This window comes from Lontra canadensis, unplaced genomic scaffold (assembly GCF_010015895.1).
Source record: "Lontra canadensis isolate GAN:19392208 unplaced genomic scaffold, GSC_riverotter_1.0 scaffold1, whole genome shotgun sequence".
Taxonomy (NCBI): Eukaryota; Metazoa; Chordata; class Mammalia; order Carnivora; family Mustelidae; genus Lontra; species Lontra canadensis.
The window spans coordinates 23,162,147-23,269,831 of record NW_022630995.1 but is presented as its reverse complement, the minus strand read 5'-3'; the positions used below and the strand labels follow the sequence as shown (position 1 = coordinate 23,269,831).

Here is a 107,685-nt window from a genome sequence, read left to right as displayed (position 1 = left end):
ACCCACCCACCTAGAATTCTATACCCTGTGAAATTATCCTTCAAAAGTGAAGGAGAGATGGTTTCTCAGATGAGCAAAAACGGAATTTGTTGCCAGTAAACTTGCCTTAAAACAAATGTTAAAAGAATTTCGTGGGGTTCCTGGCTGGCTCAGTTAAGTAAAGGTCCAGCTCTTGATTTCAACTCAAGTCATGATCTCAGGGTCGTGAGATTGAGCCCTACATTGGGCTCTGCACCCAGTGGGCAGTCTGCTTGAGATTCTCTCCTTCTGCCTCTCCCCCAACTCATGTGCTCACTCTCTCTCAAATAAATAAATCTTTTTTAAAAATTTGAAAAGAGAAAAAAATAAAAGATGAAACCAGAAAGGGAGACAAACCATAAGAGACTCTTAATCATAGGAAACAAACTGAGGGTTGCTGGGTGGGAAGGAGGTGGGGGTATGGGGTCACTGGGTGATGGACATTAAGGAGCGACATGATGTAACGAGTACTGGGTATTACATAAGACTGATGAATCACTGACGTCTACCTCTGAAAGCAAAATACATTATATGTTAACTAATTGGATTTAAGCAAAAAAAAAATGGGAAAAAAATTTTAGAAGGAAAATGGTAATGAAAATGAGTGAATTTTAGCTACACACAACAGTGAAGATAAGTACCAGGAAAATAATGGCAGATGAAAAAAAGTCACAGAAGAATGCATACAATATGATTCTATTATTATAAAATTCAAAAACCTTCAGAATTAAACACTATGCTGTTTAGAGTCACAAATGTAAAACTGAAGAAAAGCAAGGGAATGATGTCAAATTTTGGAGAGGTGATTAAGGGACAGGAAGGAAAATATTGGTATCTGACAGGTACACGTGGGATTTATTTTGTTGTTGTTGAAGATTTTATCTATTTGAGAGGGAGGGAACATGAGCAGGGAGAGCAGCAGGGCAGAAGGAGAAGCAGGATCCCCGCTGAGGAGGGAGCCCGATGTGGGGCTCAGTCCCAGAACCCTGGGATCATGACCTGAGCCAAGGCAGACACTTAACCAACTGAGCCACCCAGGTCCTCCCAGGTACACATAGGATTTTAAAGGCATATTATAATATTCTTAAACTAGGCAGTGGGCACATGGATTTTATTGTATCATAATTATTTATCCCTTACATATATATTATAAATCTTATTTTCTATCAGTTCAACATTTAACTTAAAAACTTTAAATCAGATCTGTCTGTGTGCATCTTTATTGATATACAATAAAACCTGAACATTTATAGGTAACAATCTGGGGCCAAAAGAAATCCAGTGACTTGATCGAGGTCCAAGACAAGTATTAACAGAGCTGATAATCCCACATGATGCTGAACTCCCTCTCCAAGTGCTGGCCTTTCTTTTTTTCTAGGAAAACAGGAATGATACAGATATAAGTACATATCACATTGAAACCAGACATTACTATCCCCACTAGCAGGCAAAAACAATGGATGACTCCCACCAGCCACAGTTTTCTGGACCCTAAAGATCTATACTACCATTTACTAGAAGGGAACAGTGAACTTCTAAACAAAATGCTGAAAATGATCATTTAAAGAATAACTGTAGGGGAAAAAGTACTGAGAAAGTAAAAATAGCTACACTGGGTTGAATATGTGATAGACTGGTGTCAAAGAAGTACGATTATGAATCCTCATAGTTCATCTGCTTTGGGATCCTCTGCGTCTGTGCTTTTCAAACTTCAATGTACATATGAAATAAATGGGGATCTTGCTGAAATGCAGATTCTGATTCAACAGGATTTGTATGGACCAAGTGTCTGCATTTCGTTTTTTTTTTCTTCAAATTTTTATTTAAATTCCAATTCGTTAACATATAGTGTAATCCTGGCTTCAGGAGTAGAATTCAGTAATTCATTGCTTACATCTAACACTCAGTGCTCGTCATAACAAGCTTCTGCATCTCCAACAAGATCCTAAGTAACATCAGTGCTGACGCTCTAAAGGCCACAGTTTGAACTACTAAGCTTTACTGTGTAGAGTTATACCATGGATACGTCTGAACAGGTCAGGATTACTTGTGCTTTTCTTCCTGGGGAGACAGCTGACCATGAATGCCATGGTTTTAAGAGTTCTCAGTTTGCTAAATGTGGTGGTGCTCTGCCATAATGTTCACTCACCTAAATTCCCAAGTGAGTACAGTACAGAGTGCGTTTTGGACTAATCCGTATTTTCAAGAGGATGGGGGAGCAGTCAAAAGGCAGTGAGGTAGATGGAAAGATGGGAGGGAAATATTAAAAAGATGGGGAAAGCACATACTAAGAGGCAGGGGGGAATACAGCAAGCAAGACAAAACAGCCATCTATCTATGAGCAAATTGCTTGTCCAACAATCTTAAGAAAGCAGCTTCTCTGAGATCAGCATCTCAATTAATTTCACTTGTCTATGCAAGATGGTGGGTCTTTCTAGAAGTTAAATATTTGCCTAGTTGGCTAGAAGAAAGGTAGTGGAGAAGAAATTAAGAAATTGAAGGGAAATTGAAGGAAAATTACATTGCCCTATAATTCTCTGAGCCTACTCTTTTCTTCACGGCACTGTAATTTGAAATATATTTGTCTTTTTACTTCTTGGTGTCTTGTCTTCCCTACTTAGACCGCAAGTTTTCTGATTCGCATCAAGACCACTTTGTTGGGGCGCCTGGGTGGCTCAGTTGGTTAAGTGGCTGTCTTCAGGTCAGGTCATGATCAGTCTCCTTGATGAGTGGGGAGCCCGCTTCTCCCCTGACTTCCATCCTCCCTGCTTGTGCTTGCTCTCCTCTGCCCCCCACCCCAGGGTCAAATAAATAAATACATAAATAAATACTTTTTTAAAAAACACTATATTGGGGCTGCCTGGGTGGCTCAGTGGGTTAAGCCTCTGCCTTCAGCTCAGGTCATGATCTCAGTGTCCTGGAATCAAGTCCCACATTGGGCTCTCTGCTCAGCAGGGAGCCTTCTTCCTCCTCCCTCTCTCTCTCTCTCCCTCTCTGCCTACTTGTGATCTCTCTCTGTCAAATAGATAAAATCTTTAAAAAAAAAAAATGCTATATTGTTTACAAGTATCCATCTACCACATGTAAGTACTTAAAAAACATTGATTTTCAAAAAGCGAAAAGTGAATAGGTAAAGCCTGAATTGTTAATTCACGGAGGGAGGAAACCGTCACTCCTATTTCTTTACTATTCTCTTCAATACAGACAGCACAAACCAACCTCTCAAATCCAAGTTCCGATAGGGCAGAGGCGCTACCTGCTTTGTTCACAGATTGAGCTCAATGCCTAATTGGCTGCCTCGCCTTTAAGTGATCCCTGACTAGATGTTGAAGACTAATACTTACTCTAGGTACGGAGCGAAGGAATTATTATAAGGAAACTAACCCACGAGATAAAGAAAAATTGTGCTCTGCTCACCATTTACTTTCTACACATAGGGTCTTGCAAATATAGTAGTATAAAGTCACACACGCTTGATGAATTGAATTCACGGAGGACCTGTTAACAAAATTTAACCAAGTAAATTTGGAGATCTAACTGGCTTTTTTTTTTTTTAAGATTTTATTTTATTTATTTGACAGAGATCACAAGTAGGCAGAGAGGGAGAGGAGGAAGCAGGCTCCCTGCTGAGCAGAGAGCCCGATGTGGGGCTCAATCCCAGGACTCTGGGATCATGACCTGAGCCAAAGGCAGAGGCTTTAACCTCTAACTGCACCCCTCTAACTGGCTTTATTAAATGATTCATGAATCAGGCAGCATCGTATCTAGCAAGGAGGTAGAGGGCGAGCTCCATGGGCTACAGAAAGGGAAACGTTTTAAAAAGGAGGACAAGGAGGTCACAAATGGGGGGAAAAAAGATTATTTCATGTGAGGTCACCTTCATTTGGGGACAAGAATTTTAGTAGGTGGCTTATCTCTCTCCCTTTGGGGATGAGGAGGGTCTATGTGACAGATTCCATATTAATGCTGACCAGAAAATTCCTGGCTGGTTAAAGGTGATATTCCTGGTGCGGGGGCTGGGGTGGGGGGGGCGAAGGGTGCAGGGCAGGGAGGGGGGAGGTTGTTAAACCTGCAGTTCAGTTAGATATAAAGTTTTGGTTTGCTGACCTGGCCCAGGTGATACCATCTGGGGCCTGTGGTTTACTTTTTAAAAACCTAAATGAATGAAGCCTTCTATAGAATTCAGATATACTCTCTTTAGGAGGCGGGTTTTCTAGACCTACTGCTGTAATTCCTCAGATAACCAATGCAGGCTGTGGGTCTTCCTCCATGTCCTTGCTAACAGAGCTCTACTTTTCACAGGGTAGCAACATGGCCAAACAAAGGGAAAAAATCAAGATTGGCATAAGTCATTGGATCTCAATCTGCTTTATATTAACAATACTGGGGACATGTTTAAAACTGATATCCTGCACCCCACCCCAGACAAATAAGTAAGAACTTCTGAAGGCAGGGCCCAGGTTTTTTACAAATCTCCTGGTTGATTATAATGGGCAGCCAGGGTTACTCTGGTCCAAGGTGCCCGTGACAATCCTGGTCTCCTTTGCCTGTGTTTCCCCATTTAGAGGTTATGCATCTATGAGACCCAGTTCTGATCACTGAGAAATAAGAGAAAATCTGCTAAGAAGTCCTAAAAAAGATTTCTACCTTGGTGAGCAGTTTATAAGATATACAGGATGTTTTGCCTCCACCTTTTCTGCCGTCTTAGTGTGTCATGGTATGAGATCATCAGAGCTGCTGTCATGAAAAGGCATGGCTCAGATGACCAAGCACAAAGAGTAAGAGTCTTGGGGCACGGGGCGCCTGGGTGCCTCAGTGGGTTAAGCCTCTGCCTTCGGTTCGGGTCATGATCTCAGGGTCCTGGGATTGAGTCCCACATCAGGCTCTCTGCTCGGCAGGGAGCCTGCTTCCTCCTCTCTCTCTGCCTGCCTCTCTGCCTGCTTGTGATATCTCTCTGTCAAATAAATAATGTCTTAAAAAAAAAAATACTTTAAATACTACCTCAGAACTTTCCCAGGCACAGTAATCCTAATTTAACATCTTGTCATTCACAGTGGATACCTTAGAATCTCCACATACCTCTCCCAGTATAAGATCTGTAATGCAGTAATGATTTGTTTGTTTTTAGAAGCATTGTATGCAAAGAAAAACATACTCAATCCTAGTCTGGCTCCATTCATTTGCAATTAAAATTAGAAGGTGAGATGTGGTAGCAGACGCTCTATTGCAGATTAGAAAGACTACAATTTCATTTCACAAACGGTTCTCTAACCTTGATTTGACTCCTTAAGAGAAGTATCAAGTTATTGTTTTTGCACTAGATGAACTGTCATGTTAGTTTTATAGTCATGTGCCCATTTGGTAGTTTAGGGCTGAACAGAACAGAAGAGACACCCTTGTTTGTGAAAGGAGGAGGAACCTCAAATCTTTCTGGATTAATATGCAAATGCTCATGTGAGCATTCTGAAGTGAGAGGTATTAGGATGATTTTTGGTGTCCAACATGAGAAGAAAGGTAGAAGGATTATACTGAGGAATCAAAGAAAAATGAAGATCACATAATTATATGAGTGCATGAATAGCAAATATGTAAAAATAACATGCATAAAACAGTAGAAAGAAGAGGTGCAATTATGTGCAATTTGGGGGGATTGGGTTTAGTTTTCTCAATGTTTATCTATATGTTACTATTAACCATTAGAGTTTTCTATTCAGCATTCATTGCATAATGGATTAAACATACAGTGAAAAAATTCTTGCAGAAACTGACACTAATTTACTGGGTAACTTTAGGCAAATGATTTAACATTGGATGGTCTTGAGAAGCACTATCATGATCCTTTTGTGTTTTGTAGATGAGTTTAATAATATGTGGATTTGAGGGTTCTTTTGAAGAAATCTTACATTCTTTCATTAGATTACAACATATCTTGCATTTGCCATAATTTTTTTAAAGCCTTTTATCTTTGGATGGTTTTTCTGGTCCAAGAGCTCTTATTAGTTTACCTCCCAGGCTTTGCCAAGTTGTAATTAAGCCAGTATTGATTCCCTGCAACTACTTTGAGCTCAGGACTGACCAGTCAATATTATAGCACTTAGAGAAAGAGAACTTTCTAAAAGGATTTCCAAGTAGTGGAATAGTAAAACATTTAATTCAAAACATTATACGGTTTCTTAAGAAAGTTTGTAGGCCCTATAATTTAATTTAAAAAAAAAAACCTTTAAGTGATGTGTATTAAATTTTACTTATTATAACTTGTAATTTTATAAACCAAGTTTGTTTTGAATTAACTATAGCTATGAATGTATTACTTCTAACTTGTCATAATAACTCATTTCCATGTTTGTTTATTCAGGAGGTGTAGTCTGCTGTAATACTGATCAAATCATAAAATTCATCTCAGTGAACAGTTCTGTAAATAGAAGAAAATGGGGGGCCAGTTAATAAGAGTATAATAGATTAAGTACTTGGTTACTGATGAAGCCTATAGTAATGTGCTTTCCCTTAGGGCATCATCCTAAGAATGGTGATTTCTCTGCTTATTCTCAGGATCCGTCTGCCTGAAAAATCATATTATTCTTCATCAAGAGGTACACAATTTATTAAAATACTCTAGAAGCAAATACAACTATTGCTCATTCTATATCACAGTGGAGTCATTCTGGATCCTGGTCAGTATCCATCACTGTCCCTGCGCTCTAGAAGGATTAGGCAGATGGCCAGGCTGGTTGGACCAACCAGACTCTCTGCCTCTTCCAGGGATCTTGAGCTGAGTGACACTTGAGTGGAATGAAGGCCCTTGAAGTTAAATCATTCCAAAGATCATACGAAGAGACTATACATAGATGTTTTCGCTAAAGATCCCCAGAGTTGTTCCTGTTGCCATTCCTCCCAAGGTCCAGTGGTCCTGTTTTCCTTTGATTCTGTCAATCACCCAATATTCTTCCCATATCGAGGGCAAGGAGTGATAGGGAGCACTTCAGTTGGGTTCTGTAGTTTGCAATCAAAGATCCCCAACCGAAGCAGGCAAAACACATATTTACACAAAATCACACGCACTGTATAAGACAATAAATGATAGATGCCAAGTGAATGATACAGACAGTAAGTGTAATAACTCGGAGAAGCCAGCTATTCTGTGCTCTGATAAAGTCAAGGCAAGGAAGATTTTGTAGAAGAAATGGGACATGTCATTGGACAACATCCATGAAGACCAGTGACAGTATAACATTGAGCTAAGTAAGACCTCAGACCCTGAAGCCAGAGAGAACTGGGCTCAAATCCTTGCTCTGTCTGGCTTTATGAACTTGTTCAAGTGAAATAGCCTCTTTGTGCCTCGGTATCCTTTATTTGTCAAATGGAAATAGTTGTACTTCTCTCATAGGTTCATTGAAAGGATTAAATCAAATAATGTGTGTAAAATGTTTAGCACAATGCTAATAAGCACTCAATTTTAAAAAGAAATAAATCAATCATGTATTTCTTGGCAATGGTTGAGAAATCAAACTCAACTCTCCAGAGTGAATGGATGAAATGGAGCAACATAATTGGTCCAAGAAAATAACAACACATGAAAGGGATCCATTCCTTTTCCCATCACCCTACCTACCTCCCTCCACACACACACAAGTCTTCTCAGGTTACAGGGAGTCTCACTGAGGTCTTTGACTGGGAAACCATTATCCACAATTAAAAGTCTTTAATAATTTGTTAATGCTGTTTCATCAGCTTTTAGTAACCTGTGAGATAAACATTCTTGTCGCTAATATCCATAGAAAGACACAGTGAGTAAAATATCTTCACTCAAACAATCCAGAAGAGGAGCACCTGGGTAATTCAGTCGGTTAAGCATCTGCCTTCAGCTCAGGCCATGATCCCAGAGTCCTGGGATCAAGCCCTGCATCGAGCTCCCTGTTCAGCAGGGAGTCTGCTTCTCCCTCTCCTTCTGCCTCCTTCCCCCTGTTCATGCTCTGTGTTGGTCTCTCTCATAAATAAATAAATAAAAATTCTTTTTTTTTTTAATCTAGAAGACTAAGAAATTTATTTTTATTAATTTAACATTTTTCCTAATTCATAAAGTCTATGTTCCTTTTATATATGGCCAAATAAGACTAAGAAGACAACTATTTTAATATTTCTCTTCATTGGGCAATCTTTCAGGATTTTCAAACAAAAATTACTTTTGCTTTCCTAAAGAGCAAAACTACTAAACTCTAAGCTCCTTGAGTGAGATGTAAGCCAATGAATAAAGTACATTTATAGATAACATACTAGAAACAGTCGAGTTGGAGTAACTGATTCTAGCTGAGACACATTAGGGAGTCTTCGTAAGACTTTTTGCTTCTACTCTGTGTAATTCATTCTTCTCACAGAAACCTAATGACATTTTATTTTATTTTTTTTAATATTTTTATTTATTTATTTGACAGAGCTCACAAGTAGGCAGAGAGGCAGGCAGAGAGAGAGAGAGAGAGAGAGGGAAGCAGGCTCCCCGCTGAGCAGAGAGCTCGATGCGGGGCTCAATCCCAGGACCCTGAGATCATGACCTGTGCCAAAGGCAGAGGCTTTAACCCACTGAGCCACCCAGGCACACCCTAAGTGACATTTTAAAACATGAACGAATTACACAGACTTCCTCATTTGTATCTTTTGTCCCAGTTACTGTCTATGTAAAAAATGCCCTCAGACTGTTGTGAGGGAAAAATCCATTTTTTATGCTCATGAATTCTGTGTGTCAGGAATCCAGAAGGGACACAGCAGAAATGACTTGTCTCTGCTCCGTGAGGTCTGGAAGCTTCACCGCTGCACTCAGAGGTTGAGGCTGGAATCACTTGAGGACTTCCCCTCTCACCTGACTGGGGGTTGATGTGGGCTGCTGGCTGGGAGCTTCAGGGTCTCTCCACACAACCCCCTGCAGGTGATCTCTCTGAGAAGATGATTTTGGTTTCATCACATCACGGCTGCTCGGTTCCAAGGGGAAATGTCGAGAGAAACAGAGTAAAACTGTATTTTTTATAACCTACCTGCAAGTCACATGGTTTCACTTCAGCCGTACTCTCTTCGTCAGAGAAGGGATAAGCGCCATGCCTAGGCCCAAACTGAGGGGACATAACCCCCACCTGGCAATGGGAGAGTTTCAGTCACTTTGTAAGAAGCGTGTGTGAATGGGATTTATCCTGGTGCAGCTATCTTTGGAAAATTCCATTTGCCATACTTTTCAATGGCTCCGCTGCTCCTAGAAAAATTCAAACTCCCTGAATGGTCTCTAAGACCCCGTGGAATCTGGATTCTCACCTACCTCTCTGAACTCATCTCCTCCCCCTCTCTCATTTCCTGTACTCCAGTCACTCTTTTCTGTTCCACGAACTGATTAAACTAAACTCTTCTTTGCTGAAACTACTCTGACCCCAGATCTTCATAAGCCTGCTTCCTTGACATTCAGCTCTCGGCTCATATGCTCTCTCTCTGAGGAGAGAGGACTTTCCTGACCACTTTCCTCCTCCCATTATTCTCTGTCACTTTACCCATCTCGTTTTCTCAGTCACCTCTCCTAACCTGAAGTTAAACTATTCACTTATTTGTTTACTTGTTTATTTTCTACCTCCCCCCTTCATTCCCCACTGAGAGCAGGGTCCTTGCTTGGCTCATTCCCCTCTCTGTCTCCAAGCCTAGAACAAGGAGGCTTGGCACATCCTAGATGTTCAGCATTACTGAGGGAACTGACTGACTGGGGGAGGGGGGGTGTTTGGGGTGCCTGGGTGGTGCAGTCAGTTAAGCATCCGACTCCTGGATTCAGCTGAGGTCCTGATACCGATACCGGTCGTGAGATCGAGCCCCACGCCTGGCTCTGTGCTCAGAACAGAGTCTGCTTAGGACTGTCTCTCCCTCTTCCTCACCCTCTCCCCTCCCCTCGGCACCCTCACTCTCTCTCATTCACCTCTCTCAAATAAGGAAATAAATCTTTAAAAAGAGGGGGTGATGTTTGTTCCAAGCCTTAAAAGACAAGCAAGTGGGTTTTAAATAGTTTTACTGAACCATAATTCACATATCATATAGTTTGTCGGTTTAAATTTACAATGCAATGGAGTTAATATATTCACAGAGTTGTGCAACCATCACCACTATCTAATTTCAGAACAGTTTTATCACCCCAAAATAAATGCCATCCATGCCCATTAGCAGCCATTCTTCATTCCTCCCAGTCCCTGGCAGGCATTAATTTACTTTTCTATCTATTAGATTTACCTATTCTGGACACTTCATATAAGTAGAATCATACAACACGCAGTCTTTTATGATTGGCTTCTTTCTCTTAATGAAATCTTTTCAAGTTTCACTTCTCTTTATGGACAAATCATATTCTATTCTATAGACACTTTTTCACCCATTCATCCGTTGATAGACATTTGAACTGCTTTCCCATTTTGGTTACTGTGGATAATTCTGCTTCTGAACATCTGAGCACAGGTTTTTGTAGGGCCAAGTGTTTTTATTTCTCTCAGGTATATTACCTAGGAATGGTATTGTTGGGTCATAATGGTAACTTTTTAAAAATTTACATTTAATTTTAAATTCCAGTATAGTTAGCCTATAGTGTTATATTAGTTTCAGGTGTACAATATAGTGATTCAGAGCTTCCGTACATCACCCAGTGCTCCTCATGACAAGTGCGCCCCCTCATCCTCATCACGTTACACCCATCCCCCACCCACCTCCCTTCTGGTAACCAGCAATTTGTTCCCTATAGTTAAGAGTCTGTTTCTTGGTTTGTTCTCTCTTTCTCTTTATTCCTCTGCTCATTTTTTTTGTTGCTGGTTTTCTTAAATTCCACATGAGTGAAATCATATGGTATGTGTCTCTCTGCCTGACTTACTGCACTTAGCATTATACTCTCTAGCTCCAACCACATCGTTGCAAATGGCAAGATTTTATTCTTTTTTATGGCTGAGTAATATTCCATTGTATTTATATATCATATCTTCTTTATCCATTCTTCTATCAGTGGACACTTAGGCTGCTTCCCTGGTTTGGCTATTATAAACAACATTGCCATAAGCATAGCAGTGCATGTATCCTTTGGAATTAGTGGTTTTGTATTTTGGGGGTAAATACCCAGTAGTACAATTATTGGATCATACTCTAGGTTTAACTCTTTGAGGAACTGTCAAACTGTTTTCCAAAGCAACTGAACTGTTTTATATTCCCACCAGCAATGTACGAGCATTCCAATTTTTCCATGTCCCTGCTAACACTTGTTTATTTCATTATGTTTTGTCCATATGGATATTTATCCATTCCTGATGGAATATGATGTTGAGCATCTTCTGAGGTACTTCCTGGCCATTTATATATCTTCTTCAGAAAAATATCTATCCAAGTCTTTTGCCTCTTTTTAGTTTATCTTTTTATTATTGAGTCATAAGGTTTCTCTACACATCTTGAATGTAAGACCCACATCAGATATATGATGTGAAAAAATTTTCTCCCATTCTGCAGGTTGTCTTTTCACTTCATTGGTGACATTGTTCATAGCACAAAATATTTTCTTTTGAGAAAGTTCAATTCATCCATTTTTTTTCTTGTGTCACTTGTGTTTTTGGTGTTATATCTAAGAAACCATTGTCTTACAAGCAAATGTTTTTATATTTCAGGAAAATTCAGTAGAAGAGAGATACAACAATGATGAGGGAGAATCATTGGATAAAGTCATGGGAGAATGAAAGCCCCAGGCAAGGTGTTTTCAGAATTGAGTGCTTCTGGAGGCAGAGGGAGAGGAGGTTGCCTATAGTGCCCAGAATAAGCAGAGGAGGGGTGGAGATTTAGGAGTCATTGCCACAGGGATAGTAGCTGGATTCACAGAAGACCAGTGTACTAAGAAGGGAAGAGCTCTGAGGCTTGAACCCTAGGAAGCACCAACATTTAATGGGATTAGGGAAGAAAAGGAACTCACAACAGAGATTGATCAAAAAAGTGAGTTCTTTTGATCAAAAAAGTGAGATGTTGTGTCACAAGGATCAAGAGAGGAGCAGGTTCCAGAAAGAAAGGTATGATCAACCGTGTCCAATAAGGCAGTGTCCAACGATGGTTAATAAGACAAGGGCTGAAAAAAAAATCTACTGAATTTGGCATTTGGTGCATCATAGCTGACCTTGGTCAAGGCATTTTAGTAACTTTAGTAGCAGAGAGGAAGCCTGATTGTTGTAGAATTGAGTGCAAATAGGAGATAAAGGACAGGTTTACAATATAGAAGGACGACTCTTTGCAGAAGCTTGATTATGAAGAAAGTAAGGATAATGTCCCGGACAGGGACAAAGCTGGGACTTTATTAAAATGATCTTGAGTCTGTGTACCCGTCAGAGTTCAGTGTAGGAAATAAAAAACATTCTAGGTATTTTAAGAAGAAAGGAATTTAATTCATGAAATTATGTGCTTTAAAACTCCATGGAAGGGCTGGGGGGCTAGAAGTCAGAAGCCACCAATGACTTTCAGCTTCAAGTTCACAGCACTACAACAGTAATCCAAGGCTCCCACCACGGCTACCACATAGCTTCCCTACTCTGAGATAGGGATAGGAGGAGACAGGTACTGGTTCAGATGACTATAGATGCAGATGCAGGAAATGGAGGTTTGTTCCTTCTAGTGGCAACCCAAACATATCTTGGTTAGAAAAAAAGCCTTTTCTAGAACATTTCTAGAACGGCGAGTAGTTTGTAGTTAACTTTGAGCCTTATGTGCTAAGCACTATGGTGAGAATGTGTTTGTTGAATTCTTATAACAAGCCCATTTAGTGAGGTCAGTTTTCCCAAGGCCATACTGCTAAGAAATGATGGAACAGGCCTATCTCACATGTGCTTCTGTGACCATGCAAGGACAGATGTCTGCTATCTGCCCACTTGGGACACGGCAGGGAAGAGGCGCTTCTATCCTCAAATGACCTTCCAAGAAATTGGTTTGGAATCCTCCAGAATGACCCGGAAAAGAACCCCATTACCAATCCTGGGAATGAGACATAAACTGCATTTTATTTCTTATTCATGCACACTAATTCACTAGATTGGTATGTCTTTTCCCTATTTTAATCAGACTGCCAAAATTATTTATTTTTTTAATTTAAAAAAGGATCATATTACTGTCTTTTAAAACACTGATGCATCCAATTGATCAATCACCAGCACATTCCATTTTACCATAGTACATTAGATAACAGAAGCTGTAGTGGTTATAATCGAGAACAGATCAAAAATAAAATAAACATGAAAGCTTTGGACATTATTGCTATGGTATCAGATATTCATATAAAAGCACAAAAGCCTTGATGAAATGCCTTGTCATCGTCTAATCTTCATTATTCGGTATCAGGTCTCTGAAGCATAATAGGAAGCATTTAGAAGAACACTGTAATTAAATTAATCTCATAATTTAATCCCTGTTCTATTTTAATCAGAAGCAGTCCTATCAAGAAAGCTCAAAAGGTGACTAAGCATCTTAACATATTTATATATAACAGGAAATTTTTTCTTAAGACATTTTATGTGGGGCATCTGGGTGGCTCAGTGGGTTAAAGCCTCTGCCTTCAGCTCAGGTCATGATCCCAGGGTCCTGGGATCGAGCCCCACGTCCAGCTCTCTGCTCCGTGGGGAGACTGCTTTCTCCTCTCTCTCTGCCTGCTTCTCTACCTACTGGTGATCTCTGTCAAATAAATAAATAAAATATTTTTAAAAAGACATTTTATGTAATCTATATTATTTCATAATGCATCATTCAATTACTTATTCACTCATCAAGCATTTATTGGGGACCTCTGGTGCTACAGGGGCAAGCTCAAAAAGCTTGTAGCATCATAGGGGAGATGGACAAGTAGAAAAGATTCAACCAGACTGCTTGCATTTATTATTTTTAGGAAAAAAAGATTCAACCAGACTGCTTGCATTTATTATTTTTAGGAAAAAAAGATTCAACCAGACTGCTTGCAGTTATTATTTTTAGAAAAAAAAAAGGGGGGGGGCCAGGTCAGGGGCAATATTAGAAGTTTCTTGAGGGCTTTGTTTTTGTAATCTCCTATATTGTTTGAATCCCTCCACAAGCATATCCTAGTTGAGAATTTTGAAATGCAGTAAAATGTAGATGTTGGTTAATGAGGTTAATATTGTAGAACTTATCAGCATGATTTTTCTCTTTTGCTTTCCCTAGCACATATTTTTCCTAGTTTCTGTAAGACACCAACCAGCCTCAGAAGGAGATTAAGAGATTTGTTACGGAATGAGAACACTGATTGCTTACTGGATGCCAGGAACTGTTCTAAACAATTTACATGTAATGCATGCAAACAGAAAGATCAAATTAATATTCAGCTTCTGACCTTCAAATAAGATTGTGCAGCCAAACAACAGCCTCAAAAACTAGGTTATTGTATCTAGAGGTGATTTCCTTAATTCTTTTATTAAGCTTCATTCCCTCCCCACCCCCCTTAGAAACCAGGCCTGGATGACTTGGCTCAGACTGTTCTTTCCTTGGGTAGAGAAGACCCTCAGTTGAGCTCTAACTACTCTGTGGTAGAAGGAGTAAAGGAGATGGAAGCCATGCCTCTTCAGCCCCAGAATTGTGGGACAAAGAACAAGAGAGGAACACATCAGTCAGACACCTGTCCTGAGTATGTAGTATGGGACTGGGGAAGATACCAAGGGCAAGAGGAGGTTCTTCTCCCTCCTTCCCCCATCTGAGACTCTGAGAAGAGGCCTCATCGCAGGCTACCTTATGTCTAACCCAGCATGGCCAGAGAAAAGTCATGAGATTCAAATTTAAAGTTATCTATACCTTCCACGTGAGGCCCTTGTGACTGAGAATATCTGAGAATCTGGCTGGGGATCCACAGTGCCTGTGAGGTAGGTGAGTGACTGCAACATGGGATGGCGATAAAATGGAAGTCCCAGCCAGTCAGAGGAGGATGTATGGGTGGGAGGAGGCCAGGGAAGGCAGAGTGGGTCAGAAAGGGCCATCAGGAAGAGAAACAGAGACAGAGAGATATCCATGAATACATCAGCCATAGACTTCAGCCCAATATAGCAATGCCAAGAGCAACAAAGAGGACGAGAGGTGAAGAGGTTCCCAAGGACCAGTCTTGCCCTCAACCACAAGGTCAGGCAACTCCACACCTCCCCACACGCCCCCACGCAGTTAACATCTTGTAGCAGAAAGGGTGGAAAATCTGACAGACTGAGCTTTTATTTTCCAAGACTTTTTATTTTCCAAGCTTTTATTTTCCAAGGGACTGTTTAAATTATAGGACCAGATTACATTTAAACCAGAAAGGATGGAAATGTTCGCTGTTTCTACTCCTCACCAGCAGGGGGGGATGGAGGAAGGAGGCTGGATTAGTTAACAAAGGGACCACAACTTCTCCCTGTTTTGGAGAGGTGGTGTGAGTTAAATTCACAATCCTGCTAAATAAATTTAAAAATCAATTACAATTCAGAATATTAAATGCTATGAAAAGAAGCACAGGGTGCTATGGGAGCTCTACACCGCAAAAGTAGTTGCTGTATTGGATCAGACCCACAGCACATCCAGCTCAGGATTTGGTGTTTCTAGTAAAACCCCATGTGCTGAGCACTAGAGTAGGAGCAGGGCTGATTTTGACTTTGCATTTCATCAACTGGAAAATTGAGAGTATTCCTTGAAATATCATCAGCTTCTCATAATATCCCACTACATATTTGGCATCCCCTGGTTTCTCCAAATCCTCTTAAACATTTTTATACATCTGCACCATCTTTCAGAGGCTTTAAGTCTCCGTAGGGGGTATTTTTGAAACTTCTGAGTTTTTTTTTTAAGATTGGTTTTTTTTTTAAATTCAGAGAGACAGAAGCATGGGTGCGAGGGAGAGGGAGAGAGAATCTGAAGCCGACTCCGCACTGAGCAAAGAGCCCCATGTGGGGCTCAATCCCACAACTGGGAGATCATGACTTGAGCTGAAACCAAGAGTCGGACGCTTACCCGACTGAGCCACACAGGCACCCCTGAAACTGTCTATTATCATCCCGTTTCAATGAGTTAGGAAGAGTGAGGTGAGGCAAGTTCTCTGTATCTGATTCTTCCTTCAGATGGTTTTCCCCAACCCTGAAAAAAAAAAAAAAAAAAAAAAAAGAAGAAGAAGAAGAAGAAGCCCAAGTATATGTTTGAAGTTTAGATAGTACGTATGGTTTGCTCAGAACGGCTCAAAACATGAATGTTATTTCCTCTTGCCCCTAGAAATAACGCCAGTATAACCCATGAGTTTTTTGGTGTCTCTGAACTAGAATAAGTCCATGGTCAGTAAGGAAAATATCCAGAGCCCTGTCATAAACAAAACTTTAGGCATGGCTCCACAGTCAGTGTTTTCTCCCTTTCCTAGCTCGGGACTGCTGCAGGGAGAGAAGACAAAGGGAAGCGGTCACTTGCTTTGCTCTTTCCCGTCTTCATTTCAATTCCTCCTCTACCCAAGTTGCTCAAGAAAGGAGAGGAGGGGAGGGGACAGGGAAGTTCGTACTTGACCAGTGTTCCTGTGAACCACTGTCTGCTCTCGGGCCCTGCCAGGGGTCTAAACCTCTTTCTTTGCTGCTGCACATGCTTTGGAAAACCCCCTCTCTTCTTCCCTAGTGTTCTCTCTCGTGCAGCTCACCTGCCAAGAGTCAAGGCATCCCTATGCCCAAAGGTTTCTTATTCTTTCTCTGCCCTGGAACAGGCACGGTCTCCAGCTTCCCTTCCTGTACACCTTCCTAGACAGGACCCTTTCTTATTAGGGTTCAGTAGCGGACCACAGAAATCCGCCTAGTTCACTTTAACAGAAGGAGCCTTACAACCAGGTTATAGGAGGCTGACAAAAATTGTTTGGAAGGACTAGAAGAACACGCTCCAGGAGAAGCATCTAGAAGCAGCTACCGAAGCCAGGATCACATGTCTCTTGTGGTAAGGAAAGCTCTCACAGGCAGGATGAAATCTCTCTTGATTTGAGATGAAGAGACAAGCTCTCCAAAAATTCATGATCCCTTTTAGCATTCTGTTACACTGCTAATAAAACCCTAATTTGGTCTGGTAATGAAGCAAAAGTGATTCAGGCCTTCTTTGCCAGGGAATGCTCTTGGGCGGGGGGCGGGGGACATGGAACCTAGTTCTGACCAATAAAGGGAACTATACTAGGGGATTCTGGGCAACATTTTTCTCCCTGATGAGGAAGAGGTCTCTGAGTATAGTCCTTTTTTTTTTTTTTCTTGTCATGCAATCTCTGTCCTCTGTGCTCACTTTTTTTTTTTTAAGATTTTTATTTATTTGAGAGACAGAGAGCACAGAGGGAGAGCAAGAGTGAGAACAGACTCCCTGCTGAGCAGAGAGCCCAATATGGGGCTCAATCTTAGGACCCTGGCATCATGACCTGAGCCAAAGGCAGATGCCCAACCCACTGAGCCCCGGGCGCTCCATCTGCCTTCACTTCTTCCACTGGATACCGTTGCATGCACACCTGTTTCTTAGAGTTGTGACAATCATCCCCAAAACAATGGGGCAAAAGGTCTGAGGACAGAAGCCATCCACTGAGAAGAGAGAACGTGAATGGATGAGAAGTGATCAGGTCCTTGATGGCAGCCCTGAACTGCACACCCAACTAGGACCTGCTACCATCAGGGATGTTGTCAAGTGAGAGCATGAAATGCTTTGATCAGTTAACCAATTATTCATCAGGCGTTCTGATTCTTGCAGCCAAATACATGTTGACCGATAGGCTCAATCTCTGGAAACTGTGATGAATCCTGAGAGAGGATGAGAGAGCCAGTCCCAGCCAAGGAAAAAGATGCAAAGGCAGCCCAACTCAACAAGGAAGTATTTTCATGTTTCTGCACAGTTGAGACTTTCTGAGCAAGTTTCACCTTGTTAAAGAACAAGCCAGGGGTGCCTGGGTGGCTCAGTGGGTTAAGCCTCTGCTTTTGGCTCAGGTTATGATCTCAGGATCCTGGGATTGAGACCTGCATTGGGCTCTCTGCTCAGCGGGGAGCCTGCTTCCTCCTCTCTCTCTCTCTGCCTACCTCTCTGCCTACTTGCGATTTCTCTGTCCAATAAATAAATAAATAAATCTTAAAAAAAAAAAAAAGAACAAGCCATAGAAGCTAGAATAGGGCTATGGCAGCATGTAGTGAGACAACCGAGGGCTTTACCTCCCAGATGTCTGTATTTACCTTTCAGAGGGGGGCACAGCCCGAAACCAGGGAGGCGTCCCAGGAGGTACTGACCAGGAGAAGCTTCGCTTGTCTTCCCCCTGGAGACATTTACAGTTGACCCTTGGACAATATGTGTTTGAGCTGTGCAGGTCCACTTACTTGCAGGTTATTTTTCAATAAATACAGTACAGTAGTGTAAATGTGTTTTCTCTTTCGATTTTCTTAATAATATTTTCTTTTCTCTAATATATAATACCTATAACTTGTAAAAATATAATATATAATATCATATATAATACCTACAACTTGCAAAATATGTCATCGAGTGTATATTATCGGTAAGTCTTCTGGTCAATAGTAGGCTGTTAGTAAGTATTAAGGAAGTCAAAAGTTATATGTGGATTTGCAGCTGTGCAGGGGGTCTGTGCCCCAACCCCCACACTGTTCAAGGGTCAAACATATTTATATTCCAGAAGGTAGACCCAGAACCTTTCCTTTCTCTTTCTTTTTTTTTTAACATGGAATAATTTATTTTTGGTTTTTAAAATTTTTTAAATTTTTTATTAACATATAATGTATTATTAGCCCCAGGGGTACAGGTCTGTGAATCACCACATTTGCACTTCACAGCATCCCTTCTCTTTCTAAGGAATACGAGTATATACCATAGGCAGCAAACATTTCTCTCCCTTTCTCAGGAGGGGAAGGGTGAGAGCTGTCCCTCTCATATATAAACTCTCAGATTCTTTATTTAGAGGGGCTTACTCTCCTGCAGCACAGGACCCAGGATATATTGGGTAACATCTGTCTTCCATCTTATCATTCTGGGGGGTTCAGCAAGTGACCCATAGTTAGTGATGTGAGTAATAATAACTTTGATCTCTGCTCCAAAAACTCGTATGTGCCTTCAAGATAATATAAGTAAATATATATATTAAAAATGTATCAGCCATAGAAAGAAGTCTGTGTATCATTCTTTACTGGTGAACACGTGACTCAGTTATAAAAAGGCTAAGGTGATACTAGATCATGTTGATATACATTGAAAGTGTTGTGCCAGATACATCAACAGAAACAAATACATCGGGGCGCCTGGGTGGCTCAGTGGGTTAAAGCCTCTGCCTTCGGCTCAGGTCGTGATCCCAGGGTCCTGGGATCGAGCCCCGCATCAGGCTCTCTGCTCAGCTGGGAGCCTGCTTCCCTTCCTCTCTCTGCCTGCCTCTCTGCCTACCTGTGATCTCTGTCTGTCAAATAAATAAATAAAATCTGAAAGAAAGAAAGAAAGAAAGAAAGAAAGAAAGAAAGAAAGAAAGAAAGAAAGAAATACATCCCAGTCCTCAGTCCCAATCTGATACAATAATTTGTAGGTACAAATTTCAATAAGAAAACAGAGAAGCTAGAGTGTTTCTACTCCAGACAAGGCAACCAGTTAAAGTATAGGCTTGGAGACCATGTCATATGATCAAATGTTGAAGGATCTGGAGTATTTTGAAGAGTCATCACATGTATGAGGGAGAAGATTCACGCTCTTTTGATTGCCCAGAAAAAAATACTCACACTCAAAGAAGAATTTTTCTAACAAAGCTTTCAGCAATGCAATGAGCTTCTTTGAAAAGCAGTGAGTTCTCCTGTTGTTGGAAGTAGCTACAGGGTAGCTGCAGTGACCATCTGTTAGAGAGGTGGCACAAAAATCTGTGTTTATGTGGGAGGCTCATCTAATTAGCCCTTTGGGGCCTTGGCAATTCTATGTCTCCACAAAGTTTAATTGATCATCATCCAAATATTCTCTTTTTTGGCCCTTGTCCTATGGAGTTCCTTTCCTTGACATAATTGTTTTAACTTCCAGACTTGAAACCAGCACTCTTATCACTTACTTTGTGACTTCTGATAAGTTAATCTGGTCGGTATAATGGAGATACCAATACTTCCTATTTTATAGGGTTACTATGGTGAGTAAATGAACTAGTACCTATAAAGCATGCCCAGCACTTAGAACATAACCTAATACACTTGATGCATTATGAGTAATATTAGTTTATTCGTATCTTTGCTTATTGCATTTCTCTACCTTTTACTTGGCTACCTACTCATCCTTCACACTTCCACTACTTTCAATTTAAATGCCTCTTATTTTCAGTGAGTCCCTGTTCATACAGGTAAAGAGCCATGTGATGCATTACATGTTTATATCTTTGCTCATCTTAAAATTATTTTCTTACTGTATTCTATTATTTGCTAGTATTTTACTGTCGAGTTATAGGAACTTTTTATATATTAGGTCTATGATAATAGTGGTAAATATTTTTCCCAGCCATCCTTTGTCTTTTGACCACAGAACTTTTGATGTACAAGAGAAAAGTTTTTTAAAATATCGTATTGGTGTTTATCAATCTTTTCACTCATGCAGAGCCCCTACTCTTCTCTCTATTCTTACTGACTCCAAATGGTGATTAAAAGGTGTAATCCCGGGGCTCCTGGGTGGCTCAGTGGGTTAAAGCCTCTGCCTTCGGCTCAGGTCATGATCCGAAGGTCCTGGGATCGAGCCCTGCATTGGGCTCTCTGCTTGACAGAGAGCCTATTTCCCTTCCTCTCTCTCTGCCTGTCTCTCTGCATGCTTGTGATCTCTGTCCGTCAAATAAACAAATGAAAAATCTTTAAAAAAAATAAAAATAAAGGGCGCCTGGGTGGCTCAGTAGGTTAAGCCTCTGCCTTCGGCTCAGGTCATGATCCCAGGGTCCTGGGATCGAGTCCTACATGGGGCTCTCTGCTCGGCAGGGAGCCTGCTTCCCCCACCTCTCTGCCTGCCTCTCTGCCTACTTGTGATATCTGTTAAATAAATAAATAAAATCTTAAAAAATATAAAAATAAAAGGTGTAATCCCTTGCACTAGCATTATGCTGTGAAAAGTTCTGATGTATTCGTAGACACACAGAAGAAACTGCTATGTCATTAAGATGCTCTAGCATTGTGCTTTTAAAAGCGACCCCTTTCTTGGAAATAATTTTCTAGTGTCTCTGCTGCTAAAGAATAGCTTCTCATAACATCTGATTACTTCCACAGCTTGAGTGTGTTTTGTGGCCAAGTCACTACAAGGCTCCGCTGCAAGGCTCCAGACAGACGGGAACTATTGTAATCATTATCCTTCTCTGCCAGTAAAAGTCAGGTTTCCAGCCAAACCACACACCTGTGGTAATAGGGAAACTGAGTCCCTACTCCTTAAATAAAAGGACCTGAATTAGCTTATGGTCATGTTGACATTTTAGCCCCATCTCTGGGCCAGTCACTGAGGGGAGGCAGCTGTGTTATACTGCGCTTGGTGTCGGAAGATCTGGTTCATTCGGTTCTGCTCAATTCAATTCACATATCCTGATCTTTGAAGTGCCAGTCACTTTGAGTGAGTCTTCTGTGTATGACATTTAGTCCGGGTGAGCAGGAAAACAATCATGTCTATGTAATGTATAGTATAAGGAGCCCGTGGTCTAACAGGGGAAATGGGATAATCAGTGACAACAGCAGAGTTAATGATATCCAGATACACAGAATATGTTTGGAAAATACGGAGAGGAAACTTGAAAAAGAAACCTCAACTTATCTCTGCTAAGTTTCTCCTAAACATTATCTGCACATACCTAGTAGTTTCCTGGTGAGTTACTTTTATTCACAACACTTTTGACACCAGATGAGAGGTGTTTGGTTGTTTGCTTGTTTGTTTGTTTTTCCCTCCTGACACCAAATACAATGTCTTTTCCAAAACCACTTTTCAAGTGGTCCAGACTTCAATTAAGTTCTGACTCAAACTACCCAGAGTTACTGCAGATTGCACAGGTTAAGACTCTACAAGACTGGGTGCCTGGGTGGCTCAGTCGGTTGGGTAACTGTCTCTTGGTTTCCACTCAGGTCATGATCTCATGGGTCATGGAATCAAGCTCCTTGGGGGTGGGGCAGGGGCTTGAAGATTCACTCCCTCTGCCCCTCTCCCTATTTGTGTGCATGTGCCTGCTCTCTCCCTCTCATTCTCTCTAACAAATAAGTAAATCTTAAAAAAAAAAAAAAAGACTCTACAAGACGGCTCCTACTCTAGATGCCATTCATAAGTCCTGGGCCTCCCATACTTCTGATGGACCAACTCTAAACTGGGGTTCCCATGACCTCTCTCAGGTTAGATAATTTACTAGAATGGCTAACAGAACTGAGAAAGGCACTTTACTTACTATTACCAGCTTCTTATAAAGGATAGAACTAAAGGACAGCCAAATTGAAGAGATGCACAGGACAAGGAAGGGGGAAGGGGCATGGAGCTTCCACGCCCTTTCCAGACATGTCACCCTCCCAGCACCCTGATGTGTTCACCAGCCAGGAAACTCTCTGGATCCTGTTGTTGAGGGTTTTCACAGTGGTTCCATTACATAGGCATGATTGTTTTCCTCCTCACACAGACTAAATTTCAAAGAACTAAGGGAGTGTGGTGGGTTGAGTGGTAGCCCTCCCAGATATGTATGTATGTGCCAGGGACCCTGACCTTAGGCCCTGGAGTCCAACAGTGAGCCTGACCCTGGTCTTTCATGTCCCCTGGAGCAAAACAGGCCCATAACTTCAGTGTTTCACCCACCTTTTAAAATTTCTTTGATTACTGTGTTTTTGGGGCAAAGGGAGTCATCTGGACTGGATGGTTGTTGCACAACTATTTTGCTATATTATTAATGTATGCCTCTCTGTTTCCGAAAGAGGTATTTGTTTTCAGCAAAAAAAAAGTGTGTTTATTGTATATGTTCAAGACTATGAAAGCCATTGACAGTACCTAAGTCACTGTCTCCTAGAAATTCCATAAAATAACTCATTAAGATATGTGGGGAAACGAAGTACACATAATGGGAACATGTGTGTATGTCGATATGAATGGGTAGAAAGTTATTCACAACCCACACAGCAGTTACACCATATACAAAGATTAACTCCTCTGACTGTAAGGCCTACTCAGGAGAGTAGTGAACAGAAAGGACCTGAGCTCCTCTCTGATTATGCAGAAATCCTCAGAGGAGACGTGGGATTCTAGGATTTGACCTATATGGTTTAAGTAAGCAAGCTCTCTACCCTACAACCAGTTTATTTCAATTGAATTCCCTTCACAAAAGTTTATTGTGATAGGTGCTAGAGAAACAGAGGTGAGTAAAATAAACTGACTCAAAAAGTTCACAGTCGTGGGGGACCCAGAGGGACACATACAACTACGTTTTGAAGGGATGAGCTATAACTCTTGGAATCAAAATTTGATATTTTACTCGCGATGGGATGAGTACCATAAATGTGTCGGCACAGCTTTACAGGGAGAGGGGTGTGGCAATAATAAAAAACTAATTTTATTGGGCGGTTGTCAGGGAAAGTTGCAAAGAAACGGGATTATTAGGCTAGACTTTTCGTGGTCAGCAGGTGTTCACCTGGCGGGTGAAGCCTTATCCGCTGCAGGGACCAAGAGCTGGGGAGCGTTTAAACCCTGCGCGGGGTAGACAGGCAACGAATCCGGAAAAAGGGAGGATCTAGTTCTGGCATCTGCCGAGGTTCGGAGTTTGCCCACCGGTAGGGGGCGCCGTGGCCGTGCGCCCTCCGGCCGTTGCGTTTCCGGGCACTTGGGCCCGCGCCGCCGTCGCCGCCGAGCGCGCCCGGGCCGCGCGCCGCGCACCGCCTGCGCCGCTCCCGTTACCGAGGTAACCGCGGCGCCGACTCCGCGCCTACAGGGATCGTCTCTCCGCGCCATTTTCAAACTGTCCTAGCGCCGGAGCCGGAGTCTGGGGCGGAAGGAGCCAGCGAGGGTGGCGAGGCGTGAGGGGGAATGCGGCCGCAGGCGGAAGAAGCGGCGGCTGGAGCCGCGGGTGAGTGCCACTGTCGGGGTGGGAGGCCCGGGCGCGGCGGCGGCGACGCTCTAGCCGTTGCCTCCGGGGACGTCCCCGTGGCCCGGGTGCTGCCGGGAGGGAGGCCGCGCGGCCGCGGGGAGGAAGTGGGGCCCGGCCCGGCGGGGCGCGGCGCGGAGCGGCGCGAAGATTCCCCGCCGGCTGCGCGTCCGACATCTTTACCCTTCGACACCTGGCGGAGAAGCTGCGTCCGGGAGGTCGACCTGGGGCAGCTCGAGCCTCCCGGTTTCCGCCGCGCCACTCGCCGCGGGCGTCTGCGCGGTGTGTGCACACCCGCCTCCTGAGAACCGCGGAGTTGATTTAAAAGTTAAAGTGCCGGGGTGCCTGGGTGGCTCCGTGGGTTAAGCCGCTGCCTTCGGCTCGGGTCATGATCTCAGGGTCCTGGGATCGAGCCCCGCATCGGGCTTTCTGCTCGGCGAGGAGCCTGCTTCCTCCTCTCTCTCTGCTTGCTTGTGATCTCTCTGTCAAGTAAATAAATAAACAAATCTTGGAAAAAAAAAAAAAAAAGTTAAAGTGCCCTGTCGTGTGAGACTCTTACAGGCTCGTCGTAAAAACACAGTGCCCAAAAGTGTAGGACGGAAGCCATTTGTTAACCTTTGCCCTGCACCTTCGAAAACATCCCCTTTACCTTCCAGTCTACTATTTTAAGTTCAGTATGGAGGGACTTGGAGGCAGCCCTAGTTAAGTAAGGCTGGTGTTTTGTTTTGGTTTTTGAGTCGCTGCGCATACTTACACACAGGCTACTTTTGTAAAAAGATGTCCTGGCTTTCAGACCCCCACCTCCGCAGAGGTAAGCTAGCGGGTGGTTCTAAACAGGTGTGCGCGGGGGACCTCCAAACTAAGCTTCTAGGTTGTGCTAGAAACTTTCAGTATAGCCACAGTGTTTGCCTGATGTAGGTGGGGGAAGACAGCAGCCCATGGGTGAGGATGTTTTTTGTTCTTCTTGGGGGGATTTTACTCTTCCATCTGTCCTGTGTTTCGATGACTTTGGGGTGGGGGGATTCCTGTTCATTCTCTGTCTCAGCCAGTATGTGAGGAAGTATTATTTCTGGGTAATCAAAATTGGTACCAGACAAAAAGGAGAAATGTTGGAGGGGCGAGGCCCTGCTGGTTCTTGACAGGTGTATTTCCGATGTCTCCAGGAGTTTCTCCGAAAAGCCCTTCACCAGTCAGGTCCCTTTTGTGGAAGGAACCATGGGGATGCCACTAAAAGAAAAGGTTAGCAAGAGTGTGGAGAAAGAAGGATTTGTAGAAAGAGTAGATTAGAAGTGATTTGGTGAGTTGCCGCAGCTTGATACAGATACTACACTTGATCTTAGCCCAAAGGCCAAGAAGCAGTTGCAGCTTGGTACAGAAGCCAGAGTGCTGGACCAGGACTCAGGAGACCTGAGTGCCCACCTTCTTTGTGGCCCAGTGGTTTGGGACAAGTTGCTCTCTAGACGCAGCCTTTCCTCGCCTTTGAATAGAGAGGATTTCTAGAATGCCCTGTCTCCTTTACAGGGTAAGTTGTGAGGATCCGTTTTGCATGTATTCACATGCATTCACGTTTTATAAATTGTGAAAGACAATAGAGATGTTAAAAACAAATTTTATTTGGCTTAGGAATATGAGTACTAGGACTATCTTTACCTGCAAAGGTTCTACACAAGCAGTCTTTAGAGAACTCCATTTTAGGGCACATTGGTAGGGAATATATTCATAAATATTGAAAAGGACAAAGATAAAAATGTGTGATTCATATGTGTTTGTGTCTTTTTTGTGTGTGGAATTAAAATTTACTTGGGGAAATGCACAGATCTCAAGTGTCCTATTTGAAAAGCTTTGATAAATGTAATACACTTGATGTAACCAGTATCTCAATTAACAATATTTTCATCACCCCAGGAAGTTCCTTCTTAACCCTTCCAGTCTCCACCCACTCCTCTTGATCCAGGCCACAGCTCTACTGGTTTCTGTATACATAGTTTCATTTTGCCTGTTCTTGAAAGTCATGTAAATAGAATCATGCAGTATATGTGTCTGGCTTCTACTGCTCAAGTAATGTTTTCCAAATTAATTCATGTGGTTGACCTTTTCTTTTATTTATTTCTTTTCTTTTATTCCTGAGTAGTAGTATATTGTACAAATATCTCATGTTTTATTTGTTGTCCTGCTCCAGTCTGGGGCTATTATGAAAAAGCTGTTATGAATATTCTCGTAGACTCCATGGATGTTTATTTTCATTTGCTTGAACAAATACCTAGCAATACAATTATAGAGTTCTAGGGTAGAGTTTAACTTTATAAGAAACTGCCAGACTTGGGGTGCCTGAGTGGTTCAGTGGGTTAAAGCCTCTGCCTTTGGCTCAGGTCTTGATCCCAGGGTCCTGGGATGGAGCTCTGCATTGCATAGGGCTCTCTGCTCACCAGGGAGCCTGCTTCCTCCTCCCTCTCTCTGCCTGCCTCTCTGCCTGTTTGTGATCTGTCTGCCAAATAAATAAATAAAATCTTAAAAAAAAAAAAAAAAAGAAAGAAACTGCCAGACTTTTTCCACAGTGCTTTTACATTCCCATCAGCAATGTGAAGATTCCAGTTGCTCCAAATCCTTGACAACATGTTTTTAATTTTAGCCATTCTAATATGGGTGAAATTATACCTCATTGTGGTTTTAATTCTTAGTTCCCATATAACTAATGGTGGTGAGCACCTCTTCATCTGATTATTCCTAGTCACTTATCTTTGCAAGTCTTTAGCCCATTTTCTTACCGAATTTTCTTTATTATTATTATTGAACTGCAGTTGTTCTTCATGTATGCCATATACAAATCCTTTGTTTGATATTGTGAATATTTTCTCCTACACTTTCATTTATCTTTTTGTTTTCTTAATGGAATATTTTGATGAGCAGCCATTTTTAATTTGATTAATTCCAAAAATTTATCAGTTTTTTCTTTTGTATTTAGTGCTTTCAAAGAGGCTTTTTTTTTTTTAAGATTTTGTTTATTTATTTGACAGAGAGAGAGCACAAGTAGGCAGAGAGGCAGGCAGAGAGAGAGGAGGAAGCAGGCTCCCTGCTGAGCAGAGAGCCCGATGTGGGACTCGATCCCAGAACCCTGAGATCATGACCTGAGCCAAAGGCAGAGGCTTAACCCACTGAGCCACCCAGACGCCCCTCAAAGAGACATTTAAAGATTTAAAATCTTTAGGCATTTAAAGATTTAAATCTTTAGGCATCTAAAGATTCTGCCTACCTCAAGCTTGGGAAAATATTCTTTGTTTTCTCCATTATTTTTTTAACTTTTTTATGTATAGATTTATCAAGAGAAACTTATTTTTTAAAATATTTTATTTATTTATTTGACAGAGAAAGAGACAGTGAGAGATGGAACAAAAGCAGGGAGAGTGGAAGAGGGAGAAACAGGCTTCCTGCTGAGCAGGGAGCCCAATGCTGGGCTCCATCTCAGGACCCTGGGATCATGACCTGAGCCGAGGGCAGACACTTAATAACTGAGCCACCCAGGTGCCCCAGGAGAAACTTATTTTAATGCAGCAATGTGACTATCATAAGCATTGCAGTTAAGTCAGTCTAAATATTACAGAAGGCAGCCTACCTGAAGAGAAACAACAACATCAAAAAAATGTCTGCTTCATATTGAAAGAATCTTTTCTTCTTACCATGAAATAGTAGTAATAGCCATAATAACAGAATAATGTTTTACTCTTTTCTTTTAGGACTTTAATTTTGGGGAGTGAATAAAACTAGTTTTGGAAGACAAGATGACTACAGCTGCAGAAAGAAAGTACATTAATATTAGAAAAAGATTGGATCAGTTGGGATACCGCCAGACTCTGACAGTGGAGTGTTTACCGTTGGTAGAAAAACTTTTCAGGTAAAGATGGAAATACAGTTCTAAACCTCTGTAATCCTTAATTCCATTTATCTAGCTTCTGTTAAACTTCATGTTACAGTAAAGAAATGGGAGATTTTTTTTTTAAGTCCTTCAGTCATCTGAAGCTCACCTATTCTTGTACCTACTCCTATATCATCATTCCAGGACCTCCACGTTGCAAAACTGTAGGGATCACCCTTCACACTCTACTCTTCAGAGTAGGTGTTTCTGATAGTCCTCTGTGAATAGAATTACAATTTTTTAATGTGATTTTCTGATATGATTGGGTGTTCAGTGTCTGCCTCTCTAGTCTTTAATTTCTATGATTTGATAAAGGTTCTATCATATGTGGTTGGTCAATACTTTAGCAGTTACATGTTACTTTAACTGAAAGATTCTATGTGATTTTGTTCTTTTCCACTATTTGTTCTTTCCTTGAGACTGGAGTAGGACTGCTTAGGAAGCTTTTGCAGTAGGACTACAAGCTGTGATGATGGTAAGGAGAGAGTGGAGGAAAGATATTTGGTGGGGATTTTTGGTGTGGTTTTTTGTTTTTGTTTTTGATTTTTATTTTTTGGTGGTCTTCATTATGGCCTCCAGAACCCTTCATGATCTAGTTCTAGCTCTGCAATTCAAGGTTGGAGGGTGAAGTATGTTTAACTTTCTGAGAGACTGGCAGACTTTTTCCATAGTGATCTTACACTCAGCTTCATCTCCCGTGTATTTAACCACTTGGAGCTCCCTAAACAGATACACTCCCCACGGTCTCTCCGCTTGGTCTTTCCAGGTGCTCTTCTGTCTGCCTGGGAAGTTCCTCTCACCTCTCCCTCCTGCCCTATGCTTGTTTAGCTCTATGGCCTACAAGATTGTCACATCTGGTACATATTACCTTCATTACTTACCATCGTTGGAAATTTGTTTTTGTGTTTCCTTTAGAAGGCAAACCCCTTAAGACTAGAGACTGACTTTATCTCTGCTGTATCTAGTACAAGCTGAACACACAGTTGTCGAGTTTATCACATAGTATTATAACTTTTGACAAACTGTCAGTAAGATACAAGTTCCGTGATGGTGTGTTCTATATTGTGTTTCCTGCTCAGTAAAGACTGATGGAATGAATATTCTGCTGGTCTATGTTCTAAGAGGCAAGCAATCCATTTTTATTCTTATAAGCTAGCACGTAGCATATAGTAGGTATTCAGTAAATCTTTGCTGAATGTACAGATAAGTTTCGCAGGGTCCACGGGATCAGGTGACTAACTGGACATGGGGGATGAATGAGAGGAGAGAATGAAAGAGGATTCTATGTCTACGTTTCTTACCTTTTAATCTTGCTTTGAGAAATTTTTGAGCACCTGGTACCTTGAAAGTCTCCTAGTGTTTTTGTTTGTTTTTAGATTTGATCTCACTTTGTGTTAACATTTACGTCTTTTTTGAAATATATTTAGTTATTAAAAGGTAATGGAACGTTTCCTTGTATGTACATTTTTTATTCTTCAATTTCAGTGACCTAGTTCATACAACAGAAAGTCTTCGGAAATCAAAATTATCTACTGTGAAAGCTGAAAAAGAAAGTGCCAATTTTGATTTTGTTTTGGAACCTTATAAACTTGAAAATGCAAGATTGATCAAGGAAAATAATGAATTATACCTGGAATTAATGAAACTGAGAGAACAATCAGGCCAACACATTAAAGGTAAAATTCTGTGATTTTTAAAATGCCATATTTTTTGCCCTTTTTTATTTTCTGTAGGAAAAGCTTATATGTAGTATTGTGATAGTCTTTTTGCTAACAGTCTTGAAATAATGTAGAGTGCATTGAAGAGTTCCCAACAAGGAAAACAAGTTTGCATTTTATAGCTATTATCATCTTCACTATATGTGGATTAAATTTTTAGAATTAAAATTGCTATAGAAAGATGCACAGCATAGGGAATATAGTCAGTGTTATTGTAATAGCATTGCACAGTGACATGATAACTACATTTGCAGTGTGCACGGCATAACTTACAGAGAAGTTGAATCACTATGTTGTACTCCTGAAATCAATGTAACATGTGTCATCTATATTCAGTAAATTTTTTAATTAATAAAAAAATTGCTCTGGGAAATATTAAGTGCTGAAACCAAAGAAATGTCCTTGAAACAACTTTCATTTTTTCCATACTGAAAGTAAGAGGACTAAAATGAGGTGAAAGCCCTGTATCATTCTGATTCTTTAATACCCCTGTCTTCGAGCTGGAAGATTGAATAGAATGATTTCAGAGGTCCTGGGCAGAGGGTAATTGTATGGCTATCTTATTATAAATTCTTCTTATATCAGTAGAAAGTCCTGTCTGATACCTGGCATGAATTCTTATTCCCTCAGCTACATACCCAGTTTACTGGATTGAGTCAAATGCCATAATTTATCTTAAGCTATATAGCAGAAGAAAAATATAATTCCCTTTTTTGCTTAGTGACCCATTTGTAGTTTTGTTAACAGTGGTAGAAAAGGTAATAGCCTTTCAGACGAAGGCTTGGGTGAGAATCAGATGGAGCCTTTCAAATTAAAGTGGCTTTCATATTTTGTGACATAGAAGGACTTCATAGATTTCCTGATCTGTAAAATGGTCTTTGAATCTTTTTCATTTTAAGAGTTGAAAGCTACGTTGAAGAAGTGTGCACGTGAAACAGCTGATCTGAAATTTCTAAATAACCAATATGTTCATAAACTCAAACTTTTGGAGAAAGAGAGCAAAGCTAAGAATGAACGAATTCAGCAACTTCAAGAAAAGAATTTGCATGCTGTGGTACAAACTCCAGGTGAGTCTGCTCCTTCTCAAAACCAATTATGTACATCTAATCTTTTGGAGATGTTAAAGCTGTTGATTAAAATAAGAGTTTGGATTTTCATGCTTAAACTTCAGTATTTGAAAAGATGATTTTGGATTGTCACATAAACTTTTAAATTTATTTCTTAAGATCTACGTATTATTTTATACATGGTCTTCGAGACTTACATAAGAGTAGTTTCTTAGATGCAAGTAGTCTAACTTAACTAACTTAAATACCCAGATTTTTATTTCCTTAATCATTATTTTAAGTTCTTTTTAAAATTATTATTATTTTATTTAGTATTTTTTTTAGCTTTATCCCCAGTAGTTCCGTAGCAAGAGAAAAGAAATGAAGGGGCGTATCCAGAGTTGAGGGTGGTCCAGGCTTAAAGTTGGTGAAGAGTCTCCAGTACCAGTGACAAGATTGTCAAGATGTCTGAATCATGGGATGAAGATGATGTGAGTGAGTGAGGTGTAGGAAAGTGCTGGATTATGATACGAGGTAAAGACTGAGGGATTAAGAGCATGGTGAGGACCAGGGGTGATTTGGTCAGAATGAAGAATGAGATCAGAAGGGAGTTGGAGATCTAAATGGCAGGAAATGACATGGAGAATGGGACTGTGGGCTCAAGGTAAAAAGGATTGAGAATCATGGGAGAAGATTTCAGAAGTAACTAGAAGATGAAGGGGGAAAATGATAATCAGGTTTTCTGAGAGAGGAATGGGGCATTCCATAGAGATTCAGGGGGTGTAATCTATAGAATTCAGTGACCGAATGTGGAAGACTTGGGAAGTAGAGGAATTCCCGGATTTCTGTTTCAGGTGAATGAGTGGGTAGATGATGGTACTATTTTTAAGATAGAGAAGGTGGAAAGCAGAGCAGGAGTTCACTTTTGCATGTGTCGTATGTTACACCCATGGAACACCCACAGTGAGATTTCTAGTATGCAATGGAATATGTGGATCTGTTTCTAGACGTGTGGTCCCAGATGGAAATTCTAATTTGGGGGTCATTGGAATATTGTGGGAATTAAAGCTATGGATGTGGTGGGAATTCGCTAGTGAGATTGGGTAAGCTGAGAAGAGAGAACAGACCCTGAGGGGAGGTTGGTATTTAAAAAAAGTAAGAAAAGGAGAAAATGGTTTACCTTGTTTAGTTGTATAACTACAAGCAAATCATTTAAATACTTTTGATCCAGTTTCTTCATCCTCAAGACAAGAGATAGGTGTATACAAAATGTGTCAGGATTCTAATGAAGACACAGTTGTAGATTATGTTTGTTCTTTGTGTAGATAAATTAATTTTTCAAGTGCATGTCTAATCTTGGCCGGGTACTGGGAAATATAGATTATCCGTGTAATTTGGATGTATCTGTCCATAAAAAGAATTACTCCTGCTAGTTTTAAGGACAATTAAGTAGGCATGCCCCACTAATTCAGGTTATAGCATCATTTTATATTACAGATGAGATTCATTCATTATATACTAGTTTTGCTACATAAAGTTTCTGTTAATCTGCTCTTTTGGCATTGCTAAATAAACATGTTTATTTTAGTTATCACTGCTTTAAGCTTCTCATTTGACAGTTTTCTGCTGATAATGATTTCTTGAGTTCATAAGAGCAAATACCACAGGGTATGCTCAACTTTTAATCTTACCAAAGTCTTGTTCCCATCTAGCGGATGGATGTACGTACCAAGCATGCCAAGAATAAAACTTGTTGAGGTTTTCAGGAAGGCATTGTTCAGTTAAAGATCAGGGTGTGAGTCTATATAAGGGAGGAGCTATTTTATCGCTAGGTAATATGAGCTAGAGACACACTTGATAACAAAAAGCGTGACCTTCTGGGATATTTAATTCTAATATTTGTTTCTTTTAAATTCCTTCAAATACACAATTGTGTTTTAGGTGGCAAGAAAAGAAATATTGCTTTCAGGCGCCAACGTATGCAGATTGACGAACCAGTCCCTCCCTCTGAAGTCAGTTCATATCCAGTTCCGCAGCCCGATGACCCTTACATTGCAGACCTCCTACAGGTGGCTGATAACAGGTGCATTAAATAATATTTAGTTGGTTTCAGTTAATCACTTGATTAACTCTAAGTCTCTTGCTGCTGGGGCTCCAGTCTGTTATTGTATCTCCAGGGCCTAGCACAGAACTTTGTGTGAGCACTCAGGAAGTACTTTCTGAATGTATCCTGAGTACAGACTGTTTTTACTGGTTTTGAAACTTTGATCTCACATAGATCAGAAATGTGATGTTTCTGTCTCTACTTGCTTTAAAATAATTTAGTGCCATCTCAAATCCATTTTAGTAGAGTTGCTTTAATATTTAGTTTCATCACCCAATTCATCTTTTTGCAGGACTCTTCTCACTTCAGATATGTCAAATGCCAGTGAACATGAGTAGATTTGTAACTGGCTTTGAATTCTTGATTCATGGTTCTCTAGCTCTTTATGCTTGTTTTTCCTTACACTGGAATCAGATATAAATTCAGTTTTAAATAAAACTTGGTTAATGTCTCTGGGAAAGGCGCTATGTAAGTGTTCTGGGGATGTGAACATGAGATGATATTGCTACTCTTGAGAAGCTCATATTCTAATAGTAAAGATGACACAAGAAATACACAGAATGCCATTAAGAAAATTATAAGAGGTTCAAAGGAACTAGAGAACACTCATGACAGCCTCTGTGGTCATAGCTGGAGAAACATTCTTTTTTTTTTAAAGATTTTATTTATTTATTTGACAGACAGAGATCACAAGTAGGCAGAGAAGCAGGCAGAGAGAGAGGAGGAAGCAGGCTCCCTGCTGAGCAGAGAGCCTGATGCGGGGCTCGATCCCAGCACCCTGGGATCGTGACCTGAGCTGAAGGCAGAGGCTTTAACCCACTGAGCCACCCAGGTGCCCCTGGAGAAACATTCTAAAATATGTACTATACTAGTAAAAATGGTTAGTATGGATAACTTTTTACTTTATAGATTATACAGAGAATATGGAAGAGTTTTTCCACATCATTAATCTCGTAACAATCTGAAGGAATATTGATGGAGGTACTGATTAGGATCTCTTGGTTATTCTCACCCAGTATTACGTGACTATGTTTATATAGTTATCTGAACTTAGATTGTGAAATATTTTGTGGGGTTGTTTTTTCTGTTAACAATTGTAATCTAGGACTTAGCAGTGTGTTAGTATATTTAAAAGGAGTTTTTTGGTCTGCATGTTTTGTCATTTTCTGTCTTTAAATTTTTTCCTTAACATCTTTCTTTCCTATCAAACCCTCATAGGTGGCATTAACCTCTTGGTGATCTTGTTTGTTTTCTTTTGCACAGAAACATTGTGTTTGTATACAGAGTGATTTGTGTGCATGCATATGAGGGCAACTGCATACCTACTTTTCTCCCAAACCTAGATTAGTAGAAAGTACTAATAGTAGAAAGTAACAGCAGGGACAAGGTGTGCCAGCCTCACTTACTCACTTACTCTAGTTTTCACAGAAAATCTCTCTTAAAAGCAGACCTGGGGGTGCCTGGGTGGCTCAGTGGGTTAAAGCCTCTGCCTTTGGCTCAGGTCATGATCTCAGGGTCCTGGGATTGATACCCACATCGGGCTCTCTGCTCAGCAGGGAGCCTGCTTCCTCCCTCCCTCTCTGCCTACTTGTGATCTCTGTCTGTCAAATAAATAAATAAAATCTTAAAAAAAAAAAAAAAGCAGACCTGGCCTCAGGCTTTATTTTTCCAGTATGAAAGTGGTTATGTCATATTTATGTTACTGTTTGGCAAAGTTTGATGTAATACAAATCCATTGGGTAGTTGTAGAATTGAGATAATTTGGACAAATCTTGGTTTTGTTAGAATTAATAAGTTCTAGAATGGAATAGGTTTTTGCTGTAGTTATTTGGTGAATTATAGTATTTCTCAATATTTTTCTTCTCTCCAGGATTGCAGGTAGTTCATTAGGAAATATAGGGTCATTTAGGCTCAGAAAACACACTTTGGTTCCATTTTTCACTTCAGAATGTGAATTCTGGGCTAGACCCTCTAGTTTCCTGAACCTAAGAATTGGCAACGGTACCTCAAAGAGTTTTAAGGATCAAAATGCAACAGGAGGCATAATGTATCTGAATTTCAAATTATTTAACACTCAGTTTTCTAAATCTATTCTTATAGAATTAAATCTCCAAGATGATGTACTCTATTTATGCTGTGGTTTGGAACCCTTTGGTACAGTACTTCATACCTTACTGAGAAATTGAAAGTAGAGAATTTACAGAACATATCTAGTTTCATTTCTTGTTTTTATGTATTTCTTAACGAAAGTATATCGACATTAGTTATAAATGTGTTTCAGAATTCAAGAACTTCAACTGGAAGTCCACCAGTTACAAGAAAAGTTAACAATGATGGAAAGTGGACTGAGAGATTATACCGAGCAGGTAGGATTTTTATTTACTTCCATAGCAGGGATGCATGGTTGCATTGTTGAAATGGTTATGCTGTGATTGTAAATAAAGTTGGGTTATATTTGGTATTACTGATGCTGAATTTTTACACAGCTTTTATCTTTTCCACCAGTTTGTTAATAGAGATAATAGCTGGATGGCTTAGATAGCTTTAGAACAACAGTCCAGTCCATTATGCATTGAGGCAAATAGTAGTTTTTTAGGGTTTCCTTAGGTGAATCATCTGTCTCCCCAAATATTGTAATCATATTACATGTTTCCATCTTGGGAGGTATTTTATTGAAGTGTATTATGCTTTACAGTGGTATCATAAGTAATTTTTTTACTATTACTGTAGATTTTGTTATTTGGAACATAACTCTTCTTGATGGTTACTCTTCTGTGGCACCGTATTTGTTGTGTGTGTTCTCTACAAGAACTAGTAAAAGAGTTTTCTGAAGAAGCAGGGGAATTAATATATGCAGGATTAGATCGTAACTATAGTAAGCTTTGTTCTTTCATACATTCTGTTGGTACTTGGCTAAATACTGATTCGTATAATTACAGGCTTGCTTCCTTAATATGCTTACTGAAGCTTAAATTGGGTAACACGTTTCTTCATTTTCTGCATATGACTGCATTTTATTGGAGTGATTTGCACATGCAAATATAGATGTAACTTATGTGTTGGTATTACTGTTAAGTTCGTAAAGTACTTAGAAGATATTTGGATAAAAATGCAGTATAAAGGAATTGTGATCACGTTTGCCACCTCCTGACGGTGCACGGGAGAAGATTGAGGCACAAACAAGTTAGCTGCAAAAGAATGGGAGCAGGGGGCGACAGTAGAAAAGACGTCAACCAGACGTCAACCAAAAAACTTACAGTATAGAGAGAGACTGAAAATATCAAATATTCACTAGTTGAATATTGTTGATATTTTTCAATTTATAATCACAGTTTTATCACATTTTTTTCTGAGTACTTTATGAACATTAGCTGACCAGTCTCTACTATCTCTATGAGGTAGTTGAGGTGTTCGGAGAAAATTCCCTGACCATTCTGATTGAAACCATCAGTTTATTATGGTTATCAATCTTAGTTGAATCCACTCTGCTGCATGTCTTTTTCTTTTTCACTTAAGTTTGTTTTGTTTTTCTCAATCTATATTCCAAATTTCGCTGTTCTCCACAAGCTCTTTCCCCAGCCTATAATAAATACCCTCTCAAGATATCACCTTGTCTCAACTTTGTTTCTACCTTTAAAATTAGCAACGTTCACACGGAGGCTCTACAGACTTAATGGGCAGTGTGGCGTTCTTCCTGTTTAACGCTTAGTCTTTGTACCTGTGCTCTTCACTCTATTTCCTCGCTGCTCCTTTTTTTTTTTCTAGGTTTTTTTTATTTATTAAACAGAGAGAAAGGGGACAAGCGGGGGAGTGGCAGAGGGAGAGGGAGAAGCAAGCTCCCCACTAAGCAGAGAGCCAGACATGGGGCTTGATCCATGACCCTGGGATCATGACCTGAGCAGAAAGCAGACACCCAACCAAATGAGCCACCCAGGCATCCTTCTTTTTGCTTTCGTCAATATTCTTTCCTTTTTTTTTTTTTTTCCCTTCTTTAAAAAACACTTCGAGCCGCTTTACAACTAGTAATGCTTTTAATCTCCCTAACCATCCTAGAAAGAGGTGCTATTGTGGTCATTACTAACATCTCCTAAAAAGATCTCCTTTAACTACCTCTCCTTGTTGCTGATGCCTTCTCCTCCCTCACGCAGACTTCTCTAAAGAGTCCTACTCTTCTGTCTCCACTTCTTCACCTCCTGCCGTCCTATCACTTTCTGGCGTGAGTCTCCCTTTACAGAAATTGGTCTAGTTAATGACACCAGTGACATTAATTGCTTGATCCAAAAGGATACTTTTAGTCTTTAATTTCTTGACCACTCTGTAGTATTTGTCATTATTGGTAATTTCTCTTTAAAACGCTTTCATGACTTCATTTTCTTTCAGTTTTTCCTTTTTAAAAAAATCTCATCTTTTTTTTTTTTTTGCGTTTTTCCTCTACCTGTTCCCTTAAATATTACTGTTTTTCAAGATCCTGTCGTTGACCCTTTCTTCTTCCCCTGTACATTTTCTCAGAAGGCCTCATTTACTCTCTTGGTTTAAAATATTCCCTGAATGTTTGTAACTTTTCAGTATTTCTGGCTCAAATCTCTACAGAACTCCAGACCCATACGTACAATTTCATACTGGGCCTTCCTACTCGGATAAAAGCTCTTTGTACCATATGCCTAGTACTGAACTTGTTATCTTCTACCTCAAATCTGTTTTCCCTCCTATATTCTCTACTTTGGTTGGTAGCATCACCATCTGCCCAAGCCAACATTCTGTAGTCTTTCTAGATCTCGTTCTCTTCCCTTCACATACCACTCATCAAGTTCTGTCACTTCTAAGTTCTTTGTAAACTTTCTTTTTCTGCTCTAACTTACTGTTTACGCCTTATTCATCTCTCATACATTTCTCCAATAGGTCTTCTTTGTCTAGTTTTATTCTTATTCATCTTTTAGTCCAGAGCAGTCTTTCTCCTTAGCAAAGTATTCAGAGCTTATCATAGTTAAATCCTGCCTGATTGATTATTCAGACCCAACTATAAGTTCCCTTGCACATAACAATCCAGTCTTACTGAGCCGTCTCTGCTGCTTCGGTCATACCGTGTGGCTTTATGCTTCTGTGTCACTGCCTGGAACATTCCTCCTTTTTTCTCTTCATAGCGTATGAAGGGCATATCTATTCGATAAAGCCTTCACTAGTTTCCATAGGCATATAAATATATCATGGAGAGTAAATCATTTTATTCCCTTAACTACCATATACCTCTTTCTTCTACCACTGAACAACATATTATATAGCAATTACTGGCTTACTTGCTAGTTTTCCCTGTAAAACTATGTTTCCGAAAGTCAGAAATCATATTTTATTCTTCATATACCAAGAATTGTGCTCCATTAATTGTTGAGTTGAATGCTTTGCTTTCATTTTCAATTTTTTTGAAAAAACAAAAACCCCAGAACCCAAAGCTATAAAGTATTTGGGTTTTTCCAAAATCATGCATGTGAGTGAGTATCATGGTTGATAGTGATCTCTGTGATTTTATGTGTGTTGTTTTCTAAATAATAGATAATTAATTAAATTCACCCCAACTTCCTGTCCTTTTCCATACTGAGTTTCCATAGCAATTCTTTGTGTCCTACATCCATTTGTTCATTCTGCATTTACTCAGTGCCAGGCACTAAAGTAGCTCAGACTCCGTTCTAGTGCCCAGCAGTTTCTTTTTATATAAACATTGCCTAATCGTGGAGGAGGGAGGAAAAAAGAACAAAAATTAGTTAATTGGGAAGAATTTGTTCAATAGAAATACTTATGAAAGCTTTGTTGAGGGGCACCTGGGGGTCTCAGACAGTTAAGCGGCTGCCTTCAGCTCAGGTCGTGATCCCAGGTCCTAGGATCGAGCCCTGCATCGGGCTCTCTGCTCAGTGGAGAGCCTGCTTCTTCCTCTCCCTCTGACTGCCACTCTGCCTCCTTGTGCTCTATCTCCCTGTCAAATAAATAAAGTTCTTAAAAAAAAGAAAAATCTTTATTGACATTTTCATTTTGAAATTTTCTGTGTTTATTTTTTGCCTGTGTATATACATTTCATAATATGGTACATTCATGGGTACATATATGAATGTTAATCTCTTATACACATTGTGAAACATAAGAAAAATGAAAGTATACCCAAATAAGTGTTTATACAGTGTTAATTATTTCAGTTCAAAGCAAATTTTTTAAATTAATAACGTGACTTTATGTCTTCAGATTGAACTAAGAGAACGAGAGATAGAACGACTATCAGTTGCATTGGACAGTGGCCGCTCCCCTGATATTCTCTCTCTGGAGTCTAGAAATAAGACCAATGAAAAGCTTATTGCTCATTTAAATATTCAGGTAATGACTTTTATAATTATTTCACTGAGTATATAAAATCATGAAATGGTTATAACAGTCCATGTTTGTAAAAGTGACTAGTGTATTATTTACAGTAGGAAAAATTTGATAGAGCCGAAGTGTCCAGAAATAGGATGCAGCTATTGAAAAATCAGAGAATATTTAGTGAGGCAGAAAAATATATACCATAATGTTAAGTATTTAAGAGAAGTGAATAAACTGTAGGCACAGTGATGTTCAGTTTGCTTTTTAAAAATGTACATAAAAACTAGAAGAGAGAAAACACTGGGAGAGAATAAACCAAGGTATACTAAGAGTTTATCTTTGTGTGATGAGATACTCTTTTTGATTTTCATTATTTTTAAAATTTTGTTTGTTTTATAATGTAAAAAAAGAATATTTTTAAAAAGAAATAGAAAAAACTAAACATGCTTTAGATTCCGTTGCCATGCATTTGACCTAAGAGTAGAACAGGAGAGTTGTATAAAGCATGTTATGTTACCTTTAGAAATTTACCCGTCATTGCTGCCTGGGGTGTAACCAGAATAGACCTAAGTCAGGAATATCGGCAGTAGCTCTAGAGCAGTGCTGTCCAGTACAAATATGATATGAGCCACATATGTAATTTAAAATTTTCTAGGGGCACATGGGTGACTCAGTTGGTTAAGCATCTGACCAACTCTTGATCTCAGCTCAGGATTCAATCTCAGGATCATGAGTTCAAGCTTCTGTGGAGCCCACTTAAAAGAAAAAGAAAAGAAAATGAATCTCAGATCAAACTGTAAAACATAAAACTGTAAAGCTTTCTAGTAGCCAGATTAAGAAAATAAAAAGAAACAGATGAAATTAATTTTAATAATGTATCTACCTCAGTATATCCAAAATATAATTTCAATGTATAATTAATGTTGTAAAATACGAATGTTGAGATATGTTACATTCTTTCTTTTTTGCACCACGTCTTTGAAATCTTGTGTCTATCTTACATTTATAGCACTTCTCAGTTGGGCGGAGCCACAGTGTGCACATGTGGATGCTAGTGACTACTACATTGGACAGCACAGTCTAGAGTAGTGGTATCATCGTAGTGATAGTCTTGTCATAATTTTAGAACTCTGTGTTGGGAAAAAGTTCACACAAATGTTTTGCTTTTCCTTTCCTTTCCTGTTTAAAGATTGGAAGCCAATGGCTATATATTTTTATTACACCCCACACTGTCAGTTTTGTGAATCAAAGTAATGTAGGACTGCAAATGTAAAATAGCTGTGGTTTAAATTTTCAGTATTTTAAAAAATACAGCATTTTGAAATATTTTTGAAAGTTTAGTATTTAGGATAATTTTCAAATTCATAAACCTGTGAATTACAAATTCAATTTAGGTTGACTTTCTTCAGAGAGCTAATAAAGACCTGGAGAAGCATATACAGGAGCTTATGGAAACCAAGGAAACAGTGACTACTGAAGTTGTTAATTTAAGTAACAAAAATGAAAAACTCTGCCAGGAATTAACTGAAATAGACCAGTTAGCACAGCAGTTAGAAAGACATAAAGAAGAAGTGCTTGAGACTGCTGATAAAGAACTTGAAGAAGCAAAGGTATGTCTAGGTTGTAGGAACATTTGTTGATTCTCCTGAAACATAGTGAGCATAAGCCCCCTTTGATACCTGATTTGGTCTTTTGGTTTGTTTTTTTCATAATTCAAGTTTTTCCGAAGTGGTGTTTACACTGTTGGGTATGTTTCTAAAGCACACCTTTTCTTAGGATAGCTCTCCTATAGATTTTGTCCTATTTTTCCTCAAGATTTTCATCTCTACATTGTGAACAAGCTTTGGAAGTTTGCCCTCTGTGTCATTTTGTGCTCATGATCTCTTTAAAAGTATTTTCTGAAATAGTGTTTGTACTTAACACATTTTTAATTTGGTAGCTAACATTTTTCATCTTTAAGTTTAAAATAGATATGAAAGGGGACACCTGCCTGGTGTGGTGGGAGGAGCATGCAACTCTTGATCTCAGGATTGTGAGTTTGAGCCCCAAGTTGGGTGTAGAGATTACTTAAAATCTTTTAAAAATAATAATGAGTAGGGGCACCTGGGTGGCTCAGTCGTTAAGTGTCTGCCTTCTGCTCAGGTCATGATCCTGGGATCAAGCCCCACATGGGACTCCATGTTCAGCGGGGAGCCCGCTTCTCCATCTCCCACTCCCTCTGCTTGTATTCCCTCTCTCACTCGGTCAAAAAAAATAAATAAAATCTTTAAAAAAATAGTAATGAGTATATATATAGAAATGAAAGATGTAATTTCCAGTCTGTTGTAAATACTGATCTCTTAAAACTGTCACATCATTCTTTTAAATATAGCTAAATGACTCTTTCTTCTTGAAATCTCCACAGTTTTATCCTATGTTAATATATTTATATTTAAATATCTTTTCATGATCACTCTATCAAACATCTCTGCAATAAAAAATACGTGAATTGAAATTATTATTTATTTATTTATTTTAAAATTTTTTATTTTAAAAAATGTCCTTTGACAGGGCACCTGGGTGGCTCAGTGGATTAAAGCTTCTGCCTTCGGCTCAGGTCATGATCCCAGGGTCCTGGGATCGAGCCCCACATTGGGCTTCCTGCTCAGTGGGGAGCCTGCTTCCTCCTCTCTCTCTGCTTGCCTCTGTCTACTTGTGATCTCTCTCTGTCAAGTAAATAAATAAAAATCTTTAAAAAAAAAAAAAGTCCTTTGACTACAAGGTTCAAAGTGCTAACACTTTCCTCTGAATAGTGATATAATTATTAGTAATTGGTGGATCAAAGTGACAAATACAGCACAAATGCTGATACCTACTGAATTGAAAAGTGAAATTTTATTGGAAATATATCTCTTAATAAGATACATCTTATTAATGCATATCTTAATACATATCTTTCATAAACTTTGATTATCTTTTTGTTTGGTGCTTCAAAAGTTTTTCATATTTTGAATGACATTAGATGCATGACTTTGCTTTAAAAAGTGGGGGGAAAACAGTTGTGAGAGGGAAGGTGAGAGAGGAAAGATCATGAGATACTTAGACCACACACAGGTTGTCAGGTAGATAATTCTTAAAAAAGGAATGTACATCCGAATTGAGTGTCCAGATATGGATACATGAAAACTACATGTATACCACAGTTTTTACATAATACCTTGGAAGTATTTATGTTATCCCAGGAATGGGTATAACTTAGTCTGAGGATCAGGACTCTGTATCATTGAATCAGTTTTGTACAATGTCATTTCAACTAATTAGTGAAATAAAAGTAATATACCTCAACATGATGAAGGCCATACATGAAAAGTCCACAGTATATTATACTCAGTGGTGAAAGATTGAAGTTTTTCCTCTAGGATCAGCAGCAATGCAAGGATCCCCATTCTTACCAGTTCTGTTTAGTGTATATCGGAAATCCTAGCCAAAGCAGTTAGGCAAGAAAAAGAAAGAAAAGGCATCCAAATTGGAAAGAAAGAAGTAAAATTATGTTCCAGATGACAAGATCTTACATGTAGAAGACCCTAAGGATTTCACAAACCAGAACTAATAAATTCAGCAGAGTTGCAGAATGCAAAATCAATGCAAAAAAGCAGGTGTGTTTCCATATGCAAATAATTAAAATCCAAAAGTAAATTAAGAAAATCCTATTTGCAATAGCATCAAAAAGAATAAAATGCTTAGGAATAAACTTATCCAAAGAGGCGAAAGACCATATGCTGAAAACTATAAAACATTATTGAAGAAAATTGAAGAAGACAGAAATAAATGGAAAGACATCCTATGTTCCTGGATTGGAGGACTTAATATTGTTCAGATGTCTGTGGTACCCAAAGCAATCTACAGATTCAGTACAATCCCTATCCAAATCCCAATGGCATTTTTTATAGAAATGGAAAAAAATTATAAAATCTCAAGAGGCCAGGGTAGCCAAAAGAGTCTTGCAAATGAAGAATATAGGGGTCCTTGCCTAGCTTAGTTGGAAGTACATGTGACTCTTGATCTCAGGGTCATGAGTTTAAGCCCCACATTAGGTGTAGAGACTACTAAAAAAAATAAAATTAAGAGCATAATTAAAGCAATTTTAATTTTTTGTGGCTCTAGTTTCATTGGAACATTCCGGTAGCTCATTCCTCTCTTTTTCCACTTTGTTTTGCATTTTCTCTGCTCATGCACACAACATACTGAACATTCCTTCTCAGGTCCCATTGGCAGTGTTCAAGAATGACAGTTTGGTTCACATTGGGTCAAAATATTCTAATATTGGCATTCAATGCTCTCATTTGCTGTATAGAGGTTCCACATTGGTAGTAGCAGGTAGAGGGAAATCAAATAAGATAAGAAAGTTAGGAAATAACAGTGGCCATAAGAAAAACCAAAAAAATCAAGGTTCAAGGAAGGTCCTACAAGTATATAGGCAAAGTAGGTTTTTTAAGTGGGCCCTCTCGTTTCAGATGTTAAAGATAGCTCCCCATAGGAGCGCCTGGGTGACTTGGTTGGGCGGCTGCCTTCAGCTCAGGTCATGATTCTGGAGTCCTGGAATCAAGTCCCACATCAGGCTCCCTGCTCAGTGGGGAGTCTGTTTCTCCCGCTGACCTCTCCTCTCATGCTCTCTCTCATTCTATCTCTCTCTCTCTCAAATAAATAAATAGAATCTTAAAAAAAAAAAAAAAAGATATCTCCCCATAAGCATTCAGGATACCAAGAAATTAAAGAGAAGCCTGGACTTTGTCTCCTCTTCACTGAAATTGAGACTTAAAACAGCTAAAGCTTCCCATCTCACTGTTGAGAAGGAAGACTACTCAAGAAAATGACTTGGTCTTATTTGCAGTGTGACTTAGTGATAAATATTCTTGACTTTTAGGTCTGTATCTAATAAGTTTTTTATTCCTAGAAAGAGATTAAAAGAAAGCTTTCTGAAATGCGGGATCTTGAAGAAACAATGGCAAAACTTCAGCTGGTAAGTAGATGTCATGTTGAATTGTCAGAAATTTTGGTAAGAAAATTTGCATGCTGTATTTTACATATATTTTTTAATTGAGATATAATTTACACATTATACTATTCACTCTTAAACATTTAATTCACTGGTATTGGTGTAATCATGAAGTGTTGCAGCCATTCTGACGATCAAGTAATAAAACATTTTCATCACTCCAAAAAGAAACGTCATACCCATTAGCAGTCCCTCCCCATTTTCCTCAGCTCAGCCTCTGACAACTACTAATCTTTCTATTTCTATAGACGTGCATATTCTGGGCAGTTTATACCAATGGAATCATATAATGTGGCCATTTTGTCTGGCTTCTTTGATTTAACACAGTATTTTCTAGTTTCATGCTTGTTATAGCATGTATCCAAGTACTTACTTTTTATAGCTTGGTAATATTCCACCATGGATGTATTTAATTTTGTTTCTGTTTTCATAATTTTTTAATCTCATATTAATTACTTCATGACTTGTCAGTTTACTAGTATGAAAACTAAAAATTGATAATTATTTGTTAAAGTTGTTGATTTTTATTAAAAGCACTCAGTCTGGGGCACCTGGCTGGCTCAGTCGAAGTGGGCAACTCATTTTTTTTTTTAGATTTTTGTTTATTTATTTTAGAGAAAGAGAGCGCATATGTGTATGTGAGTGGGGGGAAAAGTAGAGGGAGAGGATAAGAAGCAGACTGTGCATTGAGCACGGGAGCCCATTGCAGGGCTCAGTCTCCCGACCTTGAAATCATGACCTAAGCCAAAGTCAAGAGTTAGACATTTAACTTACTGAGCCACCCAGGTACCCCTGGAGCATGACTCTTGATCTCGGGGTTGTAAGTTCAAGCTCCATGTCAGGTATAGAGATTACTTAAAAATAAAATTTAAAAAACAAAACAAAACACTCAGTCCTCTTTTAATAGCTTTGTTTGGTAGCGCAAATCATTTTTCTAGGTAATATTTGTCGTCTTCTGGTAGTCTTCAAATCAGAAAAATAGTAATCATCCCAGCATAAGCCCAGGTGTAGCATATAGTTCTATAGTCTAGAACTGAGAGCATATCTTGCTTCCAGTTAGAAACTGCCAGGTGAAAAAAAAGAAAAGAAAACTCCTGGGTAGTCACCTAAAAGATGATTGGGGATTTTTTTTAGTAGCTTGTTAAGTTGGATGAGTTTCTTTTAAGATTAGAAAATAAGACTAATACTAATTTTCAAGTTTTCTCATTATATATAGTCTTATACATTGTAGTGGCAATGTTCTGATAGCGTAAGGCAAATTTAAAAATAAAGCCATTGTGATATGCTGCCACACTGTACATGCTTGAACACTTGCTTTTATAGGCTCACTGTGAATCACAGTGACTTCTTTTTTTATTCACTTGCAGCTACTCAAGTCAGTATTGAATAACTGAATTAACTAAAACTACTAAATGTTGTCCACTCTTTTTTTTTTTTTTAATGTTTTCTACTCTTGAGTCTCATAGATACTGTGAAATTCTTCCCTGAGGTCAGTAAACTGAAAGTAGATGTTTTGATGGTGTTTTTACTAACAGTGTAAACTCTGTGAGGGCAGGGATTTTTGGTTGCTGCTATTGTTTGTACGCTATAAACCCTCAAGTGTGATTCCTAATGCTTGTCTCGGACTCTGACCAAGTCTCAGTAGCACTGGCTGACAAAGATGCTATAGCTACTTTCTGACCTTTCTTGTTTTTTCCAATTAGTGCTATATTAGTATTTTTAAGATAAATACTAATGATATTAGTAGCTAACATTTATTAAGCACTTGCCATGTTCTAGACACTGTGCACAGTGCTTCACAGCCTTAGTTTCATCCTCACCCATGAATCCTCGGTGTCCAGGTACTGCTTTTTTTTTTTTCCCTGAGATTTTATTTATTAATTTGATGGAGAGAGAGAGATCACAAGTAGGCAGAGAGATGGGCAGAGAAAGAAGGGGAAGCAGGCTCCCTGCTGAGCAGAGAGCCCGATGTGGGGCTCAATCCCAGGACCCTGAGACCATGACCTGAGCTGAAGGCAGAGGCTTAACCCACTGAGCCACCCAGGTGCCCCAGGAAACCAGGTACTGCTCTTGTTGTGTAGATGAGCCTGAGACAATACCAGTGATACATATGATAGTCTTAGAGCACTGTGTCTACTTCTGCCTTATTTTAAAAATAAAAAGGCTTTAAAACTTTTTTATTTTAAAAGGTAGACAACATGCTAAGCAAATTAAGAAAAAATAAAATCTAATAATTCTACTGCTCAGAAAGGAGCCCTGTTGATATTTGGGTTTTGTGGTCCTTTTAGCCACAGTTGATAATTAGCTTTAGTTGAGCCCATGTATTTGACTAAGTGTGTGTCTGTATGTATATGACTTACCCTTAATTAAATGTACTTACCAAAATATCAATTTTAAGTTCTATAATATTTTTTCAAGTTACTAGCAATCTTAACTATAGTATTAAAATTTACAGGAATTAAATTTATGCCATAAAGAAAAGGAGAGACTGAGTGATGAACTACTTATAAAATCAGATCTGGAAACTGTTGTTCATCAGCTTGAACAAGAAAAGCAAAGACTTAACAAAAAAATGGAAAGTTTTGCAGTTACAGGTAAAATATAAAGTGTCGATAACTTAAAAAGTGATTGTTATTCCCTCCTGACATTTTTCTTAGTAGATTATCTTTCATTCATTCTTAAATTAAATAAATATCTATAGAGTGCTCATTACATACCAGAAATCATACTGGATGCTGTAGATAGAGTGGAAAATCTCCTTCAGCAACCGTACAGGATTCTTTTATATTTTGACTAGTTGGTACAGGGAATGCTTGAATATTTTCCAAAAGAAGTATATTATTTTTCAATGCAGATAATAGAATTAATTAAGACTAAGGAAAACTTCTGAAATAGTGAAAATTTGAAATGCAGAATCTTTATAAGGAGATGCACTTGTATCAATTGAAAGAACACATTCCCATGTGTTCTTTCTCTCTTTCTCTCTTTTTATCTCTTTCTCCCGGTAGGACAACTTTCCGCTAGGTACCAGCCCTAAATGAGTTAGTTTAAGAAACATGTAAGAATTCATCCATTCATTTGACAAATGTGTATGAGCCTGCTGTGTGCCAGGCTCTGTTTTGGGTACTAAGGTATATGATGGTAAACAAAATACACAAAGTCCCTGCTCTTGTGGAGCCTTTGTTCTAGCTAGACAAACTAGTAGCACATAAATGAAAAAGCCCAATTTTAGATGATAAAAGGTATTAAAATTAGGGGGAGATGTGCTAGAGATTGACCCAAGATCTCAGAGACAAGACACCAGCCAAATGAAGATTTGGGACCGTTTTTTTCCAGGCAAAGGGAACAGCAAGAGCAGAAGCCTGGTGCTGTCAAATTCCCGTGTGTCTTCAGAAGTAAAAGAAAGCCAGTGTTCTACGTTAAAAAGAGGCAATATCCTAGGCTCTTCAGCATCTATGTGGATAATCTGTTTGATCCCTTCTCCACTTACTGCCGTAATGACTTGAGCACATTACTTAACCCCTCTATGCTTTAGTTTCCCTGTCCATGGAGTTAATGATGGCACCTACCCAAAGGGTTATTCTGAGGATTAAATGGGTTAATACATTAGTGCTTAAACCTGTGTATAAAAGTTTGCAATATAGTTTCTTTCATACCTAGCTATGGCCTATCATTTCAGTGTGATCTTTCATATCTGAAACTCCTTGTTTTTCTGTGGTGCAATTGCAGTAGGGTGCCAAAAATCCAACCACAGGTCAACCAAAATATTTACCTTTTACACACGTGCACATGAGCAACTAAGTACTGCTTGCATGTGCACCAGACGTATCAGTAAATTAGATGGTCCTGAACTTCAGGAGCACTCTCAATGATGTATGGAAATCTTACTCTATATTTCTTATCACTTGATCTCCTACTCTTTGCTGGGAACATTCCAAATGTTTTCCATTCTCAATAAGCCTATGACTCTCATTCCACTTCCCATTCTGAGTGGGCGATTTTCAGGTTCCCTAAGAGAATGGAAGCCTTCAGGGAGGCCTTCTGTCCGTTTCCTATCCCAAGATCTTAAACTGTGCATTTTTATCTCCCTCCTGTTACTATGGAAGCGTGTCCATCTTAGGAAAGGCCACTACCTCCATCTGTTCTCTGGATCCTATCCTAGTTTTAAAACATTGCATATTCTCCCTTTTCTATAACTTAAGTCTGGACTGTTTTTGTCCATTGGCATTTAAACATACTTACCCTGATATGTCTCTTGAGGCAAGGGAAACAAAAGCAAAAATAAACTATTGGGACTACATCAAAATAAAAAGCTTTTAAGGAGCAAAGAAAACAATCAACAAAACTAAAAGGCAGCCTACAGAAAGGGAGAAGATATTTGTGAATGACATACCTGATAAAGGATTAGTATCCAAAATATATAAAGAACTTATAAAACTCAGCACTGGAAAAACAAATAATCCAGTAAAAAAAAATGGGTAGAAGACATGAATAGACATACAGGTGGCCAATAGATACATGAAAAGCTGCTCATCATCAATTACCATCAGGAAAATGCAAATCAAAACTACAGTGAGATACCACCTCACACCTGTCAGAGTGGCTAAAATCAACAACACAAGAAACAAAAGGTGTTGGCAAGGATGCAGAGAAAGGGGAACACTCTTGTACTGTTGATGGGAATGCAAACTGATGCGGCTACTGGGGAAAACAGTATGGAGCTTCCTCAAAAATGTAAAAATAGAACTACCCTATAATCCATCAATCACACTAGTAGGTATTTACCCAGAGAACACAAAAATACTAATTCAAAGGTATACATGCATCCTGATGTTAAAGCAGCATTAGCTACAATAGCCAAATTATGGAAACAACCGAGTGTCTATCAATTAAAGAGTGGATAAAGAAGATGTGCTAGGACGCCTGGGTGGCTCATTCGGTTAAGTGCCTGCCTTCGGCTCAGGTTACGATCCCAGGGTCCTGGGATCGAGTCCCACATCAGGTTCCTTGCTCAGTGGGGAACCTGCTTCTCCCTCTGCCTGCTGCTTCCCATGCTTGTGAGCTCTCTCTCTCTCTGACAAATAAATAAATTAAAAAAAAAAAGATGTGGTGTATATGTATACAGTGGAATATTAGCCATTAAAAAAAAATGAAATCTTGCCATTTATAGCAACATGGATGGAGCTATTAAGTATTAAGCTAAGTGAAATAAGTCAGAAAAAGACAAATATGATATGATTTCACTCATGTGGGATTTTCTTGTAAAGATTTTATTTACTTGAGAGAGCATGAGCAGGAGGGAGGAGTAGAAGGAAGAGGGAGAAGTAGACCCCCTGTTGAGTGGGGAGACCAATCCAGGACCCAGTCCTAGGACTTTGGGATCATGACCTGAGCCAAAGGCAGACACCCAACCAACTTAGCCACCCAGACACCATGCTCTTATGTGGAATTTAAGAAAACAAATGAGCAAAGAGAAAAAAGAGAGAGGCAAACAAAGAAATAAACTCTTGGGGCATGTGGCTGGCTCAGTTGGAAGAGCATGCAGCTCTTGATCTCGGAGTTGTGAGTTTGAGCCCCGTATTGGGTGTAGAGATTACTTAAAAATAAAATCTTTAAAAAAAAAGAGGGGGGAGGAAAAAGAAATGGACTCTTAACTCTAGAGAACAAAGCGATGGTTACCAGAGGGGAGGTAGGTTGGGGGGATGGGTGAAGGAGTGCACTTGTAATGAGCGCTGGGTAGTGTATGAAAGTGTTGAATCACTGTATCGTATAGCTGAAAGTAATATCACACTGTTAGCTATCTGAAATTTAAACAACACAACAACAAACCATACTTACTCTTTTCCCATTCTATAACAAAAACTTTGACCCATTCCCCTCCAGCTACCCTTTTCTCTTTCCACGGTTTTAGCAGCTTGAAAGGTCATCTACCCTTGCTGTTTCTGCTTGATCACTAGTACCCTTTACCTCCTCAGTCCGCTCCAGCTGGCCTCCATCCCCACCTGAGCTGCTCTTGGAAGGGCTTTCCTCATCCCCATTATGCTCAATGTGGTGGATACTTTCCATTCATTCATTCATTTGACTTCTTAGCATTTACCCCAATAGCCCATTCCTTCCCACTCATCTTTCTTCTTACTTCTCTGGTCACTCCTTGGGATGAATTTGCCAGTTCATCCTCCAGATTGCATTATATGCTATTCTTTTGTAGATTTTATCCTTCTACACTGTTAGAATAATTGTTTGACCTTAGCTATATTTTTCATACTTGTATTCTTAGCTAGTGCTGGGCATAGAGTAAATCCTCCATAAATACCTATCAAATGAATGAAAGAAGAGATGAGAGTGAATCAGAATATGTCTTGAAAATCACTTCATGCCTCAGAGATAAGTTAGATTGAACTTATTTGAAATTACCAGTATTAGGCTGCTTTGACTCAAGAAAAGGTAAATTTTTGTTGTAAAAGTTAATAGTTGTACTTACTTGGAGAAAGATGAGTTGTTTTGATCTCTTTGTGTAAAACTATATTCAAGCTTAATGTTAAAAGTCATGCATATTATGATTTATTGCTTATAGATAAATTTTCTTTTAATGCATTTTCAGGTGACCAGAAAGTAAGTACCATGTGATAGTTTATTCATTTTATAGTACTAAATGGTACCATCCTTGTGACGGGACAAAAGTAGGAGGACTTTGAACACTAGATTTTATTTAAACTTTCAATGTAATTTGTGCTCTTTTTCCTCATTTTTCTCAATATTTATCTCTTTGATACCAGCCAATGATAGATGATGTACAAAAGTTAATGATTTTTAGTAGCTTGTATTCTAAAACTTAGTTTGGCTAATTGTATAATTTATATGCAATACTTTTAATATTTAATTAATTTACAGAAAGAGAACTTACTCTGGAACTTGAAAGAATGAGGCTAGAACATGGAATAAAACGTCGAGACAAGTCACCCTCTCGTTTAGATACATTTCTGAAAGGTATAGAAGAAGAACGAGACTATTATAAGAAAGAGCTAGAAAAACTCCAACATATAATACAGCGAAGATCTTGCTCTATAAATTACTCTACACGGGAAAAAACTCCAATATTTAAAACACTAGAAAAGGTAATATCTCTTTTTAAGGATGATCGATAATCAAGAGTGTATCTTTATGAACAAACTTTTCTGGTGTGATGATTATATTAAATATAACTTTATTCATATTTGTTTTTTAAAAGTTTTTCTTGGGGCCCCTGGGTGGCTCATTCATTTAAACACCTGAGTCTTGATCTCAGCTCAGGTCTTGATTTCAGAGTCATGAGTTCAAGCCCTGCGTTGGGCTCTGTGCTGGATGTGGAGCCTACTTAAAAGCAGAGGGGTGGTGTACCTGGGTGGCTCAGCCGGTTACGCATCGTCAGACTTGATTTCGAAAGGCTCACGTCATGATCTCAGGGTCATGAGATTAAACCAAGAGTCCGGCTCCTCACTGGGCTTGGGGCCTGCTTAAGATTCTTCCTCTTTCTCCCTTTGCCCCTCCCCCTCGCTCACATATGCAGGCGTGTGCAATCATTCACAACCTCAAAAAAGAAAGGTTTTTCTTAATTTTGATTTTTGCTTTTTTACATGACCTATACTGTAGAGACATTGCATTTATTAGGAAAACTACTTAAGAACAAAGCATAACGTACTGAGTTTTGGAAATTAAGGAAAGATGAATAGCTCATTACGTGTGTAGGGTAAGTGGAGGGACATCTGGGCTTCCAGAAACTGGAACTACTAATTCATGCTACTGGACGTTTCCTTTCTTTCTATCCTTTACTCTTGGTATCAGCTGCCTTTTCTCTCTCAAAGCAGAGTGGCTTTATCCACATGGCAGACAACATGGCTTCTTGCTATGCCCAGCCTTGGACCAGTCAGAAAGGCGGGTCACATTGTGTATACCAGACATCATCCATGTTAACCAAGCAACAGGAGCAGGTAGAGTGTGGAAGTGAGTGCAGGGCAGGTCCAGCACATTTATAAGTTGATAGTCTAAAGATGTATATTAGGTAAAGGTAACCATATTTCATGAGCAATTAAAATCATGTATCTATTTTAGGTCTTCATTATTTTCAGAGTTTTATGAATATCATTTGAACTTTTCATTCAGGTTTTTCTTGTTTCTTTTTTTTTTTTTTTTTCTTTTTTAAGCTTCAGAACAATAGGAGTCCTGGAGGCTTATGACTCTAACATTATCTATACACTAGATAAAATGAGGGGAAGTTGGAAGTAAAATTAAAACTCAAAACATTTAATTTCAAATGTTTAAAAATATCAAGTCACTGACATAGACGTGAAGATAATAGGTTAAAAATAATTCAGACTTGGCTGATTTGACCAGTTTCATCATCTTTTTCCTGAAGATCCTGTGCCTATTGTCAAATGGTGTGGGGTGGTTTTCTGATTGCACTGTTTTTTAACGTCATTGGCTAATGGCTGAATTTGACTTACAGGTGTTAGTAAAAACACTACGCTGTGTTATCTGTTATAAGCAGAATGAATTGGTGGGGCAATGCTGTATAAGTTAATTTATGTGTTAGTGAGTTGTTTTTAAGCCCCATATATACTTAGGACTCAGAAAAAATGAATCACTGAATTGATCACCTTCATTGCAGAGGAGAATCTTCCATAAAATGGTTGATTAGTTTAATCTTTTCTAAAGTTTAGAAAGGTGGAGTGTTCAGAGCACTTTAGAGTTCCAATAAGTTGCAAGAATGGCAAGGAAGGTGTGTACGTGAATGGAATGGGTGGAGTGTAAAATGGGTGGAGTTCTGGGCACTAGAGTGCACCTGCATCTAAACTTGGGTATTTCAAACATGTTTAGAAGCTACATAGCAAACAACAAAGTCTTCTAAAACTGGATTTGGTACACACTGTGAGTTTTCAAATCCTGCTTTATGGCAAACTTAGGCACAGTTTCTTAGGATTGCAGTAACTCAGAAAAAAATATTGGTATTTTTAATATCAATGATCTTTGTCGAAAATACACCCATTGATTCTCTACAGTCTGTGTAGGGTGAGCACTGCCTCCTTTCTCCTTGTGCTGTATTCACTATGGTTCCAATTGTGAGTTTCAAGTATAGTGGAGTAGAAAGGCCTTTGGAGTTGGAGACACAAACTGCCCTTATGACCTTGGACAAGTTACCTCACTTCATGAAACCCCTGTTTCCAAGGGTTACATGAGATAATAAGGGCCCAGCATCATACCTGGTTCCTAGTAAATATTTCATTCCCTTGTTGTTTGTTGGTTCAAAGCACATCACGTCTAGATAGAAAGTTACATTCAATTCAACAGGTGCTTACTGAGTGCCTACTCTGAATGAGGCACTGGGTGTGACATGAAGAAGACATAGTTTCTGTACTAGTAGCCTTTAGTATCATGCAGGTATGTGCATGAGCCTGTGTGTGTGTAACAATGGAATGGTAAGAGGGAATTCTTAACAATTACATATGAACACAAATATAAATATCTACATATTTATGTTTATGCAAGATATATTTAGAAAAGATCTAGAGTTTCTACTTAAGAAGGCCAGTCAGTATTGTTGGAGAATTCATTCGTTTTAGGTACCATGCTAGGCACTGAAGGCGTGGTCAGACAATATACCTAGCGTGTCTCTCATTGAACTTACATTTTAGTGGTAAAGATGTATATTAAACAACTAATTATGTTAATAACTTTATAAGCTCACTTATAGTGTTAGTGGAAAAAAAGATACAAGGTTTCAGAATGCTCTAAGAATACAAAGAGGGAGATCTAAATTCGATTGAAGAGTCAGAAGACTAGTCTTTTAAGCTGAGACCTAGACAGTAATGAAAATAGACTGTCAGATCTTTTTTTTTTTTTTCCATCCCAACCTTATTTATAACCAGACCCCCAGCTCCCACCCCACCCCAGGTCCTCAGCTTAGCTCTGGGCGAGAAGCTGGATGAGCAGTGACACTTTTTTTTTTTTAAGATTTTATTTATTTATTTGACAGACAAAGATCACAATTAAGCAGAGAGGCAGGCAGACAGAGAGGAAGGGAAGCAGGCTCCCTGCCTGAGCAGAGAGCCCGACGTGGGGCTCGATCCCAGGACCCTGGGATCATGACCTGAGCCGAAGGCAGAGGCTTTAACCTACTGAGCTACCCATGCGCCCCAGCATTGACACTTTTGCCAAGCCCAGAGCTCGGGAGCCCCTCACTACTTCTGGGTTTTTGCCCTCGCCTGCTAAATTTTGCCAGTCATGGCCCCATCTGTGACCCCAGTGCAGTGGGACAGTACAGGGCTCAGCACTGCTTTGTCCAGTGCTCAATAACCACATCTGCAGGACTGTCAAGTCTTTATTCACTGAATTCTTCTTTTCTAAAATCTATGCAAACCACCTCCTTTTTATAAGATATTTTTATGTAGATATAGTTAAGTTATAGATTTTCTTTTATAGTTATCTAAGCCTTAATTAAGTCCTCAAACTCTAATCTGCTTTTGTCCTGTAAAATATCCTTTAACGTGTCCAGATAACTGATCTCATCCATTATGCTTTGATTTTGCTTGTTTAACCAAGAAGATAACTTACTTCCAAGTGGCAGATTAGGGGTACCTCACAGATACCAAGTCTATATTAGACATGGTTATGTGCACAGTAGGTAGTGAATAACATATATCAGGATGCTTTCCAGTGTGCCATATTATCTCTTCCTGGGGCTTCTGTATTTAGTACTTTAATATTAAGATAACTTATATCCCCTCAGGGTTGTGAGATCAAGCCCTGCGTCAGGCTCATGCTGGGCATGGAACCTGCTTAAGATTCTCCCACTCCCCTGCTGTCTGGCTTACTTGCTCTTTAGGGAAAAAAAAGAAAAAAAGAAAAAAAAAAGGATACCTTAAATCCCAAATCTACATTTATCAACTTTATTTTCCACATAGTTGTGAAGATAGTGGGTCTTTTGAATTGGACTAAAATAAGGGGCATCATCCTGTCTTAGAAATGTTGGAAGTATTTGCTTATCTGGTGAACATCCTTAGTGAATACTGCCTCGTAGAAATATTTATATTTAACTCATTGTAAAAATAGACTTCAAGCCCTGGAGAGCTTGATAACCCGTGGTTACTGGCCCTATGCCCACAGTTTCCGATTTAGTATGTCTGGGGTGGGCCCACCAACTTGCATGTGTAACAAGTTCCTACATGCTGCTGATGCTTCTGCTCTGGGGATTACACTTCAGTTACCAGCATTATAAACTACTCCAGGGAAAGGACAGTTGGAAGCGTCTGACAGGATCTGATCAAGTGGTATCATTGGCAGCGGGGGGAGGAGGATGGAGAGTCCCTTCTTGGGCATTTGAAGACCAGACATTTGCCCCAATCCTGCCTGCACTCTATTCTGCTGCTCTCATTATGGATAAAAAATTGTGTTTTGTATGTCCGTTAACATTATTCAGTCACTGTCATTAGCAACATCCTGAAACAACCATATGGTGATAATTATAACAAATGATAACTTGTTTTTAAATTCTGTTTCAGGGTGATTACAACTCAGAAATTCATCTGATCACAAGAGAAAGAGATGAACTTCAGCGTATGCTGGAAAGATTTGAAAAACATATGGAGGATATACAGTCCAATGTTAAATTATTGACAGCAGAAAGAGATAAACTAAGTGTCTTATATAATGAAGTAAGAAATTAATTAAGCCAACAGATTATATAGAATAAGTAACTATAAGGGAACCAGTATAAATCTTTTAAATTACTGTTATATATGGACCTTGTTATATTCCTTCATAGTTAGAACTAAGTACAGTAGTAGTTTCTATTGTCCTGTTCCCAAAGCAGAGATTTCTGTTATTTTTTCTGTATTTATTTTTCCTCTCTTCTAGTCTATCTGTGTGTTAAATCTGTTAGAGATAATCTCCTACTTCTAAAGCTACCTGGAACAGGTCCTAGCCTGACTCTGAGCTAAGTTTATCCTTTGGATTCAGATATGTTAGGAATCTATCAAACAGTGGGTAGCACCCACAATTTGGATATATTGGATATTAAGGACTTAGCCTATAGTTTTAAAAAACTTAGGGAAGAGAGAATTGATACAGCTTGGCGCAGTTACGAAGCCTCAGTTGTCAGAGAGCAAGGTGCATATGAGCAGAGCAAAGTGTCTAAATTTGTTCCATACAATTTCCCATGAAGTTCTAGTGCTACTTTGAGGGAGGGAGAAGACCATGTAAGTTAAAAGGTCAAGTTGAAAAAGCTGTTTTTACTTTTGGAGACTATTTGGAATCTGCATTTGCAAATTGATTCATTCCTGGGCTTTCCCCATTATTGGCTTGGATTTCAGCTTTCTTGGGTCTGCTTAGTCACTAATTGTCCATCTGTTGTCTGGTTTCCAAAATTTTGTAGCTGGCATTTCCCCTCAGTATATTTGTCTTTTGGGATTTTGTTGTTGTTGTTGTTATTTTAATCATTTTATTCATTTTGTTGAGTTCTGAGAAGAGAGCAAAGGTAGCATGTGTATAGCTTGCCATTTTTTCACCTTTGGAGCATATCCAGTGTTTTTTATTTATATATTTTAATTCCTTAAGGCTCAGGAACAGTTACATGCACTAAGACAAGAGTCCACCCAAACCACAATCTCCCATAATATCGTAAGTCTTATGGAAAAAGAAAAAGAAGTTGCATTATCTGACTTAAGAAGGATTATGTCAGAAAAAGAAGCTTTAAAAGAAAAGTTAAAAGTAAGTAATAAGATCAACTTATTTTTGAAAGGTCATTTATAGGGAAAAGGGAGGTCTTTATGTTTTCCTGTGAAGTGACTGTTTAGAATGTACAGCTAGATCAAGGGGTGGGCTAACAATGACACATGAACCAAATCCAGACCATTGTTATTGCATGACCATGTGCTAAAAATGGTTTTTGCATTTTTAACTCATTGAAAAAATATGGAAAGAAGAATATTTCATGACATATGAAAACTATGAAATTCAAATTACATCGTTGGTCGTTACTGGAATACCATACTCATTTGTGCTCTTCTGTGGCTTCTGTCATGCTGCAGTGGCAAAATTGAGTATTTGCAGCAGAAACTGGCCGACAAACCCTAAACTACTTATTATCTGGTTCTTTAGAGAAAATTACTGACCTCTGATCTCACAATAGGAAATTCCTTCCTCCTGTGGAGGAACATTATCTTTTTTTTTTTTTTAATGTAAAACAACTTGACTAAGTTGTTCACATACCATTCAATTCACCCATTTAAAGTGTACAGTTCAGTGGTTTTTAATATATTCGCAGACTTGTTCACTCTATCACCACAATCAATTTTAGAGCAATATTATGACCTTGAAAAGAAACCCTGAAAACCTGTTAGCAGCGGTTCTCCATTTTACCTTGGCCTCCTCGGGCCTAGGCAACCACAGAGCAACTTTCTGTCTCTACAGATTTGCCTACTCTGAACATTTCATATAATTGAATCGCTTAGTATGCAGTTTTTTACCTCTGGCTTCTCTCACTTTGCATAATGTTTTCAAGTTCATCCATGTAGTATGTATCAATACTTTATCCCTTTTTATTATAGAATAACATTCCACTGTATGGATAGACAGGAAATTTTCATTTTCATTTAGGTGGTTTTTACTTTGACTATTATGAAAAATGATGCTGTGAACATTCATGTATAACTTTTTGTTGATGTAGGTTTTCATTTATCTTGGGTATATACCTAGGTTCATATGATAACCAAAGCATTTGAGCAACTGCGAGGCTGTTTTCTAAATCACCTGTACCATTTATATTCTCACCAGCAGTGTATAAGTGTTCTAATTTCTCCACATCCTCACCAACAGTTACTATCTGTCTTCTTTATGACCATCATGCTGGTGGGTATGAAGTAGTATCCACTGTGGTCTTGATTTGCATTTCCTTGATGGCTAATGGCATCGGGCATCTTCTCATGTGCTTATTTGGCCGTTTGTATGTCTTTGGAGAAATGTCTGTTCACATCCTTTGCTCATGTTTACATTGGGTTATTGCCTCATTGTTACTGAGCTCTAAGAATGTTTTATATATTCCTGATACAAGCTCCTTATCAGATACATGATTTACAAATACTTTACCCCATTCTCTGAGTTCCCTTTCATTTCCTTAATGGTATCCTTTAAAGCACAAGAGTTTTTAATTTCGATAAAGTCCAATTTATGTATTTTTTTTCTTTTGCTGCTTGTGCTTTTGGTGACCTATTTAGGGGCAGTATCTTAAATTTTCTTTTAGCATCTCCAGAAAAATGTGGGAATGCACATAAAGCGCTTAATAGTACTTGGAACATTATAAGAGCGCAGCGTTAGCTATTATTGTTACTATTATGGATTCTGTAGTTTACTTCCAATGAGTATTATTGAATTAATGCATAGAAATTAGGAGCTCAAGTTAGGAATAAGAACATATAAGCATTATAAGGGTAGTCTTTATGTCTTACATTTTCAGTTAAAATTTTACCCCAACAGAATATTTTTAATTGGGATCTTTTGGAAAAGTGCCGGCCAGAATGTACTTTCTCCTAAAAATAAGTGTTAAAATTACCAAATGGAAAATTTCTGTGCAATATGGCAGCTTTTAGCACAAGCCGCTGATTTATTCCTTTCCATATTTGTTAAAAAGACCAAGGAATGTAGAAACGGGATTTTAAAATGCAGTAGTAGTGAAAGCTCAGAAAAAGTGGTATTCATATTACCAGAATCTTTCTAGAATGTAGAAGGCAAGATTTATGAGTTTACAGTAGGTCTTTTACTTAAAAACTAAATTAATCCTCTCAATCCTTAAGTAATTTCCTGTTATTCATCTATCTACCCAGTTGTCAAACCAGCCATCATCACTGACTCCACTCTCCTGTAAAGCTCTTTTCTCTCAACTAATCAACAACCCCCATGTGTGCTACCTCTTAAATAATATTTAACACTTATTAAGCTCTTTTCATGCGGGAGGCTCTGTTCTAAGTGCTTTTTACATGGCTACCTCAGTAAATCTTCACAATTGCCTTTTCAAATAGCTAATGCTTACAGATGTGGTCTCTAAGTTACAGAGTTTAGTAATCTGCCCAAAATCACCTAACTGTGGAGTCAGATGGAGTCTGGCTCCTGAGCTCACAGTAGTTTTCTTTAGAATTTGTGTACTTCTTTCTGTTCCCCTGCTGCCATCCCATTCTGGCCATTATTCTCTCCCAGCTGCCTTAGTATATCAGCAGCCTCTTAAATATGTATTTTACCCTGAAGACAGAGTCATCTTTCAGAGATATAAATCTGATCATATTTAAAATCTGAACTGGAGATAAATGGGTGGCTCTGTCTGTTAAGCTTCTGCCTTTGGCTCAGGTCATGATCCCAGAGTTTTGGGATCGAGTCCCACATCAGTCTCCCTGCTCAGTGACGAGTCTGCTTCTCCCTCTGCCTGCCGTTCCCCCTGCTTGTGCGTGAGCGTGCGCGCTCTCTCTCTCTCTCTGACAAATAAATAAATCTTTCTAAAAATAAAATCTATGAACTGTTTTCAAAGACTTCAGTGATTGGCTTTTGCCTGCTTCAGGGTCTAGCTTCTTTTCCCCAAACTCATCTCCCCCATTTCCCACATCTCATTTTCTCAACTCCAAGCTTAAGGGACTTTTTCTTGCCCCAATTTTCTGCATAGGCTATTGAAAAGTCTTTCATCCCTTACAGTACTTTTACCTGGTTAATTCCTATTCATCCTTTAGAGTCAGGTTAGACATCGTTTCCTCACACAGGAAATGAACCCAAGACTTTAGATTCCCTTCCAGTATATTGCCATAAAGTTCATTTTCCTAGCAGAATATTCATGGTATATATTATAGTATAGTATTGTTTAAGGTTTGTCTTTTCTACTAGGCTTTAATTACTGATGTCAGAGACTTTATCCATTTTACTCCCTATGTATTCCTAATGCCTTGCTGGGTTCTTGGTATGTGGTATATACTCAATGCTGGTTGAATGATTTAATAAAAATGCACACAGCACAGAGACTCTTCCAACCAGATATATAATTCAAGTGTCCAGGTGTCTTTATTGAATAATATGGATAGAAGTATGAATCTGCACTAGAAAAATTTTCAGAGAATACCAGCTTGTATCATTTGTCCCCCACTTAGCATCAGCAACTGTTGGGTAATGTAACCTAACCAAAGAAATAGTACTTGTGTTTACACTGTTGACTACCCTATTCTTGAAATTCTGATCTCTTGCTTGGCCCTGTAGGATTCTTTCTTGTGTCTTTGTGATCTCATTATTTCTTCTTTGCCCTGTATTCCTCTGCCATCTCTGATGAGGGCATACTCCTGATCAGATCAGACTTAACCTGCTGTTTTTTTTCCTTTTATAAATTGATTGATCTTTATAAATCTTTAAAAACAAATCCATGCTGTTCTGTGTCTTCTATTACAATCACACATGAAAGTAATATATAAAGGATAAGAAACTCTTTCCTTTTGTTTCAACCAAAAACATCATTATTGTAAAATGTCCAATGATTTTCTTTCCAAAGCATTTCCATATTATTAAAAAGACAAATAGAATAGTGCTTTAGTCTTGTGTTACTTACTTTGTTAATTTTGTTCCGTTATCTGCTGTAAATAATCACCTTCCATAAAATTCTTTTTTCAGAATCTCCAGGAAATGAGTATTTTTGAAAAATCAAAATTAGAGAAAACTATTGAACATTTGACATGTATTAACCATCAGGTAATTTATCAAACTAGATTTGGGGTAAATTGTGTTACATGAATAACTTTTAATTATAGTTTCAGTATGATCTGTGTTTTCAAAATTACAAAATAGTATGCTAGAGATGCTGTGTAACACTTGTTAGAAGTATATGCTCTGGGGGCACCTTGGTGGCTCAGTGGGTTAAGCCTCTGCCTTGGGCTCAGGTTATGATCCCAGGGTCCTGGGATTGAGCCCCGCATCAGGCTCTCCGCTCCGCAGGGAGCCTGCTTCCCTTCCTCTCTCTCTGCCTGCCTTTCTGCCTACTTGTGATCTCCGTCTGTCAAATAAAATAAAATTAAGTTAAAAAAAAAAAAAGAAGTATATACTCTGAAGGCTGACTACTTGGGTTCATATCCTTCTCTGTCACCTATTCCTATAGACAAGCTACTCAAACTTTCCCATCCCTCAGTTTCTTTATTTGTAAAACAGAATGATGGTAGTACCTCTTAAGTTTTTGTTAAGATTAAGCAAGTTAGTACATGTCAAGAACTTAGAAGAGTTGCTGGCATGTTGTAGGCCCTCAGCAGGTGTTAGTTATTGTTGTTTTGTTCTCATTCAAAAATCAATACAAACATAGAGAAAAAAATGAAATTCATTTTCATTCCTCATTGCTCTCTCTAGAGATGGAATTTTTTAATCAAATTGTTATGAATACTGAATCCTTTTTTTTCTTGGTGTTTCATTTTTGCTAGTTTCCTTTACTATGTCTTTAGTGTTTTTATTTACCACGTCTATGAATACTGTCATTTGTTTCTATCAACTTTGGTTTTTTGTTTTAATCCTCCTCATCATGGGTTACATTTTCCTGATTCTTTACGTGCCTGGTAATTTTGGATTTCATACATGGTGAATTTTACCTTCTTGGTTGCTGGGTAGCTTATATCCCTATAAATACTCTTGAGGTTTGTTCGGAGATACAGAACAAGTATCAAGTCAGAGGGAAGTAGCTTTAACCCTTTCAGTTTTGCTTTTAAGCTTAATTAGGTGGCACCAGAGTAGCATGTAGTCCTGGACTAATTTTGTTTCGTTACTGGGACAGAACTGTTTTGAGTAAACTATCTATTGCCCTATGAATTATGAGTTATTCAAATGACTGATTGGACAGGAATTACTCCTGGCCTACATGAGCCTTCAGTATTTTTCCCTTTACCTTTTTATGGATTGTTTCTCTGGCCTTACTTAGATAACTTCCTCTGGCACCTTTTGTAGATCTCTGGAGCTCTTGTTTGTGCAGCTCTCCTCTAGTGTCTGCTCTGCAAATCCGAACTGCCTTGGCCTCCCTTGGCTCTCAGTTGTGTCTTCTGAACTTAGGGGAACCACCAGGCTTCACCTGAGTTCCTTCCCCTGTGCCACAGCCTAGAACTTCTTGAAGCAGGAAGCTGGAGCAATTGTAGGGCTCATCTCATTTGTTTCTTGTCCCTCAGGGGTCACTGTCCATCACTGCCTGATGCTCAGTGTCTTGAAAACCATTGTTTCATGTACATTGTCCAATTTTTAATTATTTCAGGTAGAAGGGTCCAGCTTGTGCAGAAGCTGAAAGTGAAAATTAATGAATTGAAAAATATAAAAAATATATCTAAGGTACTAGAAGTCATTGGGAAGAGACTAGGATATAGAAAATGTAAAATAAGTTAAAGCCTTAGAGAATAAAGTGAGAAAGTCTAAAATATTTACTCAAAATTCTAGAAGAATGTAATAGAATGTGTGAGAGAGGCAGTATTTGAAAATAAAATGTTAATTTTCTAAGTATTATAAAAACACAGGAATTCTCTGATTCAGAATGCACAATGAATGCTGGAAGTATAACAGATCGCAAAGAACAGGAAAAAAAACCTAAACCATTTTAATAGAAATAAGCAATGTGAGACACTTCTGCATGTATTTGCTGGGTCTTTAAAGAAAATATAATACAAACTTAATGAAAGACATTAAAGAAGACCTATATAAGTGAAGAGATATATCAGGTTTTTGAAAAAGGTGACAGACATTATGTTTATAAAAAGAATATAAATTCTCCCCAAATTGATCTATATAGAATTGATGTAGTTCCAGCTGAAATTTCAAGATAGGGTGTGTGTGTATGTAAATTGACAGTGGATTTTAAATATTACATGGAAACAGAGCTAAGAATCCCAAAGAAATTTTAAAGAAGAGCATGGTGTAGAACTTAACCTACCAAGTGTGAGAGCTTTAGAGTTAGTAATTAATATAGTGGTAGTTCACAAGGATTAAAGGACAATGATAAAATCCAGTAGAGTGCAAACCCAGAAAGCCACAAACATACGGAAACTTGATCTGTCAAGAACTCAAATCAATGGGAAAAGAAAGGATTACTCAATAATTATTTCTGGGACAATTGGCTATTCATGTGTATATATATGTATGTATATGTATATTAAGAAGGAATTACATCCTACTTCAAATATACCATACCCAAAAATCAGTTGCAACCTTGACTATTCAAGAAATAGCCACAGGTTTTTTTTTTTGTTTGTTTTTTTGGTTTTTTTTTTTAAGATTTTATTTATTTATTTGCCAGAGAGAGAGAGAGAGCATAGGCAGGCAGAGTGGCAGCAGAGGCAGAGGGAGAAGCAGTCTCCCCACTGAGCAAGGAGCCCGATGCGGGATTCAATCCCAGGACGCTGGGACCATGACCTGAGCCAAAGGCAGCTGCTCAACTAACTGAGCCACCCAGGCGCCCCATAGCCACAGGTTTTTAAAGAAAATAGAGGAGATAGGGCACCTGGGTGGCTCAGTGGTTAAAGGTCTGACTCTTGATCCCAGATCAGGTCTTGATCTCAGGTTGTGTGTTCACACCCTGTATTGGGCTCCACGTCCAGCAGGAGAAAATCTTTTTTACCTTGGGGAAATAATAATAATAGCAATTTATATAGCATTTACTTTGTTCAGGCACTTTCTCAACATTTTATATGATTTTAATTCTGATAACAATCAGATGAAGTAAATGTTAATATTATCCTTATTTCATGCATAAGGAAACTGAGGCAGGGTGATATTTACCTAACATCACACAGGTAGCAAGTGTCCGCTGCCAGAATGTATGCTCCTAAACACAAATGAAAGAAAACAGATAATTAGGACTACACTGACGAGAACTTTGTTCATAAAATTGCCATCAGTTGAAAAAACAGGCCACTAACTGAGAGGATTTGCTATATACATTTAACCTAAGAAAACTCAACAGAAAATATGAATTGACACTTCATGGCAGAAGAAATTACAAATGGCTAACAAATATAAGAAAGTGTTCTATATCAGTAATAGAGGAAATACAGATTAAAACCATAGTAAAAAATACTTCACATCCATCAGGGCATCAGAAATTAAAAAGGGGCGCCTGGCTGGCTCAGTCAATAGAGCATGTGACTCTTGATTTCGGGGTTGTAGGTTCAAGCCCCAGGTTGGGTGTAGAGATTACTTTAAAAAAAAATAGGGGTGCCTGGGTGGTTCAGTGGGTTAAAGCCTCTGCCTTCAGCTTGGGTCATGATCCCAGGGTTCTGGGATCAAGCCCCACATCGGGCTCTCTGCTCCGCGGGGAGCCTGCTTCCTCCTCTCTCTCTGCCTGCCTCTCTGCCTACTTGTGATCTCTGTCTGTCAAATAAATAAATAAAGTCTTTGAAATAAGTAAATAAATAAATAAATAATAAATATATTAACGAGTTATAACACACATAATTTAGCAAATACATGTAGGGTCAGAAAGTGCAAACTGGTATCTCTTTAGAGAATAATTTGACCTTGCCTAGCAAAGGCATATTCTGTAAGCCAGCAAATCCATTTCTATATAAGAACTCTGGTTGGAGGTCAGCGAACTGTGGCCCCCAGACCAAATCTGGCCTCTAGTTTGTCTTCGTAATAAAGTTTGTATTGGAACACACCCATGTTCATTTGTTATGCATTGCCTGTGGCTCTTTTTATGTTACCACGAAGTGGTGGCAGTTGACCACAAGGCTCACAAAGCCTAAAATATTTAACTCCCTAGTAGAAAACGAGAAACAATCTTGATGTCAGTTAGGGGGAAAATAAAATTGTGGTAATAATTCATCAGTGAAATATTACAGAGCAGTGAAAATGAGTGAACAGTAGCTGCAAACATCAGTATGCATGAATCTTACAAATACAGAGTCAAAGAATATGCAGTATGATTCTACTTACGTAGAGTTCAAAAATATACAGGCCTAAACTATATATTATTTAGGGATTCATACAGATATTGTACACTAACAAAAAAGTGAAAAATGAGAAACAAGAGACCCATGGTAGTGGTTATTGTGGTAGGGTTTGAGGGATAGGATTGGTGATTGGAGACTGCTCACAAGTAGTTTCAAGGTTCAAGTAATAGGTAATACTCTTAAGCCTGTTAATAGATACATAAATGTTCTTTTGTCCTTGTTGTTCTATATATTATACATGAATTCTTGTTTCTACAAGATCCCAAGGAATTTTGAAAGATTTTTAATGCAAAAAAAAACAAAAACAAAAACAGGGCACCTGGGTGGCTCAGTGGGTTAAGCCTCTGCCTTCGGCTCAGGTCATGATCTCAGGGTCCTGGGATCGAGCCCCTGCATCGGGCTCTCTGCTCAGCTGGGAGCTTGCTTCCCCCTCTCTCTCTGCCTGCAGCTCTGCCTACTCATGATCTCGATCTCTCTCTCTCTCTCTGTCAAATTAAATAAATAAAATCTTTTTAAAAAAATTTCATTTCCCACCTCTTTATCCCCAAAACTACTACCTACAGTTCTAATTCCTCCTGGTGTTCACCTCCCTGTTTCTAAATAATGTGCTTGTAACTGCTTAGTCTTACTTGTCTTTCTTTATTGATTCAAGATTATTTAATGAATATCTGTGATGTTAGGTGGTAACTTAGCACTCTTCCCTTTTTCTTCCCGCCATTACTTCAAACAGTTTTGCTGCATATTACACTTACCTTAGTAGTGACTGTATATTATTATGATTTCTAGTGGCCCATGGGTCAGCCAGATGGGATAGTACTACTCTTGCCTTTTCTCTTACAGATCTTTTTCCTGGAATTAATAATTGCTTTTGTTTTGTTTCATTTTATTTTTTGTTACTTTTCTATTTTCATTAAACCTGCTGCTAATTTTTGTCAAGAGCTCCCAACATCTAGGGGCATCTGGGTGGCTCAGTGGGTTAAAGCCTCTGCCTTCGGCTCAGGTCATGATCCCCCAGGGTCGTGTAATCGAGCCCCGAGTTGGGCTCTCTCTGCCTGCCTCTTTGCCTACTTGTGATCTCTGTCTGTCAAATAAATAAATAAATAAAATCTTTAAAAAAAAAAAAAAAAAAGCTCCAACATCTCTACCACGTGCTCAAACAAATCAGTTCTGTTGTTTTCAGTTGTGGACTATGTCTTCCTCTTAAGAATTTCTCCGTCCTCCTCTCCTATATTTATCCTCGTGTTTTCTTTCCTTCATTCTGATATAGTGCCTTCTTCAGCAGTTTCCTGGAAAAGAGTGCATGGGAGGAGATTTTTTTACACTACGTGTCTGAAAATGTCTTTATTCAGATTTCATAATTGATTTATGATTTGGCTTGGTATATGGAAATCTAGATTCGAAAATTATTTTCACTAAAAATTTTGAATACTGTCTCCTATTGTCTCAACTTTCTTTGAGATGTCTGATGCTATTCTGTATCCTAGTCCTTTGTACATGTTTTTATTTCTGAAAACTTTTAGAATTTTCTCCTTCTTGTTTTCAATTTCTTGTGTAATTTATTGTACAATTCTATTTTTTCTCTCTCTGGGACTCTTTTTTTTTAAGTAAGCTGTACACTCAGCATGGAGCTTGAATTCATGACTCTGAAATCAAGAGTCATATGCTCTACCTACTGAGCCAGCCAGGCGCCCCTCTGGAACTTTTATTAGTTGGTTTTCGACCTCCTAAAGAGATCTGAGGTTCTTATCCTTTCTCCCTTATTTTCTCTTTGACTTTTTGTTCTTTCTGGGAGATTTCCTCAGCTTTATCTGCTAACTCTTCTATTGATTCATTTTAAAATTTAGTTATATTTTTGGCTTCCAAGAGAACTTTCTAGAAAGAGGTAGGAGTGCTCTGGGGTGTGATGCTCCCATTATAGATGTTCAGCCAGTCTCCTTGTTCTGTTCCTGACCCCAGCCCACCACTTGGTGCCTTCATGTGCTGAGTTTCTTCAGGGCAGATCAGCTGATCTGGTCACTTTAGATCAGTGTTCCTCAACTGGGGTCAGTTCTGGCAATACCTGGAGAATTTGCAGTTGACACAAGTAGGGGAAAAGGTGCTTTTCATACTTGGAAATACTACTGGAGCGCCTTGCCTACCCAGCAGACTGGGATGCTGCTAAACATCCTATGGTCACAACGCACAGGTCAGCCCCCCACAACAAAGGATTATCTGGCCCCAAATATCAGTAGTTCCTAGGTTCAGAAGCTTTGCTTTTGATGGTATCCTTCCACTCTGAGTCACTGTTGTATCTACTCTTTGTCTTCCACGAGTTATTGACATCACTTAATCATGGTTGTTTTCTTTCTTGTTCTCTGTCCTTATGTGTAACTTTCTATTCCTCTACTTTCTATTCCAAATTTTGTTCTCTGTCCTTACGTGTAACTTTCTATTCCTCTGCTGTCATTTCAAGAGAGGGAGAATCAAATGTGTATAGTCTACAGTTTTAACTGGAAGACTTCTATTTAACACAAATATTTCTTGGTTTTGAGTTTTGCCTATAGATCATTATTCCATTTAGAATTTATTTTTGTGTATAAAATAAAATAGAAATCTAACTGATTTTTTCTTCAATGAGTGGCTGTGCCAACTCTGTTTTAAAGAGCTTTTTCTTTTCCCACTTCCCTTAAAATGCTACCTTTTCTAAATTTACATCTGTGTACTTGTATTTGCTCATTCATGTGAAATTCACACTGTTTAATAGTAGCTTGTAATTTATTCTGATCTTTCATAAATCCCCCACAATTTTTCCTGTTTTCCTAACTTTTTTTCTAAATGAACTTCAGAATGAAATCTAAGCCACCTCCCTTATTTAAAAAAGGTTCTATTAGGATTCTTACTGAAATTTTATTGACTTTACGGTTATTTCAGGAACTTTTAATACATTTCCAATATTCGTGTTTCCATTCAGAAACTTGTTTTGTCTTTACATTAAATCAGGTTGTGTTTTATGTCTTTCAAGAAAATTTAAGTTTCTTCATCTAAATCTTGCCCATTTTTTGTTTGGGTTACAGTATTTTCTGCTCTGATTTTTCTTCAATTTAGTCCTATGTACTTACTGTTTTTTAGAAATTCCTCAAAATGTTTGCTCTGTTTGCTAATGGTTTCGCTTTCTTTTTTCATTGCATTATGGGTATATTCCTTTCTTCCTTTCTTGCTTTTTTAAAAAATTTTGTATCTTTTTTTTTCATTTCAGTGATAGTAATAGAGATAAATGTGTATATCCATTCTGACATCTAGAACCTAAAGTATACTCATGACTTTTAAAGTATTGCTAAATAAATATAATTTATTTCCTTAGTTTTTCTCTAGAAATATTATCAAAGAGTACTTAAGGAAGACAAAACCGAGACATCTATTAATTTTTTAAATTTAAATTATAGCTTGAAGATGAAAAACATGATTTAAGGTCTAAAGTGTTAATAATGAAAGAAACAGTAGAGTCATTAGAGAACAAAGCAAAACTCCAAGCTCAAAAACTTAGCCATGTGGCTGGTGACTCATCCCATCGGAAGACAGAGATGAACTCACTTAGGTAAGTTTATTGAAAGTTTTGTTACTTCTTTTCTGGGAGCAAATAGGTGGCTATGTTAGGTTCTTAGTGGTGACATTTTGGACTGGATCTTTAAGCAGTGAAGGTTGGCCTTGCAGCAGACTTACCTGTGGAGATTTTGGAAAGTATGGATTTAAGGGTAGATCTCAGGAGGTTCTTATTCGCTGAGCAAACCTGGGTAGGTGTTGAGTATCTCTATTTTCAAAAAGACTCTCACAGACTGATATGATTGCAGGCAAGTTTTTATACCTACTTCCTTCAAAATTTCCCCTTAGATACTTCGGATTGTTTGTACTCCCTACTGTAGGATTGTGAGAAATTACAGAATTCTTTGCTTATCATTGTCCTTTCCTCTTTCAAAAAATGTAAGATCAGGATAATATGCATATGCAGAGTCTAACAAGGTGGTAAGTCTGAAAGGTAGGAAGGTCAGTGTGAAAGAATAAGCTGCAGCTATAGGTTAGAGTCAGGTTATGAAGAATATGGTCTGATAACCAAGAATGTCTGGATTTTACCTTATAAGTATGGAGAACAAACAAATTTTTTTTAAAGATTTATTTATTTGACAGAGAGATCACAAGTAGGCAGAGAGGCAGGCAGAGAGAGAGGAGGAAGCAGGCTCCCTGCTGAGCAGAGAGCCCGATGCGGGGCTCGATCCCAGGACCCCGAGATCATGACCTGAGCCGAAGGCAGAGGCTTAACCCACTGAGCCACCCAGGCGCCCCGAGAACAAACAGATTTTTAACCAAAGAGGTGATGTTATTAGCATGGCTTTTAGGATGTGAACTCGGGCAGAAATTGGGAAGATGGATTTGGAGTCTTAAGAGACTGATGGCAAACCATGGAGACCATGTGTCTGGACTAGAAACAGTGACAATGAACTTGAACAGAGGCTAGATTTAGGAAATACTTCTTCCTAAAATCAAAAGGATTGGATGATTTGTATGAGAATGAAAGAAAGATACAGTAATGCAGAATGTGTTTGCCTTAGAGACTGGGTTGTTGGTTAGCTATTAGTAAATTTAAACTACAAAACAGTAAAGGAAACAAAAAGTCAACAGTTTTTTTCTGGACTGGGTAGCTGCAATAAGTAAAAAGACTTACGATCAGAAGAAGGAGGTCACTGAAGATCAGAGGAGATATTCCTCTCTAAACTATGTTTGCAGGGGAGCCTGGGTGGCTCAGTGGGTTAAAGCCTCTGCCTTACGCTCAGGTCATGATCTCAGGGTCCTGGGATCGAGCCCTGCATCGGGCTCTCTGCTCGGCAGGGAGCCTGCTTCCCCCCTCTCTCTCTCTGCCTGCCTCTCTGAGTACTTGTGATCTCTGTCAAATAAATAATATTAAAAAAAAAAAAAAGTTCTCTTTGTCAAGTAACAAAGAAAGAAGGTTGACTTAGTTATGTATCTTTTAAAAAAATAAATAAATAGGGGCGCCTGGGTGGCTCAGTGGGTTAAAGCCTCTGCCTTCAGTTCAGGTCATGATCCCAGGGTCCTGGGATTGAGGCCCCGCATTGGGCTCTCTGCTTGGCGGGGAGCCTGCGTCCTCCTCTCTTTCTGCCTGCCTCTCTGCCTACTTGTGATCTCTCTCTCTCTGTCAAATAAATAAATAAAATCTTTTTTAAAATAAATAAATAAATAAATTGTCTTTGCAGTTAGGATCATGAAAAGATTTTCAGATGCCAACATGACATTGCATATGTGAAACTAAATCAGTCATGAAATAATAACTACTTGAGATCAGAAAGAATTGTAGTAATGATGATTAGAAAGAAGATTGGAAAAAAAACGTAGAAAGATTGATAGGGGCACTTGCGTGGCTTAGTTGGCTAAGCATCTGCCTTCAGCTCAGGTCATGATCCCCGGCTCCCAGGATTGAGCCCTGTTGAGCAGGGAGTCCACTTCTCCCTCTCCCTCTGCCCCTGCCCCTTGTTCATGTCCTCTCACTCCAGTGCACACATGCACATTCTCTCTCTCTCTCTCAAATAGAAGCTTAAAAAAAAAGATTGATAAATTAGAACTGAAAGTATTAGTAAACAGTAGAATGGATATTTCCGAAAACTGAGTTAGTAAAATAGAAAACAAACTCAAGAAATTCATCTAGAATTCAGAACCCAGAAGAGTAAAAAGAAATGATCAGAGAAAAGACACAGACTTGATATACAAACACTGAGAATTGTAAAATATATAGTAAAATAAACAGTGGGATTGAAAATCCAAGGAATAATTAAGAAAAGAAAAGCCTGTTCATAAGGGGGGGGTCTATGATTATCAAACAAATTTAATAAAATAAGATCAAGAACTCATTGTGTCTGATTAATTAAGGAATACTATTTTAGGGACTCAATATAGGGTATGCTCCTCTGACTACAAGTCTTGATAAGTAAGACTTTAGGAAGAACTAAGTTGAAAGCTGCTTTTTTACTTTTTTTTTTTGGTGAGTGCTACATGCATCCTCTGGAAAGCTAGCTGAATGGGACCAGACTGTCTTCTGGGGCATATCTATATTCAGCTCCAGAGTATAGATACTGTGGTATAATTCTGTCACCCAGAATTACTAGTCTACCTATTTCCCTACTGTGCTGACCTGACTAGTTTTGTATTTAATCCATTTTGCTTTTTCCTTCAGACTGTAGCCACAACTCTCTTTTCCTTTCTTCACAGGAGGCCATTCTCAGTCTTAAAAGGAGAGCTTTCAGTGCCCTTTCTTGGATCACCTATCCTACAGCTCCTTTCACATTTTTTTGTTACAACAATGTCCTTTTCTTTTGTGAGCTCAATGTGCCACTTCCCTCACCAACACTGTGTTATAGGAAGGGATTGTGAAGACTTCACTGTCTCCCTTGTACAACCTGGGGAAATTGCATGGTTCCATAACTTTATTTCGCTCTGACAGAAAAACTTATCTCTGAGGAAAGTTTTGTCAGTCACATTCTCCGTATCATTCTCCTAGTAGAACCATGAGCTCTAGCCTTCAGGTCCAATCCAAAGCTAAACCCGATACAAACCATGATACGAAGCACTCTGTGGAAGCAAAGCGCATTACCCAAACCTCATGCCACTGTCAATGTCATTAGTAGAGACCTTGCTGCCCCTTTAATCACGTAAAGTTATCTTACCCTTAACATGGAGACATTTAAGAAGCTGATACTCAGGGTCTCTTGGGTGGCTCAGTTAGTTAAGCATCTGCCTGGTCTCGAGGTTCTGGGATCCAGCCCTACATGGGGCTCCCTGCTCAGTGGGGAGCCTCTCCCTCTCCCTTTCTCCCTGCTTGTGTGCTTTCTCTCTGTGTGTGTCAAATAAAATCTTAAAAAAGAAGAAGAAGCTGACACTCAGATAGATGAGGCATATGTTCCTTTTCATCCACCTGGTAACCCATTTTGTCTTTCCCATCCTGAGTCAGGCATCTTTAAGCAATTTCAATGCCACTGAACAGTCTTTTCCATATCAAGCACAGGCTCTAATTGTTCAAATATAGCATCTGAGGATGTAATACAAAAATCCCTCCTTTAAGACCCCTATTAACGTTAAACAAATGACTCTTGTCTTCTTTGAATTTTAGCATTTAATGAGATCTGGCATTTAATGCCTCAATTCAAAACTCCATAGTGCTATAAAGCAACTTTGCTCTACCCAGGGAAAATGGCTTAGTCCCTCAGAGCATGTTAGCCATCCTCTGGAGCTAGGGTCGGTTAACCTTTTCTGTAAAGGAACAGAGTCAGTATTTCAAATTATACACACCACCCAGTCCCTGCCTCATCTCTCAATTCTGCCTTTGTAGCACAAAAGCAGCCATAGGCAATTTATAAATGGAGCAGTGTGGCTGTGGTCCATACAACTTTATGGATACTGAAATTTGAACTTCATTTAATTTTCATATGTCACAAAATAACAGTCTTCTGTTGAAATTTTTTCAATCATGTAAACATGTAAGAATCTTACCTCTTGGGCCTTACAGAAACAGGTAGCAGGCTGTAGTTTTGCCAAACTCTGCTTGAGAATAGTTTCCAACCCAGTTAGACAACTGACTTTTCTCAATCAACCCCATAGTAAATAGCCTTAATCCTTAGAGTTGTAAGCAGTGAGGCTCTAAACGTTTAGATTCTTACGGCTGAAAGTACCCTCAGACTGTTTTCAGTTTACCTTAGTCTTTAGTTATCTTTTTGTACTTTTTTCAAAGCTAGAAGGTTATATACTTATCCAGGATCAAATAAATGCATTAGCAGACTTTCTTGGAAAGGGCCGCGACAACCTCTAGTTGAAGTTAATATTATGGTAATGAGTTTCAGTTGTTATAGTAAGATTTAGGTATATTTAGACAACCAAATATAGCTGGTCTCCCTTGAAAAGTTTTTATCTGTTAACGGAACTAAGAACCATTTTAGATATGGGAAAGAAGGTTCACAGACTCCTTTGAATGCCTAAGAAGCGTCTTCTGGCATGCTGACATTTTTTCTACAAAGACAGGAAGAGGAACCAGAGCCTCAAGTGAGGACAGTGAGCTCATGGAGATGGACTTGGAAGGGCTAAGGGAAATTAGGGTTACCATATTCGAACCATCATCGTTTTGTGGAAAGGTAAAGAAAAGCCAGTGCTGATCCCTTTTCCTCTCTCTGGCTTACCACAACATGATACTTAATAGTAGCCAACCTATCTCAGTTAGTGGTGGGCCATAAACATAGACTCTTGGGAGACAACTGAAATAAAGAAGAGATCCCAACTGTATGGCAGAGTAGGAGAATCTTGAGCTCACCTCCTCATACAGACTCAACAGACAAGAAAAAGACTAATAAAAGGCATCCAGATTGGTAAGGAAGAAATATTCACTATTTTCAGATGAAATAATGCTATATATAGAAAACCCCAAAGAAACCAAAAAACTATTAAACAAAGAAATGAATTTAGTAATATTGCAGGATACAAAATATATAGAAATCTGTTGGGTTACTGTACACTAATACCAAACAAGCAGAAGGTAATATTAAGAAAATAATTCCTTTTATGGTTGCATCAAAAAGAATAAAATACCTAGTAATAAATTTAACCAAGGAGGTAAAAGACCTATACTCTGAAAATTATAAGACTTTGAAGGAAATTGGATGACAGAATAAAGAGAAAGATACACTGTGTTCACAGATTTGAAGAATATTGTTAAAGTGTTCATACTACCCAAATCAATGTACAGATTCAGTGCATTCTAATCAAATTACCACAAGCACTTTTTTACAGAAGTAGAAAGAATAATCTTAAAATTTGTACAGAACTACAAAGCCCCCAAGTAGTTAAAGCAATTTTGAGAAAGAACAAAGCTGGTGGTATCATGCTAACATTTTTTTAAACTAGACTACAAAGCTCTAGTAATCAAAACAGTATGGTACTGGCACAAAAACACACAGATCAATGGAACAGAATAAGAAAGCCTGGAAATAAATCCACACTTCTTTTTTTTTTTTCCTTAAGATTTTATTTGTGTATTTGACAGACAGAATCACAAGTAGGCAGAGAGGCTGGCAGAGAAAGGGGGAAGCAAGCTCCCTGCTGAGCAGATAGCCCGATGCAGGGCTCGATGCCAGGACACTGAGATCATGACCCAAGCCAAAGGCAGAGAATTAACCCACTGAGCCACCCAGGTATCCCTAAATCCACACTTCTATGGTCCATTAATCTATGGCAAAGGAAGTCAGAATATATATTGGAGGAAAGGTAGTCTCTTCAATAAATGGTGTCGGGGAAACAACCACTTTCCTATACCATATATGAAAAAATAAACTCAAAATGGATTAAAGACCTAAATGTAAGACCTGAAACCATAAAACTCTTAAAACAGGCAGGAAACTCTTGGATATTGGTGTTAGCAATATTTTGTTTGAATCTGTCTGAGACAAGAGCAATAAAAACAAAAATAAACAGTTGAAACTATATCAGACAAAGCTTTTACACAATAAAGGAAACCACCAACAAATAAAAAGGCGGCCTACTGAATGGGAAAAACATTTGCAAATCATATATCTCATAAGGGGTTAGTTAGCATCTAAAGTATATTAATAACTCATACGACTGAACACCAAAAAAACAGTCAATTAAAAAATAGAGGACATAAATATACATTTTTCCAAAGAAGGTATATAAGAAACAAATGAAAGGATACTCAACATCACTAATCATCAGGGAAAAGTAAATCAAAACCACAGTGAGATAAATCACCTCAGGCTAGTCAAAATGGCTAGAATCAAAAAGACAAAAAGTATTGATGAGGATGTGGAGAAGAAAGAATTCTCATGCACTGTTTGGTAGGTATGTAAATTGGTGCAGCCACTGTGGAAAACAGTATGGTGGGTTCTCAAAAAATTAAAAATAAATACCATATGATCCCAAAGGAAACTAAAGCACTAATTCAAAAGGATATATTCATTCTTATGTTTATTGCAATATTATTTACAATAACCAAGATAGGGAAGCAACCCAAGTGTCCATGGATAGATAAGTGGATAAAGAAAATACAGTTAAGGGGCGCCTGGGTGGCTCAGTGGGTTAAAGCCTCTGCCTTCAGCTCAGGTCATGGTCCCAGGGTCCTGGGATCAAGCCCCGCATCAGGCTCTCTGCATGGCAGGGAGCCTGCTTCCTCCTCTCTCTCTGTCTGCCTGTCTCTCTGCCTACTTGTGATCTCTATCTGTCAAATAAATAAATAAAATCTTTAACCAAAAAAAAATTTAAAAAAAAAAAAGAAAATACAGTTAAAAAAAAAAGATATGGTATATACATACACAATGGAATATTACCATGAAAAAGAATGAGATTTTGTCATTTTGTGACAACATGGATGGACCTAGTGGCTCTCATACAAAGTGACAAAAGGCCAACAGAGAAAGATAAATAAGTCACAGGAATGTAAAGTACAGCAGAGGGGATATAATCAGTAATATTATAATAACTTTGGTGACAGGTGGTAACTAGACCTATTGTCATTTTGTAATGTATAAAATGTCAAATCACAATGTTGTATACTTGGAACTGATATAATATTGTGTATCAGGTAGAAAAAAAGCAGGGCGCCTGAGTAGTTCAGCTGATTTAAGTATCTGTGTTTGGCTCAGGTCATGATCCCAGGAGCCGGGTATCAAGCCCCATGTTGGGCTTCTTGATCAACAGAAGGTCTGCTTCTCTGTCTCCCTCTACCTGACTTTCCCTCTGCTTATATGCTCGCTCGCTCTCCCTGTCTCTCTCTGTCAAACAAATAAATAAAATCCTTTAAAAAAAAAAAAAAGCTTACAGTATTCAAAACAGTGTGGTAACTGGAATAAAGGTAGACATAGAAATGGCCCGATTGAATAGAACTGAAAGTCCAGAAATAAATTCATGTATCTCTGGCCAACTGATTTCAACAAGGGTGCCAGGAGCATTCAATAGAGAAAGAATAGTTCATCGATAAATGGTGCCAGAATAGCTGGATATCCACATGCAAAAGAATGAAACTTGACCCATGCCTCACAGTAATTATAAAAAATAAACTCAAAATGGATTAGTGACCTAAATAGAAGAGCCAAAACCATAAAACTCTTAGAAAAAAACAGGAATAAATCTTTTTGACTTTGGGTTTGGCAATGGATTCTTAGATGGGACACCAATAAGAATGAGCAACAAAAGAAAAAGTAGGTAAATCAGACTTGCAACAAAATAAAAACTTTGTGCATCAAAGGACCTTACCAAAAAAGTAACAACTTGCAGAATGGGAGAAAATATTTTCAAATCTTATCTCTGATAAGGGTCTAGTGTTCAGAATATATAAAGAACTCTTATAACTGAACAAAAAAAGCCACAACCAGTCTTTTTTAAATGGGCAAATGACCTGGGGTTCCTGAGTAACTCAGTCATTAGTTAATCATCTGCCTTCAGCTCAGGTCATGAGAACCCCACATCCTGCTCTCTGCTTGGTGGGGAGCCTGCTTCTCCGTCTCCCTCTGCCTGCTGCTCCCCCTACGTGTGCGCTGTCTCTCGCGCACACACTCACTCTCTCTCTCTCCTTGTCAAATAAATAATTAATTTTAAAAAATAAAGATAAATGGACAAAGGGCTCAAATAGGCACTTCTCCACGAAGGTACGTAAATGACCAGCAAGCATATGAAAAGATGCTCTTTAGGAAAATCCAAATCAAAACCACAGTGAGGTACCACTTCACATCCCCTAGCATAGCTATAAATGAGGAAGAAAATACAAGTGTTGGCAAGGATGTAGAGAAACTAGAACTTTCATATTGCTGGTGCAAATGTAAAATAGTTCAGCCACTGTGGAAAAAATCTATCAGGTCTTCAAAAAGCTAAACACAGGCTCACCATATGACCCAGCAATTTTAGGTATATACCTGAAAGAATAAAAAGAGACCAGTGTATGTACACACATGTTCATAGCAGCACTATTCACAATAGCCAAAAGAAAGAAACAGCCCAAATGTCCATTAACAGATAGATAAACAAATTGTGATATATACATATGCTGCATTAGCCATAAAGAGAAAGGATATTCTGACACTTGCTACAACATAGATTAACCGTGAACACATCATACTAAGTGCAGTAAGCCAAATACAAAACAACAAATATTGTATGATTTTACTTATGTGAGGTGTCTAGTGTAGTCTGATTCAGAGAGACAGGAAGTTGTTTAGAGGTTACCAGGGAATGGGAAGAGAGGAAAAGGTTGAGTTATTGTTAACTGGGTACAGAGTTTATATTGGTGATAATGAAGAACCTTTGGATAGAGAGTAGTGATGGGTATACAGGATTGTGAATGTATTTAATGCCATGGATGTACATTTACAGATGGTTAAATTGGTAAATATTACGCAAATTAAAAAAACAAACAGGGATATCATTATTGTTTCTCTTTCCTCTAATACACCATTAAAAGTCCAAACTACCTCTGTTAGATGGAGCTTCAACTCCATTTTAGAACTTGAATACTTCTTATGAATAAGGACTCTTTAAGATGCTGTCTTTAAAATATGTTTCATCATGAAGGGAAGTAATTACTTTTGCCCCCTAAAGTGAAATCATGTATACCTGTATGTGACCTCTATGCAATGTAGTATAATGAAGGAATTTGAAGCTCAGTGAGATGGTCCTATCCAGCCACATGGCTGGTAAGTAGAGAACTAGAACTTCAATTTTAAGTTGTACTGCTTCACTGTCTTGTGGTAAGCCATCACTCCCTTTCCTGTGTTCATGACACTTTCAAAGCTAAGGAATTGGTTCATTTCTCCTAACAATATAGTTCTCAAATTTTCCTTTCCAAATACCATGATGAACAAATAATATGATAGTCACTCAACTATTTGTGCTTATGAACTTTATACCTCAGTTCTTTCATGAAACAGACATTTTTTTTTAAGATTTTTTTCATTTATTTGACAGAGATCTCAAGTAGACAGAGAGGAAGACAGAGAGAGAGGAGGAAGCAGGCTCCCTGCTGAGCAGAGAGCCCAAGACCCTGGGATCACAACCAAAGGCAGAGGCTTAACTCACTGAGCCACCCAGGTGCCCCAAGCAGACCTTTTTCTTAGCAGTATTTCTATGAGAAAAGTTATTTCTAGGATTAGTTATAGAATCTCTATTGTTTCCTTCCAATCTACACTAGAGTATGAAAAAGTAAAGCTATTTTTAGGACTCACCGTGGACCTACTTTGTGTACGATCAAGATGTTAGCCTGCCTTCCTGTATCTATCCTACTTTTATTAGGAATTAACCTTCCTTATGAACCTTAAATGTGAAGACATCTTCACATTTCTACTTAGGACTTCAAATACGGCCAACCACTTGGTGTCTTTCATAGGACACTGGGCCATTCCATTTTTGAACAGACATTTCCCCTTTCCATATAGAAGATATTGGTCTCCCTGAATTCTTCATAGAAGGCAATGTGGTGTGGTAGAATAATGTTGATATCAAGTTGGCCTACCTGGACTTACTTCTTTGTTTTAATAACTTTGTCACCTTGGACAAGTTATTAGTTATTTGTGTCTATAAAATGTGGATGATATTTCTAATTATGGAATTGTTCTAGGAATGAAAGAGCTAATGTTTATAAAGTATCAATACAATGAATATTAGCTTTCTTCTTTCTCTGCTTCCTGTGGTTATAACCCTCAGTGTAATAGCTACAGCTTTCAGGAACAGCTGAAGTACAGTGCAGTCACCTGGACCTCAGAGGTAATTTTTTGCAATAAAATTGCTTGAACCTAGAGTCCTTTTGACTTGATTCTGTTTGTGCAACCCGGAAGAAGACAGTCTCAGTTCAACCTTCCTCCCTGCCTCTGGGCCATTATTCACTTGCTGTCAGCACAGTCAGAGTCATGTCTTTCGTCTTTTCAGAATACCTCCGTATTGCCAATGAAACTTCATTTCTATCCAGATGTCCCACCTTACTTATGGCTTCAGAAATCCAAAAGTCCTGCCCATTCAGCAGTCCTAAACTGAGCCACCCTTGGTAGTTACTTCCCTGTCTTATCCTCTAAAAAGGAACATGTGGGAGTTCCCAATAAACAAATAAATAAATAAATAAATAGCCTGAGGTGAGAACCACTTCTTTCCCTCTGGGCAGGGTTGAGAACTCAAGGTCAGGGTTAAAAGCATCCCGGAACTAGATGACAGGAGAGCAGATTCTTGTAACTTCTGAAAAATAATCTCACTGATGAGTAAGTCATTCCTCTGAAATTGTCTGTATTTCTTCTGTAATGTTCTTTCTTTTGTTCCCTGAAATCAGTCTTTACTTTTAAATATTCATTGCACTGCAATAATGTCCACTTTGCCTGTTAACTGTGACCTCTAGTTGACTACCCACCAAAAAGTCAAAATAGAAAGTAAAATTAAAAGCTCGCGTGTCAGGATTTATGAATAATCCTTGGAAGTGCTTGGCAGTACTGTAAAAATGACTATACCTTTGCCTCCACTGTTGAAAATAGATTTTATAAGGGAAGTGTTAATATTAGGAAAGTGAAGAGGACTTTAAAACTACCAAGAAACCACTAGAAAAGAGTATACAATTAATTTGATTTATAGATTTTTATTATTTTTAGGAAATGGAACCATTTTGGAGAAGAAAGGTGGACAGCAAGAAATAATAATTAATATAATACCATTGATTAAACTGGAAGAGCTTTAAAATAAGAAATGAACTTTAAAAATAAGAATATACTTTAAGATCTCTCATTTTTTAAAAAAATTATTTCTGGGGCGCCTGGGTGGCTCAGTGGGTTAAAGCCTCTGCCTTCGGCTCGGGTCATGGTCCCAGGGTCCTGGGATCGAGCCCAGCATTGAGCTTTTTGCTCAGCAGGGAGCCTGATTCCCCCTCTCTCTCTGCCTGCCTCTCTGCCTACTTGTGATCTCTGTCTGTCAAATAAGTAAAAATCTTAAAAAAAAAAAATAAATTTTTTCTGCCAGAGATAATGCCGTTTGTTTTTTGTCCACTGGTTCTTTAGGATGGTAAATGAGCAGCTACAGCGGTCACTTGATGATTGTCAGCACCGGCTCTCCAAGAAAAGAGGTGAACTTGAATCAGCCCAAACACAAATTAACGTACTGGAGGAAAAAATAGGTAAATGTTTTTAAATTTTGTCTTTTTTTTTTTTTTTTAAGATTTTATTTATTTGACAGAGAGCACAAGCAGACGGAGCTGCAGGCAGCGGGAGAAGCAGACGACCCACTGAGCAGGGAGCCTGATGCAGGGGTTCAATCCCAGGACCTTGGGATCATGACCTAAGCAAAAGGCCAATGCTTAACCAACTGAGCCACCCAGACGCCCCTAAATTTTGCTATTGCTAAACCTAATTTACTTTGTCTAACAAACATTTCTCTCTGTTTGTAGGTAAACTACACCTTCAGATGACTTCGCAGAGTGAAGAGGCTCATGTAATGAAAAAGACCATTGGTGTTATTGATAAAGAAAAAGACTTTCTTCAGGAGACTGTAGATGAGAAGACAGAAAAGATTGCAAACTTGCAAGAAAACTTGGTTAACAAAGTATGTGACCGTTAAATACCTTTATCTGGCATCTCAACAGAAACAATTTCATTCTCTCAAATACACAGTTCTTACCTCCCATGTACAAGTTCCTAAGACCCAGAGCCATAGCTACTAATAGGCTTAAATTTTATTTCATGCCAATAATTTGGATCTGCAAAAATTCTATTTATAGGGACACCCAAGTGGCTCAGTCAGTTAAGCATTGGACTCTTGATTTTGGGTTAGGTCATGATCTCAGTGTTGTGAGATTGAGCCCTGTGTCGGGCTCCACACTGGTTATGGAACCTGCTTGATACTGTTTTTCTCCTTCTGTCCCTGCTCCCCAGCTCTCTGGGTGCATGCACTTTCTCTCTCAAAAAAAATTCTATTTATAGGGGTGCCTGGGTGGCTCAGTGGCTTAAAGTCTCTGCCTTCAGCTCAGGTCGTGATCCCAGGGCCCTGGGATCGAGCCCCATGTCTGGCTCTCTGCTCACCAGGGAGCCTGCTTCCCCATCTCTCTCTCTCTGTCTGCCTCTCTGCCCACTTGTGATCTCTGTCTGCCAAATAAATAAATGAATAAATCTTAAAAAAAAAAAATCCTATCTAGAGAATGTAATTTTATCAGATATGATTATAGCAAACTCAAAAAAACAATTGAGGTTCTTCGAGTGGGTAGAAACATGCCAATATGTGAAGTACAGTTGGGACATAGAAATATTTACTTTGAAGCTTCCTTTTATAGCATATTTTACATAAATGTGATAAATTATATAAATTCAAGTAAAGACATTTTTATATGAGTGTTTTAGAATCCTATATTTTCATAATTTCTGTAGGAAAAAGCTATTGCTCAGATGAAGAAGACAGTCTCAGAGTATGAATCTTCTATGGCGTAAGTAATCAATGAAATGGCATCCAGCTTTTTTTAGAAATTTTCAGTAAGTGCAGCTTTTGTCTTTAAGTAGCAGTTTGACGATAGGAAAATTTCCTTGTTCAGTTTTGCCGGTGACAGCATCTAAGTCTATTACGTGAACATGCCATCCTCTTGGATTTTCTCCCTTCCTCCATCATCAACATCTCAACAGTCAATGTCTGATTTATTATTCTTTTATGTACCTATTTGTCCTTTATTTCTACTATACTTAACTCTGTTCAGACCCTAATCATTAAAAGTTTTTTACTTTAGTAGCCAGTCTGGAATTTATTCTACATCAAAACCTATCTTGAACAGTTACAGAATTTGCATTTTATGTGTCATCTCTACTTAAGGCAAAAGTCACTAATGATTATTTTATATACCTTACACATTAAATAATAGTGGGGACTTAAATATTAGATAATATTTGCCAATTCACTCTATTTTGTTTTGCTCCTAATATTTGAAACCCTTCTATTTAAAAAGAAAAAAAAAGAAAGTCCTCTATTTTTACTTGACTTTGGAATTATAAATTTATTTTATGACTATTTCTAAATAATGATTGGTAGGGATCTAAAATATCTGCTTTACCTAATTTATCAGTGTCTTAATGCAGTATAGTTTCTTGTATTCTTAGTATACTTAATTCAGAGTACAACAGTTTTCTTTTAAATGATTTACAGTTTTCCAAAAAGCTTTCTTTATTATTTCCACATCCCTCGTGTTAACAGCCAGCTAAAGGAAACGTTGACTAATCGGGACCGAGAAATAAGCAGCCTCCGGCGCCAGCTTGATGCAGCTCACAAAGAACTCGATGAGGTCGGAAAATCTAAAGAAATATCTTTTAAGGAAAACAGAAGATTACAAGATGATCTGACTACAATGGCAAGAGAAAACCAGGTATGAGCACAGTGCATAAACTTTGATAGTTTTACAGCATATTCATTCTTTGCTAAATTTTAAAGTTCTAAATGTTTTTTCAAATTTAATGATATAGGGTGCCTGGGTGACTCGGTGGTTAAGCGTCTGCCTTGGGCTTCTGTCATGCCCCGTACCCGCTCCCTACTCAGGGGGAAGCCTGCTTCTCCCTCTCCTGCTTCTCCCTCTCCCACTCCCACTGCTTGTGTTCTCTCGCTGTCTTTCTCTCTGTCAAATAAATAAATAAAATCTTCGATTAAATAAATAAATAAATAAAATTTAATGATATAAATATCAGCAACATAAATAAATCTTTGAGGAGAATGGAATTTATGAGAGTATTTAAAAATGTGGTTTAGAATGCTGCTGTGTATCACAGGGTGTCTAATTGATGCAGCTGTGGTCTCCTTACCCTTTTGGTCTTTGTTACAGGGAATCCTAAAGCTGAGAGCATGGTATTCTCTGTGGCAGATACCATTGTCAGCCTCACTCCCAGCATCACTCTCAGCGAAGTGCTCAGCGAAGTACTGTATTTTAAAGACCCATGATAGATTTTAACTTTTCATACTTCCTGCCAGCAACTGAGAGATAAACCTATAAGTAAATTAATGAATATTTTAGAATGACAGATACTGAAAAGTATTGGTTTTGTTTGTGCTGGTTTATTAAAGGATTATACCAAGAAGATGAATATTTTTATATTTTAAATATTGTTTTAAATATTTTTAAATTTTTTAAAATATTTTAAATATTTTTATTTTGTTTTAAATATTTTAAATTTTTTAAAAATTACTTTTAGTATTTAGTATACAGCATATTGCCTATATATGAATTTTAAAAAATGTCAATCCTTGAGCATAGCTAGCTCCATAATATAAATGCCAGATACATGATCAAGCCTGCTATGGAAGATGGATGGTAATATTTGGTTAAAAAATCGAGGTCAGGAAAAACATATGAAAATAACTCTTAGAAACTGTTTTCCTTTTTCCTACTCTTATTCCCCAAATTCTAAAGGAGCTATTTGAATAGAAATAGAACTCATTAGGTGCCACATTCATTGTAGATTTATCTGTCTTCAATTTTCTGATTTATAGGAAATCTCACTGGAATTGGAAGCAGCAGTGCAAGAAAAAGAAGAAATGAAGAGTAGAGTTCATAATTACATAACTGAAGTCTCACGTTGGGAGAGCTTAATGGCTGCTAAGGTGAAAAAAACATTTAGGTTGGATTTAAAACTGATACCTAAAAAATATTTTCATGTGTATTTATTCTGTCTCCTCATTTGTATATTTATTTTTTCTGTCTCCTCTCTTAGATATTAAGATATGAGAGTGGAGACCTTGCCTACTGTATTTTTCTATTTCCCCACAGATCTTAATGTAGTATACTAATAGTGTACGCTTCCTAATTAAAACAAAAATCCCAATGTCTGTATATGTTTATGATATGAGTATTCCAGTGGATGACAATTACTAATTTAGAAATCATTTAATTGTGCTTAAAACCAGGAAAAAGAAAATCAAGATTTGTTAGATAGATTTCAGATGCTTCATAACCGTGCTGAAGACTGGGAGGTCAAAGCCCATCAAGCTGAGGGAGAAAGCAGCTCAGTTCGACTGGAACTTCTTTCTATTGACACAGAGAGGAGACACCTTCGAGAAAGGGTGGAGCTATTAGAAAAAGAAATTCAGGAGGTAATATATTCATTTATCTTGTGATGACATTATTTAGTAAAACAGTAACATTTGAAGATACTTTAATGAAGTGAAATTTAAGCATTGATTAAGTTCAATATAATCTTTTATCAATTCTGATCATTTGTGTAGGAGCCCCATTACTTTTTTTTAAATTGTAGTAAAATATGCATAACAACAAATTTACCATCTTAACCGGTTTTAAGAGTACAGTTCTTTGGCAATTAGTACATTCACATTGTTAGGCAACTGTCATGACCATCTCCAGAACTTTTTCATCTTCCCTGACTGAAACTCTGTACCCATTAAGCACTAACTCCCCATTCCTTATGCCCCACCTCTGCCCCCACCCCCTATTCTGCCCTCCCTTCCCATCTCAGCCCCTGGCAAGCATCCTCCTTTCTTTCTCTATGAATCTGGCTTCTCTTTGTACCTCATATAAGTGGAATCATACAATATTTGTCTTTCTGCAACTGGCTTATTTCACTTAGACTTAAGGTTCAGTTAACCTCAAGGTTCACGTACGTTGTAGCATGTATCCAAATTTCATTTCTTTTTAAGGCTGAATAATATGCCATTGTGTATATACCTCACATTTTCTTTATCCATTCATCGGTCATTGGACGTTTCATTTGTTTTCCTCTGTGGCCGCCAGGAATAATGCTGCCTTGAACGTGAATGTACAGTAAAGTAAAGTCCTTGCTTTCAGTTCTTTAGGATATACCTGGCAGTCAAATTGCTGAATCATGGTAATTTTTATGTTTGATTTTTTTCAGGAATTGCCATACTTTTTTCCTTAAGGAAAACTATAACAAACATAAAAATATGAAAGTGGCTTTGGAATTTGGTAATGGATATAGGCCGAAGGAATTTTCAGGTGCTTGATCGGAAAAGCCCAGATTGCTTTGAAAAACTTGTTGGTAGAAAGATTCATGTTAGAGGGGATTCTAGTAAGGGCTCAGAAAAAAGAAAGACAAGCTATTGACACAACTTCTGTCATTTACAAAATACATAAATTTTCAAGAACAGAATTTTTCCAGAAATCTTAATGTTTCTTCTAGTGAGATCGTAGATGAGATCATGTTATTGGACACTGAAAGAAAGGTGATCCTTGTTATAAAATGGCAGAGAACTTGGCTTAATTAATTATGGTCTACTCTTGGGAGGAAAGTAGAACTTTTTTTTCTTTTAGGTTTTTTTTTTTTTTTTTGAGCACAAGCAGGGGAGAAGCAGATATACACATTGTATATATATGTGTGTACACTAACACACACACAATGAAATATTACTCAACCATAAAAAAGAACGAATCTTTTCATTCTTGCTGTTTACAACAACATGGATGGATCTAAAGGGTATAATGCTAAGCAAAATGAGAAAGAAAAATACCATATGATTTCACTCAAATGTGGAATTTAAAAAATAAAACAAATGAACAAAGACAAAAGAGACAAACCAAGAAACAGACTCTTAACTCTAGAGAACAAACTGATGGTCACCAGAGGGGAGGTGGGGGGTGCTGTGAAACAGGTGAAGGGGATTTAGAGTACACTTACCATGATGAGCACTGAGTGATATACAGAAGTGTTGGGTTACTATATTGTACATCTGAAACTAATAAAACACTGAATGTTAAGTATACTAGACTTAAAATTCAGGGGGAAAAGGAACCAGGTCTTGATGATTTGGAAAATTCATAGCCTATCCAGACAGTATGCTTTGGAGATAGGACCAAGTGTGGCTCCACAGTCTCTTTGTGAACAGATTAGGTATGTGACTCATGTAGCCAGTCAGTCATCTCAGTAGGAATACTGCCAGCTTGTACTGACAGGGACAAAAACAAGGTGAAATGAAGGAAGGCTTTTGAACATCTGGGATCCTACCCAGCAGAAAATAGGCTGGTAGAGTTACTTAGCTACAAATATGTGTTCTCCCTAGAGAAAAATGAAGAATGTCTCTGGAGGCAGCTCAGGACCAGCCTGGCTGCCAAGAGCAGCTCAAGGCTGGTGGTACTGCGATTGTCACCACAGCTCCAGGGGATGTTACCTCCTTGGTTCCAGAGTGCAGGGCCACTGACCCTGAGGGCCAAGAGGATGGGGCTATAGCTGAGGGTCAAAAAGGTGGGGCCACTCTAGCAGGCCCAGAAGACAGACCACTGGGCACAGATAATTATTCTTAGGCCTTAAAACCGAATGGAATTTCCCTTGCTTGGTTGCAAACTTACTTTGGACTAGTAACCCTTTCATTCCTTCTATTTTCTCCCATTCAGGGTGGGCATGTCTAGTCTCTGTTTCGCTATTGTCTTTGGAAGCAAGTAACTTGTTTACTAGTGTCACAGATCTCAGGAGGGAGAGTAGTTTGGCGCCTGGATGGACCATACCCAGAATCTTACCCATATCTGATTTAGATGATGCTTAAATGAGACTTTGGACTTAGAATTGATGCTGGAGTGTTGGGATGGAGTGAATGTATTTGCACAAAGGAAGGACAAGAGCTTGGGGGAGATAAAGGGTGGATAGAATTAGGAGCCTTAAGTTATGTTGAAATCCTATACCCCAGCACCTGTGAATATGACCTTATTTGGAAATAGGGTTTTTGCATGTATGATCAGGGTAAGATGAGATCATACTGGGCTAGGGCAGGCCATAATCCAGTGACTGGTGACCTTTGTAAGAGAAATCCGGAGCAGAAGATATAAGGGAAAACACCAGATGAAGACAGAGGCAGAGACTGGAGCGAAGTGTCCACAAGGCAAGAACATTAAGGACTACTGGCAGCCACCAGCAGGTGGGAGGGAGGCATGGAGTAGATTCTCTCTCAGAACCTGCAGAAGCAGCCAGCTCTGCTGACGGCTAGATTTCAGACTTGTAACCTTCCGAATTGTGACAAGAAATTTCTGTTGTTTTAAACCACCCAGTAATTTACAGTGATTGGTGACAGCAGGGCTAGGAACTACCCTGTCTCTCTGAGTTTTTCTATTAAGAATATAATAACTGAAGGAAAGCTTTCAACCTTCAGAAAAATGCTCAGAAGAAACTATTTTTTAATTTTTTTGTTCTATGTCATTGTTCATGTTTTTATGTGGTATATAAAACTGACTTTTACATATTTATATTTCATTTTGGGGAACTTTGATTTTAAATTCATTAACTTGGAAAATCCAAATATTTACTTTTCTCCAATTACTGGAATTTATTAAATCTTCACAGCACAGTTAGATTTTTAATGTCAGTTTCTTTTCTTAGTAGCTATTAAAATAATTTTATTTTTCAACTATGGAATTCTTATTAAAGTCTAGAGTAGAGTTTATATCAATTTGTATTTATCACTCAATTTAAATTGAGAAACTTAAAATGTAGACTATTCTAGAAAAAGATCTATATCAGTATTTCAAACTTTATAATTTCAGTTATTAAAATCTTATAAACTTGTGTATTACTGTTAGGTTGAATTAAATTTAAATAAGACTTCAGGTATTTCGTTTTAAAGCAAACTCCAGGGCGCCTGGGTGGCTCAGTGGGTTAAGCCGCTGCCTTCGGCTCAGGTCATGATCTCAGGGTCCTGGGATCGAGTCCCGCATCGGGCTCTCTGCTCAACAGGAAGCCTGCTTCCCTTCCTCTCTCTCTGCCTGCCTCTCTGCCTACTTGTGATCTCTGTCTGTCAAATAAATAAATAAAATCTTTAAAAAAAAAAAAATAAGCAAACTCCATTTTGAAATTTAAAATTTAAAGACATCTGAGAAGTGAGAAGTATATATGTTACTTTTTCTTGTAAGGGTGTTGTAACAATTTATAAAGATAAAATTATAAAGATAAAAAAAAAGATAAAAATTTATAAAGATAAAGATAAAATTAACCTAACTTCAAAGATCCCTCTTGTTCACCCTAAAACAATAATTTTCATCTTTGCATCTTCCAAATATATACATGAGGTACTTAGGTACTGTGATTAATAAGTACATACAATTCATTTGGTTAAGCATTAAATAGCCCATCTTTAAATAGCAGACAGCTTCCTGAGAGTATGTTAAAATATGCAAAAATTGGCTCTTATGTTTCCATAAAGGGGGGTCACGGCTGCACAGACTCAAGCCTTTAAAATTATTGGGTTATTTTAACTTTTTACCAGTTTCTTTTTCTACTTTCAGCACATAAATGCACACCATGCTTATGAATCTCAGATCTCATCAATGGCCAAAGCCATGTCCAGATTAGAAGAAGAGCTGAGACATCAGGAAGATGCAAAAGCAGCAGTGTTGAATGATTTGTCGTCTCTCAGAGAACTTTGCATTAAGCTTGATTCAGGCAAAGACATTATGACCCAACAACTGAATTCCAAAAGCCTGGAGTTAGAGAGGGTAAGATCTTAAAAGATACTGTTTTGTAGCACATTATTTTATTGGGCCCTCCTCTCACTGTTTTACTTCATCAGGCACTGCCCAATATATTTGTTCCCCTTAAAGGAATTACATTTGACTACGGGATTCTGACAACTAGATTCTTTGCCAGGATTTTTCTGGCAAACATGGTGATGAAATTAGGTGCTCTCCATTTTGGAGTAGATGGGTGTTTAGGAAAATAGGAGTCTTCTTATTACAGAATAGGAGTATATCCCAGTACATTTCTTCTCTCTGTTTGAAGGTAAGATTTAAATGAAGGATTGAGCAATTCATTGCTTCCTAAATGGAGTAGTTTTTTCTGATAAAATTCCCAAGACATTTAGGGGTGTCTGGATGGGCTCAGTTGGTTAAGTGACTGCCTTCGGCTCAAGTCATGATCTCCAAGTCCTGGAACTGAGCCCTCAAGTTGGGTTCCTGCTCAGTGGCGAGTCTGCTTTTTCCTCTTCCATTGCCCTCACCTCCTCATACACACAAGTGTGTGTATTCTCTCTCTCTCTCAAATAAATAAATAAGATCTTTAAAAAAAAATCCCAAGGTATTTAAGTCTTAATTTTAAAAGTTTTGTTAGCTGGAACTTCCCATTCTCAAACTGAAGCAATACTTTAAACAACCCAGCATGTTTCTGATTTTCATAAATTTAGTAGTATCTTTATTTTCGGGTACTGAGAAGCTCCAATGCTGACTCGACTGTGTAGTCAGAGTATACATAATAGATCAGAAGGGCTTCCTTGCTGATAAGATTGGCCACATTATAGGATTTTTATGTTAATGACCCTCTCTTGACAAGGTAGTGTGAGTAAAAACGATTTGAGGGCTGGAATAGGTCTTGTAGCAAATAAGCCCTTACTGAAAATAGCAAAAATTATCTTGAAAATAAGATGATTTTCTTACACTGAAAAAAAAGTGGTTCAAAATCTTTAAGTGGTACCCAAAATAAACAACTGATGGGTGTATAGCTCTGCAAATAATTTTTCAGAGTAAACCTAAAATTGTACTGAAGTAGTCTTCATTTGTTTTCCCTGTAGGTTTTGGCGGAATTAGAAAATGTGAAATCAGAAGCAGAACTATTAAAAAAACAACTGTCAAGTGAGAGACATACAATTAAAAACCTTGAATCATTGTTGGCTACAAATAGAGATAAGGAATTTCATTCTCATTTAACATCCCATGAGAAGGATACAGAAATTCAGCTGCTTAAAGAGAAGTTAACCCTTTCAGAAAGCAAATTGTAAGTGGCATAAATCAACCTATATAAAGAAAACAGCTTGTCAAAAATAATTTTTCAGTTTTTGGTGGGAGAGGGGGATGGGAGCATGTAAGGCGGTATAAAACCAAAATATCTTACTTACATGATGGCTGCTTTAGGGAATTCAGGGGTTTAGTTCAGGAGAAACATTGTGTTTGGAAATGTAGATTTGTCTGTCTTCACCAGAGATGGTACCCATGGAAGGGAATGAGTGAACTCGAGAAAAATTTCTAAATTTGAGGCACAAAGAGGAGTCAGTAAAGGAGAAAGCGTTGCAAGATGGGGAGAACCATCTCTCTTGCTGTGGACTAGGAAAAGATTTCAAAAAGGCTGTGTGTTACCACCTTTTTGGAGATTGATGATAGTGTCTTTTAGATGGTCAGGTTTGGACATGCTTGATGGAAGAGGGGAAGAAACCCAGAGTGGATAGTACAAGCAGAACAGTTTTAAAAGGAGTTAGAAGTATTTTCTCTTTCGGGAGAAAGAGTGGCTCAGTCAGTTGAGTGTGGCCCAGGTCATGATCCCAGGGTCCTGGGATTGAGTCCCATGTCAGGCTCTCTGTTCGGCCGTGACCCTGCTTCTCCCTCCGCCAGCTGCTCTGCCTGCTTGTGCTTTTTCTCTGTCAAATAAATAAATAAAATCTTCTTTTAAAAAAGGAAAAGAGGGGCGCCTGGGTGGCTCGGTGGGTTAAAGCCTCTGCCTTCGGCTCAGGTCATGGTCTCAGAGGCCTGGGATTGAGCCCCGCATCATGCTCTCTGCTCAGCAGGGAGCCTGCTTCCTCCTCTCTCTCTCTCTGCCTGCATCTCTGCCTACATGTGATTTCTGTCTGTCAAACAAATGAATAAAACCTTAAAAAAAAAAAAAAAGGAAAAAAATATTTATCTTTCTGAGGCAGGAGTCTAGAAAGAGTCAACAAAGATGCTTTGCATCTTGATGTTATAATTCATGTCTTGTTCAAATTTGTATTTCCACCATTGCTGCAGTGCCCAGCACATACTGGAAGCTCAGTTTAAATGTTTGTTAAAGGGAAGCCTGGGTGGCTCAGTCGTTAAGGATCTGTCTCTGGCTCAAGTCATGATCCCAGGGTCCTGGGATCGAGCCCCACATTGAGCCCCACATCAAGCCCTGCATCGGGCTCCCTGCTCAGTGGGAATCCTGCTTCTCCCTCTCCCACTACCCCTGCTTGTGTCTCTCTCTTGCTGTGTCTCTCTCTGTCAAATAAATAAAATCTTTTTCTAAAAAAAAGTTTATTAAATAAGTAAGATGAATGAATGAATGAAAACGAAAACTTAGTAATAGAAGCTCCTGAAGGAAAAGAAAAGCTTAGGAAGTTGAGAAAATTTGTGTTAAAAAATCTTGTTCTTTTCTTTTTTTGTTCTTAAGTATCACCTCTTTTGTATTTATTAATAACAAAAACAAAAATCCATAGCACTTGACTAAAAAACAACACATTTGTTATTTATATCTTTGATTTTTAAAATTTGTTTTTAAGAACTAGTCAAGGCCGGGAAAACACCATGCTTCGGGCTAAAGTGACACAATTACAAACCGATCACGATGCTCTGAAAAGGCAGATTTCAACTGAAAGATACGAACGGTAAGAAAAAATTCTTAGCACTGAGCAGTATTTTTATTTATTCCCTGTCCTATTTCAAAAAGGATTTAATATGGCTTAAAAATAGATAACTTCCTTTTAGTATTCATACAAAATAAATTTCTTCTGCTATTTATTCCTAGAAAGGCATCGTGTTGTAGCAGATAATATCCTTACGGTAAATAAAGTAGCAAGTATTGTCTCAATGTTCTCTATAGGATTTCTCAGGGCAAAGTTAGGGCATTATTTGAAAGAGTATAGATAGGGAATCAGCAAGCTAGTAAAGATTCTACAAGAACCCAGACAATATGGTCCAATAGGAATCTCTAAATATAGGTCATCACAAGAGTGATGATGATCATAAGAACAATGGATAAGGGATGCTTGGGTGGTTCAGTCCATTTAGTGTCTGCCTTCAGCTCAGGTCATGATCCCAGGGTCCTGGGATTGAGCCCCACATTGGGCTCCATGCTCAGCAGGGAGTCAGCTTCTTGCTCTGCCTGCTGCTCCCCCTGCTGTGTTCTTTCTCTCGCTCCCTGACAAATAAGTAAATAAAATCTTTAAAAAAAAAAAAAAAAAAAAAGAACAATTGATAAATATGTGCCAGATACCATATACCAATAGTCTATTATTATGCCTATATTAGAGGAAACCAAAGTCACACAAATAGTAAACGGTGGAGCCAAAACTAAAATCAAGGTAGATCTGGTACACCTGAAACTAACATAGGTATGTTAATTGTACTTGAATTTAAAAAAAAAAAAAAAAATTTAATGGGGCGCCTAGTTGGCTCTGTTAGTTAAGCATCTGACTCTTGATCTCAGCTCAGATCTTGATCTCAGTGTTATGAGTTCAAGCCCTGCACTGGGCTCCATACTGAGCGTGGAGACTACTTTAATTAATTAATCTTACAGTTAATTAATTAAAATGAAAGAAAGGCAGATCCAATTTTATATCCTATGCTCTTATAAACAATATATTCCCTATAGCTTAGTAATTTTCGTACTCACTTATATTTCAGTTCCTTTGCTTTGTTACGTTGAAAACTTGAATCCCCAAATGTTACAAAGAGACACCTGCTTTCACAGCTAAAATCAAAATCTAATTTGAGAATCACTTGTCAAGTTACCTTTCTTCTGTTACTCTTTCTTGGTATGTTAATACCATAGACATCAACATTCCTGAGATTTCTTTCTCAAATAGTTGGTTATATTGCTTATCAGGTCAATTTTTTGAGTTCTCTTATTATCCATTGGCATCAGAACTTTGAGTGAGGTGCTCTTTGGAGTATAGACAAAATTTGCTAGGAAATCAATATTTATGATTTCAAAGAGAAATGAAGTCTGAGAAATGAAGAAATGCATCAGTGTCATAAAAGCAATGTTACTAATTTCTTGTAATTGGCAAAATATAGTCTCTTTTTTTTTTTTTAAGATTTTATTTATTTATTTATTTGACAGACAGAGATCACAAGAAGGCACAGAGGCAGGCAGAGAGAGAGAGGAAGGGAAGCAGGCTCCCCACTGAGCAGAGAGCCCGACGCGGGGCTCGATCCCAGGACCCTGGGATCGTGACCTGAGCGGATCCACTTTAACCCACTGAGCCACCCAGGCGCCCCAAGATGTAGTTTCTTAATGTGCTAAACTGTACATGCATGATGATTTCCATTTCCTAATGATAATTCTCTTAAAATCAAGGGCCCTAAATCAAGCCCTCTTTTGCCTAGGGTTATAAGACCCCATTAATTCTTCTTTTTCCGTTGCCCCTAGTCCTCAAAGAAACCTTGGCTGGCATGACCATGTCTCTTTTTCCTTACCATCCAACTAGATTATACATTTGTACACCGCCCCAAGGAACACTATTGGTTCTTGAGGGAAGAGAGAGTGGGACAAAAAAACTTTAAGTATTACAATGGTTTATAGCCCTGTAAAGGGGACTCAGTACATAAATAGTGTATCTACATGTTAAAATTTCATGGGGAGAGGTAGAAAATTTGGGGGGAGGGAATATCTTAAAAAGTTTCTTTAGGGGGTTAATAATGAAAAAAAGTTTGTGAAACACCCAACTAGGTAGAAATCCTGGATACTGAAGATATCTGATAAGGCAGAAAGTCTAGGCCAGAGATTGAATAGTGCACAAAAGAGGTAGCCACACAGTTACCATGCTTTGTGGGGCTGACTTGGACTCTAGCATAACAGAGAAAATAGTGATTTCACTTCTGATATTTGGGAGTTGTTAGGAAGGAGGAGGCTAGGTTTATGTGCAAGAGGAGGTGGGAAAGGACGGGAGGAGAGAGGAGGGAACCAGCCACCTTTGAAAACCTCTATTCAGTGAGGCTTTGAACAGTCTCTTATGATACATATTACTGTAATTGAAATCTTTTATTCACTACTTAAGATTATATAAGGATGCAGGATTTAAATTTAACAGAAATACTCATTAATTAATTCAGAAGTTATTTAGTCACCCAGTAACAATAACAGCAGCTTCTTTTGTATTCCACTTTCTGGTATAATCTCTTACTTGTTCTTTACTGACAGAGAACGAGCAATCCAGGAGATGCGTCGCCATGGTCTTCCCACGCCACCCCTTTGTTCTACTTTAAAGTCTCCTTTACATTCTCCTGAACATATAAACTGTTAATTACCAGAAGGTATGTATATAACACCAAGGAGAGGCAAAACTAATCTGTACTTATGAACATTCAGGAAGTAGTTTTCAGCTTCGGGGAAGGGAAAATTGCGTATAGCGGTGGTCAGGGGAACTTTCTGAAGTAAAGGAATGTTCTGTGTTTTGGTGGTGGTTACGTGCGTATATGATTGTAAAAATTCAGTGACCTGAACAGTAGCAGTTCATGCATTTTATTGTATGTAAATTGTACCTTATTTAAAAAAAAGAAGACATCCACAATAGAAAACTAAATGACAGTATGAGATATCACATGGTAATATTGGATGAAGTGCCAAATTCAAGGTACAGATAATAGGTGGTAAAATTGTAGACGAAGATGTACAAATAGGAATGCACATGGTGGGGCGCCTGGGTGGCTCAGTGGGTTAAGCCTCTGCCTTTGGCTCAGGTCATGATCTCGGGGTCCTGGGATCGAGCCCCACATCCAGCTGTCTGCTCAGCGGGGAGCCTGCTTCCCCCTCTCTCTCTGCCTGCCTCTCTGCCTACTTGTGATCTCTCTCTGTGTGTCAAATAAATAAATAAAATCTTAAAAAAATAAAAATAAAGTTAAAAAAAAAAAGGAATGCACGTGGCACAGTAGCCTCAATCTGACAGGATTGACAGGTTGTTGGGAGGTGATGAGGGAAGAAGGCATGGAAGGTAGAGTGGGGCATACAGGATATATTGAATGTGAGGCAAAATTAGAGATTGTATGTAGTCTTGGTTCTGTGAGTCAGGGGGAGCCATTGAAGGTCCTTCTGTGTATAGGATGAATACAAGGGAGGGATTAAGATGAAACACTGTTCGGGGCACCCGGGTGGCTCAGTGGGTTAAGCGGCTCCTTCAGCTCAGGTCATGATCTCAGGGTCCTGGGTTCGAGCCCCACATCCATCTGTCTGCTCAGCAGAGAGCCTGCTTCTCCCTATTCCTCTGCCTGCCACTTTGCGTACTTGTGCTCTCTCTCTCTGTCAAATAAATAAAATCTTTAAGCGCGCGCGCACACACACACACACACACACACACTGCAGTCTTTAAAAAAAAAAAAAACTTCCTGGTGGATCAACTTCATAACTATATTTGGGCCATATTGAGGAGGGTGAAAATCGGAGGCAGGAAGACCAGAAAGAAGTTTGAAATGAAGAATATACTCAGTTAAGGATCTGTATAATACTACTGAAAGCTGGGACAGATTTTTAAAAACAAATTGTAATATATACAGAAAAGTACCATATTCTCGTATACAGCTCAGTGAGTTTTTACAAATAGAACACACCTATGTATAACCTACACCCAGATCAAGAAACAAAAGCTGTCTCTCTCGGGCTGTCTCCTGGTTGTAAGCCCTGCTCCAGAAATAACTGTCCCAACTATTAAAAATGGAGATTTCTTTTGCCTGTTTTTGGACATTTTTTAAATGAAATCATACATTTCTGACTGACCTTTCTTCCACAGTATATTTGTGAGATTCGTTCATACTGTTGTACGTACTTGCAGACTGTTTGGTCTTGCTACTGCATTGCGTGTACTCCTTCCATTGTTGATGGGCCTTTGGTCATCTCCAGTTTGCGCTCTTACAGAGTTATGATGAACATTCTAGTACCTGTAGGTGGACAGACATGTGCATTTCCTTTGGGTATACTCTCAGGACTGAGGTTGGTGGGTCACTGGACATGCACATGTTCAAACTTAAGTAGCTACAGCAAAGTGGGTGTAAAGAGGTAGGATACGTTGGACAGAGGAAGGACCAAAGGGATATGCTGATTCACTGGAGAGGGAATGAATGGGAAAGAAGGCTGTCAGACCCAGCGCTTGAGAGGTAGGTGACTGTGAAAAATGCACGCTCCCTGACGGATATAGTAGAATCAGTCTTTTTAAAAAATATGTATTTCTTTGCCTTTTTAAATACAAGTATGTAGAAGATAATTAAGCATTTCCTCGATGACTCCGAATCCTCATTATAAACATTAATGCTTTAACATATTGATGCCCCCCAGGGCTTATTGGAATTTGTAGAACTTAGGTTTAAATGGTGCCTGATTGCTGTGCTTTCGCTTTTGTGTTTGTTTGTTTGTTTGATTAAAATGTGTATTTTCCTCTTTCACTTTGAAGACCACTTCTCAAAGCTCTGTGTTCTCAGAGCTTCAGAGCTGTTGTATTAATGAGTGTGATTAGATGGGGATGAAGCATCTCCTTGTAAAGCCTTGTAACAGTTGTGACACATGCATTTTCTCATACTAGATTCACAGCTGCATTTTAGACCAGGGATTGGTAACCTAAGGTCTGTGAGACAAGTGTACTCCACTGCTTATTTTTGTAAATTTAGCTTTATTGGAGCATAGGCACACCTGTTTACATACTGTGTTAAGACTGGCTTTTTTGTAGTGGCTGAACTGAGTAGTTGTGACAGAGACCCTGTGGCCCGCAAATCTAAAATATTTACTACCTGACCTTTCACATCCTGTGGACTCTGAAAAACACTGCTGTATACCTGTGAGATAGTAGAATGAAAAAAAACAAATAATTCTCAAGTTTTATGAAAATAAGTTTTACCTTATAGACCCCTAAAAAGGGTCTTGGGAGCTACCAGAGAACCTCAGATTCTACTTTAAGGATCACAGATAGAGAACATATTGGATTTCAGTCGTCTCTAAAGCTGTGATGTGTAGAAAACTTTTTTTGTTTTGTTTTAAAGATTTTTTATTTTTAAGTAATCTCTACACCCAACATGGGGCTCAAACTCACAACCCCGAGAGAAAGAGTCACCAGTTCCACCAACTGAGCCAGCCAAGCATCCCAAAGTTTTTAATTGTGGTAAAATATATATAACATGAACTTTGTCATCTTAACTGTTTTGAAAGTGTACAACTCAGCAGCATTGAATTCTCAATGTTGTACAGCCAAAACTGTACTGTTTCCACTATTTCCAAAACTTTTTTCATCACCCCAGACAGAAACTCTGTATCTATTAGATAATAACTCTCCAGTCACTTGACTTTACTTCCCCAGGCTCTGGAAATCTCTAATATCCTTTTCTGTCTCTATGAATTTGCCTATTCTGGATTTTCATCTAAGTGAAATCATACTGTATTTGCCCATTTGTGTTGTGCTTATTTCACTTAGGATCATGTTTTCAAGGTTCATCTATTTTGTAGCATGTGTTAGAACTCGATTCTTTTTTATTTTATTTTATTTATTTATTTTTTTAGATTTTATTCATTTATGATAGAGATAACGAGAGAAGGAACACAAGCAGGGGGAGCAGCAGGCAGAGGGAGAAGTAGGCTTCCCACTGAGCAGGGAGCCAGACATGGGGCTTGATCCCAGGATGCTGGGATCATGACCCAAGCCAAAGGCAGGCACTTAATGACTGAGCCATCCAGGCACTCCTTGATTCTTTTTTTTTTTAATTTCTTTTAAATTAACACATAATGTATTATTAGCCCCAGGGTACAGGTCTGTGAATCGCCAGGTTTACACACTTCACAGCACTCACCATAGCACATACCCTCCCCAATGTCCATAACCCCACCACCCTCTCCCTACCCACCCCCTGCCTCTGCAACTCTCAGCCCTTGATTCTTTTTAGTGGTTCAATAATATTCCTTTCTGTGCTTATGCCACATTTTGTTTATCCACTCTTCAGCTGATGGGTTTTCATCTCCTAGCTATTGTGAATAATGCTGCTACGAACACTGGTTTATAGTATCTGTTTTAGTCCTGTTTTCAAATCTTTTGGGAGTACCTAAGAAGAGAGTTTCTGGGTCATATGGTAATTCTGTGTTTAAATAATATATCCTCACTGAAAACATAAACTACGAAAATATAAAGGAAACCAAGATCACTTTTTTAAACATTTTTTTATTGTGACAAAATATGCATAACATCAAATATATCATTCTAACCATTTTGTTTTTTAAAGATTTATTTATTTATTTGACAGACAGAAATCACAAGGAGGCAGAGAGGCAGGCAGAAAGAGAGGAGGAAGCAGGCTCCCTGCTGAGCAGAGAGCCCAATTCGGGTCTCGATCCCAGGACCCTGGGATCATGACCTGAGCCGAAGGCAGAGGCTTTAACCCACTGAGCCACCCAGGTGCCCCTCATTCTAACCATTTTTAAGTATACATTTTTTTGGCAGTTAATACATTCACATTATTATGCAAAAATAATGTCCGCTCTCCATCTCCAGAACTTTTTTATCTTCTACTGGAACTCTACCCATTAAACACTAACTCCCCATCCCTCCCTCCCCTTAGCTCTTGGCAACCACCGTTACAAATTTCTGTCTCTCACATGAAAAAGTGCTCCACAACACTTGGCATCAGGAAAATAAAAATCAAAACCACAATGAGATACCACCTCACACCAGTCAGAATGGCTAAAATTAACAAGTCAGGAAATGACAGATGCTGGCGAGGATGCGGAGAAAGGGGAACCCTCCTACACTGTTGGTGGGAATGCAGGCTGGTGCAACCACTCTGGAAGACAGCATAGAGGTTCCTCAAAAGGTTAAAAATAGAACTACCCTATGACCCAGCAATTGCACTACTGAGTATTTACCCTAAAGATACAAACGTAATGATCTGAAGGGGCAGATGCACCTGAAGGTTTATAGCAGCAATGTCCACAATAGCCAAACTATGGTAAGAACCTAGATGTCCATCAACAGATGAATGATAAAGAAGATGTGGTATATCTTATATATGTGGATAAAGAAGATGTGGTATATATAATACAATGGAATACTATGCAGCCATCAAAAGAAGTGAAATCTTGCCATTCGCGATGACGTGGATGGAACTAGAGGTTATACTGAGCGAAATAAGTCAATCAGAGGAAGACAATTATCATATGATCTCCCTAATATGAGGAAGTTGAAAGGCAACGTGGGTGGCGGGGGGACGGTCCGGGAAGTAGGGAAGGAAAAATGAAACAAGATGGGATCGGGAGGGAGACAAACCATAAGAGACTCTTAATCTCACAGAACAAACTGAGGGTTGCTAGAGGGAGGGGGGTAGGGAGAGGGTGGTTGGGTTATGGACATTGGGGAACGTATGTGCTATGGTGAGTGCTGTGAAGTGTGTAAACCTGGCAATTCACAGACCTGTACCCCTGGGGCTGATAATACATTATATGTTAATAAAATTTTTCAAAAATAAAAAATTTTAAAAATAAAACAAATTTCTGTCTCTATGAATTTGACTACTCTATTTACCTCATGTAATTGGAATCATACAACATTTTTCCTTTCTGTGACTTACAGTGTTTTCAGGGTTTATCCAAGTTGTGTCAGAATTTCCTCCTTTTTTGAGGCTGAACAATATTCTCTTGTATGAATACACCACATTTTGTTTATCCATTCATGAGTTGATAGATACTTCAGTTGTTCCTGTCTTTTGACTGTTGTGAAAATGAACATACAAATCAAAATCAGTTTTAATCCTACAACCCAGAGAAATTAGCAATTAACATTTTGGTATATACTTCTTCTTGTATTCGATGTATAATAAATATACACACACGTTCACAGGCATACAATTCTAATAGAGATCTTACTTGAAATAGTTTTTATCCTGTTTTTTTGTTTTGTTTTGTTCTTTGGGGTTTTTCCCCTTAATAAATTGTTGAGAGCATCTACTCTTATCATAAAAAGTATTTTCAAAAGTGCCATTTTAAAATCATCTAACAGGGGTGCCTGGGTGGCTCAGTGGGTTAAAGCCTCTGCCTTCGGCTCAGGTCATGATCCCAGGGTCCTGGGATCGAGCCCCGCATCGGGCTCTCTGCTCAGCAGGGAGCCTGCTTCCTCCTCTCTCTCTGCCTGCCTCTCTGCCTACTTGTGATCTCTGTCAAATAAATAAATAAAATCTTTAAAAATAATGAAATAAAATAAAATAATCTAACAGGGGCCTGGGATCGAGCCCTGCATTGGGCTCCTTGCTCAGCGGAAAGCCTGCTTCTCCCTCTCACACTCCCCCTGCTTGTGTTCCCTCTCTCTCTGTTCGCTGTGTTTCTCTGTCAAATAAATAAATAAATAAAATCTTTAAATAAAATAAGATAAAATCATCTCACAGTCCGTCACATGGCTATTCCATTATTAGGTTACTTTCTCAGTGTTTCCATTATGGAATTTTTCATATTTTAGTGTGTGTGTTTTAATTGGGAGGGTGATTAGATAGCATATAAGGTTAAAATACTTGAAAAAATATTTAACTACCCATAATATGCTTTTTAAGACTCAGACAACACAATGTACAGTACTTGTATATTAACATAACCGTCATATTATTCCTTGTTTTGAGTGATTTTTCTCAATTAACATATGTTAATTGAGACATGCTATGTTTCTTTTTATTCTGTATTATTCATTTAGTCCTCATATACTTTGATGTACTCTAGTGGTTTGAGGGGAGTATCTTTTTGAAGTATAGAACAGTACTTCTGAGGTACTAATTAAAGCTTGATTATGGGCAAAGGCTTTATTAGAGACTACAATTTCAGTTAAAACTGAAAACAATCTCAGTTTTCTTTAAATGTTCTAAGTAATTTTGTTTGTTATTTTTCTCTTAACTCACCTTTCCTGTCCCCTCTTTTTCAGAATGATGGCTATCAATGAGTTACCTATATGGATTTTTTAAAGGACAGAACAGTAATGAAATATTTGAAATACTTGTTCCTGAAAATCATGAACATTGACACAAATTCTACCTCTGTCAACTTTTATTTAAATCAGTGGATATTTATGTAAAAAATTTGGTTTAAAAGAGCCATATCTATGTGTATATTTTTATATAAGTGACAGAACACAACATTAATAGTGCTAACTAATGTTCTATCTGTATTTATACTATTCCTTACCTAAATTACTCCTCAAAGTGTGTTGTTTATACTGTGAATATAATGTTCACATTATACTTTAATAATCTTTTTCATAATGAGCCATGATATGTATATGTAAATATTCTTACTGTACTTATTTTCAAAGTTTTTAGTTTTCATGCCTATGTTTATAAACCATATCTTTAATGCATTCACAGAGGATTATCAACTTTGATGCTGTGCTCTCTCACTTTTTTCTTCTAAATGTAAAATTGTTCACCAGTTTTTTGTCTGTCATCAAGGGTAATATATTCAGGTCTATTTTTACAATAGCAGAGGTCTTGATAAAATAATGATCACCATATATAATTTGTTACTACTAACTAGAAAAACTGATAGAAAAGATACATTTGTATATTACATACAATGTAATATTGTGGTTATCACATGGACTTTTCATATAACAAGTTCTATCAGAATCAAACGAAAAGCTGCATTCAGAATTTTGTAAGACAAAATGTAGAACAGAAATTTGGGACACTTTTTTGGTAAATAAAATTCCTCCCTGTATTAACTGAAAATCTCAGTTTAGAAGTATATGGAGTAAATACAGTATTTTGTTAAAATGCCAATATACATTCAGTAATAGCAGTTATTTGCTTCTAAACCTGTGTGTTTTAATTTATGAGTCTTGCAGAATAGTAGTAAACACTGAACTGTGGCTTGTTAAATAGAAAACAACTTTTTACAATTTTCAAAGTTGTAATTTTAAGGAATTTAGATATAAACATACATCAATAGAAGAACAGAAGTACAAAATAGAATATCAGATACAAAAACTAATCGTGTTTGAACCTTACACATTTGAAGAAAATTCTGTTCTCTGTAGATTTCATTATGATTGAAAAAGAACTTAAGAACTAACGTAGGAAACTAACATAGGAAAGTCGAAGAGCAGTTATTTATGATATGTTTTGTTTTCTCTCGTGGTTTACTGCAGTGGAGTTTGTGTGTGTGTTTGTGTGTACCTGTGGGTGGGCACTGTTGTTTTTCCAAAACTAATATGCCTTATATGTTCGGGTTATGCCCTTTGCAATAATCCACTATGTATTGGGTATGATGTGGTTTACTTTTCTACCATCTTTGTAATTGTATGTATTCTGCCTCCTTTGTGTGAATTCATGTATTATATAGAAAAATACAAGAGAAATGGGACTATTTGCAATGTCATGTGGAAAATCTTTTAATAAATATATGTAAATAAAAAATATCTGTCCCCACCTTTTCCCCCAAAGCAACAGCAAGACATATTGTGTTAATATTTTATTTTTAATGTTTTCTATAATTTAAAAATGTATAGCTCTAATTGTTATTTTCTTAACCATGTTACTACAATTTTTCTAACTTAGTTTTATCCTATAATACCAAATGTTCTGACCTTTTATAGATACTTTGTTTCAAGTAATTTTAAATTATGCTTGATATAGATTTTCCAATAAACTTTCCAGTCAATTTATTTTCTCTTTCTTATAAATAGTTTTTTCTTAAATTTTAGCAATATTCTTAATTCTAAAGTTAAGTACAATTAATTCAAATGAAACTTCGTCATGATAGGATATGGGGAAATCACAGTGCTTATGTGCCAGATATTTTTTTATTGACTTTGATTTATTTCTAGGTAGTTCAAATATAAGAAATGAAATCAAAGTTTGTTTGAAATCCATCTACAAAATGATTAAACAGGCTCTCCCCAGTTTTTAGAAGATTTGAGCACCTGACTTACTGTCGTTCTACCATTAGTTCGATCATTAGTCTTTCTTATGTCAGTATCTTCTTAGAACAGTGGTGATTGACCAGGCCTGCACATTAGAGTTACCTGGACAGTTTTTTTTTTTAAAGATTTTATTTATTTATTTGACAGACAGAGATCACAAGTAGGCAGAGAGGCAGGCAGAGAGGGGGTGGGCAGCAGGCTCCCCACTGAGCAGAGAGCCTGATGCAGGGCTCGATCCCAGGACCCTGGGATCATGACCCGAGTCGAAGGCAGAGGCTTAACCCACTGAGCCATCCAGGAGCCCCAACCTGGACAATTTTAATGAAAAACTGATTTCTGAGCCCTATGTTAGTCCAAATAAGAATCTCTGGCAGTTAGGTGTGAGCATTTGGGGGTTTTTTTGTTTTGTTTTTGTTGTTGTTGTTGTTGTTTTAATTTTAGGTTCTCTAGGTGATTCTAATGTGTAATCAGATTTAAAATGTGCTAATTTAGAAACTGATCCACCAAACTGATTTCATGACCTATTAATGGGACTCACCCTATAGTTTGAACACACTGCATTAGATCTTATCATTACTTCCAGAAATCTCAACTTCTAGCATACTACTCACCCCCCCTTTCTGGGCCACTCTGTCATGCCTACCCTAACAATTCTATAACTTTACCAGGATCTCCAGACAATTGATTCTCTCACCTATCCCTTGTCTAGAAGTCCCTCGCTTTCCTTTTTATCTAGGATAGGCATCATTTTCTTTGCATATACTGTAAATTCTCTTATCCTTGTAAACTGAAAACTCAAATCTTGTTTGTATCCAACTGTTCCAACTACGCTGCATCTGTACCTAAGCAGCTGAATGGGACTTGACAAAAAACCAACCATGCTGACCCTTTTCACTGAAAACTTCTGGCCCTGAAGATCAAGGGCTCACAGCACAGTGTGAGGATCTGTACACATTTTCCTGGTCAATTCACACTTAATCTCTCCTCAACAAGCATTTCACACCTCCTCTTTACTCAGACCTCCAGTCGTCCCTCTTTCTTGCTCTCCGGTTCTTTCTTTTTTCACTGAGAAAATGGAAACAGGAAACTTCCTCACCCTCCATAATCTGTTAACAATAGATTTTGAGGCATTCGTATCTTTATAACTTCCTATTCTGTTATAACATGAACCATCTTTACCTCTAGCTATTTTATTTAATCATGATCAGTATTCATTCCTTCTACTACTCAAAAGACTCCTTCATTAATCCCACATTCCTGGGTCCCATTTTTGCTCTATTGGCTTGTTCACACTTGCATGCAAAACTCCCGTTTTAAATCTCCCATGTTAAAATCCCCCTAGACCCAACCATTCCATTTTTTGCACCCTTTAGAAGAAAAAAAAAAATATTTTAAAAGATGTTATCTATACTTACTTCATCCCCTTCTTGAAAGGAAAAGTGAGTATAATGGGAAAGTAATTCCTATTACTGCAAACCATTTTTGTCAAGGTACCAAAAATCCCCACGTGTTGTTTATTTCCTTTTTCACACATAATGTTCCCAGTTAGTGCTTTTTGCTATATTTTGTTCTTATTTGGTACTGCTTCTGTCCTTCTTTGAGGAAGGACTAGGGATAAATAGAGCTTTAAAATAAATGTATTTGAAGATAAAATTAAGGACTTCTTCCAGAAGGCATCAGAAAAAGAGATCGCAAATGTAAAAGAAAATCATTATGGAAGATGTGTATCGGAGTGCCAACATCTAGGTAATAATGATCCTTAGAAGAGAGAAATATTAGGAATGCAAAAACTATTTTAAGAAATAATGGAAATAAATGTCACTAAATCAAAGGATACAGTCTGAGGTCTTTATTAAAGAGGTTCAGAAAAAGCCAAGAAGGAGAGAAGGGGAAAACCCACATTTAGATACAATATTAAAGACAAGGAAAGAAATTTTAAAAGCCCCAGAGAGAAACAGTTCACCTGAAAAGGAAAAAGAATTGTTGGTGAAGTCTATTGTACTAACAAAAAAAGAGGGAAGGACAAAACAAGAAAGAGGAGAAGGAAAGAAGGGGGGAAAGGAAAGAAGGGAGGAGAGGGGAAGGAGAGAAGTGGGGGAGAGAGAGAAAGAAGAAAGGAATGAAGGAAGGGGGGAAGTAGGGAAGGAAGGAAAATACGTAACAATTCAGACCAAAACTGGATAATGACAACATGCTAGATGGAAGAACATGAGAAGTCAAATATTTGTGTTTGGGGGAGAAGATACATATACTAATGTTTCAGAAATTAACAGGGTGAAATAACACAGCTATAAGTCTTAAAAGCCATTATCATAATGATATAACAGTAAACACCTAGCACTTTATTCTTCCCAGGTGCTGAGAATTTTACATATGTTAACTCACTTAATTCCCACAACAATCATATTCTTTATTCTCATTTTATAGATGAGAGCACAGGCAAGACTTGCCTATGGACATATAACTAGTACAGGTGAATTTACTTTTAGACAATCTGTTAAGTGATTTAACATTTAAATCAGCACAAGAAAACATGATCCCTGCAGTGGAAAGCAAGAAAACAGAAAAAAAATAAAGTATGTTTGAAAATATGAAACAAGATGGCAAAAGTAAGTCTTTATATAAGAGTAGCCACAATAGGGGTGCCTGGGTGGCTCAGTGGGTTAAAGCCTCTGCCTTTGGCTCAGGTCCTGATCCCAGGTCCTGGGATCGAGCCCCACATCAGGTGCTCTGCTCAGCGGGGAGCCTGCCTCCTCCTTTCTCTCTGCCTGCCTCTCTGCCTACTTGTGATCTCTGTCTGTCAAATAAGTAAATTAAAAAAAAAAAAATTTTTTTTAAAGAGTAGCCACAATAAATGTAAGTGGATAAATTTCTTCAGTTAAATGGCAGAGTCAGTTTGGATTTAAAAAACTATATGTCAGCTACAAGAGAGAGATGTTTAAAATAAAAACACATGGAAATTTTGAAAATAAAAGGAAAAGATTCACCAGGCACATAGGAACCAAGAGAAAACTAGAGTACTAATCTTATCTGACTAGAAAGAATTTTAGGGAAAAGAAAAAAAAAAAACAAACAAACAAAAAACAGGGTATTACATACTGGTGAACAAGAACAACAATAGAACATATACAGCCATTACAAATATACAACTATATGTGTATATGTACATATATAAAATTTTACACCCAATAAGCAGAATACACATTTTCTTCAAGTACATCTTTTCCATTTAAAAATAGACCATATGGGCACCTGGCTCAGTGGGTTGAGCCTCTGCCCTCAGCTCAGGTCATGATCTCAGGGTCCTGAGATGGAGCCCCGCATTGGGCTCTCTGCTCAACAGGGAGCCTGCTTACCCCCCTCTCTCTGCCTGCCTCTCTGCCTACTTGTGATCTCTCTCTCTGTCAAATAGATAAGTAAAATATTAAAAAAAAAAAATAGACCATATATTAGCCCTTAAGGGAATGCTTCAAATTCAGATGGCTTAAATAATATAAATCATTTCTTTGACCATAGTGCGTAAAATTAGAAAATAATAAAAAGATAGAATAAATTTCATTGTGTTTGGAAACTAAAAAATGTCTTTCTAAATTATCCTCTGATATAGATGAAAATCACAAAATCAAATAATTTAGACTGATGAGTAAATAATAAAACCACTGAAATAAAAATAATGGGACACAGCCAAAGTAGAACAGGAAAACTATAACTTAAATATATTAATCAGGAAATAAAAATCATTAACAAATGAGCAAGGATTTTTTTTAAAAGATTTTATTCATTTATTTGACAGAGATCACAAGTAGGCAGAGAGAGAGGAAGGGAAGCAGGCTCCCTGCCGAGCAGAGAGCCTGATGTGGGGCTCGATCCCAGGACCCCGGGATCATGACCTGAGCCAAAGGCCGAGGCTTTAACCCACTGAGCCACCCAGGTGCCCCACAAGCAAGGATTTAATTCAAGCGATTAGGAAAAGGTAAAAGCAACCCTTGCTCTCTCTCCCTCCTCAAATTAGTAAATAAGGAAGAACAGAAAAAATGTTAGAGAACAATAACATCAACCACAGAAGTTGAGATGAAGAAGCCAAAAGTTGGGTCTATAAAAGGACTGATTAATAAACTTTATTTGAAATAAGACTTATCTTGATATAAAATATACAAAATTCAGAATGAAAATAGGAAAATAATTACAGATATGTCAGGTTCAAGAATATGAAAGTATGAAGAATGGCTATATGCTAATGTATGAAATACATAAAATCCATGAAAATAAAAAATGCTGAAATTTGGTACAAGAAATAATATAGAACTGAACTCAAACAATATGTGATAAATTGAGAAACAGGGGCGCCTGGGTGGCTCAGTGGGTTAAAGCCTCTGCCTTCGGCTCAGATCACGATCTCAGGGTCCTGGGATTGAGCCCTGCATCAGGCTCTCTGCTCGGCAGGGAGCCTGCTTCCTTCTCTCTCTCTGCCTGCCTCTCTGCCTACTTGTGATCTCTCTGTTACATAAATAAATAAAATATTTTAAAAAGCAAAAAAAGAAATTGAGAAACAGTGGAATATAAATGTTTGCTAATCTCTGGTATCATTGTCAATGGGGCAATAGATGAGGCAAAAAAATAGATGAGCCTCAACTACAGCAGAGAGAGAGGTTATGACCATCTCTCCCCCACTTACAGATAACCTTAAGAGTCACAGGTCACTCTAGTTGGGGTTTATTTTGAAACTTGATTTGGATCAACATTACATTGGTTTGGTTAGGAAATATGGGCCATGTCACTGAGAAGTTGGAGCCTTGATAGGTCTACATGGCATAAACCAAGTCTGGTCAGCAGTCAGGAGAAAGCTATGGATTTGCATCAGTCAGATTTTT

General features: G+C 38.3%; 1 protein-coding gene and 1 pseudogene across 2 annotated transcripts; one reads left to right on the top strand and one right to left on the bottom strand.

Moving 5' to 3' along the window:
* The first annotated feature begins 23,861 nt into the window (after positions 1–23,861).
* On the top strand, positions 23,862–102,556 carry CEP135 (centrosomal protein 135). 2 transcript variants are annotated; one of them, XM_032851244.1, is made up of 26 exons: positions 23,862–24,070; positions 27,820–27,977; positions 29,484–29,674; positions 30,616–30,783; positions 32,704–32,845; positions 35,148–35,232; positions 39,095–39,223; positions 40,603–40,818; positions 44,142–44,207; positions 46,699–46,837; positions 51,135–51,358; positions 55,778–55,930; positions 56,832–56,984; positions 60,909–60,986; positions 68,626–68,777; positions 80,263–80,378; positions 80,649–80,803; positions 81,622–81,677; positions 82,433–82,601; positions 83,717–83,827; positions 84,131–84,316; positions 88,464–88,673; positions 89,741–89,943; positions 91,454–91,558; positions 94,096–94,208; positions 100,820–102,556. In XM_032851244.1, exons 2-25 carry the CDS (start codon positions 27,865–27,867, stop codon positions 94,196–94,198), a joined length of 3,423 nt encoding a protein of 1,140 aa, XP_032707135.1. In that variant the 5' UTR covers positions 23,862–24,070; positions 27,820–27,864; the 3' UTR covers positions 94,199–94,208; positions 100,820–102,556. The 2 variants fall into 2 exon arrangements, with proteins under 2 accessions (XP_032707135.1, XP_032707136.1); XM_032851245.1 differs by lacking the exon at positions 23,862–24,070 and adding an exon at positions 24,824–24,899.
* On the bottom strand, positions 25,350–25,448 carry LOC116871947 (annotated as a pseudogene).
* Positions 102,557–107,685: the final 5,129 nt, after the last annotated feature.

Coding starts and splice junctions, on each gene's coding strand:
- CEP135 (XM_032851244.1), top strand. CDS start 27,865: ATGACTACAGCTGCAGAAAGAAAGTACATTAATATTAGAAAAAGATTG. Junction 32,846..35,147: donor CTACAGGTGGCTGATAACAG/GTGCATTAAATA, acceptor AATGTGTTTCAG/AATTCAAGAACTTCAACTGG. Junction 44,208..46,698: donor CAATGGCAAAACTTCAGCTG/GTAAGTAGATGT, acceptor TAAAATTTACAG/GAATTAAATTTATGCCATAA.